Source organism: Sebastes umbrosus, chromosome 13, assembly GCF_015220745.1.
Source record: "Sebastes umbrosus isolate fSebUmb1 chromosome 13, fSebUmb1.pri, whole genome shotgun sequence".
In the NCBI taxonomy this organism is placed as follows: Eukaryota; Metazoa; Chordata; class Actinopteri; order Perciformes; family Sebastidae; genus Sebastes; species Sebastes umbrosus.
The window spans coordinates 29,325,331-29,448,993 of NC_051281.1; the positions used below are offsets into that span (position 1 = coordinate 29,325,331).

Genomic DNA, 123,663 nt, shown 5'->3' on the forward strand with positions numbered 1-123,663 from the left:
CCAGCTAGACTAGTCTTTGAAGTAAAAGGTGAAAAAAAATACATTATTTGTACATATTATATTAAGTCATAAGTCTCTGCTTCTACCTGTCTAGGTGATTCCTTTAATGATGTGCAGAAACTGAGGCAAGGTAAAGGTCTTGCCACATGCCATTAAAGCTGGCGTTGGTAATGTTGAGAAACTAGCAAGAGTACGCTGTATTAAAAAAGATTATCCAACCTAAAAACCCAGCCCAGTCTAATCTATTTGCATCGTGTACATAGACACAAATGTGCCTTTTTTTTCGTGACGCTCAGCACGACTTTCAACAACGTATATCATGAGTTTTCCTACGAATGTCCAGCAACACGTGAATTTTCCGGTCCAGTCTTTTGAAAATAAAACTACTTAGGTTTAGGAAAAGATTGACTTTGTTAGGTTTCAGCAACAAAACTACTTAGTTAGGTTTAAGCAATAAAACTACTTATATGGTTTAGGAAAAGATCACAGTTTGGGTTCAAATAACAACAGAAGTGGTGTAACTTAAGTACGGAAGTTATGTTACAAAAACGACTTAGTTAGCTTGAGAAAAAGATTGTGGTACAGTCTTGTTACAAATAACTCTGGAAGTGCTGTAACTTAAGTACGGAAGTAACGTGACAAATAAATCAATGTTGACTTCTGGTTTCACAAGGGAGATGGGACACAAACACCGGTCTCCTGGGCTGAAGTCTGTTTTTTTTTTGTTTTTTTTACCCAACCATCCATGCCGGCCTCCTCCCTACGCGGCTTTTGTCGCTCTTTATACTTCCCGGTACAAAATGATGTGGATTATGACGTATTGATTTTGTGCTAACCATCAAGAAAAAAATGGGAAATTTGTGTCTATGTACACAAATCAATACATTACATTTTGTGACTATTTCACAAACTTCTGTGCGACTGGGCTGTATAACCACAATGGGTCACGCTGGGTAAGCCATGGTAGAGTGCTGCACTGGAGGCATTTTGTTTTTATTAATTTCTGCTGAAACTTAAAGCCACTTTGAACTGTTTAATATTTTCAGTGTTACATTCAAAACATAAAACAAAAATAACTGTTTTATTACATTACAAAGAAGGAAAATCAGACCGAGAAATTGTCTGAAGAGCAAAAAAATAATTGAACAGCAACAAAGTTATTGGGTCCTTATAGTCTGCTAAAGAGTGTAATCTTCCATCATCATAAATAGGATGTAAAGAAATTATGAAGAAAAAAAAGTAATGCAAAACATCAACAATATCAGCCCAATGAACTAACAGTACTCGTGTAGAGATTTTGAGTAAACTTGCGTTGTAACGATCCAGTTGACCGCTAGATGGCGACGTTGAACAACTTTGAATCCAATCCTGAACCAGCGCATCAATCCACACACATTACACCTGACTTCAGACCCTCACCACAGGTGGACCTGAACTACTCTTCTACACTCAACACTATCACATATGATGCACATTGAGCTCTTTGCACTCAATATTATGTAGATTTGTGAAATGATGGTTCTTGAAAAGTTGTTTGTGGAGTTGTTTTGCCCCAGTGGGGGAAGAAGTACTCATCTTTTACTAAAAAAAAAAAACTACTAATATCACAGTGTAGAAATACTCTGTTAAAAGTAAAAGTCCTGCTTTCAAACGACAAAGCAACAGAAGAATCAGCATCAAAACATACTTAAAGTAGCAATATATATATATATATATATATATATATATATATATATATATATATATATACTGTATATATATATATATATATACTGTATATATATAGGATAATAATTATTGATGCATTAATGTGTTCATCACTTTAATGTTGCAGCTGGTAAAGGTGGAGCTAATATGAATTACTTTATATACTGCTAGGTTTAATTTATAGGTTACTGCTGGGAAGTTTCATTGATACGGATACATCATAATTTATTAGTTGTTATATTATTGTTTTAATAACCCGAATCTGTAATGTAACTAAAGCTGTCAGATAGTGCAGTAAAAAGTACATTAATTCCCTCTGAGATGTAGTGGAGTAGATGTAGAAATGAGCAGAAAATAGAAATACTTAAAGGGGACATATCATGGTCATTTTCAGGTTCATATTTGTATTTTGGGTTTCTACTAGAACATCTTTACATGTTTTAATGTTCAAAAAACACATTATTTTTCTCATCCTGTCTGTCTAACTATACCTGTATTTACCCTCTGTCTGAAACGCTCCGTTTTAGTACATTTCAGCGGAATGACAATGGAATTGCGTTGCTAGGAAACAGCTTTGGTCCATGTTTACATCCTGTCAGCTGATGTTATTCACATACACTGCAACAGGAAATAAACTGGGACACATTTAGAATGTTTACGTTTAAAACTGTGAAATGGTCTAAATATTGTAGATTTGTGACATCACAAATGGACAGAAATCCTAACGGCTTGTTTCAAACTCACAGTTTCTGAATACGGGCTGTGTGTATTTCTCCATGGATTGAGTGTTTTGATACTTTCACAGTATTTATATATCACTTAAACCTGCTTTATAATATAAAAAACGTGAAAATCTCACTTTTTACAATATGGGACCTTTAAGTAAAGTACAAGTACATCAAAATTGTACTTCAATATACTACTTGATGTACTTAGTTACATTCGACCACTGTTTTTTCCTGTGAGGCACAATGATTCCTGTCCTGCACACACGTTTTTATCTCCTATTATAACACCAACATTTCTAAAAGGAAAATACAGTTTGAAGTATTAATAACAGTCCTACAGTGTGAATAGTTTTCTCAACAGATTCCGGCTATATCCGGTTACTTTTTGTTTGTTTATTTGTGTATTTAGTTTGTTGGATTCATTAAGTGTTTTGTCATAGGCTGCTTTGGCTGCTTGGTATCCTTTAACCAATGGAAAAGTACCGTTAGGAGTCCGGTGCCTCCCCCCCCCCCCCCGTGCTGTATAATTGCTGTGTCTGGGTGTCTGTCCCGTCTGTCCCGTGTGTCCCCGCCGCCGCCGCTCACCCACCACAGCCGTATCCTCGCAGATAGGCAGTGAACCGTCCTCAGCCAGCCTCAGTCTCTCTCCGCTCCACCGGTCCACCGGTCCACCGGTCCCGGGCTGGTCTGGTGCGTCCCGTTGCGCACAGCACCGTTCGTTCCCAACACCAACTGCAACACTTCACCAGCGCGCTCTGGATTTCTTGCTGGAAAAGAGAGCTACAACTTTACGAGTCAGTATGTGTCATGCGTGGATGACAGAGGATCGGTGACAGGAAGTCTCGGGGGAGTTCAGGTCCAGCAGGATCAGGGACAGGACGAGTCTTGGCTAACCCCCCCACACCACCACAGCTCCCAGAGCAGTTTGCGCAAAGGTGATCCAGCGAAAGGATTCTTGACCGGACGCACGGATATCACATGGATTTCTTTACCTGCTGTCATCTATATGATGTTACCTATTATTCTTTGAGCTCTTGTTAGTTGCTCTCCCCTCCACTTCACTCCCCCCCCCCCCCCCCCCCCCCCAAAAAAAAACTTCATCCAGTGGATCACTGTGAGAGCGACAGGATGGGACCGCAGACCGGAGCAGCTCTGCAGAAACACACGCTCCTGTGGTTCATTGTAGGTGAGTCTCTCTCTCACACTGTTTGCTGCATCCATGTTTGTAATGAAGATGTATTAAAAAAAAGGCAGTAAAGTATGACCTCTGTTTGGAAAATATCACATAATTCATCAGACGTGACGAAATGGATTCCCCCTCATGCAAATCAGTTTGAAACAAGTGAGTTAGGATGGACTTCTGGGGGTTTATGGAGGCTTAATAAGATGTTCAATGACTCTCATTCACATCCAGAGACAAACAGAAGAACATCCCGACTGACTATATTAATATTTATATTTGAACCCACATGTGTTAATAATCTCGACTTGATTAAAGATGAACGACAAGTTTGATGTTCCATACGACGAAAAATGCAATATTGTGCCAGGGGGCTCTGTGTTTGTGGTACTCAATAATCATATTAAAATGACTTTTAATTGTTTAGATATAGATAGATAGATAGATAGATAGATAGATATATAGGCAGATAGGCGCTTATTGATCCCAAGGGGAATTCAGGCATCCAGTAGCTTATACAAAACACTGATACACACAGGAATAAAGAATAAAAACATAAGAATAAGATAAAAACACAGCAGTGAAGTGAGTCTGACCACCAGAACTACTACAGAGAGCTGCCACTATAATACAAATGTATGTGCTAATGGAGGTAATGCAAATGTAAAGTGATTAAAAAGTCATTAGTAAAAACAAGTACAAGAATAAAAATTACTGTGGGTGATATAAAATGAAAGGTAAATATATGAACAAATACAAATGTAGATTGTGCATGAGGGTAACATTGCCAGTAAATTATAGTGTAGCCCATAAAATACTTAATTGCCTCTCTCACTCTCATTATACTAATTACCTAAACTGTTATGATATGATATCAAATTATATTTTAGGATTAATAGTGGTACCTGCCGCTATGTGTGGTGAAGTGTAAACAGCATAATCTTTGTTTAAACTGGAGCACAGCAGTGCAGCTGGGAAGTGGAAGTGGTTTCAGTCAGTGAAAAGTGTGACGGAGAACATATATATATACACTGCCTTACTTTTCTTATAAATCTATATGGCTACATCAAGAGGAAGCTGAAAGTCTTTGGTCCTTAAAGGGGACCTATTATGCTTTTGTTCTTTGTCCCTTTCCTTTAGTGTGTTATATAGTTTTTTGTGCATGTCTGCAAAGTTACAAAGTACAAAGTCCACGCCAAAGGGAGTTACTCTCCCCCACAGCTCCTAAACTGGCAGAAACGCCTCGCTTGAAGTCCTGCCTTTTCTTCCGTAACGCTGGAGCGGAGCTGGAGCAAAGTACGAGGAGTTTGGTTCGGTGGACCAATCATAACAGAGTGGGCCAGCTAACCAGTCAGAGCAGACTGGGCTTTTCGGGTGGGGGGGAGCTCATACAGAGTGTTTCAGACAGATGTTGAAAAGAGGTGCTGCAGCGCAGCCGATATGAGAAAAATAACAAGTTTTTTAAACATTAAAGCATGTAAACAACAACAAGTATGCACCTGAAAATGAGCATAATAGGTCCTCTCTAATCTCTGCAACCAGGGATACAGCTCTGTCTCAATAAGCAGATAGGGATGCACGGATTCAACCTTTTTAGTACCGATACCGATAGCGATACCTGGGCTTTGAGTATCGGCCGATACCGAGTGACTGGGATTATTCTTTTATGTATAAGGCAACATCAACCTTGACTTGAACATCGCTTTGTAAACTTTGTAAAACAAAATGTAATTTTTGATTATCAAAATAATAAATCGTACACCAACAACTTGGTAAAAAATTGTCAAAATTGAAAGGAATTACAATTGAAGTGTAAACCTTTTTAATGCAGCAACAAATTGGTCAAAATTTAAACATGAATCGAATATTCCAGTATATAATGTATAAATATAAACATAGAATTTAATTGAATAGATCGGCCCCATTGTCACCGATACCCGATCCAGCCATTTGACTCAGTATCGGCCCGATATCTGATCTGGCATCGGTATCGGTGCAAATGTTGTTGTTTTTCCAGAGTTAGGGTTGCTTTTTATTTCTCTGTATGGGAATGCGAAGATCTAATTTGCAAAAGAATTTATTATTCTTAAAAATCCATGAAATAACACGACACCCACTCACTGCATCACTAACCTCACAAGTCAACTCTTTTATTATAATGAGTTCTCACAGGTAGGAAATGTGCCCAACCTAACCTGTTCAGTTGTTTTTATTCATCTATCTTAGAACCCTGAAACTAAACTCAGACTGGAGGTAACCAACCTCTCTTCCCTTATGGATTACAGTTTGGGGGGGGGCTATACTGAAAACACACTTTATTTGAAAAATACAACAATCTGCTTAAAAACGCAGAAGTCGCGTAACACTCACCTTCAGGTTTTATGTCTCTTCGGTGTACAGAACAAGTGATGGATAACATTACGGCACCTCCTGTTATTGCTGCTAAAAAAAGGGCTCTGACATTCAGCTCCTACTGAACCAGATCCTGCAGTGTTCGGTGGGTTGAAGTAAATCACTTTGATAGGTGGGGGGGTGTGGGCTCCTCTAAATGTTAGATTCTCCCGTTGAAGTGGCAGTCATTATTTTAACTTGTTACAACAATCGTGTATTATTATCAGGTTATTAGTGTTGTCACTAGGGATGCACCGATACCACTTTTTTCAGACCGAGTACGAGTACAAGTATTTACATTTAGGTACTCGGCGATACCGATACGGTACCTACGTAAAAGGCACCAGGGGTCTGCGGTGATGTTGGCAACCCAAGTGACTGCGAGTCAGAGGGTGCAAGCAAAACCCCGTGGCACAATGAAAATGAGAGCCGGCGCGCACCGGCTTAGGTGGGATCCTGGCCCAGCGGGGTCGAGCGCACCACCGTAAAGTGGTATCGGTGCCGTTGTATCGGAGCCGTTTTGCGAGTACGAGTACATGAGCACAGTACCGGACCCAATACCCGATATTGGTTCACTTTTAGGAATAAATAAGATAAAATATCCATTTATGTTGGCAGTGAGCTGTCAACACAGACCTGGATGGTGATGTGTTATCCAAGAGCAGCTCCTTCTTAAGATCTACTAGGACAGAACCATTTGAGGAGAATATCTAATCAAGTTTTTCTGAACGGATTTAAACAAGATACATTTTGTCGTGCCCTGGTGGTGGCGATCGTGAGCTGCAACATCCACGCTTCACGTCCGGCCGGGAACCTTTGTTGCACGTTGTTCCTCATGTGCTGTATCGCTCTCCTCATTTCCTGTTGTCTCTCTACTGTTAAGTGTCTAATAAAGGCAAACAATGTAAGTAAACAGTGTAAGGATAGTCACAAATTTATTTTGTGCAAGAAAAATAATCTGATAGAAATTATGCTTGTTGAGGTAATTCCATTGCTCTTTAAAAAGAAAAAAAACCCTGAAACTGAAGGCTGTCCGGGGTGAGGATTAAGGGGTGAGGAAGCACGAGGACAACCACTGCCGTCATGGCGGCCGCGACGAAAATTAACAAGTTGGTCCTCCACTTCTGAGCTCCATCTTACTACTACTTTATGTTTCGCGTTTTGCATTAGCTCATGCATTAGCCGCGGCCGCCATGACGGCGGTGGTCGTCCTCCCACTTCCTCACCCCTTGAGATCAAGTGAGGAAGGGTGCCGGAAGTAGGGGGGTAGGAGGTGGGCAAGGGACCATTGCCCCAGATTTGGTGTTGTGGCTGGTGTGATGGTCTCTAGTTAAATGACTGGGAAAGAAACAGAAGCAATCATGATGCATGTGATGCATGCGCTCTACGTGCAGTGTAAAGCTGTTAACCTTATTAACAGTGTCTGTGAGTTTTGTACTGAACTGAATATCACAGTGGGATGTCTGTTGACTTTTAGTATGAAGTGTGATGCAACCGCTTCTATCAGCGAAGTGATAGGTTATGTCATTTCCACCTGTAGTACACCAGATCCACAAATGAACAAGATGTAATGAGAGTGCTGGACATGGATTTAATTAAATTGTGTCAATCATTTAATTGCCTTCATTCTGCATTGCCACCAATACAAAATGTATGATGAGGCCACTCAGCTGATGAAGCCATGTGATGCAGGGAAATCTCATTTTCAGTCTCTTATCTCTATGTCTTACAGTATTTCTCTGCTGCATGCAAACATGTCTCTACAGTACATGTATTTCTAGGCTCATGACATTCAGTTGACTTAAGTTCATTCCCAAACCTCTACCGCTAACGCTAACCACAAAATGCTTTACCCCTTAGCTGAACTGTAACGCGAAACTCATCCCCTAACCCCAAACGAAGTGCTAGTGGAGTCCTACAAAAATGTACTCAGCGTCCTCACTTTTGGTCGTTTTGCAGTTACACCTGTAATGGACTTCTCAGTGGTAAAAGACAAAGAAATCACAGTTGCAACCAAAGCGCAGCGTGCACACGCCGTGACGCTCCCCGACAAAGGTGTTCAGGCACTCCTCTTTGCCCTTTGTTTCTCGTTACAAAGGTTCCATGTAGGTGTACTATGTTGTACAGAGAGAGAAAGGTATGACTCATCACAGCAGCACCAGGTTGCCTCATTACTATTTCCACCACATTCCCACCTGCAACAGCAGAGTTTTTCTTCAAAAGCATTATACTGTATGTCCCAAGATCCCTAAATAATTATGCCCATTCAGGCGGTTCATTCATCCGTCCAGAATTCTTTTAGTCCATCATCAGTCTTACGGACACTTTTAAAAGACAGACTGCATACTTTAATCAATAGAGCACATCGTTGATACTAATCAAAATAACCTAATTGAAGTCATTTGTGCCGTGACAGAAGCCATTTTTTAAATTTTCTCTGGTAACGGTTTTTCGACAAGCGAGTACGGAATGGCTTAAGGGAAAAGGAGTCTTCACTCTTTCCCACAGATATGGAGGGACTGACACTTTAATCCTCTTTCCCTGACATGATCGTCTTTCATCTGACGGCTCAGGATTCAATTTGAATTTGTTTGAAATATTTCACACATAAGCGACTCACTGGACGGTAGTAAAATGACAAAAGGGAAATACTTTTGAGGAACGACTCGAGGGAAAACATCTGGCAACTCTGACAGTTTGACTGGAGTGACTGAATATCCTGTAAACAATCGAAATGGTTGACGAAGTGTACTCAGCCTAAAAGTGTGAGGAGTGGGTCATCATGGGACAATATCTGGTTGGTCCCTACATAGAAGTTTTAATAAGTCTCGGGCCAGCTTTTAATCAATTTCTCTTCCAAAATGAAAATAAAACTTATTAAAAGAAAAGCTCAAGTTGATTAATTTTGGTTGGGTGGCTTTGTTCAGAATCAACGGAGCTTTCAGAAATCCGGCTGATTTAAAGAATAATTTCAGATTCTTTCAAGTCTGTCTTAATGAAATATTCCCATGCCTTATGTAGTTTAGTAGTCTGAAGCCTAGTTTAGTTCATACTTAAACCTTGTTGGGCCACTTGTGGGTGCCGCAAAAAAAGCTGTAAACACAACAATGACATTTTATGACCTTATAAAGCTGATAGAGTAAGTTACACATCCAGCAGACACAGAACAATATTAGCATTCATTTGGAGTCGTGTTTGTGTCCGCCTGATGAATCTAAGTCCAATATTCGTTCTCTTTTTAGCTCTGTTCTGGCCTCCACCCAGTCCTGAGGGAAATACCCGGCTCTGTAGCTGCTTAATGCTGCAGTCATGGATGGATTACCTAGCGGCCCTACTGGGCACAGGCCCAGGGACCCAAAGTGTCAGAGGCCTCCCCTGGCCTTCACCACAAACTGTCACTCAAAGAGACACTCAACCAACCAGGAAGAGACTCAACATGACAACAAAGAAACATAAAATGACTCCAAACAGACCAAAACATCTATAAAGAGAGGCAAAACAGCTGCAAAGACACCACAAAGAGACTCACGAGGACTATGAAAAGGGGAAAAACAACCACAGAGACACAAAATAACAAATAAAAAAAGACATAAAAGCAACTACAAAAAGACCCACATTGAATACGAAGACACACAAAACAACTGCAAAGAGACAGAAAATGACTACAAAGAGACTTAAAATGACTCCAGAGACCCAAAATGACAACAAAGGCACATAAAACAACTAAAAGGAGACACCAAACAACTACAAGTAGACTCAAAATGACTACAAAGAGACTCACAAAAAGGGGCAAACCAACCACAGACAAAGAAAAACAGCAAAAACACCAAAAAAATTATAAAGTGACACAAAATGACCACAAAGACACAAAAAACATCTAAAAAGAGACAATGACTACGGACACAAAGCAACTACAGAGACCCAAAATGACTACAAAGTGACCCAAAATGACTACAAAGAGACCCAAAATGACTACAAAATGACCCAAAATGACTCCAAAGTAACACAAAATGACTACAAAGAGACCCAAAATGACTACAAAGTGACCCAAAATGACTACAAAGAGACCCAAAATGACTCCAAAGTAACACAAAATGATGACAAAGAGACCCAAAATGATTACAAAGTGACCCAAAATGACTACAAAGAGACGCAAAATAACTACAAAGTGACACTAATTGACCACAAAGACACACAAAACAACTAAAAAGAGACACCCAACAACTAAAAAGAGACACCCAACAACTACAAACAGACACAAAACAACTACAAATAGACTCAAAATGACTCCAAAGAGACACAAAATGACTAAATATGCACAAAACAACTACAAAGAGACTCGAAATGACTACAAATACACACCAAACAATGACAAATAGACACAAATGAAATACAAAAAGACCAACAAAAAGCAGCTAACAACTATATAAAGTCTGTCTGTCTTGCTAGTAGAGGTGGTGGGGCCTTTTTCATATCTGTGCCCGGGGCCCATTGTTGTCTCTGGGCAAGCAGTGTATAGTCATAATGAGCATCTCTTGTCCCCCCCTCATTTCTTACAGTGACTCACTCTCTCTATGAAGGACTCACTTCCTGGGCTATGAAAAGAAAATATTGTATTAAGAATTGAACAATGGTAGCCTATCCTTTAACGTAAGTGTTTGTATTTCTAAGGCGTTACTCAGCATTGAAAAGCCAAGGACAGGAGACGAGATACAGGCTTCTCCATGATGAAATGCTACATATTTCTTGAAGAGATAAGCGTTTGTTGCATCAGTGTGCAATGGTTTGACTGTCAATCAAATGAGCTGCGAGATGTTGTATTTGGTTGGCTGACATCCTGCAGCACCGGCAGGCATAGATTTGTTTTAGATAGGGCAGGGAGAGACAGAAAGAGTTAGTTGTCCCGCCACTGTTAAAGAGAAATATCGGGACTTTGTGATGTTACCACCAGAGACGGTTAAATGGGGCTGGTTTTTGCCCCAGTTCCCAGTTAAGCTGTCATCTATCTAGAGAACAGGAATGCATGGATTTTATATGTGCAGAGGAGGATGTATTTCTGGTGTGAAGGACTCAAGGGGACATTTTTAAGAATCTCCATAAATCAGTAGCAAGAGAGAGAGAGAGAGAGAGAGGTGGGGGGTAGTAAGAGACAGTCTAACAAGACAGAGAGAGATAAATGAGGTAGGTGGGGCTGGATAGTGAAAGTTTTAATAGAGCTGATATATATCTGTGTCTGTTTAGTATGGCGTTGTGTGTTTCCATGCGTGTGTTTGCGTGCATCCTGTGTGACAGACCCGCCCACCGGACTCCGGCTAATTAGATAGATGGGTGAACAAGGGATGCAAGGAGGAGAAGAAAACCATGAAAAGCAGCCATGCCCCCTTTTGATGGAGCTGCTTTTCATGTGTAATATTAGATAACTTGCCTCAACCACTTCCTCTCCCGTAAGTCTCTCTCTCTCTTCAGTTCTCTCTCCTTCCTGAGAGTCCCTTATGGTGGCGGTAAATACAGATATCTAACAAGTGACAAATGATTTCATGATTAAGTGAGATGTTTTCTGCACGTGAAGCCCTCAAAAGACAGGACAGTCAAACAGTCGCCCGAGGGTTGTGCTTACATGCACTGCGCTGAGGGGTTTCAGTATTCAGTATTTTGCCTGTAGTGCGGTTAGCTGCAGCAAAAAGCAGTTTACTGCACTCCGATCAATACATACTCACCAAAGGAAGTTTGCTTCAAATATCCTATTTCATACTCTTTTGAGAGGATTGGTGAGCCTAAAGGCCCGGCAGTAATTGGTGTGTGCAGTAGAAACTGTTTTGTGTCTGTCTACAGTTATGAAGACAAAGGCATCACCCTGTGGAAAACTCTTCCTAATTAGTTGTATGGTAATGTTGGGGGATATCAACCGTCTCTCTTGCCACTATTGCTTTCTAAATGAACAAACCACCCATTGTGAGTGTGTGTTTGTGTGTGTGTGTGTGTTCACGATCCACTTAGGTCAATTATTGTAACCCACTGGCCAAACAGAATGTTGATATTGCACAATTTTGCATAACCCTGGATTGTGTTCAATGATGCATAGTTTTAAATGTTTATTGTGTCATTATCCAAGCATGACAACTACAGCATGGTAAAGTTAAGGTTAAGCAACTGAAATACATGGTAAGGGGAAATAATACTGTCACTGTTAAAGAGTATTGATTGATTTTTACAATTACAGCACTATGTGGGGGCAGCACGGTTCAAACCCGGCTTGGGTTCCTTCTGTGTGGAGTTTAGGGATGTCACGAGAACCGATAGTTTTGTTGCCTAAACCTAGTTGTTTCCTGTGAAGATTGAACCATCGCCCAGCACCATGGGAGCTAGGGCGTTCAGCTGCTCTGCTCCCAGGCTCTGGAACTCCCTCCCTGCTCACATCTGGCAGTCTGACACCGTTACAACATTCAAATCCCTCCTCAAAACTCACCTGTTCAAACTGGCATCATCACTGTAGTGTCCATCAGTCCATCACATGTGTCTGCATAAATGTGTCTTTGTCATGTCTGGCTGTTTTTATCTGTTTGAGTGTAATTTAATCTTTGAAAGGTGACCTTGGGTGTCTTGAAATGCGCCACCAAATAAAATGTATTATTATTATTATTAGTTCAGTATTTTGTGTGACCTCATCTAAAGTGATGATACTATGCCAATACTTTTTTCTGACTTTTTCGATATACTATACAATTACTTTTTTATGACTTTTTCGGTGTGCTATACTATGACTTTTTATGAATTTTGATGACATTTTCGACAGACTAAATTATGACTTTTTTTACTTATGGCATACTATACTATGACTTTTTCAACATACTCTACTATACTGATTTGGGCAAAATGTTTTTTTGCACCTCCATCACATTTGTTGTTTATGTAATCTCTAATTGTACCTTTTTATATGTGTAAACAAATAAAATAAAAAAACTGGCTGGTAATTCACCTTTTAGTCATGTGATACATTGTCATTATTATAAAAGTATTGGTAAGTGCAACATTTAAAAGGTCAAAGTCATGTCTTATGATCTAATGTGTGTGATCCAAACTCTAAATTGTTACTTCCTGTATTGGCACTCACTCATCCACACTAAAATCACTTGAATTATCGTTTCAATCATTATACCTAAAAAGATCCAGTATCAAAATAATTTATTGGTAACCATGTGGTACCCATTAGCCACCTGTTACACCGCATATCTTCCCATATAGCAATGTGTGTGCTTGTATTTTGTAACATTTTTTTATTATAAGAATAGAAATGATGAACGTAAGCCCTCCTTGTCCAAGACATCAGCCCTCTCACTGAGAACCACAGAACCATTTATCTGGGCTGCTGCTCTCATACATTACATTTAACCTTACATAACAGTGACATAGAGAGCCTGTCGCAGCGGCTCACTCTACCAGTGCATCAGGCTGGAATTTTTCTTTTGAAGAATTTCTTTTTTTCTGCTTCACGGAAAGTACATGATAGTACACGTCAAAGTGGCCCACGACATCAAGAGCTTGTGACACGTAGTCATGTATAGCCAGTCGCCAAAGAGCCTGCGAAGGATTTCTCCTATAACATTTACCTTTAACCAGACTGGTCAAATGGTTACACATTGGTATTTATAGCAATGACCTGAGGGTTACAGAGGGCTGAGGTATGGGAACATGTACATGCTGCTTGTAGTCGGGAGATGTTTCTTGCAACCATCCTGTCGTGTGCTGGAGCAGTTTGTGGCTTCTGGGCTACAGCACAGGACAACAGGAGGCTCACTAACTTCTGATGCTGGAAGTGCACGTGACTGTAGCATCACCAGTTTGAATCCTGTGACCTGGTGGGAACACAAAAGTGGTTAAACTTAGTCAAAGGTAGATTTTATTCCCATAGCAGCTTTTTACGGCAGTAATGATAATTGGTTCAAAGACTCAGAGAGAGAAACTGGCCTCTAAACTAAATACACAAGGACTCAAGCCAAGTCAAGAAGCAAGACATCTAGGAGTGATTTTTGATTCTGATTTTAATTTCAAGGCTCATGTCTGGAGTATAACAAAAACATAGTTTTATCATCTGAAGAATATCTCCAAAGTGAGGTCATTTCTCTCTCTGAGCAACAAAGTGAGACTGATGCACGCTTTTATAACTAGCAGGCTGGACTACTATAACGCTCTCCTTTCTGGTCTACCAAAGAATACAATAAATCAGCTACAATTAATTCAAAATTCTGCTGCACGAGTGCTGACCAAAACCAAAAGGAGAGCACACACATTGGTAACCTTCCAGAGGAACTGAGAGGAACTGAAAATATTGTTATTTTTAAACGTAAACTAAAAAACCCATCTATTTAGTCTGGCTTTTATGTAGTGTTTTATAATTTTATGTTTTTTTTATTTTTAATACTTATTTTATTTATCATCATCATTATAGTGTTTATTTTACTCCATTTTATTTAACCAGCATTTTATTGCTGATCATTATCTCTTTTATTCTCTTTTATTTTATTAAAATCTTATTATTTTAGAACAATCCGCTTATTTTGTGTAGTTTCATAATTTTGTATTTATTTTTATTTCCTTGTATTTTATTTATCTTTTATTATCTTAAATACCCATCTCTTATTGCTTTCTTATTCATTGCACTTTTATATTGGTTGTTTTGGTGTGCATTAGTCTTTATACAGTAAACATAAATTGTTAATAAATATAAATAATAGCTGCATTTCAAAGGTATGTTTGTTATTTTCCATTTACAGAGACTTGAAATTGAAATAATTACTAAGATATTTCTTTTTGTGGAAACAAAACAGAGGCTGGATTGTAGGCCATTTTTAAAAAATTCAGTAGCGTACTGTACTTATCTGGAATTATACGACACTTATATAAAGTAATATATAGTATACTGTATGCTGCATATGAATTGGATAGAGTACGCCTAAGGTAGCTCTCAGGTGTGATGGCATGTGCAATGCTTCCCCCAAGTTTTAAATAATAAATGTGCTCTTTTAGGGTAAAGATTTCTGGTGGAATTCAGCCACATACATACAGATTGGTTGAGGTCAGGGATTTGAACTAGTGACCTTTAATTCCTCCGATCTGTTTGTGACAGCGGCTTCAGATTCCCAGCACCATTATGCAATGTGATGCTACAGTGAACACCACAGATGTGATTTCACAGCCTATTTATCTGAAGAAATCCTCTCGTCATAAGTCACATCAAAAACAACACAATAGTAACAACATGTGAGAAATGTATGCAGGATTTTCTGTACAGGTCTCAAATGAAAACGTTCTATTACAGCTTAAGTTAAGTGCTGATGAATTGTCTTCCATCAGCATGTTTTGATTATTCCTCTCTCTCTGCCGCTTGTGATGCGTAACTTACCAATTTACTGGAAGGGAATTAGTATCGAACGGAGCGAGGCCGTAGAAAATCCCCGAATTGGACCAAATGAGGAAGACTGGTTTTGCACATTAACATTTGAATTGGATCGTGTAATTGCTGTTAATTTTATGGATTTAAACACAAAAATCTGTCAAGAAGCAGAACAATTCTTAATATGCCACTGTTTAGATCATATGGTGTCATCTCATCAGAAGGCACATAAATTAGGGATGCACCGATGCCGACACCTGATCTGATATCGGGCCGATACTGACTCAAATAGCTGGATCGGATATTGGTGACAATGGATCCAATCTATAAAATTCAATTCTACGTTTATACTCTATATACATTATATACTATAATTGTAATTGCTGTTTAAGTTTTGAACAATTTGTTACTGCATTAAAAAGGTTTACACTTGAATAGTAATTCTTTTGAAGATTTCTTTTACCAAGTTGTTGAGGAACGATTTATTATTTTAAAAGAACAATTAAATACATTTATATCTATGTATTTATTGGTCATATTTTGTTTTGCAAAGTTATGGAAAGCAATGTTTAGGTCAAGCCTGATGTTGCCTTACACATAAAAGAATGATCGCAGTCACTTCCACACAGTGAGGCATACAGCTTATTCATTAAACACTGGTATCGGATCAGTACTCGGTATCGGTCGATACCCAAAGCCAAGGTATCGCTGTCGGTATCGGGACTGAAAAAGCCGGATCTGTGCATCCCTAGTATAAATAGCAGGACATTACGAAGACATTCTGCATGTCATGAGAACATATTTTACCCTTTTTCGCGTGTCATTTGTGCCACGCAACAACACAGCGGTAACGGTCGCAGGTAGGTTTAGGCAACAAAAACATTAGGTTTAGGGAATACATCATATTTGGCTTAAATATAAGTACATAAACTAAGTAAATATGTAGGGAAATAATGTAACAGAAGTACGGAAACACAAAACAAACGTCACTAACGTAACTTCTAAATAACTCAATAACAACACTTTGGGACATGAACACCGGTCTCCTGGTTGAAAATCCTGTGTTTGTTGGACCCATCCACCTCCCCTCCCCTCCCACCCGCCATCAGCTGTCTCTCTCTCACTTTTTATTTTACGTCACTAGCTCTGAGCGTACCATATTTACACGGATGTGTTTACATTGCAGTCAATACAGACTACGTGGCGTACAAATGACACGGCAAAAAGCATGAATGGCGTTCTTATTGCATGCAAAATTACTTGCAAATTACCGTGTCATTTATATGCCATTTAGTGCGACCGGGCTGGGTGTCGAGATGTTTGTTGGGTGTCATTGTGGCTCATTTGGCCCAGTCATATCAGCACACCAACCAGCTGGTGGAAAAAAAGATCTACTGTTTTATTGTTAATTTCTACCCCATGTCTGTGTTCAAATCAAGATAGATCGAAGCATTAGTTTCAATAAAACACAGCGTCCCTCTCTTGAGAGGTGTTTAATCTCTACCCTGGGCAAAGAGCCCACCGCTCCACACGGATCACCTGATTTCACAGCTCATATGTCCGTGACGAGGCCCGGCCTCGTATATCACTATGACCTCAGGTAACAGAGGCGCAGCGTCGCCTTTGCAGGCTTCTTACTGTTCTGGCTTCACATCATGTACAATATTAACCTGATATGGAAATTAAGAGATGAACAAAAGCACTCATCCTCTCCTTCCACCTCTCTCTGTCAAATTGAGGCGCTGCAACTAAATTAGCATCACTTAATGTCATCAAAAGGACGAGGTGCAAGTTTTCTTTCAGTCTCTCTTTCACGCTCTCGCTCTCTCTCTCTCTCTCTCTCTCTTTCTCTCTCTCTCTTTTATCTCACTCATTTTCCTAATTAGCAATAAAAAGGTGAATAGCCCCCCCAGCTCCTCTCTATCGTTGTCAAAGCTCTCCTCTGACTCCTTTACTCTCCACATTAACCAGCTTTATAGATGGTCACGACTTGTGTGTGTGTATGTGTGTGCGTGTGTGTGTGTGTGTGTGTGTGTGTGTGTGTGTGTGTGTGTGTGTGTGTGCGCGTGTGTGCGTGTGTGTGTGTGTGTGTGTGTGTGTGTGTGTGTGTGCGTGTGTGTGCGTGTGTGTGTGTGCCTATGGATTTGTGTGTGTTGTTTATGCTTGCGTGGCATATGTGTGTGTGTCAACGTGCAAAGCAGTAACCCAGATTTCACTATCACGCCTCAGCAGCTAATGAGCAGCGTTGAGGCACTGCTAGTTAGTGAAGCATGCGTGCATGTGCATGTGTATTGTTGTGTGTATATATGCGTGCGTGCGTGCGTGCCCTGTCCATAGTGGAATAGCCATTAGCAATTATCCAGGCGCCATGCAGCCAACAAGTATTTCAGCACCTTGGTAGTGGAAACCACACACACACACACATACATTATCATATGCTGGTGTTCTTGGCACCCAGTCTCAGACAATAGGAGACAGCCTCACATAACTCACATACACAAATCACAAAGGAATATAGTGCACAGTCTCACACTCACCACTATATGTGTGAACACATTCATGTGAAGTACTAAGTGAATGATAATATCACAGCGGTGCCCTTGAGCGAGACACCTCGGGGCTTGATGTCAAGTGTCAACAAGAGAAGCGGTGGTTGTGTTCCTACAAATAACAGTGACCTGAGAGAAAATATAAGGGGAAACCGTAAACATACAACTTCCATTATGATTGTCCCTCTAGCTTAGGCAACAGTGTGTTGACTGAAACCATATTACCATATGCCAAGGGATGGGCACTTTTACTCCAGTGCATTATTGTACCATTTAACTTTATACATAATTGAGCATGTGGGATCCCAGTTGAACTCAAGCTCTATAGTCTTGGCAGTGTTACTGCTTTGCTCTACCCATTAACCCATAATCATTAAGATCCACATGGAACAAGTGTTTCTAGTAAAAGTTTGAACTGATCATAAAATGTCAACTTAAACAACTGCATTTACAACTGCACTCAGTGCCCACATTCTGAAACACCCATACACTGTTACATGATGTGACCACATGTGCAGAAATATATTCATAAGTGCACAATTGAATGGCTTAGTGCAAACACAGACGTCGCATAATAAATGTCTCATCAACCAAAACCAGCTGTATGCGGTACTGTTGTGCACATCCAATGGACATTATGCGAATATACAAAACACATATGCACACACGTTACAGCCAAAGATGTGTGCTTATTGCAGATGATGGCACTTGCCAGAAATGTCTTCCGCTGTGAGTCCCCTGACACTAATATTGACGAAGCAGTGCTGCTACTTAGTTTTCTTTTGTGGAGGAAGGAGCTGTCTGTAGCTTCTTGATGGGCAGATTGAGATTGCAGGAAGAGGCGGAGTTAGGTGACCTTCCAACTTGCTTGCTGAAAGTTTTCCATGTCCATTGCATTTACATTTGGCTGAGAGCTGATCACGGGGCAGGCAGACAGAACACCTCCAGATGTGGTCTGTCTCATCCAATCACACTCAGGTTGCAATTTGTTTACACCTTACGTTAAAGGTATAATATGTCACATTTGTCAGTTGCTGTTTGTAAACACACATCATTCAAAGTTGGCCACTCCTCCTCGGCTCAGCAGGCGAGCGAGAGAGAGAGAGAGCAGTGATGGTTTAGCGAGCTATAGAGTGACTGATGAGAGGGAGCGGCGTTAGTGAGAACAAAGCAATGAATCAGAAAAAATTAAACATTATTGTCTGATTGTTTCAGGGGCGGTTACATTCTAAAGCACAATAAACACAACCACAACTCTAACACGACCCTGCAGGAAGGTGGCGAGTTGCCAGATTTTGAGTGAAAGCAGCCGAAGGTCAGGCTTCATCCTGTCCCCCGTGGCTCAGCGCTGCTCTCGGTCAAACTCAAGCTGATACACTGATAGCAGCGCTCTGCACACAGCAGAGGAGAGACAGAGGAGCAGGGGAAACACTGAAGCACATGCATATAAAAATACACAACCCTTTGTCATCCGTCAAATACGGCCGCTTTGTATCTGATAGAGTTAAAGAGGGACTTCTGCATCGGTATCAGACGCCAAGGAGCGTAACAAAGTGACGACATTTGACCATCTGAACACCCTGTGCGCTGTTATTGGCTCGGGGTTACAGCCCCATGTGGGGCCCCAACGCTCTTTGATAAAGCCCAGAAACGTCCCGAACACAGCAAAATAAGAAAAAAAATAGAAAATACAAGCAGAAGGCTGCAGGGCACTTTGTCTATTGTACACCGTAGTGTATGTAGAGTATGGCATAGTTTTGAGTGAGGCCATATTTAAAAAAAAAATCTGGGTCTGTTAATAAAAAAATGCTAATGGAAAACCCCAAAAGAGCGAGTCGCGTTGAGTAGAGCCATACCGTACAACGCAGTGGAGCCAAGTTTTCAGTTGTCTGACTCAAATATGAATATTTAACTCTGTCACTCTGTCTCGTATAGTCTGTTGTCATGAGCGGGACTGTAGTACTGTGCAGTTTTCTTTTAATTATTCCGATCAACATACCCATCCATCCATTATCTGTAATCACTTATCCTATTCCAGGTCACGGGGGGGCTGGAGCCGATCCCAGCTGACATTCGGCGAAGGGCGGGGTACACCCTGGACAGGTCGCCAGACTATCACAGGGCTGACACACAGAGACAGACACGCTCACATTCACACCTACGGGCAATTTAGAGTCAACAATGAACCTAACCTACATGTCTTTGGACTGTGGGAGGAAGCCGGAGAACCCGGAGAAAACCCACACTAACAATGGGGAGACACTTGTTTGTCCTGTGATTGCATTTGATTGCCCAGGTTATCAAAGCACCTTTTTTTCTACTTCTCCTATTTTAACAACTCTTCCATAAAACGTAATTAATGGTTTGACTTTGATTAATAGGATAATAACTCAACCTGCTGTATACCTGTATGTTCAGATAAGAACATTGCCCGGTTATTACAGGTGAAGGTGTCACAAGTGAGAGTCTGTGTCGTCTAATTCCTGGCATTTAAAGAGTGTTTGCTAGTAATGCTTAGACAATTATAGGCATGGGAAAGCTACACGATATCCCAGATGGAGTAATGTTTCCTATTAATGGGGAAGAACCACTTCAAAGCGACTAAACAGGATCATCCGTATTGATCTCTAGATCTGTTAACTTATACCTCGCCAGTCAGCCAGTGCCAGTGAACTGGAACTTCTAAAAATTTCATCAACCGTTTCAGAAGCTTGTAACCGGAGGCCTGTCGGCGCTGTACGAACAGATTACAGGTGTAATCTGAACTTCTGATGGAATTTTTTAAACTCGACCTTTGCGGATGGGCGGGAGCGGTGGGGCGAGGAGGAGGAAGAAAGAGGAAGATTCAGTCGGCTGTGTGCAGAGCACTGAGACAAAGACAGACTAAGAATAGGAAAGCAGTATGTGACATCAGTTGTGGAGTTTCCAATTTAGTCACAGCGAGAGAGCGATGGCGGTGGTGTCATGCTGCTTTTGCTCAGTTATTACTGAGCCTAAATTAGACTTATTATTATTATATATTATATATAGAGAGAATTATTGTTAATGCCATAGAAACACACAACCCTTTGTCTCTGGCCCTGTTCAGACCTGGTATCAACATGCGTCCTCAGTGATCCAATCACAAGTGGACAGCTCTAAATACAGGTGTGAACGCACTCATTGAGGACGCATTGAGATCGGATCTTTCAGACCACATTAAGAGGTGGTCTCGGCCACATATGACCACATTCTTTTAGCAGCGTGTACGCGAATGCGTCCTGGACCACATTAAGGACCGCCTACTCAACTGATGTCCATCTGGTCTCTGCGCTCCTCAGGTTTGCAGACAAGCAGACACGGGCGCTTGTCACCATGGAAACGGCCTCTGTGCTCTACTGTATCCTGTCAGTGCAACTGTATTTTATGAAAGTATATCTTAACTATAGGCTACATATCTACAGACTATCAGACTAGGCATGGGAAGTGCATTATTATCATACTGTCGGAGATGTGTCGCTGTTTTTGTTCTGGTGCTCTGCGCGGAGCTGACGCCCGCCCGCCCACAATAACCTTTTATTTTGATGTTAATGCAATGTACCAGAATTCCCGAACATGTAGGATATTACTACTGACATTGATGTAATTATATGTCACAACGGCTGCTGCATTAGCCATCTGTTTACTACATGTTTATTTGTATATAGAGCGGGGAAGTGAGATCGGATCACTGAAGACGCATGTGGAGGTGCATTCTAAAGCCAGGTGTGACCAGACGTACTTAAAAATGTCCACTTGTGTGATCCGATCACTGAGGACGCATGTTAATACCAGGTCTGAACAGGGGCCTCTGTCTCTCTCTCATGAGTCTAGCTACACATATTGTCCAGTGAAAAAGACAGAGTTCTCAGCATGTTTGTGGCAACAACTGCGCCCTTTGGTGGCTCAGAAGTGCTGCTGGCGTAGCAGCAGATCTGGCGTAGTATCTTTTCCCTGATGGGATTACAAAACTCGGCCGTGTTTGTGTTGTCTCTTTATATTGTGTTTTCACTGAGGATTTGAGGAGTAAAACCCGACATCTCCACTAGCATTAAAAGAAATCAGAACTAGGGATGCACCGATACCGGATCTGATATCAGGCCCATACTGACTCAAATAGCTGGATCGGTGACAATGGGGGTCGGTCTATTCAATTCAGTTCTATGTTTATATACTATATACATTGTATACTGGAATTTGAATTCCTGTTTAAGTTTTGACCATTTTGTTGCTGCATTAAAAAGGTTCACACTTGAATTTTAATTCCTGTTCATTTTTAAGATTTTTTTACCAAGTTGTTGGTGTACGATTTATTATTTTTAATAAAGAATAACAATTCAGTAAGTGTATATCTACGTATTTACTTGTTACATTATGTGTTACAAAATTAGGAAAGCGATGTTCAAGTCAAGCCTGATGTTGTCTTACACATAAAAAAATGATCCCAGTCACTTCTACACAGTGAGGCACACTGTTTATTAATTAAACACTGGTATCGGATCGGTACTCAGTATCGGCCGATACTCAAAGCCCAGGTATCGCAATCGGTATCGAGACTGAAAAAGTCGGATCGGTGCATCCCTAATCAGGACATAACTCTGTCATTATGATCAGTGTTGGACATTATCATCTGTGCCATGGTGGACTGCCTTTACATGAATTTAAAGGTAACTTAATTCAAAGCTCGAAACAACCAAGAGAGAGAGAGACAGAGACTGAAACTGAGGCCCCCCACGGCTGGAATGTGACCCCAAAGCACCTCTTTCCTTACTCTCTTCTGGGTCCCTGGTGTTGAACCAGATACTTGGACAAAACAACAAAAGGCAGAGGATTTATGCCTCCATTTGGTTTTAGGGCAGAACAGGAGAACACAGTATTCAGTTGAGAGGTTTCTGTGTCCCTCCCACTTCAGCATAATCTATAGTTTCACTGCCTCTGTAGGCACCTAAAGTGCACAGCAGGGAGGCTGCACAACAATAAATCACTAAGTTTGTTGTTGCAAGTGCAAAACATTTTTTTTTTTGAAAAATAAGTGTATAGTGTGTGAATATTTATTTAAAATTGACAATGCATATTAAACTAAAACAAGTAATATTTCACCCTGTTGGCCATGATTAAAACCAGATTTTGCTTTGCAGTGTGCAATGTCCGTCAGAATCAAACTGTGTTTTCAAAGTGTTAACAGTCAGTCAAATTGATGTGAGAAACTAATTCAAAAATATTAGTCATAGGGAAAACAAGATAAAAAAATAATGAGATGAGAGGATACACACAGCAGCAGCAGCAGAAGCAGCTCTGTACTTTCACTCACACTGTTGGACCCTTAATAAGTCCTCCACTGCAGCGTTAGAGTGGATGAGTGGTTCGGTTTTGGCAGCCGCAGGCGGTGTTACAACACGGGGCGAGACAAGCATCAGCCCGCAAACTCACTCTCTCACCCAAAACATTTTTAATCAGCACCATGAACCGAACATGGCAAAAAAACGTGTTTCGTGAGGACACAGTGACCTTTTAACGCCCAAAATCGAATCAGTTCATTCTTGAGTCCAAGTGGACGTTTGTGCCAAATTTGAAGAAATTCCCATGGTTCTCATTCTAAGGGTGTTCCTCAGATATTGTGTTCACAAGAATAGAACGGATGGACATATGGATGTATGGCCGGACAGACGGACAGACAGACAGACAGACGGACCACCCCAAAACATAACGCCTCTAGCCACAGCTGTCGCCGGCGCGGAGGCATAAAAGTTAATTGAACAATTTTTGATTCACAGCACTAAAGTAAAGGATCTTTATATTAATCTCTTCTGGTTTAAGAAAAAGAAGAAAATCCAAAGAAAAATCCAAATTCCTACCAGGCTAATGCAACTTAAATTAGGCTCACTAGTTCTCATAGTCAGTTTGAGTGGATAACACATTTCTGTGACAACACCTTGACGGTGCATGTATGTAGGTGGAGATATATAGCATGTGTGTGTGTGTGTGTGTTCCCAGCTGACCAGGAGGCTCATTTCTTTTCCTTCTCTCTCTCTCTAAATTATCCTGACAGGGCTTATAGCCTTTCTCTTCACCTCAGTGGCCTCACACTCATCTCCAATCAAACGCTGCTCTGACACACTCTTATCTGTGGACCTGTGTTTCACTGCATGCACCCGCTCATCACACACAGCCAATCGAATAAGATGCATGTGTGCAATTTCCCATGTGTGTCTGTTTCTGCCATGCATGCCCTTTCCCCTCTCGTGCTGACGCGTTGTGTAATAGCACTCGTCCGCTTCAAGCCCACTCTCCGACAGTACGTTATTTTGGCTGTTACACACTCACAACTATAGACATGCACACACACTTCTACTGTATAAATCCACTGAACCACACATTGGCATTTTTCAATCAAAAATGGTTAAACAAAAACCACTGAGTGAGAACACAACAGATTCAAGCTGCTCTCCAATCTGTAACTCAAGATGTTTCAGTGCACAAGGACAGATTTGTAAGCAAAAAGAAGAAAAAAAAACTGTTTTGAGAGCAAATCCCTGAGTTTGTGAGCTCAAAATCTGCTCTTGCTGTTTCCCTCCAGCTGTTTTCTCAGATTGCGAGCACTCGAAGGAAGCGACGCGATTCCTCTCGAGGCTCAAGTCATCGATCGACACTCATGATTCTGTCCGCGCTCGCTCTCAGACCTCGTTTGGTGTTTATAAATCTGCCCCTCTGTGCCTCTTTATGTGCTTGTTCAACTCTTTTGTCTTTAATGGACTTCCATACATCATCGCCGCATGTCCTCACGTGTGTGACAATCTTTGCAAAGTCTGTTCTTTGGGCAGCTGCAGTATGTTTCCCTCAAGCAGCCGATCTCTATGACCAAACTGCTCGGTCAGTACATGCTTAAGATTTCCTTCACTTTGACTAAAATAGAGAATGTTTTCTCTTCTTTGCTTCCTGAACATGTGGAGTGTGTACTTCTCATAGTCTTAACTCAAATCTGAACACACAGATATCATGTGTATTTTTAGATTCAGTGTGACTCCGTGAGTATCCATGAGTACTTTGTAAACAAGAACCGGTAATAGCTAATTCGGCATACTCTGCAAAGTATTTTTACTACTGGAGATGTAGGTACAAATGCAAAAGTAATAATTCCATGTTTCATATTTTCAAGAAGAAAAAAAAATACAGACAGAACAGAGGCCTGTACCACAAAGCAGGATTTGGCGTTAGGGAGGCAACTTCAGGGTTTTCTGTCCTACGAAGCTGGATCACTTCTTACCGGAGTAGATCGCCATGGTAATTTATGCTGAACAGCTGACCTGCTCCGGAGCAGGTTATGTTCCAGATAAGAGATCAACTCATACCGCCTACTGACCAATCAGAGCTCGGTTGCAGTGATTGAATGATAATATTACACACATATGAAGAAGTTTAAATCATAATCCAGGCTAAAAACAACACAGTTTAAACTGACAAATGCAGGAAGGACAGCTGGATTTATGCTGTGGGTGTTTACCGCTTTGAATTATATTTTTTAACTTCCTCTTGCTTTCGTTTCACACCGCCGGAGACGGGGACGCAGCTGAAAGAAGGTTGAAATAGTCATACACGCCGCATTCTTATTACTGGGCATGATTAGGTGTAATCCGGTGGAGTCAGGAGTATCAGAGAATAAAAATAAAAACAACATGTCATGTTAGCAGTTAGTAGGTTAACGGATTGACATTTTATGATGTCTCATATAAGCAAAGAGCATTAGACAATGAAACAGAAAATATTTACGGCTGTCAATATTTAATTGCGATAATCGCATGATTGTCCATGGTTAATCGCAAATTAATCGATTATCAAGTACATTTTTTATCTGTTGAAAATGTACCTTAAAGGGGCATTTTTCAAATATGTAATACTCTTATCAACATGGGAGTGGACAAATATGCTGCTTTATGCAAATGTATGTATATATTTATTATTTTAAATCAATTAACAACACAAAACAATGACAGATATTATCCAGAAACCCTCACAGGTACTGCATTTAGCATAAAAAATATGCTTGAATCATAACATGTCAAACTGCAGCCCAACAGGCAACAACAGCTGTCAGTGTGCTGACTTGACTATGACTTGCCCCAAACTCTATGTGATTATCATAAAGTGGGCATGTCTGTAAAGGGGAGACTCGTGGGTACCCATAGAACCCATTTACCTTCACATATCTAGAGGTCAGAGGTCATCTCTCTGCTCATTGCTTGCATTGACATATCATTGTCATTTTATGATGTATTACAGTAAGTGTATTACATATTGGTCCTTTAAGTCTCATATAGGCAAGAGCATTAAATAATGAAAATGTACAAATAGGTGTAAAAAGTAGGCAGCAGGCATCTCTCATCACCCATCTGATCGCTACTCGGAAGGTAATACAGACAGAAGCTTTCTTAGAAGCCTTGTTAGAAGCCTTATTAGAAGCCTTGTTAGAAGCTTTGTTAGAAGCCTTGATAGAAGCCTTGTTAGAAGTGGGAACCAAACGTCAGGTATCTTTCACAGAGCTAAACAAAACATTCAGGATACATCTTGTCAGTCTTTTGTTGAATCAGTAACGCCAACATTTTAAAAATGATTAATTCACAAACATAATATTTTTTTCTTTTAGAAAAGCAATACTTTTATTCTGCACCTCTCTAAAAGCTCTTTGTATGTAGTTTTTTTTTTTTTTTTTTTAACAATGTTAACAATAAGACCTTTAAATATGATTTGGCATACTTCTAAAGGTGCCAAATGCCAAAATGTAAACAAATGTAGGCAAAAGAAATTATATATATTTTCTTAAAAGTAGCCCCAGAACATAAGTCACTGAATCCATGGGGACATCTTACTTCCTGTTTACATCCCCCAAAGCAGTGTGGGAAGTGTAGTTTCAAAACTCAGAGCATGATTATCCTCCAAATAGAAGTAAGAAAAAGAATGATAATAAGGAGTAACAAAATCCATTAATATTAACTTTCCTCCTGTCATCATGTCTGTACAAAATGTTATGGCCATTCATCAATAGTTGGTAAGATATAAATCAGAACCGCGTTACTTTAGTGTGGCTAAAAACAACATCAAGTGTCTTCTTAATAAGGTATTGGGCCACCACAAGCCTCCAGCTTCAGTACTCCCTGGCATAGATCTTACAAGTTGCTATAGAACTCTACTGGAGGGCTGAACACCATCTAAAGATAGTCCCTCCTTTGGTGTTTGGATGATGACGGTGGAGAGGTCATGCCGGTCAAACATCTCCTACTGTATGTGTTCAGTTTGAGATCATGAGTGCGAAGGCCATAGAGCATGAGTCACATCATTTCCATACACATCAAACCATTCAGTGAGCTCTAGTGACCTGTATGAAAGCAGCTGTATTTGTTGTGTTTCTCCGCTCATGTATTCATGTTTTTTCCTTTAATTTGTCACCTGTGTATATATATGTGTATATATATATATACACATATATATATATATATATATATATACATATATATATATATATATATAGTCACGTGTTTAGGGAGAAATTTGCTCTCACTACTGCTACCACCAAAAGATACGTTACTGAGATACTGATAATTAGGATGCAACAAAACACATTTCTGAGAAGCTACAACCCAGAACACGGAGTTCAAGTGGTCTCTTGACGCTTTTTGTGCCAGATTTCCGGGAACTAGCTTCTGCTCTCGTCAACATAATGAAGAGCGTATAAGGATGCTTCACTCAGCTTGGGGCTGATGTGTTTCAGCACATGTTTTCTCATGCTTCTCAGAACCTTTTTCTTTTAAAATTACAGCTCAAGAGCATCTTTTTTAGATTGGAATCTCATTCTTTTTTTTTTGGGGAATGTTGTTTATGTTGGATCACAAATCTCGGAAACCGACAAAACATTTCCATATTTCCCCTTCCTTATTTTATTAACTAAGTTTTAGGACTGTCAAAGTTTACGTGATAATAACTCGTCAACGCAAATTGTTTTAACGCCACTAATTTCTTTAACGCGTTACAACTTGGGATTTTTAGGTTGTAGCGGGTTCAAAGCTGGAGCTGAAGATACTGGCATCATAGGAAACTAGAAAACGTATGGAATTTAGTTGCTTAATTATACTAGCTTGTTGCAAAGGAGGTTAAATAATGCTCCAAAGTTGCACAAAATTGTATCGAGGGAAAACTGGCATGGCCATTTTCAAAGGGGTCCCTTGACCTCTGACCTCCAGATCAGTGAATGTAAATGGGTTCTATGGGTACCCACGAGTCTCCCCTTTACAGACATGCCCACTTTATGATAATCACATGTAGTTTGGGGGCAAGTCATAGTCAAATCAGCACACTGACACACTGACAGCTGTGTTTCCTGTTGGGCTGCAGTTTGCCATGTTATGATTTGAGCATATTATGCTAAATGCAGTACCTGTGAGAGTTGCTGGACAATATTTGTAATTGTTTTGTGTTGTTAATTGATTTTTAATAATAAATATTTACATACATTTGCATAAAGCAGAATATTTGTCCACTCCCATGTTGATAAGAGTATCAAATACTTGACAAATCTCCCTTTAAGGTACATTTTGAACAGATAAAAATGTGCAATTAATATGAGATTAATCCCGATTAACTATGACAATCATGTGATTAATCGCGATTAAATATTTAATCGATTGACAGCCCTACTTATTTTTATACCTGAATTGCACATGACGACTCTACAGTTAGAGGAATTATTTATTAGCGCTATGGCTTTGATAACACATTTCTTATGCAACTGCTCTGTAGAGTAAAGCTGACTGTATGTATATATGTGAGTACGTAAAATGCTCGACTTTAACATGGATAATTGGTGCAAAGATGAAAATATGTCTCCATTATTCTTTGAAAAAATAGAGTTGCATATATCACAGTTATCTGCACTCTGGTCTTTGTAGATAATGCCTCCAGTGGTGTTGCAGCAGCTCATCCTATTGTTGTGTGCCTTTTTATCTACGCTAATTGTATGCTATTACCAGAGAGACCCGGTCAGGGCAGACCTATCTGTGCTGAAAGCTCTGCTCGCTATAATGATCAGCTGGTGATGGATGGGAATCAATTTGAAAGAGACAGATGTGGCAGGCATAACACACATGCACACACGCACCACCTCTTCAGTAATTGTCAGTGTATGGTGTGGTGTGTGGTATATGTGTCTATCAGGGTGGGTGTGTCTATTTGCAGTGTTTCATAAATGTGAGTTAAAGCAGAGACAACACCGGCTTCAGTCAACATTATATCATTTAAGAAGTGTGAGAAACATGTTTTCAAACCTGTGCGTCTGTGTGTTCGCATGAGGTTTCTATCAAAGGAGGGAATGGACCACTGAACCCATGCAATGTGTCTACAAACATATTAATTACAGACTGTGTGTGTGTTTGTGTGTGAAACTGACAGCGAGAAAGAAGACGTAATGATTGTCAGCTGCAAATAAATAAGTAAAGTTTATATTGCTTGTCAAGAGCAGACGTCACAAAGTGTTTCATAATAAAATAATGATAAAAAAAGAAAGAAAGAAAGAAGAAAGAAAGAAAAGTCTGAGCAAGTGGGTCTTGAGTTACTGCTTGCAGGTGTCCACAGTGTCTAAAGGGAGACATTTGAGATATTTTTTGACGGACTCTTTTACAGTTTTGACTGCCAAGTTCTCGTCGTCAGCCCAAAATGATTAAAAAACATTTTCAGGAGCGCAGTAGGACAAGATAGCTAAGTGGATTTCACGAACTAAGAAAAGAAGTTAGACTTTAAGCTGATTGTTGTCTTATTATACTTTCTGCACATACAACTGATAATATAATTTGCATCTTTACTAAAAGCTCAGGGCTTCACTGTCTCATCTTTGATCCATATTCAATTATATATATACTGTGTATATATATGTACATATATATATATATATATATGTACATATAATACATATATATATATAAAATGTACATTGATTCAATTCTTTACCTGAAAAACAAAGTTGATAGTTATTCTAAGTAGACCTGAATACTGTCTGTTTCTTTCAGGCTGCATCCAACCCCAACAATCCACCAATAAGGGTTGTTTCTAGAAGGTAACCAGCAAATTGTGAAATTTCCGTGAGATGGTTAAAGGGATACAGTAGATGAGGTTGTATGAGGTATTTATCCATAGTAGGTGTATTACCTACAGTAGATGATGGTCGGCGTGCCCCCTGCTTGGAGAAACAGACAGGAGCACCGACACCAGAGCAAAGCAATACAGTGCTGTGGACAGGGACAGTAGAAAAATGTATTTAAGCCACCTAAAGAAAGGCTCACCAAAAAATATATATATGTACGCTATATTTTGAATATTTTCTGATTACTGAACTGAAAGTGAAACGTATCTGTATACTGTTTTTGTCATCTGCTGCCTGCTGGCTTTGGAGAGTGCATGGATAAGTTTCACTTTCAGTCAGTTCCCCGTCGCAAAGAAGAAGGAAAGGGCTGTCTGACGGCAAGATAAAGCAGGGAAATATTCAAAACATAGCGTACACTTAAATGGATATAGCTTCTTTTTTTTTTCTAGATGAGCCTTTATCTTAGGTGAATAAAGCATGTTTTTCTGCCGTCTCCGTCCAATTAGCAGGTTATCTTCTAGACGCAACCACCAATGAGGCAGACCAGGGCAGCCAGTATGTAGCCCGAGAAGCAGGAAACAGGGCAGTTTAAAGGCACCCTACTGCTCCCACTGCTTTGATCGCATGCTAATAACTGGAGGCGGCTCAGATGAATGTATCAACCGTTTATCAACTCAGATCTTCTCTCATCTGGGACAACAGTGGCAGGACAAGTAAAATGACTTTAACAAGAAAATCCTCATGGAATCATAAAAGTGAGGAGGACAAAAATAGGACTTTGAAAAGCCCTCTCAAATCCCAGTGGAAATGACACCTCCTTTTTTGTGGTTCAAAGGAGAAAAGAGCACCAACGAACATGCTGTTTGAAGCTTTGTCACTGTTAAGTGATTTATTTTCGGTGCTTCAGTTTATTTTGAACTTTGTTAGACATACGGCACTGTTATTCCTCTGTGATGATGATGATGTGATGATGAACCCTCTCTGTGATGTATCTTTACTGTTTCACTGGAGACAAAATACACAAGAGATAAGTAAATAGAAAGAGAGAGAGAGAGAGAGAGAGGATTAATTGGGCTAGTTTCAGCTAGCCTTGCTGTATATGTTCTTTATAGCTCCATCTGTCTTTGACATACTTATTGTTCTAGAGGGACGTGCCACTCTGCAGAGATATTGTCAAACCAATTAAACTGCAGCAGTCTCTCTCTCTCTTCCATCTTTATTTAATACCAGATCAATTATAAATGCAATTAAAGTGTTCTTACATCGGATATATAAAAATCCCTACAGCCTAATCCCTGTGATAAAAATCTCATTTTACTCCCAGATAGTACTGATATGAAGGAAGCCATGCAATCATCTATGATTGTGCCTCTAATGCAGGGCATTTAATATGGTTAGATAAGTACAGGAGGACCTATTAGTCCCACAGTAAGGAAGATACAGCCAGATATTAACTAGAATGAATACAAATAAATCCTAAGTCAGCACTTTTCACACTTTTCAAAACAGTGATGCAGAGCTCTCAGCTACAGACTGAAACCCCTTCATGCCACTCGTACCACCACTACAGTCATCTACAACTCTATATATATACACCTTCAGGATGATTATCAACACATTTTTGTGATTATTTTTGGCAGACAAGGTCCAGTTATTTCTACTGGTTTTCCCCCTGTGTGTGTGTGCATTCATTTCATATCATCTCAACCTTTCAAAGACATTTACAAACACAGATATGATCATATTATTCAAGCAATGCATCATCATATTTGCACCCTTTATTTTTTGTCCACAAGAATTTCAGGCCAGACTCCTGGCTTTTGTTTTGAAATACTGTATGCATATATCGAGCAGAAATTGACACAATTGCTGGACATTCGTAAGAAACGCTTAAAAAAAAATGAGGAATACCTTGTATGTTGTATGAGGATATGTTGAATAATAGTGTTGAATATTTAATTTAAACAAGTGTTTCAGCAGGTTACACAAGTACCCTTTGCCTTTTTTATGAAGAGATAAACTGTGGAAATAATTACACAACTTTATCTATACAAATCAAGGAACATTATACACGCAGTATGTCTTCAGCAGAGTCGGCCCATTATTATCTTAATTGCCTCGCTATATCACACTTCAAGCTGCTCTTTACTTGTATTACAGATAATATAATTGTCATCTCCTCCATATAGAAGAAAGATATAATTATGATGTGTAAGAATAGGCTCCTCTCATTTCCCTCTTCCTCTCCAATCTTTTCGTTGTCGCTGCTGAGGAGCTACATGGTTGTGATTCAGAATGTATGTCATCATTTCCATGACTGTAATGTGCCTAAACGCCTGTAGTGAGTTTTTGTGTTAAGCTTAATGTAGCGTTTTCTCCTCTGGAGTGCCTGAAGCTGCGAAATAACTTGGCTTCATATTAATTGAGTTGTCTGTGAAACATTTATGAAAATTCTACATCTGTCTACGCCACTTAAAGTTTGCGCGGTGGGAAACAAGCTTATTGGCTCTCTTGCAGAAATTTAGATGAGGAAGATTGATACAAACATGTTGCTGAAACCAGCAGCCGGTTAGCTTAGCATTAGCTTAGTGTTTATCTTTATTATTTGTGTAACAAATGACAAGTACAAAAAATGTCAATTCTTCTGTCCTGTTTTTGTTAATTTGCAATATAGTAGCCTACAACCACATCTGTAAATCCACTGGTTCTTAAAAAATACTTAAAGGTATAATCTGTAACCGTTGTCGGCTCCTGTTTGTAAACACTCCGCATTCAAATTGACCACACCTCCACAGCCCAACGAGTGAAAGAGAGGAGAGAGAGAGAGAGAGAGAGAAGCTATAGAGTGACTGAAGAGAGGGAGCGGCGTTAGTGAGAACAAGGCAGCAAATCGGAGAAATAATACATTGTTTTCTGATTGTTTCCTGGGGGTTACGTTCTAAAACACACACACAACTAAACTCCGCACAACTATGTGGGAAGGTCCCGAGTTGCCGGATTTTGAATGAATGCAGACTTCCTGTCTGCTTGGCTGTGGCTCAGCGCTGCTCTCGTTTAAACTACATTAACACACCGATCATAGCTGCACTCACATCACAGAGAGCAGCAGGGGGGATCACCGGAACACAGGCACATAACACAACCCGTTCTCATCCGTGAAACACGGCCGCTTTGTATCTAACGGAGCTAATGGGGGGACTTGTGAGTCGTATCAGAAGCCGAGGGGCGTGACAAAGCAGCAGTATTTGGTGACCTGAACATGTTGCACACCCTGCACGCTGTTATTGGCTAGGGGTTACACCCCCACGTGGGGCACAAAAGTTACTTTGCTGACGCCCAAAAGCATCCAGAATAAAGCAAATAAGAAGAAAAGAGAAAATACAGGCAGAGGGCTGCAGGGTCTCTGCAGATACAGACACCGCCGCACACTTCTAGTGGGGCAAAAGTGATGATTGAGAGGGTTTATTTTTGTATCTGTCTATACATTGTTTTTTAGTGATTCTCGCATATTATATCTGGTTTAAATTTTTTCTATATACCCTGCAAGGAACCAGCTTCCAGAACAGTTATGTTTAAACCATTACACTGACATCTCACCCTATCTTGAAATACAGTAACTTGTTTAGACAGCATCCCTTCACTAAACAATTAAAGACAACTCGGAGGTAGTGTAGCCGGACGGTCTGCAGGTCCCGACCACACTGCGTTGTGTTCTGGTGCACAATCAGACGCTGGACACTGGCATGTCTTGTTGAACTCAGGTTTATTCCTGTTTTGAGCCCAGAGAGAGCAAAATGCTGTCATGTGGTTTTTATCCTCATAGAAACACACCTCTCGCAGTCAGGTTCAGTGCAGACTCATTATAAACATGAAAATAACTCAAAACATGTAAATCAAATAAGACACAATAAAATATAAATGAGTGTGTCATTACTTTGTGTCTCCAATTACATAACATTCAATTATATTATCAATAACAATTGGCTTTAGGCTTAGCCTACATCGCCATGACATGTGAAATAAATCATATAGATGTGTGTTTGTCATTAAATGACACACACACAAAAAAAAAATACATATTCAATAAAAAAAAGATTTTACAGACCCCTATGGCTGTCATGAAAATTACACTGTTCCACAATCACCTCACACAATATACTTAAAATGAATACTATAATTACTGAACACGGTAATGGGAGTACAACACATATACACATACCTGTTTTGAGCCCAGAGAGAGCAAAATGCTGTCATGTGGTTTTTATCCTCATAGAAACACACCTAACATGAGAAAAGGACAAGCTTACATGTGTATCCCACGGGAAGATAAAACGGCGACACCAGCACACACACGTTTAGCTAGTTAGCTTAGCCTCTCAAAACTCACTTTACAAGTAAAAAGCACGACAGAAAATTACCCAGTTCGTCTGTCCTAATGATACTATGAAAGAGTAAACTGCTCTGTGTAATTAAATCAACATTAAAACATTAGAATTCACACTTTACATCGCGCCACTTTAGATACATACCTCTCGCAGTCAGGTTCAGTGCAGACTGACGAGAGAGCGGAAGAGACGCAGTACGTCTGCTAACAACCACTAGAGGGCGCTGTAGCACAAACTAAAACAGTACTCCCAATACCAAGGACAAACTTAGGAACAACACAACAAGTGAGGGATTTTGGTGAAATTAATACATATTGCAATAAAACACATAACATAAGAAATAAAAATTACAAATATTATTTACTGTCACTTCTTCTATCTGTTACATTCACCCCTCTTTAATTTCGCCAAATCCCGAAAACATACAGAGGGTTGTGCAAGATAAATAAATAAATTTTACAAAGCACAATTTTCACATTCTTTCGGTCCAAGATAACCCTGGGAATCTAATTCCCCACACAGCATATTAGCTACTTGCTAAGTAAGTTCAGAGAAAACAGAAGTTGATCAGGCTACTGCTTCTCCTAGTATATATGATGCCTTTTACACCACATGAGATCTTGGCATTCAATCCCGTCAATGTGAACATTTTATGACCCAAAACAAAAGAAGAAATGTACTGTATAAAAACAAAACACAAAACTCATTTCTATACCTCTTCTGCCCTGTTTAAAACAAGGTGAGTAAGGACTGTGACCTACTGTTAAACCTGTCTATAATACCCCGTGTGAAAGGTTTTTGCGCCATGTTCTCTATCAGGCGATTGACTGCTTTGACAACCCTGCCTGTACGTGTTCTGACTACGTGCCTGTCAGGCCCTGAACCTTGTGTAGGTATCTGTCTATCAGTCACTGTTGTGGGTGAGGTGATGTTACAGGGTTCTGGCTCATCTAGGTCAGAAACGGTGGCTAAAGGGTCAACATCAGTGTCAGTCATGTATGGCTCGGGGAGCTCACTGGAACCGGGCAAGTCTCTCACAGGTAAGGTTTCCTCTCTTTCTTCCTTGTTTCCACCACCATTGGCAGGATCAGACTGGGGCCTTACAAGTGGCAGCTGATCAGAGTCTATGGGTGGGGAGTATGACATCTCAACCTCCATTCCTGACTCTCTATCATCTCCCAAAGACTCACAGTCAACATCAGATGATGTGCATATCCATGAGTGGGTACGGTCCTCAGAAGCTTCGACCGCCAGGTCAAAGTATCAATGGACGGAGACTGAAACTCGCTCTCCTCGTCTGAAGCACCTGAATCCAGCTCCCCACTGATTTGTTCTGGGATTGGTAGGAAGCTCACATCCAATATCAAGTTCCGGTGTACAACTTTGGTTTTCCCGCCATCGTCCGCAACTTTATAGATGTGAGTCTGAGGTTTCCGATCCATGACAGTGTAGATAGTGGGTTCCCATTTATCTGCCAACTTCCTCTTTCCTCTTTCCCCTTTATTTGCGAGCAGAACTCTGTCACCAACATTCAGGCAAGTGCCACGGACTCTCTTGTTGTAACCATCAGCTTGATGCTGCTGCTCTTTCCTTGCATGCTGCTGAGCAATGCCAGCGGCTTCATGGAGGCTTGCCGTCAGTTTCTCGGCGTAGGTCTTGTAGTCAACCACGACTGTGTCTTTCAGGACTTGCTTGAAAACCACATCCACCGGAAGTCTGGGGACCCGACCATACATTAAGTAGAATGGGGCGTATCCAGTTGTTTCATGGATGGTGGCGTTGTAAGCAAAGGTCAAGGTTTGTATCTGTTGTGCCCAGTGTTGTTTTGCTGCTAATGGTAAGGCACGCAACATACTGCCAAGTGTCCTATTAAACCTCTCAGTTTGCCCATTTCCCATGGGATGGTATGCAGTTGTGTGTGACTTTGCGATCCCTGTGAGGCTGAGGAGTTCTGCTAGGAGTTTACTTTCGAAATTGGCTCCCTGATCTGAATGGATTCGCTGTGGAAAACCATATATGCAGAACACATTATCCCACAACTTCTTAGCAACTTGCTTTGCAGTCTGGTTAACACAAGGGAACGCGTGAGCCAACTTAGTAAAGTGGTCGGTTATGACCAAGACATCAACTGATCTTTGTTTGTTATCCTCAGCGCTCCAGAAATCTATGCATACCAACTCCATGGGTGCAGAAGTGTGAATGCTCTCCAAGGGAGCTCGGGCAGCTGGTTCAGGAGTCTTTGCTAGGATACATCGTTGGCAGCATTTCACATATTCCTTTATGTCTCTTTCCATTTGCGGCCAGAAAAAGCGTTGTCTGGCAAGGTGTAGGGTTCTGGCTTGCCCTTGATGCCCTGCGAGGTCATGCACACCAGAAAGGGCATTGACCTTCAAACTGGCGGGTAAGACAAACTGGTACCTTTTCTGCCTGGTTAAAGAGTCTTTGGTAATCCTATAGAGGACTCCATCTTGGACTTTCATCCGATGCCACTGCTTGCATAGCATCTGTGCTCTTGGACTTAGCCTACATCTCTCTCTTCTAGATGGCAGCTTACCCCGCTCCACAAACAGCCGGACCTCCCCAATGTCTGGATCCTGTTGCTGGCCGTGCCGAAGCTCATCAATAGAGAAGGCTGGAAGGGTGTCTTGTTCTGAGTGTGCCACCTGGGGCAGAACCTGGAGGAACTGAACTGCTCTTGACTCTGCAGCTTTCTCCCACTCAATGTGAGCTTCACAGATGGACTTAACATCAGCGGAATCCTGATTTCCAGGTGGCTTGTGCTGTGGCGCATCTGTGATCACACAGCCTGAGTTATATGCCTGAAGACATTGGACCTTGCACCGGAAAACATCCTGGACTCCTTCCTCCTTTGTTCCCTCGGCTTCTACCAAAAGGTTCTCATATGGCTCGCTGATCAATCTTTGGCCCACTGACCTAGCAAAAGGGTCTCTACTTAAGGCATCTGCCACAATGTTTTTCACCCCAGGTATATGTTTAAGATCGAACATGTATGGGGACAGCTTGGCCACCCACCGCTGTTCGCAAGCGTCAAGTTTTGGTTTTGTCATTATATAGGTCAATGGATTATTGTCGGTCCACACTGTGAAACAGTGACCCTTCAACCAGTGACTGAATTTTTCACAAACACTCCACTTGAGCGCTAGAAATTCCAGGCGATGGGCGGGATACCTCTTTTGTGAGCCAGTGAGGGTCTTGCTCGCAAAAGCAATCGGACGGGCTTTGGTTTCACCTTCTGGTAACTGTGACAAAACGGCCCCGAGGCCATCAAGAGAAGCGTCGATGGATAGGATCAGTGGTTTGGAGAAATCCGGGTGAGCGAGGACTGCACAGTTCAGAAGCTTCTCCTTGAGGCTGAGGAAGGCAGAGTCACAGTCATCAGTCCAGTCTGCAGGTGTGAGCTTTCTGAAGACACCGGGATTCTGGTTTAACTTTCTAACCTTCCCTCTCCGTTTTTGACCAGCTGTAAGGGCAAACAGAGGCTTTGCTGTGGCGGAGCAGTTGGGCATAAAGTGCTGATAGTAGAACACCATTCCCAAAAATGACTTTACTCTCCGAACTGAAGGTGTGCAGCCGTCATCCTCCATTAAATCCTTCTTTGACATTTTGACGATAACTTCAACTTTCTCTGGGTCAACAGCTACCCCATCACCGTCAATAATGTGTCCGAGGAATTTCACGGACCGCTGCAACAGGTGGCATTTTTTTGGACTCAGCTTCAGGTTGTGCTCTCTCAGCCTCTGAAAAACAACCTCCAGCCTATTGAGGGCTTCTTGCTCAGATGGGGCAAAGACCAGGAGGTCGTCAAGATAGCACAGCAAGCTACTGAAGTTTAGATCACCAAAAATGCTCAGCATCATTCTCATGAAAGATGCGGGACTGTTACAAAGTCCCTGGGGCATTCTGTTGTACTCATGTAAGCCCAGGGGTGTTGTGAAGGCGGTGAATTTCTTGTCTTCCTCGTGCATGGTCAGGTTGTAAAAACCTGATGTTAGGTCCATGGTGCTGAAGACAGTGTTTCCGCCAAGAGCCGCCAAGCAGTCCGACTGATGAGGCAGGGGATGAGCATCTTTGATGGTCCTTGCATTCAGCCACCGGAAGTCTGTGCATATCCTGAGGTCACCATTTTTTTTCCAGACCATCACGAGTGGGGATGCATATTCGCTCATTGACTTCCGAATGATTCCCTGCTCTTCCATCTCAGTGAGGACCTGGCGCAGCTTTTGGTAGTGAGCTGGAGGCACTCTGCGATATGGAAGACGGAAAGGACGGTCATCTGTAAGCCGGATCCTATGTACAAAGCCCTTTGCTTCTCCACAATCTAGATGGTGTTTTGAAAACACATCCTGGTACTGTTCCATAATTTCCACCAGTTGGATCTTGGTGGAAGAGCTCACTTGGCAATTATCGATGTTGACATCCCCCAGGCCAACATTCTGCAGTCTCTGTTTCAGGTCAGTATTATCAGCGTGTTTGTCATGAGTCACTTTATCTGCGTCATTTTCTTTCTCACAGGAGCCTTGGAGCAGTGTGAAATCTTCAACTGCAACGCAGGGAGAAACATCTGCCAGCTTGCAGTTTCTTTTCAGGGTGAGTGGCTTTTCTGTGTAATTGGTGACCTTCATGGGAACCCAGCCATCTCCCCACAAAGGTGTGACCACTCTGCCAACCATGATACCCCGAGGGATGCACTTGGAAGAGGTAGGTTCCACCACTACTGTGCTCCCAGGTGACATAGGGACATTACTTGGCAACTTGCCCCATAGCAGGTATTCTTGTTTGGGGAGTAGAGTCACTGCTTGGGTTAGCTTAACTGTACCCACCTTGTCTGGTACATCAGCCCCGTTCCACCTTGTGAGACCAGCCATCATCTCCAGAAACTGCTCGCACTCAGAGGACCCCTGTACATTGCATGAGACGAGTTTCCAGTAGTTTTCGTCATTTTTCAGCTGACTCATCACATATTTCAACATGTTGGTGCCTATGATGATGTCGTCCTTCTGACCAGCAACCACCAGGACCGGGACCATGCACTTTACCCCATACAGACCCAGCTCCATATCATATATGCACTTGGGGCTCACCTGTAGTCCTCCACAGCCAACAAGAATAATGCGCTGTGTCGGCTCTTGCCGCTGTGTCAAAACGTTCTCTGATAGGAGTCTCTGCTCTGCTTCTTCGCTTATTGTACAAGCCATTGATCCCGTATCAAGCAATCCTTGCAACTGAGCAGAATCACTGATCATCACTGGTGCATGGAATAACTCGTCAAATGGCTCAACTTTGTGTATATTCTGAATGATTACTGTGCAATCCTCTGGCATTGCTTTGCAGACATTTGCATACACCTCTTTCAAATCCTCATTTCCTTCAAGGGTTGGTCCTTTAACACCCACACGTCCCCTCGCCAAATGTGAGCTGTCTAGTTTAAACCTGCTCCACCTTGCTCATTTCTGGGCTGTGTTTGGACAGGTTGTGATGTGGCATTATTTCTTGACTTTCGTTGGTGGCATTCTCTTCTCCAATGGCCAGGCTTGAAACAGCTCATGCAGAGATTTTCCTGCCTGCAGTGCATAGTTGTTGAGTGGTCACCGGACTGGCAAACCTTGCATCTCCTTTGAGTAAAATTTGCTTGCTCCCCAATAGGTGGTGTAACTACTGCTGACTGAGCCTTCTGCTCCAGCACGCGGTCCAGCAAGCTGATGAGGGACTGAATGCAGACACTCTCTGCCTGAGAAGAGGATGAGGGCCCCATTGCATTCTGGTCGCAGGTAAGCTCCCTGGCATTATCAGTAGCTACAGCCTCCATTGCTGAAGTCTGGGCATGTGCACCAACCTGCTTTGGTTGTGGAGGCCGACATGTTTTACCTTGAGACTTGGTCCTAGCCTCTCTCTGGTTTTCAGTGAGGCGCTCCTGGATCTCATCTGCTGTCCATTTCTCTGCTGTTTTAAACTTCAGAACACTTGAAAGTGCAGGGTCGGGGCAGTGTTTCACAAACATCATTGTGACTTCATGAGAGGGATCTTCAATATTCCGTCCCTGCCTCCTCAGACACTCATCTGCCACATCCACAGCTTTATTCAAACGGATCCAATAGTCCATTGGGCTTTCTCCGGCCAAAGGGAGAGTGTTATAAAAATCTGCCAAAGGCATCGAAGAATATGTTACCTCACTAAAATGTTGTTTGAGTGTATCAAAGACAAGCTTGGAGTCTTCAGCAGGCCTTAAAGATGGAATGCTGCGCAGGGTGACCTTGACAACATCTCTAGCCTTTCCCATCAATCTTGAAATTATTTCTTGGGAATGCTCATGAGGCGGGACACCCCTCTTATTCAGGTAAGCATCCATGATTTCCTCCCATTCATGTACTGTGTGTTTGTCGGTTCCATCACCCCTGAAGTGTGGTGGCTCCTTCACATCTGACTGCATCACTAACTTCACCCCAGTCATGTTTAACTCAGAGAGACCCAGGCCCGTGTTCAAACTAGGTGCATGAGTAGTTCGATCTTCTTGGCTACCTGCAGTTTTCTGCATCTGGCTTGCAATACTCTCTCCAATTTGGTTGGCTAACTGTGTTATGAGATCCCCTATGTCTGGATAACTCATGTCTGGACTAGGCATGTGCTGTCTGGGAGAAAGTACATCGGTGTGCATGTGAGTGGAAGAGAATGCAGGGTGGCCTACTACACTAGCACCCCTTACTGAAGTTGATTCTACTTCACCAAAAAGCTTGCCCCCCGGAGCTTACTGCCCCAGCACCAACAATGGAGTTGCAGTATACGTCCCAAAGCTTGCCGTCAAGCTTAGAACCCCCCCCATCATGGCCAAATGGTATCTTAACATTTTTACCATCAGTCATCTTAGCTAGGTTTGTTATCTCTTAACCAAAGCTAATAAGAGGTAAGTGAATACTCAACATACACAAAAAAAAACAGGATAAAAATGAACTTGTGAAGACTAAAGCACCAACAACACTTAACACTCACAATATATGCAGTATTTGTCACAGCATTAATGTCTCTGAAGTGTGTTAGTACTTGTTACAGCATCAGTGTCCTTGAAATGTTAATACTTGCTGCAGCAACCACCGGCGATCACGCTGACGATGATCTGAAGCGGAGAAATCCGGGTCACGGCACCAATGTAGCCGGAACGGTCTGCAGGTCCCGACCACACTGCGTTGTGTTCTGGTGCACAATCAGACGCTGGACACTGGCATGTCTTGTTGAACTCAGGTTTATTCCTGTTTTGAGCCCAGAGAGAGCAAAATGCTGTCATGTGGTTTTTATCCTCATAGAAACACACCTCTCGCAGTCAGGTTCAGTGCAGACTCATTATAAACATGAAAATAACTCAAAACATGTAAATCAAATAAGACACAATAAAAATAAATGAGTGTGTCATTACTTTGTGTCTCCAATTACATAACATTCAATTATATTATCAATAACAATTGGCTTTAGGCTTAGCCTACATCGCCATGACATGTGAAATAAATCATATAGATGTGTGTTTGTCATTAAATGACACACACACAAAAAAAAAATACATATTCAATAAAAAAAAGATTTTACAGACCCCTATGGCTGTCATGAAAATTACAGTTCCACAATCACCTCACACAATATACTTAAATGAATACTATAATTACTGAACACGGTAATGGGAGTACAACACATATACACATACCTGTTTTGAGCCCAGAGAGAGCAAAATGCTGTCATGTGGTTTTTATCCTCATAGAAACACACCTAACATGAGAAAAGGACAAGCTTACATGTGTATCCCACGGGAAGATAAAACGGCGACACCAGCACACACACATGTTTAGCTAGTTAGCTTAGCCTCTCAAAACTCACTTTACAAGTAAAAAGCACGACAGAAAATTACCCAGTTCGTCTGTCCTAATGATACTATGAAAGAGTAAACTGCTCTGTGTAATTAAATCAACATTAAAACATTAGAATTCACACTTTACATCGCGCCACTTTAGATACATACCTCTCGCAGTCAGGTTCAGTGCAGACTGACGAGAGAGCGGAAGAGACGCAGTACGTCTGCTAACAACCACTAGAGGGCGCTGTAGCACAAACTAAAACAGTACTCCCAATACCAAGGACAAACTTAGGAACAACACAACAAGTGAGGGATTTTGGTGAAATTAATACATATTGCAATAAAACACATAACATAAGAAATAAAAATTACAAATATTATTTACTGTCACTTCTTCTATCTGTTACAGTAGCATTTGTGGTAAGAAGAGGTTTTACATTATGTCGTGCACTGACTTAATATTTTCCCCTGAAGCCCTGTCCCATTTCTCACACGTAATGTACACCTTGACATTGGAGCAGTGGGCACATTGAAAGAGGAGTTACATCACGGGTAGCGAATTACCGGATGCAGTTTGTTTGCCAGTACTAGCTATAGCTGCCTGGTTTACACAAGGTGAGATAATTAGGTAGATAACAAACAAAAAAAGATTTCCCTGAGCAGTACAGTTCTGGAGGAAACAAATATGGGAAATGTGAAACAGGCAGCAGCAACAGCAGATTCTGGTGTTTTAAGTCCCATAAAATGCACATCAGCAGGATATTTTGTCACAAGTGTTTTTTTCTTTCTTTCCTCGGTATTCGGTAGGCAGTTGAGGTCACTTTGATTTTTTTCTACTCACTCTAAAAACACAGCTGCTAGTGGAAGACGCTGAGCACAGTTTTCTTACTTCCTGCTACAGTATATCTTCGGAACAATCCCAGTGCTATATTACCATGAGGCAGATTTTTCTCACGAACACCGTCTCCAGGTTGAAAGTCTTGTGTGTGTTTGACCAATCCACCACCCCTTCCTTCCGCCTGCCCTGTGTGGACAGCTCCGACCGCGGATAACACCGTGGTGCATGGGTTTACATTGGGGTCAGTTTAAAGCCCGGTTCTTCACATGCTGTCGATAAAGAATACCTCCGTGGGTCGGTTTCCGATGCCAGGAGGCACTGCCCAATTGGCGGCATTTTGACGAAATTGGGAGTGAGACCAGGTTGGGTGAACGTAGTGGAGAATTTAGCGGCTAAAGAGCCAGATAATTCACTCAGGATTAAGTGGAGACCAAGTTGTCCGTGTTTTCTTCTCATAACTTTAACCCTTTCACTGTGTGTTTTCAGTTCATGAAAGTTCATTGTAACATTTTGTTCATTTAAAACTGTTTATTTTTTTTATAGTTTTTTTAAATACCAAGATGGCGACGGCCAAAAACCTAGATGGCGACGGCCAAATACCAAGATTGGCGACGGCCAAAAACCAAGATGGTGACGTCTAAAAACCAAGAGGGCGACGGCCAAATACCAAGATGGCGACTGCCAAAATACCGAGCTCGAGGCTTCAAAATGGCTTTCCACAAACCAATGGATGATGTCACAGTGATTACGTCCACTTCTTATATACAGTCTATGGTTAAACTATGTCACCACAGCACTTTCCCTGAGCGTTTACTGTTGACATGGATGGGTTTACATTGTAGTTAATGGAAAGCCCCGCTGCGTCACATACCGGTGCCTTGTGCGGTGGTATCGAATGTCGACGGCCGTGACAAAGCGTTGGTATTTGACACTCTGGGAATGAGAACGGGCTGCAATCTGATGTTTGAGGGGTCTGGTATATCGGTCACTGGCAGTCAGAGAAAAGGTCTGGTGTCACCTTTAGCCACTGCACCAACTGATGCTCCCACTTTTTTGTAGCCCCTGTGTGTGTGTGTTTGTATGTCTCTACTGATCTTGAGCCCAACCACGTAGCTCCAGGATGTATTCAAATTCAAGGGCTTATTTATACCTGCTTCCTTTCAAGGGCCAATGACACATTGCAGTGAAGCATGCTCTGGGCTTTAATAATAACACTAAGAGCACTGGGAGGGCGAGAGAGGCTTAAGCTTCACGGCCATCTCTACTAGCTGTAACATGCATAGAGAATTGTGTGTGTGTGTGTGTGTGTGTGTGTGTGTGTGTGTGTGCGTGTGTTGTGGACAGTTGCAATAAAGTTAGACAAGAACTGAAAGATTAAGGGGATAAATTGCTCATTTTGAGGTTTCTTTGGGGGGAAATCTTTCCTCTATCGCTCTCTCTGTCTGTCTATTTAATTATGTGAATACTTTCAGGGATGTTGTTAGTTCTAAGTGAAATTCAACCCCTGGGTCTCCAGCTGTCTGATTAGGACAGACAGCAGAGGTGGAGGAAAGTATTCATTTGTGTGTATGGGAGTGTGAGTGACAGTGCCACAGAGGTAAAACCGTAACGCGATGTAATGATGGCAGCTGATGCACTGCTACTGCTGGCGTTCCTTTCCGCTAATTTATAAGACATGCACAGCTCGCTAGACAGAGAGAGAGGATGAGTGGCTCACCGCCCACCAGCCGGAGAAACTTTGTCTTCTTCACTTCATCTTCAACCAGTTATCCGGGGTCATGTCGTGGGGGCAACAGCTCCAGCAGGGGATCCCAAACTTCCCTTTCCCGGGCCACCATTAACCAGCTCTAACTGGGGGATTCCGAGGCGTTCCCAGGCCAGTGTGGAGATATAATCTCTCCACCTAGTCCTGGGTCTTCCCCGTGGCCTCCTCCCAGCTGGTCGTGCTTCGAACACCTCCCTAGGGAGGCACCCAGGGGGGCATACTTCCTTACCAGATGCCCGAACCACCTCAGCTGGCTTCTTTCAACGCAAAAGGAGTAGCAGTTCTACTCCGAGTCCCTCACGGATGACTGAGCTCCTCACCCTATTTCTAAGGGAGACGCCAGCCACCCTCCTGAGAAAACCCATTTCGGCCGCTTGTACCCGCGATCTAGTTCTTTCGGTCATCACCCAGCCCTCGTGACCATAGGTGAGAGTAGGAACGAAGATCGACTGGTAGATCGAGAGCTTTGCTTTCCGACTCAGCTCTCTTTTTGTCGCAACGTTGCGGTAAAGCGAATGCAATATCGCCATCGCTGCTCCGCTTCTCCGGCCAATCTCACGTTTCATGGTCCCCTCACTCGTAAAGGACCCCGAGGTACTTGAACTCCTTCACTTGGGGTAAGGACTCATTCCCTATACCCACAAACTTTCTCATTTTACAGCTAAACAGTACACTACAAGATGTCTCTGACAACATTTGAGGAGAGAAATAGGCATTACAGTAACAGAATATTGATTCATATTTGATCAGCGCTGCCTAGTTTGACCGTTTGATCGGAGTTTGCAAGCGATTGACAGCTGCCTCCGTTGAATGGACAGCCAATAGGAACGCTCTCTCTCTGAAATGACCTGTGATTGGCCAAAGTCTCCCGTCACGAGCTAGATTTTTTAAAGCCTGAAAACAGAGCCATGAGGAGGAGCAGAAGTCTAGTTATCTCTCAGAACAATTACAATATGCTGAAAGGTTATTATGGAATTTTTTGCCCAATGATGCCAAAAAATAGATGCCAGAAAGTAGCCGTGTAATGAGCGGGATAACGTAGTGAGCTGGTCATTGTTTTGAAAGAAACTCCTTCTGGGCTTTGCATCGGGGTCCACCTGCATCACTTTGCCGGAGTTTATTTCGCAACTACTGTTTAACTGGCTCGCTGTATTATCCCTTACGTAGAGGATGTTAACCAGTTTATTTGTGGAAGATTTTTAGCAATAAGCTACATTATTTCCCATGATGCACTGGCTTTTACACCATATGGAAACATGAAAAGTAGTTAAAACAGTTCATGTTTAACCGATCGCTGACACAAAGAAGTCAGACTTTGATTACACATCACTTAAAATGATTTAGCTGCTGAGCTGTTCCACTTTTCTTTCTTTTCTTTAGGTAATGCTGTGTTGCTATCACTTCGTATATTTGTCACTTCTAATTTGGAGCAATGGAGTAAACTTTTTTTTACAGGGGACACAGTAATGAATTTACTAACCCACAGACCAAAACCTTGGTTCTTTCATCAGGCACGTGGTCGGGTTTTTGTAAGCGCATGTTCATAGAGTACTTCTCTTTTCATAGCTTGCACTATACAGGTAGACTGCAGGACATTTTATCAAGAGGTGGAGGAGGAAAAAAGGTATCTGTGCTTCCTAAGTGCACAATCATTCTGAGGGAACATGCCACAAGTGAAGGATACCCATTTTACTCAGACATTCAAAGGAACATTACATTCTGCTGATTCATTAAGCTCTACTCGTGAGGAGAGATGAAGACAGTGAGAGAACAAAAAGACATAAATGATAAAAGTAGAGAGAAAAGGTGTTCCTAGAGAACAAATGAGATAGAATGAATCAATCAGGGTCAGGGTTCAGTGACCTGACCACTAATTCTACAGCAGTGCTGAAGTAATTAGCTGATTAATTGATTAATCCATTAACAGAAAATTATTGGATGACCACTTTGATAATAGTTGGACACTAATAACTCACTTTATATTTAGTTATTATCAGTACAATGAGACCTGCAATTAGAGAATCACTGGCCAGTGAGTTGACATTGTGAAAATCATTAACACTTGTTGGTGTACAATTATTTTAATATATATATATATATAATTATAAATATTACAGCAGGGGTTTTAAACTACCAGCCCGGAGATAGATGTTAAGATTCTATTGTTACAACTTAAGGTCTTTGCACACCAAGTTGGTATTTTTCGTTTTTAAATCTGTCATCCAATAAAAATCGTTTCGAACAGAAACCTTGCGCACTGAGTCCGATGCGCTTTTTCTGAAAATTTGCAATCTCTCTATTCTTTTATTTCTCAATCGTAAATTACTTTGTGCTGAGAGACCACTGACTGTTTATCAGATGCCTTTTTGGATGAGGACGTTTGCACGGACGGTGAATCTGAGGGGTCAAACAACCCTCTTTTTGCTTTTGACAGATGCAAAAATCGCATCGATTGGATTTATTTTTAAAAGTTTGGCACATGATTGACACAACTTGAGGTCGTATTTATTTTTAAACCAGCATGGACAAAAAATAAGGACTTGGTGTGCCCTGTCGAGGAAATACCAAGCACCGCCCACCAGCCAATAGGAACGCTCTCTCTCTGAAATGACCTGTGACCCGTCACAGGCTAGATTTTTTAAAGCCTGAAAACAGAGCCATGAGGAGGCGCTGGAGTCTAGTTTTCTCTCAGAACACTTGAATTACTATGCTGAAAGGTTGATATGGATTTTTTGCCCAATGATGCCCAAAACACTCTGCCTACTGAATCTTTAAGTGGGCAACTTGTTAACAAAGATGCTTCAGTTATTGGACCAACAGCCCTCTTGATTTACACCAAAAATGTAATTTTCTAAACCTTAAAGAAAGGTTGACCTGCAGCAGGGACAGTATCAAGAGAAGCAGAAAGCTGCTGTTCTATATAAATACAAACACAAGTAGCATTATGCCACAAACCAAGTAGTACATTTGGTACAAGAGGGAAGAGTTGCTCATCTTTAAAGTGTATATTAAGCTGCTGGTGGTTGACCACACAGAATTCACAATGCATAAAAATGGGAACATTTTCTGGTGTACCAATTGGAAACACTAAGATGCAAAGTGCTAGAAAGAATCACCCAAACTTTCCTCAGTGTGAACATCAAATAGACAAAGTTTGCACAGGAAGAGCTGAAATGTGTGGGTTTTAAAAAAAGATGCATAAAACCTGTGTAACTTTACAGAATCTAAATTGAGCTGTCAGATTGGTGGGAAGAGAAACACATCTCTCTCTTTTTCTCTTTCTCCTCTACTACTCTGTGATGATTCATGACTAAAAACGGTTTAAAAGTCAAGGAAGTGGGTGTTTTGATGTTATACCAGGCGATAGGGCAGCGGTGGTCAAAAATAATTCAGATTAAAAGCCAAAAATGAAGATGAGTCATCTGTGAGGAAATGACGACAGTGAGCGATAGCGGGCGGCAGAGGATGCCGCTTCATTCGTGAGCGTCAGATAGCCGGCTGCCTAATTAGTCTTAGCCTTTGACAGAAAACATCTGCCTGCCTCTGTTGTCTGTTTGTCACTTTCAAACTGGAAGGAGTCATAGGCTGCAATGTGTGAACAATTTCAGGAGGCTGGATCATCCATGACTCAACAGACACTCTGAGACTGACTCAACCGTCTGTCCTCAGTGAATCTGATGCCAGAACAGCTGCTGCAGACCATACACAGGGAGAGTTCATTATTTATGAGGCAGTTTAGTCCATCTGTAGAGCATTTACTAAAGCTAAATTGATAATGAAGGGGTTCGTTTGCATGAATATTCAAGAAAGGTATAACGTTAGATTCTGTCATCAAGCGTATGAAGTCTGTCAAGCTGCAGCAAGGCTGCCGGAAAATAGTCGACTGACACCTTCGGCTATCTCCGTCTCTGTGACCCGTGTCTTGCAGGTGGTAGCTTTCCATCAAGAGTCTTTTTACATTGGACAGTTTGGATGATAACTTCACCGATCACCTTTGCTTTTTCTTTCAAATAAGTCTGGCGAACCAGGGGATTTATCGTTTTGTCAGCGCAGTGTATGTTAACAGTACGTGTCACCCTTGTCCCAGATTCCAGCCATTAACTTTGTGAGTAGAATGTTAACATAATAGATAGAAATTATGGTGGAAAAAGGTTGTAATAAATATTACAATGAGTTGCAATAAATCCAAGTTGTAATAAAAACAGAATACCAGAGTTTGCAAATTTGTTGGATGATGAAAACTATACAATGCAACCACACAGAATAATCCACAATGCAAGGTTTTAGGGCAACGTATCCTCATACAACAGTTCGTATATCATACGTAAAGTTATTCCTCATTTTTCATGCATTCTCCTACGAATGTCCGGCAACATGTGTCAACTTCCGCTTGTTACATGTATACGGTCTTTTCAAAATAAACTTCCATCTTCACAGGAAACAACTTGGTTAGGTTTAGGCAACAAAACTACTTAGTTAGGTTTAGGAGAAAAACGTAGTTTTGGTTAAAATAACTGCGGAAATAGCGTTATTTAAGTATGTCAGTTATGTGACAAATGAATCAACATTGACTTCTGGTTTCATACTGGAGGTGAACAGCAGCCTCCTGGGTCAGCCCAGTTGCCAGGAATAAATGTTGGCAATGGACATTTCTGCAAACCAAGGATACCGCCAGGGTTTCTGCATTCGGTCGGAGCAAGTGATGTAGTTTAAAGAGCGAAAAGAGACACACTGGGCAGGTGGGAGGTGGATTGGTCCAACCAACACAAGGCTTTTATCCAGGAGACCACTGTTCATGTCCCATACATCACGTTACAATCAGCTGTTCCTTCGTGTTGCATGTTCACAACGTTTAGCGTCATTTTCACTGTACTAGCGTCGTCATTTTAAGCCCAGCCATGTAGTTCTTTCCTAAACCTAACTATAGTGGATTTGTTACGGTTGTTACATTACGTTATGTTGTTACGTCATTATTTGAACACAAACCATGATCTTTTTTTAATCTTAACCAAGTAGTTTTGTTGCCTAAGCCTAACCAATCGTTTCACAACGTTAACCACGTGGGATTGCGTTTCTGCAAGCGTGATACAAGGCTGATATGTAACGTATTTTTGGTTCAGAAATGTCGCCATTGGACGTATCCATGGTTTGCAGAAATGTCCAATATCAACGAATTTCCTGGCGACTGGGTTACCTGTGTGAATGTCCGGTGTTCTTGAACCTGCACCATCCACCCCTACTGCTGCGTTTGTCACTCTTTATATTTCCTAGATCACGATTATGTGGATTCGATACAAAATGATTTTGTGGGATATATATACGAATTACAGCGCATTACTTTTTGTAGGTATAGCTACGAACGGTGTGTGAGACCAGCCCGTTTAGGAACAAAGATGTGCTTCATGCTTGGAATGTCGACAAATGACAGTCCGAAACTTCAGTCCGAAGACATCTGTTACAGCTAAGAGCATGGACATGGACATGTTGCTTTAATTATTTAATGACGCGAGGACTTACTGTATTCCCAGAACTGATAAAAAAGCTCTGTGGCTGACATGGGAGGTCAGTCTCCAACAGAGACCAGTGACATTGGCATTGGGGAGAGAATGTAATAACACTTACAATAACACGTAGGATGGGAGTAATGATACATTGTGTTGTTGGGAAACAGGATGGAACTGGAAATCCGAGCTTTGGGCGTGGAAAGCAGTTAGAAGGAATTAGATATCATAGGCATTTATCATTTAGTCATTATACATGCTGCTGTTTTATATTGGCTTATTTGGCTTACAAAATGGAGCTAAATGATCACAGGCGGGTAAAGTTATATAACATATGTAAATGGTGGCCTATCTTGTTAGAAGTGCTGAAGTTAGAAGCTGAGTAATAATCGGCAGGGGAAATAATTACTCAAGATTGGAATGGGATTTGGAGTGACAGTGAAAGGGTTGTCAATGACAAAATTTGCAGGATGGAGATGGGAAATAATTCAAGACATGGGCAAGAGGGGAATAAAATGTCCCTCCTTCGTAACGCTATAGTCTCAATACGCCTGTCAAAGAGGACCTGTCTGTTGTCTGCAGGGGCCACGACTGAACGCCCCCAATCTGCTTCATCAAGGCATCATCAAGCAGTACATTGAAATTTGCAATTTTCTCTCGGGAGCTTGCTTACTGCCAACCCGCTGATGCTGTGTGTATTACCGTGGGATGCTGCAGAGGATCAAGTTAGAAATTCATGAGAAAAACAACTTCTGACTTAACTGAATAACAGATACGTTTTTATTCATGCTTAGTGGCTATTGCTGTTGATTCCCATTCTGGATTGTATCTACTCTGGTTTGTAATTTAGCTATTTCCATTGCAAATACATGCTGCAACGACAATCAGATCATAGTCCCTGTCCTAATATGTGATATGTGGGGAAATTGGATTAAAAACAATAGATAAGTATCCCCAGCTGTGTCTGTAAATTCCATATTTTGCCCAGAAAAACACCAATTTAACAATTCTGATCACTAGCGCAGTGGCTGGTCAAAATGTGGCTGTTCGGAACGGGCCGATTGCTTGGCCTCCGGTATTGCAGCTTGCAGACGTTTGACACTTTCTGACTCTTGCATTAAAGATAACAAACAGGTTTTATGACGATGATTAATTATGACCAAATGTGTTGCATTTGTAGCGCCCCCTATTGATTGATTTGAATGAAACCTTCAGGGTACGTTTCAGGTACTTATGTGGACATAACTTGCAAGTTTCATGATGATTGGTCTAATAGTTGTGGAGTTAGGGCTATTGTTGTGCTGAGCCAAGCCCTTTTTTTAAGTTCATTGGTGAATATCTTCAAAATGCAATGAGATATCGACAAGCTTTTATTAACTTTTGATAAGCTTAGTCCATAATGATCCAAACAAAATTTTGTTAGCAATTGGATGTTGGACAATATGTTTTAGGGGGGGATGTAAAAAAAAAAATCTGTCAGGTAGACTTCAGGGTTTTTGTAGAGCACATTGAGCTGCACCTGTGTTGAATTTCAACTCAATCAGACTTAAAATGTTTCTTTTTTTGACTACCAATTATAGCTCCACCATGTGGCCAATTGGGATCATATTTTATGTGAAGTATTAGGACATCATTTCCAGTTATGGTCCCAAGTTGCATGTCTGTAGTTTGTTCCAGTTTACAGCAAATTAAGCAAAGACATAATATAGCATATAATGCCAGTTTGGGGCTTGAACCTTAAAGGGACTGTTTGTAAGAATCATAAATTGCTAGTTAACAGCGACACCTGTGGCCGTTAAGTCAACGAAAGTCAGCGCCCTGTTGCTCAGGCTCGCGCTTGTGCTCGCTCTACATAGACAAGAACGAGCATCTTTCAAAACGGTGAGGCGACACACGTCAGCTAAAAGCACAATATCACTCTATATTTCACCTGCTTGGCAGTAATGTTAGCTGACCAGACGAAGGTCTCCATGAATCAATGCTGATCCTAGTGTTGGCTTTTCCTGCCTCAGCCTCCCGACCGCGGCCGGAGGGAACAGGGGAAACACCGGAGTTTTGGTCGGAGACGATAATGTTTCTCTCTGCGGAGCCCCGTCACTTCACAAAACACTGGAAACCTCTGTTGGTCTGGAGGAGCTGCAGCATTTATTTCTGCACAAACGTCCACTGTACATTCACTAGATATTTGCGGTTTTGGTGCTTCCATGTAGTTTGTGTTTGAGCCTGAGTCTGAACAGCGTAGCCACATGCGAGCGCGCATGGGACACCGACCCGGATTGATTTATACGTGTAAGAAGTTACAAACAGTCCCTTTAATAAAAATGTTTAAAGAACTTGTAAAGCTCTCACATGATGCCATTTGCATTTAGTGATTGAGAGTCAGTGTTCAACAACGCAAAAAGAAAAAAGGATTTCCACAGAGTCAAAACGTGCTGTGAAGTGTCATCCGTTTCCCTCCGCCTCATCTATATTTAGACCTTCATTCATGTTATCTGCCTTGAGTCTCGTCATCTGCTGCACGCCTGCTGCGTCGCTCTCTCTGTACTCCCTTTTTAATACGCGTGTAGTACCTGAATCATTCATCTGTGTTCCATCTCAGCCTATTTGCCTATATTTTCATACTTATTCCCAGCAGTTACAATTTGAGTTTTTTTAACATTTTGTGCTTGTTTCTGTTTATTTCAAAGCATCTCAACATGTTTTCAGTCACACATAACCTCAGGCGCTGTTTCTTGGAAAAGCTCCAGATATGATTACAAATAATAGCTCGCAGTGTGATGGTAGAGCAGCAGATCAACAGCTGTCAAAGTAGACTTCCAGATAGGAGTGTGTGCGTGGGCGTACATGTGCCCGAAATGTTGAATATGCAAATGTGGGCTTTGAGGTGTTCAAGAGGGCAATGTGATAAAGTAATTAAGTGTGGGTATGCAGCTCTGTTTGTGTTGCTGTAAGGCTCTTAGTTTAGTTTCTCTCTGAGTTTAGCTTCGTGTACTTCTTGGATGATGATGATGATGAGAGAGCAAAACATACTGTAAATAGATCCGATTCCATCTCTCTCACACACACACACACACACACACGGAATCCTACATATGTACACAACACAATCACAGATAAAGTACACAAAGCCCCCCGAAGCTAGCTGCTGGATGGGCTTGTAAACAGAATGCAGTGCATTCTGGGAGACACCCCACAGAGAGGAGAGAGGAGGCAGCATGCGCCAGTTCAAAGGTCATCCACTGTCTACTTACAAGAGCAAGTATGCCCATCGACTTCAAGTGCATTCTCTTGTTCTTGTAGATTATTTAACCAGACAAGTTGACGAAGAGAATGCTTGTGTTTACAGACCGCGGGCGACCGACTTTATGGTCTTCCAGAGGCTATAGCAGATTCAGTTTTAGAGCTTAGTTAGGCTAAATCTTGGCACAGACATACCCAACATGCAGTTTTTTGAATGCAGTATAAATGTGTGATTTTCGCCGATACTAAAGTGGTGTGTTTGAATATTTCTGCATACTGGGGTCCCTAAACAGTCTTGGAATTACATAAATTGGGTATGACTGTAAAGCTGAGACTCTTGTGGCTCCAATGAACCGAACTGTATTCATGTGTTATGATGTTAGTCCCCATAGGAGCCATTTCAATGTACTGAGATCATTTTTAAAATTTGACCTCACTGTATAAAATGACCTGTGGTGACCTCTAGGATAATCACAACCTCATGAAACTTTACAGCCACATACTAGAGACCTAGAGCATTCAGAGGATGGATGTCTTTCCTAGTTAGATTGACAATAAGAGGGATTCTGAGCAGTTTGCACAACAGAAGTGCTCGCCATTCAATCGCCAAAAAATAAGCTTTCAAATGATGTAAACCACTTCTATGTGACATCTACTGCTGACCTGCTATCTCCCCCTAAAGACTCCCTGTACTCCCCTAAAAAAGTCAAAAACGGGTCTATTGTGGGTCAGAAATGGCCACAAACTAGAACAAAATGCAATTCTTGCAGACATCTCCAAATGTCAAAAGTTTTGATACCAAATTACAGCATTGCTTTTTCTACGGTGTTCCTCAAGGTCTTGGTGTCTTAATGTGGTATTCTGGAGGCATTATTGATAATATTTATCAATTTTGGAGTGGTAAAAAAAATGGTTCAATTTAGCACCAAATCTGTGTTACAAATGGTATCAACCCCAAAAATTGCTGCAACAACTTAGGACTTATGACATAAGTGAACATGGCAATGACCATCTTATACATACATCATAATGTTCTAAACTCTTATACACTTTCACAATTTATTTTAATTAATTAATTCATGTTTATTTCTGATTTATGACTAGAACAATTTGACACACAGTGCTGAGCTGCATCTCACATTAATCTTCAGGTTCCCAGCTTTCAGATGGTGTACACCACTTCTATGTGACATCTACTGTTGACCTGCTATCTCCCCCTAAAGACCCCCTGTACCCTCCTAAAAAAAGTCTCAAAGGGTTAAATCAAATTTATGCAACCCAGTATCATGCAGTGTATCAGTGGGATTCACTCCAAAATTTCACAAAAAAAAGCTCAAAGCAAGAGATTCAAATTAGAGCCAATTAGAATTAATTGAATGAAAGTTTGCAGAGACAAGGATTCAGGGAGGAGGAGGTAGCAGGACACATCGCAGCACCCTGAGTTAATGTCAGATTCAAAGGCGGCCTTGCTGTATTATTTTTAGTTACAGCTCCAAATCGATATATTGCAGGAGGAAATGGAGAAAATCTTCAGTCAATCATGAGTCAATCACCGCGAGTGCCAAGGGAGTCTGGTGTATGACATCAATTTGACAAGGGAGAGACACGTGTTTAAGTGATGGGGACAAGGAGAGTCATGTTGGGGGGGAAAAAAAACATTTTTGTCTCAGATATTTCATCTTCACTTTTTGTCAAGTTACAGGAGGAAAGAGTAGGTAGACAGGGGTTTTTCCTCTGTAACACAAATGTGTTTTTCTATTCGACTACTGACAGAAAAATGTGCAGTTTCCTCACAACCAGATATCTTCTGTTAGGTGCAACACTTTCTGAACCACTTTGTTTTTGTTTGAAGACAACCTAATGGAAAGCTTTTGGCTATGATGCTGCTGACTTCCCATATCGGGTACTGGCAGTTTATTTAAAAAGTGTGACAAGATATCAGGCAAAAAAAAGTCAAACTGTTTAGGATGTGGCAACACATGTTCCACATTTCGTAAGAACATGTTTGGCTAAAAAGGCAGGGCTTTATTTGTGTTTATCGTTGATCTATAAACATTTGCAATGTGTCAATTTTTCAATATGTCCACTGTGTGCATTTTATTGGAAACATAACCAGGGGCTTAGGCTAGCCTAGAATGTTTTAATAGGAATACAACTTCTCACTATGTGACACGGATTTCTCATTATTTTCTGATCTGACTTTAATGGTCCCATATTGTGCTCATTTTCAGGTTCATACTTGTATTTTATGTTTCTACTAGAACATGTTTACATGCTGTAATGTTAAAAAAAAACTTTATTTTCCTCATGCGGTCTGCCTGAATATGCCTGTATTCACCCTCTGTCTGAAACGCTCCGTTTTAGTACATTTTAACGGAATTGCAACGGAATTGCATTGCTAGGCAACGGTGTGTGTCCATGTTTACTTCCTGTCAGCTGATGTTATTTACATACAGTACACTGCAACCAGGAAATAAACTGGAACACATTTAGAATGTTAACGTTTAAAACCGTGTGATGATCTATATATTGTATATTTGTGGCATCACAAATGGGCAGAAGTCCTGACGGCTTGTTTCAAACACACAATTTCTGAATACGGGCTGTGTGTATTTCTCCGTATATTGAGCGTTTTGATAGTTTAACAGTATTTATATAACACTTAAACCTGCTTTATAATATAAAGGACATGAAAATTCACTTTATACAATAAGGGATCTTTAAACTCTAAATTGTTTTTAAATTGTTGTTGGGGTCAGGCTATTTCCCATCAAATAAAATAGGTTTAAATTTTGGGATTACAGCGTCGCTATCGCTGAACACTATCTTCCTCTATTCTTTTGTTTCAGTGCAGAATTGATAGATTTGATTGTAGTGTATGGACTGTTGTCATCATTATGTAATTTTTTGGTGTCCTTCAGGCTTTCTGACCAATAAACATGCATGCGGCAGAGCCATCATTAGCACGGTTCAATTAGCCCACTCGCATGGAACGGATTTATTGAGTATATTCAAAGCCGGCCTGAAGGTCTTGCAGTCACCAGGGATTTGGGTATTTTTTTTTTGTTTCAGTTCAAGTTGTTCTAGTCATAAATCAGAAATAAAAAAAATAAAAAGTGATTATTAATATAATTTTTTAAAAGTGTATAAGGGTTTAAACATTATGATAGGAGTACATGAATGCCATTCCCATGCTCACTTACAGGATGTCATAAGTTGTTGCAGCAATTATTGAGTTGATACCATTTGTTACACACATTTGGTGCTAAATTTATCCGGTTGTTATCTCTTGAGAATTAAAAAAATCAATAATCCCTTCAAAATACCACATTAAGACACCAAGACCTTGAGGAACACCATAGAAAAAGCCATGCTGTGATTTGGGATCAAAACTTTTGACATTTGGAGATTTCTGCAAGAATTGCATTTTTCTAGTTTGTGGCCATTTCTGACCCACCACAGACCCGTTTTTGACTTTTTTAGGGGGGTACAGGGTGTCTTTAGGGGTAGATAGCAGGTCAACAGTAGATGTCACATAGAAGTGGTGTACATCATTTGTAAGCTGGGAACCTGTTCACTTATGTCTCATAAGTTGTTGCAGCAATTTTTGGGTTGATACCATTTGTTAGACAGATTTGGTGCTAAATTTAATATTTTTTTACCATTCGAGAATTGATAAAAATTATCAATAATCCCTCCAAAATGCCACATTAAGACACCAAGACCTTGAGGAACACCATAGAAAAAGCCATGCTGTGATTTAGTTTAAAAAACTTTTGACATTTGGAGATTTCTGCAAGAATTGCATTTTTCGGCCTATGGATGCAAGCGCTTCTGACGTGTAAACTGCTCAGAAACCCCCTTATTGTCAATCTAGCTAGGAAAGCCATCCATCCTCTGAATGCTCTAGGTCTTTAGTTTGTGGCTATAAAGTTTCATGAGGCTGTGATTATCCTAGAGGTCACCACAGGTCATTTTATACAGTGAGGTCAAGTTTCAAAAAATGGTCTCACTATATGAAATGGCTGCTATGGGGACTACAATCATCACACATAAATACAGTTGGGCTCATTGGATCCACAAGAGTCTCAGCTTTACAGTCATACCCAATTTATGTAATTCCAAGACTGTTTAGGGACCCCATTATGCAGAAATATTCAAACACACCATTTTAGTATAGGTGAAAATAACCAATGGTACCAATGGATTCTAGATTTTCAAGTTTCATATGTAAAGGATAATGTACAGCGAGCCGGTCATTGTTGATCAGCATCACCCTGTTGAGGATTCTTTCATAACAATGACCCGCTAGCTGTGCATTATCCCGCTTATTACACAGCTACTTACTGAAGAAATCAATAATTTGACACAAAAACGGTCCGCCAGAGTCCGACATCAGAACTGCGCCCATAGCAACGGTCTGTTATACATAGCAACGGTCTGAAATTACAGACCGCAGAACGCCGTGATTGACCAATCGGAATCGAGTATTCAACACAGCCATGTAATAAGATAGAAGTAACTGAGCCTGTTAGAGACTGAGATAATTTGTTTATATTTTTTAACCTTCATTTTATTCATTTTTCTTTCTACATCTTCAAAATGACACCGGCCGGATCCTCCGTTATATCTCTGTTTCTATCTCCCTTCAGCTCTGCACCATAACATACACGTCTAATGACTTTAGTGATTCAGATTGACCGAGAAATACTCAAAGAGACAAACTGATCTGTCCACCAGAGGTGGGATGAATAGAGATGTATGTATGCATATTACTGAGAAAAGATGCAAGAGAAACATCAGGTTTTAAAGAAAGCGAGAGAGGGAGAGAGGAGCGAGCGCTGTGGGAATAAGGGAGAAAAACAAGAAAAAAAGTGGCGAGGCATTGAATGTAAGCGGAGGCTGCAGGGAAACAGGAAGAGGAGAATTAGGACGTCATAAAAGAAGGATGATGAGGGAAGTTTAGATGTGACAGAATTGTGAAGTATATTTATGTAACATCTGTGTCAATATTTCAATATTTTTTTTTTACTTTCATCAAAATCAATTCGTTATGACATGATGTTGTATTTTTGGTTTATCAATTTGAACCATCCAAACCAACAAATTTAGTGATGCAAATTTTTTGTTTTACATATATGGTTGTATTTCAGGGGTGAATTTTGATCATCAGTCATTGCACATAACTCAAATTCTTCTTCCTGCAAGATAATTCCTATGAAAGCATGTGTAATAATAATAAATAAATAAAAGGAAACGCCTTGTTCAGGATTAATAAAATGTAGTTGTATCAGGTCATTGCATGCATTGTTGCAAATTATTCAGTACTTCCTCATGATAATCCTATATTTACAGGATTAGTTATGCATACTGCATACAGTGTCTTTTTCACAGTCAACCTCAATAAGTTTCTTAGTTTTTAGGTTTACTTGATTAGGTGTCGGCGACAAAAGTACTTGGTTAGGCTGAGGAAACTATCGTGGTTTGGGTGAAAATAAGTCTGCTTGTTACATAACTTACATATGCCTATGTGGCGTTGGATAAGTACGCTTGGTAGGTAAGAAACTTCAGGTAAAATAAGTCAACATTGACCTGGTTTCACACGAGATATGATACAGGGTGAAAGACCTGTGTTTGTTTTACAGCTTCCCTAAAGGGACTTTCTCTTCTCGCTCTTTGTAGAGCGTCAGTTGCTCTGACCGTCTATTAATGACGCAGATGGGTTTACATTGGAGGTAGTTGAAAGCCTGGTGCATCTCATACAGACACTAAAGGTATCAGACTGCCGAGGGGCAATGACCAAGTGTATTAGTATTTGATGAGTTGGGAGTGAGAACGGGTTTTAGAACATTTTTATAAAACGTTCCAACAGATATTAGTGTGATACTATTGCATGGCTGAACATTGTTATCACCGTGGTTTTACCTTCATGAGGCATCACAGTCACATTCTGTCTTATCCTTTCTTATCTGCATTTAGGTCTTTTTGACCTTGTCTCTTAACCAGCACACACAGTCCCAGAGAATAGTTCAAAGCGTCCTTTTCAACATCATAAGCACTCCCTTTGCTCATTGACAAAAGTGGAAAATATTCAGAAAGGATTCACTGTACGGTAAATGTTCAGCATGTAATTTCTACTGTGTGTCTGTGTGTGTGTGTGTGTGTGCGTGTGTGTGTGTGTGTGTGTGTGTGTGTGTGTGTGTGTGCGTGCGTGCGCGCACGCGTGCGTGCATGTGTGTGTGTGTGTGCGTGTGTGCGCGCGTGTGTGTGTGTGTATGCTGTTTTGAGGGTCTTGTAAGGCACTGATATACCTAACACTGTGATAGCAGATGTTGTTTCAGTGTCCTCAGATGGGGAAACATCTTACTTTGCAGTGACCCAAAAAGAGATGACAACATTTAAAGGTCATAGCTGTTTTCAATTCCAAGTGGTTTCCTGTGCTTTCATTCCGCTTTAACCAGGCCCACACATACTCACACACACTTACACAAAATGACAATGGAACAAATAAATTGTGCAAATACTTAGTAGCTACTCACATCCCACTACATTTTTTAAACAAGGCAAAAGTGAGCATGGCTCACATACCCCTGCTCACTGCTTGACCCCTACTAAAGTATAAGGCCGAAGGTTTTGCCCTTTTGGAACTAATGATTAATTGATAAGTTGTCAACTATTAATATTTTGATAATTGATCAATCGGTTGGAGTACTTTCTTAAGAAAATAAGGTCAAAAATCTCAAAACTTTCAAAGATTTTGGGCATCCTAGACTTCTAACCACTCAAAAGGCACAACTAGACCACACTGTCAACCATCATACCAAATTTGAAGTTCCTAAGTTAAATAGTTTCCATGTTCTGCTCCGGAAACAACGTGTGACACGCGAACGGACGGAAGGACAGACGGACGGACACATGGAGCGCTATATACCCCCGACTACGTTGTTGCGGGAGTGTAATGATCAGAAAAAAAACTTTTAGTCGAGTTGGGTTTTCTGCCTTTTACCCTTTCTCTTCACTCATCCACATTCCCCCCCCCCCCCCCCCCCCCCCCCTCCCCCCCCCTCTTTTCTCAACAGTGTCTCAGTGTGTGTCGGTCCTGGGGTGTACACCCCACTACGAATACGCCATCGATGAGTTCTGCCTGGCCAAATTCAGACTGGATATGCAAGAGCTGGACCAGAGTCACTGGTGTAGCTGGGAGGACACAGTCGAGTGAGTAGCGATCACGATTTTGAATTCCCGCAATTAAATGAACATGATCGACTGTAGGGGGTGTAAGAAATATTGAGGATCGTGATTTAATGTTTTTTGATACTGTATCGATTTTTATTTTGTAGCTTACAAGATTAACTTAGTCAATACTTTATTTAAAGATAGGGTCGACGATGTTGGAAAGCTAGCATAATAGTATAATGCAGGGCTGAGTTTTCTCTTCCATTCTCCAGAAAACGTGCGGCGGCAACACGCTTTGAGTTCAGGCTGGTGCACACCAGGGGTAGAGTATAAGCAGGGAGGTAGAGAGGCATCTGATTGATTCTTTCTAAGCAGACCGCGAGGCAGTGATTGGTAGACATTTTTACAGGATTACAGCAGCTACAGATGACGGCTCCTTTCCGGTCCTTTTTCAGAGCTCATCAATAATGAAAATAAATATCATAGAAAACTCTGCTGAGTATCAAATCAAGCACTTCCCAAACAACGTGATTTCACAGAAATATGTGAAATGACTACGACCTTTTGACAGCGCAATACGTGGTGGTGGCATGCAATATCATGTAAAATTCAAATTACATGCCGCCCCCACGGCTAGTGTACTGTGTGTGTTTGTGTGTGTGTGTGTGTGCGTGTGTGTGTGTGCGTGTGTGTGTGTGTGTTTGAGAGAGAGCGGCTGCAGTTCAATTCAATTTATTTTATATAGCATCAAATCATAATAGAAGTTATCTCAAGGCCCTTTTCATAGAGAGCAGGTCTAAACCGTACACCATAATCTAGAGACCCAACAAGAGATCTCCCATGAGCATGCATTCCTATGCGACAGTGGCAAGAAAAAAAAACTCCACTTTAACAGGTAGAAACCTTGGGCAGAGTAGAAGAGTAATAGCCTCCACTGTATACTGTACTGTATCAATGTAGTTAACATGGAAGTGAAAGCAGTGCTCTTTATTTAAATGTGAAAGTGCAATAAATATTTTTGTTCCTTAAATCAATGAATAATCGTGATCTCAATATACATTAAAATAAATGTGCTTATCATTTTAGCCGTAATCGTGCAGCCCTACCTGGTAGTCAGCAAATATTTCTAACAAACAATATTTCTATTAATATTTCTAACAAACAAATCTAGGATGTCAATAAAATAAATAATATTCCTGAGTGAAGTTTATAAAGTCAGTTTCAGTCAATCCCTCCTGTCCTCTGTCCTCCTGCAGGTATCGCTGGTAGAGGGAGGAGGGGCTGCTTTGTCTCAGCCAGCAGATGAAATTACAAGAATTTGCCAAATTTTAAAGGTCCCATATTATAAAAAAGTGAGATTTTCATGTTTTTTTTTATTATAAAGCAGGCTTCAGTTCTATATAAATACTGTGAAAGTATCGAAACACTCAATCCACAGGGAAATACACACAGCCCGTATTCAGAAACTCTGCATTTGAAACAAGCCGTCAGGATTTCTGTCAATTTGTGATGTCACAAATATACAATATTTAGACCCTTTACACAGATTTAAACGGAAACATTCTAAATGTGTCCCAGTTTATTCCTGGTTGCAGTGTATGTGAATGTCATCAGCTGACAGGAAGTAAACATGGACCCAAGCTGTTGCCTAGCAACGTAGTTCTGTTGCAATTTCGTCGCAATTCCGTCGAAATGCGCTAAACCGGTGCGTTTAAGACAGAGGGTAAATACAGGCATATTCAGGCCGACAGTATGAGGAAAATAAAGGGTTTTTTGAACATTACAGCATGTAAACCTGTTCTAGTAGAAACACAAAATACAAGTATGAACCTGAAAATGAGCATGATATGGAAACTTTAAGATACGTGGCAAACTAAGCTAAACACTTAGACTGCATACAGACAGAACTTTTGTTTTAGCCTGTGTAGCTGTAGCCGAGGATTATGTTGCTTTATGAAGGTAATAACTATAACATGGAGGCTCCGTAGTCTGCACTAAATATGATTTATTGGTTAGCACTAGAGTGAGTAGGATAAACACACAAAGAGAGAGAGAGAGAGAGAGAGAGAAAGAGAGAGAGAGACATCCAAATACAAATGCAATCAGATTAACATTCACACAAATACAAACGACATAATGAGCTTCCCATTTTCAATTTGCATAAGGCACTGAATCAGCACTTTCCTTCTATTTGTTAGTTGTGATGCAGTAGGAGCATTGAACGCCTAAATGGGATTGTAACTTTGTTCCAGCCTAGCAGAATGATCTCCACACACCACAAATATTACCTTTATTCATCCTCTTTGATCCGGTGTAAGTTAACAAAAAAAAAAGCAGTGGATTTAGTTTGTTTCTGGCTGGAGATCTATACAATTGTCCAGCGTTTTGGTCGCCTTCCAACAGCTGATTAGACCCTGGGTGAGAGACAACAGAGAAAGAGAGTGGGAGAAAAATGTCGGGGCACGAGAGGGATAAGCAGAGAGAGTTTGTGTGGAGAACAAAAGTGGTACTCCTTTGGCATAAACAGGGATCTTTTGTGCATGTACAAATATTATCTTTGCACTCACTGTAAAAGACGTCTGGTGCCACAGGTTTTCACAATGCTCTTAAGATTTGAGTGCCAGTTACTGGAATCATTTTCTACCTGCTAATTACATACCCCCACTTGACTGTCAATTCCAAACTGTGCATCAAACAGTTTTGTACTCAAACAATAAAACCTCTATCCTGAATTAACCGGGTATGATCATATCATGCTGCCTCCCTGAGGGCCCTCTGTAAGTTCATAACTCCCCCCCACTATCAGCAACCTTGGAAGGGGAACCCAATTAATTTCCAATAGGCCTGACCATTGACCGTGTTGTTCTAGTCTCATGAGCAGCGTTGGCTCTGTTCTCATGACAAGTACCAACTGTTATTTGTGAAACCCTTTCATACAGCCTTGGGGCCAGAGCCAACTATTTCATAGTAGGTGTAGGGATTCTACTTAGTAGATTTTGGTAATTAGCAAATTAATTACTAAATAATAATAGAATTATTAATATTAATAAAGATTATCAATAAACATCAATAATAAACGGGGCACCACCCTGGAATCAGGGACCAATGACCAAAATGTTAATATAGTCTCATTATATATGCTAAACTATCAATTTGGAACGTTGATTAATAATTAAATTAATAACTATAACCAAAATAGATAGTAAAGGTTGAAGGATATCGGAGTTCTTGATTAGCAGAGGTTGGCATTATTCACTCTTGTGCAACATTAAAGAGACCAGCATGTATATTCCACAAACATTTATTTACAAGATAATAAAGGTTCAAAACACAATATTAATCTAACTAAATAACTAAACTAAACAAACCAAACACTGTGTGTGTGTGTGTGTGTGTGTGTGTGTGTGAGAGAGAGAGAGAGAGGGGAGGGAAACAAGATGGCGTCTTGTTTCAAAATGTCTGAATGGCCTACAGACCAAAATGGCGAGCACTGTAAAACTACAAAGATAGCGGAATCAAAGATGGCCGCCAGCATGTCATCACGTGACCTCTTTGTTCTTCTGAGCACATGTGCTCAAGAAGGACAGAGGGGGGGCGGGGGGGTGATGTGGGGTTAAGATTATCTGAAGCTGTATGTTTATGGTTAACTAATTCACAGTTTATGTATGTGATCTTAATGTGTGTCAGATAATGCAGCGGGTTAGAAAAGATGGTTAGTTTGCATGCAAGACCTTGTCTATGTGAAGCATAAACTAAACACATCAGATATGGCGAAGCCACCTACCCAAATATCAAATACAGATAAATCACCAAAGTCAAACTCAATGAATAACATTAAACATATTAATACAGGTACATTCTAGAAATCAAAGTTTAACTGTCTTGCTCAGCCATGTGCGATTGCTAATGCTAAGGCCCAGTACGTTACCCCATGGAAGAACAAGGTTTGTAATTCCATGTGTTGAAGTTGTGGTTCCAAATCAAAGAGGTCGTCTTTGCAGTTAGTTTGGTGCTAACTTCTTTGTGGTTGCTGCTTGAAGTTAGCTGGTGAAAAGGACAGGCGCTCGCGTCTTCTGCCTTTTGGTTCCTTGTGTTGAAATGGCTGTTTCCTAACAGACCATAGATCAGAAGAGCAGAGCTGCTTCCGGTCTGGAGAGCAGCATCTCACCTCTCGTAGGTCAGGAGAGAGGAGATGAAGAGTAGAAAGAGCTGTGGCTCACCTCAAACAGGTCAGCTTGGGTGAGGAGGTGAAGAGGAAAGAGAGAGAACAAAGAAATTCCTCTGGTTTTGTTCTCAGTGATTTTCACATCTAGGTGTGAATGTTAGAGTGGCCAATGGAGAGTGAGCTTGGTCCACGGCCAATGGTAGCATACTTCTCAAGGATTCTGGGAGACAGTTCACTGTGTCTGCCACCAGAAATGGCATGTCCCTACATAGGTTTGGAAAAACCAAGCAGCGAGGTTAATTTAGGTAAAGAAGCAGTGTTTATTGAGGCCTTATACTTTCAGCCTGTACTTTGCACTAAGTAGTCTGTGTATAAATAGTCTATTATTACTAAATAGTATTAAAGGTACAAGGATTTAGTGGCATCTAGTGGTGTGGTTGCAGATTGCAACCGACAATACCGCTCCGCTCACTCCTCCCTTTCCAAGACTGCTGTAACATGAGTCGCCGAGTGCAAAACCGTGGTAACGCCGTTCGCCTTGCTCAGAGGCCATCTTACTATAATAAAACTACTTTAGGAGCAATGGAAGTCAGACGGCAGTTGGCGGTACCACTCTGCACTCTGTCCACTCACATTATCACAGTTTCACAAGTGTATCCATGAACTATGGTAGCGTTCAGGAAACGTAAAAACGCCAAAAGGCTCTTGCTAGAGCCAGTGTTTGGTTTGTCCATTCTGGGCTACTGTAGAAACACGGCGAAGCAGCATCATCCTCTGTGAAGAGGACCCGCTCCCTCTGTAGATATGAAGGGCTCATTCTAAGCTAACAAAAACAATACCATTCTTAGTTTCAGGTGATTATACACTAATGAAACATAGTTATGAATATTATATTCCATTTCTGCTAATAGATCCCCCGAAATGTTGCACACTGTTTCTATAATACCTGACACACAGGACCCTTTTCGTTTTTGATAAATAATGAATTAGAGTGGTACCTTTTTGGGCCTCTGTTGTTCATCTTCCATCTATGTTGAAATCCGGATGTATGCAGATGACACAGTCATATACGCTCAAGTGACAGGTACTGAACAAGTAGCTTACTAATAAACACAAACACAAGTTCTGTCAAATATTTATAGCAATGGACAAAATAATACAAAATAAAACATGCCTTTACTATATTCTCTTTTTTACCCTAATTCTGATTTATTACAACTTGTGTTATTTCCATAGTTTTGGCCATCATATCAGTTGGTTTTGATGACATTGTACACATTACACTAAATTAATTGCTGAGATCACGCATCTCAACAATATCACTACAACAAAGTGTGTCAGGGATAGAAATATACGTAGTCACACGATCAGACCAACAGTTTATCCACATTATCTCTCATTTCAGGAAAATTCAGCACACAACAGCAAGTGTACAGTTAAGGCAGAGCCACTTTCATCAAGCCAGTGACCATTTATAGCAGACGCTTTTACAGTTAGATTTGGTGGAAAAGGCTCTGCTCTTTGACAGAGCACTCAAAGAATGCGAACAGCGATGAGCGACGAAGAATCTGGTGGGAGAACTAATCCCCCTGTTAATAAACATACGCAACCATAGTTACATCACGACCAAAAATATAGCACATATGGGGGAGGCTGGGGTGGAGGAGGGAGCTGGTATCAGCAGAGTGAAGTGAGAGGTGTCAGGTTATAATGGGCCGCGCTTTACACCTGCATTGATATGATTGGCCGTTACTTGTAAGCTAACAGCCACAATGCTGCGCGATTCATGATAGTGAAGCATGAATAAAACAGCTGATGCTAATCAGCATGACTTCAGTGCTCTGTCTGGAATAATGGGCCCGGATCCCAGCACAAATCTAGAGAAGAATGTCCAACATGTTCTCATCCCAACTCGTCACGTACCGCCCCTTGGCGTTGGCGTCATGCCCGCTGGCGTTGGCGTCACGACACCCCTTGGCGTCATATTCTGCATCAAAACCACTATAGATACTCTTGGCGTCACTTTAGGTTTAGGCAACAAAACCACTATAGTTAGGTTTAGGATAGAACTACATGGTTGGGCTTAAAACTACTACGTTTGTACAGTGTAAATGATGCTGAATGTTGTGAACACAGGACACGAATGACCAGCTGATTGTTATGTGACGCACGGGACACGAACAGCGGCCTCCTGGACGTAAGCCTTGGGTTTGTTGGACCCATCCACCTCCCCTCCCGCCCGCCAGGTGTGTCTTGTTCACTCTTTGAACTACGTCACTACTCCCGGCACACTTTTTCGGAACGTTAGCTGTTGCCGCAGATGGGTTTACATCACAGTTAACGGAACGGCCGGTGCGTTTCATACCGTCACTAAAGGTTGCCGTGAACGGCGGTACCGAACGCCGACGGCCATGGCCTGGGAATGAGAACGGGCCGGAATGTCACAACCAATACAAATGATGGCCAAATCTTATAACTCAAGAAGATGAGCCATACACTGACATATACTGTAGCTTCAGGCATATTAGAAACGCATTCACAGCTGGGACATCCAAGAGAGCAATGAAGTTTTCTCATTTCTAGTACTGTACTGTATATTATTTTGGTCTCAGACATGCAATATACTGTATGTCCCCATGTCATGTGCCATGTCATATCCACTGTGGCTTTTTTTTTTTTATTCGTAAACATCAGTATGAGACACTTTGACGTATGTGGTACATTTTCATCCTGTGTATGGATGTTTAGAACTTGAATATGGAATTTACTGCACATCATATCTACTTTATCTACTTGTATCTGCTGTAGTTTGCAGTGTTTGTGTCTATCCGGCCTAACCTAATCTGGTTTAAAGCATCTCCTCTTATTGCTTGAGATTAAAGTATTTTTTGTACAGTCCCTGCCAAATAAATTTACTTCTAAATATATTGAGTTGTGGAAGAAAGTCACAGTTAGTTCTCTGCTTTTCTCAGAGAGTTTGGTCTATAGTTTTGTCTCAAACATCCTCACAGAAAACAGAAAAGGTAAAAATATACATATATATATATATATTATACCAGTATGTGGGTGTTTCTGCAACACAAGTCCCAGCAATGGAATTTGGGATTTTTGTTCAAATTTGCAGTGCAATGCTTGCAACAAAATATATTAATACATTTTATTAAATCACGTTATTTAGAAATATATATTTTTTTACCATAGTAAAAGTTTTATTCAAAGCCAAAGAAATCTAGTTTCTATGGAAACATTACTTATTAAGTGAGCACATGGATGAAAGGTTGAGCCACCCATAGATATAATGGGATCACCCACATAGGTGACCCTCAAGATCAAGAAAGACAAGTCTAGTATCACCTCTTATTCTGAAGTATTTATTGCGTGTCCTTTCTATACAGTTTAGCGATTGTGTATTTTGAACTATATTTTAAAAATCACTTAATATTACTGTTGAATTCATGTTTATCAGATGCTAAGAATCAAAGCTAACGTAGCAGCACTTGCTGGCTGCCATTTATCTGCAATATTAGCAAACATGTCATTTCCGCAACATGTCCCTACAACAGCTTTAGGTGTTGAGATAAAGACATTAGACATTAGAAATGCAATATATCTGTCACAAAACACAACATATTTTATTACATCTTTGTATCATACATAATTTGTATCATATTATACATCTTTGGTTACTGTCTAAATGTTTCAGGGTGTAAAGAAAATCCTAAAAACCCTATTCTTTTTTTATTTATTTTTTTATTTAGTGAAGCAAGACAAAACAGGTGAAATTTGACAAGACAAACAGAAACGAACAAAAGAGAAAAATAAATAAATAACATGACAGAATTAACGGGACAGGGCAATTTTAACAAAACGAACAAAATGAGACAAATAGTAACGGATGTTGGTGGAGGGAGGGGGGTGTTATTGACAGTGCAGGGCAGTCTGTTGTGTAAGATTCTAGTGTGTGTGTACAGTTGTGTGCGTTTGTATGTATGCAGTGTGGGGGGGGGGGGGGGGGGGGGGGTGTGTAGGGTGTTTGTTTGTTTGTATTTAAAGAGGAGAAAGAAAGAAAGAAATAATAAATAAATAAAAAAGAATTAAATCCCCTATTTTTAAAAAAATATATATATACATCAGTACTTGCAATGATGCACAAAGCTTGATGAAAATGAATTAAAATGTCATAAAAAGATTATAGAATTAAAAAAGAAAAATGTGTAAAATGAACTTTATTGTAATGTTGCGGTAAAGACATTTAGTATAAGAACAAGTGATGAAAAACATAACAAAAGAACATGTTACAGATTCAAATCTAACGACTGTGTGTAATTTTGTGGACCTGTTTATATACAGTATATTCCATATTCTGGTGGTTAAAATTAAAATTCATGGAGATTTTTTTTTTTTAACTTGGGGGAGTCAAAAGTGACGGCAGTTGCAGAAACACCCATACATATTGAATGAAAATTTTAAATGTCAAAAATGCTTCAGTTGAGTTAAAAAGGTAAAATATCAGGACAGTTGCTCCCCCTTCAAGGAAAAGCTGCATCCTGGCCAAGATGCCACTGGGGATTTCTAATTTTGTTCAAATGACATTTGGCGTCTGTGTACATGTCTGTGTGAGTGTCAGTTGTACCTTCACCCTGGCCTGCCTGGCTCCTAATTTCTCCCTCTCTGCATGAAATCTCTCACTGAAGCAGAAATCATAAGCAGGATGTTAAATTATGCTCCTATGATCACGGTCCTTATTATTTTTAAAACCCTCTTTACATTTTTCACAAACTTGTAATTCCTAAAATACACAATCCTCCTCTATGCCGTTATATTCTGTTGAACTGTTGTCACCGCAGTTTACTTTATTAACTGCATGTCCGTATTCTCCTCAGATCCAAGAATAAACCTCCTTCCATTATGCTTCACAGGCTCTCACACACACACAAGTGCCAATATGACTTTGCATGACTGTCTTTGTTTTTTCCACATTTAAACTACTATTTCACTCCAGCTGTTGGGAAACCACTGTGATGCTTACCATAACAGACAGTTGTTTACATGCAATATGCATGACTCAAAATCACAAGCTGTCAGCGATGCACACAAATTCATGTTCAAATGTTTACCGCTAGATGTGCAGCTCATTGAATCTATATATAAGTAACTGTACTGTCAGGCTTACCTAATTATTTCCAGCGACACTGCCCAGGGAGGTGACACTCAGTCACCTCACCACTTCTGAAATGCTTTAAAATAAATGTGTCATTTTACCCTAAAAGAGGGCTTAAGGGATGACGTATTTTTGTAGTCCAACCAGGAAGCTAGCATCGCCCTAGGTTCCTTCGACAAAAAGCCAATGGGATGTTCCATTTGATTATTGCAGAAAATCAGCTCTGTGGCAAACACACGTTTATGATACTTACAAATTTTGTTCCATAAAATAATCTCCCCAAATGAACACCACTTTTATGATTTTTGAAGCGTGAATGCAATCGCCTGAAGTAAAAAGCTAACGTTAGGCTATAGATGAACTACACCACGGTTGCATGAGCGTGAGTACACAGTTCTTTATTGACAGCATCCTGTACAACTGTCTCTGGGTACGGGACATGTATGGGGCACCACAAGGTGATCTTTAACTGAGACTAATCAAATTATTTGGATGCTGGCCCTGCTGTGAAAAACCTTAAGGCTTTGCTAATAAACCCGTCGGGTGAATGCATTTGATGGTGAATTTAGTTGTATGACAATTCGAAGAAAAAATAAAGCTGTTGCAATTTATCATTTTGGTCTGCTAGCACTCAGGTATGTATGAGGCACTTAGCAGATGGAAAATATGACAAGTCTGCTAATACAGATGGAAGGCAGAGGGAAAGACGTAGACGTCCATCTGGATACAGGAATGATAACATGTCACCATCTAGGTTCAATTTGAGCTAAATCATGTTGCTTTAAAATACGAAAGCTCTCAGGGTCTGCATTTCAAATACTCATCTGCCACTTGTCTCCAGGTCTCATTAACAAATAGATGCATATATAATGAATTACAATATGATATAATGCATTTGTATATCGTTATGATTATAAATGTGCTGCTAATAGAGAGCAGAATTAATTGTGTTTTTTCCTCGCTGCTGACTATTATTTTGTCAAACCCCTCACAGTCTAATTATACCTAACATGAGGCTACGTTATGATTAATGAGGACATGCCCCTCGTGATGCTGCATGATCCGTTACCCTCGGCACAAACCTTTTCTATCAGATTAGTCAACAGAAGCAGCACCATTATACCGAACAAGTTGAGTTGGCAAAGAGTCTAGAAGCAAAGAGGCGAAACTCTGGTGCTTTTTTGACAATAGTCGCTAGATGGCTCTGCGGTAGGGTGCAGCCATTCTGGACTGAAAACGCCAATGGGTTCATAGCCATGGATGTATAAAGAGACTTCTGTAAATCAGAGGACCTTTTTTTTTTTTTTTTTGAGGTAAATCAACTCCCCAGTATGAACACTTAAATAGCTCTCATTTAAATCTTTATGTCCTAAAAGTTGTACAATTCACTAATAACCGAATCCAAAGTTATTTTCCTCGGCATGTCCGGTTCTGCCAGCTTCCTGCTAGCTGTATGCGGCTGTAATAATGGAAATATTGGCTGTAATTAATCACTTTTATTTTCTTCTAATACACCCATGGGCTGTATGCTGTCAGCCTGTACCGTGGTGGATTGATTAACGTCTCTGTCACCAAACAACCGGCTATCGGCCAGTAGCTAGTAGTGCTAGTAGCATGACATCAACAGAATTTAATGGAGTTGTAGGCTATTTACTAACACGCAGGATCAAAAGCACAGGACACAACCACTTCTACATCCATGGTCTGTGGTCTGTTGGACCCTCTCCTACATTCATGGTCTGTGGTCTATTGGACCCTCTTCTACATCCATGGTCTGTGGTCTACTGGACCCTCTTCTACGTCCATGGTCTGTGGTCTACTGGACCCTCTTCTACGTCCATGGTCTGTGGTCTACTGGACCCTCTTCTACGTCCATGGTCTGTGGTCTATTGGATCCATTTTGGATCCTTGATGTGAAAAAGTTTGAGATTGCTCTCAATATCTGTGTGCTGGATTTTTCTAACTTCCATTTTTGTCCATCGCTCACTTTATGCTCCTCTGGGAAGCGGCCAAGCAAAATAGTTTAAGAAATAAATGAGTAAGTAAGTATAATAATATCCATATTTATAATATTTGGATTGTTCATTATTTTTAATGAATTATTTTATTTCGTGATTTTGTTTTATTTGTGTACGGCGGACATTTTACTGGCGTCCGGTAGTCGCTTTCAGTCCAAAATGGCGGAGGCGTAGCTCTGCCGCTTGGCGCGGATGTTGCAATAGAGCGACCAATTGGCTTTCACTTCTTATCAATATACATTTTTTGGTTGAGTTGAGGAGGCAGCTATCAAACCGTTTGCTCGGTTAACTGATGTATGGCCATTTATAGCCAACTACACAAGTGTCAACTAGCCAACAGTTCATCACAGTCTTAACCATAAATCTTTTTCTCTCTCTTTATTTCACTTCCAGTGTGCTTTTATCTCATAAAAAGCAATAAAATCTCACTAAAGTTTTCATAGCTCTTGGTACCCCGGAGCCGCTATATGAGACCACAGACTCTTCAATAATACACATGCCACCTCGGTCACTGCCTGCATTGGGAGGATGTGCAGAGATTTAGTGTTGTAGTTTGTAAAGCTGATGGTTTGTAAAGGCTCCTATGTGGCCAAAGAAAGTGTATACACTGCAGTTATTTCACGTTAGAGAAACAGTTTAGCTGAAGAAAAAAAAGACGGATAAGATAGAATAATTATAATACAGCCGGAGAGAAAAATAGAGAACGATAAAGGATTTGGTATTCAGCTGTCATGTCCAATTACTCAGTGCCAACGGCATCTCTGAACAAAGAAAGTAACAGTTTAATTGCTTCAAGCCGATGGGCATAACTCCTATTATTAAGGAGAAACTTTGATCTTTTCTGCAGCCATCATAACAGAAAATGCCTTCTGGCAAACAACTGGGGCGAGAATCTGTGTTTTAATCCACTGACCACAGTGATTATAAAATACAACTTAATCAGGGTTGTTCACCCTCATAAGAACATTAGCAGAACATCAAATGAGTGTTAACATCCAACTGAAATCACTATTAGTCATTCTTTTGTGCTGTCCAAAATCATGTCAAAGTATATTGAATTTATTCTTTTAAAGGTCTTTTTTGAGAGAAATTACAAACTCTCCTTTATCCTTTAAGCCTTTGAGTGGGCGGACGGGTGTATGGGGCTGATCACACTGAGAGGCTAGAAACGTGTCACCAGCAAAACCATTCCTTTTTTCTATGGTACGGTGTTTGCCTGACAGCTGAGCAGGAAGGGGCATCGAGACACAGTTCAGACTGGTCTCATACACCGCTCGTAGCTACACCTATGAAAAGTTATGCACTGTAATTTTGTATATATCCCACAAAATCGAACGTAATCCAAGTAATTGTGAACCAGGAAGTATGAAAAGCAACAAACGCTGTGTGGGGAGGAGGAGGAGGTCGGCGTGAATGGGTGGGTGAAAAAAACACCAGACTTTCACCCAGGACAGCGGCGTTTAAAACCAAAAGTCAACGTTGATTTATTTGTCACGTAACTTCTGTAGTTATTTTAACCCAAACCACAATCTTTTCCTAAACCTAACTAAGTGGTTTTGTTGTCTAAACCTAACAAAGTTGTTTCCCGTGAAAACGGACGTTTATTTTATCACATGTTGCCGGACATTCGTAGGAAAATACTCAAAATATGAGGAATAACTTTTCCTAAGATATCATACAAACCGTTGTATGAGGATATGTTGCACAGTGTAATTAAAATGTCCTAAGACAGTGTTTGTGTGTTTACTAGCTTGTTCAGCAAGTTACCGTCTACATATACAGAGAGACGGTGGCGTTTTGGCTTTATAGATGGACACACAGGGCGAGGCGTCATGCAACCAAAGAATTAGGAAGATACATTTCTTTCAGAGTGCCTGCTACACTCTTGAACTTCACTGTAAACAACAGTCTGACCACAATTATCTGTCTGCTACACTTCTTCAACAAAAACATATGCTTATTAGCACGTAAATGCTAGCCTTAAGCTTTAAATAGGTCATGGTGCTTTAAAACAAAACTACATTGTAACTTTTAAAAGAGGAAATAACACGTGCTTCCTCTTACAAATACAAAGTCTAATTCATAAGCAATAAAACATACCTTTGCTCAATTCAATAGAGTCCTACAAGAATGAGTCCTAAATCCCACAAATGAGTTCCCTCGTCTGGAGGTCGATGGGCTTTTAGAATGGGTTTTAGATGCCTGAAATAAGGTCTAAGCTTAACACAAGCTTATGAGATTTTAATGTTTTGTTCTACGATATACAATACGTCAGTAAATACCCCACTCATGAATTTCGATGCCTTTACATCTCTTTAAAAAAGCGGTTGGCTACTAAACGTCATCACGTCATCACGTCAACTCGTCCGCCTTTACAGCCTCGTTGTGTATACTCATGCGACCGTGCTGTAGTTCATCTATAGCCTAACGTTAGCTTTTACTTCTGGCGATTGCATTCGCGCTTCAAAAATCATAGAAGTGGTGTTTATTTGTGAAGATTATCTTGCTGAACAAAACGTCTAAGTAAAAATCCCGTTGGCTTTTTGTCGAGGGAACCAGAGTAATGCTAACTTCCTGGTTGGCCTACAAAAATATGTCATCCCTGGAGAACTGATACTGTATACCGCAGCTACAACCTTATTTATTCTGGAACACTATAATGGCGAATGTTAGCTAACGTTAGCTAATTTAGATAAATATGGATATCGTTTAACTGACTGCTGTTGTTGATTTCATGACTCCTTTCTACTCATACTGTCTACTTGTGCAATATTTTGTAAAGCATTAAGATGGATTTTTTACAAAAGCTTCACTATTGTAAAACATTATTTTCCGTGAACTGCCTGCAAACAGAATAAACTGAAACTAAGAATATGACCATACTGAATTAATTGTGTTTTTTTTTTGTCAGTTTGAGATATGAGGACAATGAATATGGAAACGTGGAGCTCTACGACAACACTAATCTGCATTTGATGGGGGGAGAAAAAAAGTTTAGCCGCCCTTCATCTTTTTCTCCAAACTTTAACATCAACAACTTGAGATAATCCGCTGCGTATAAATATGTATGGGGTCTATTAAGTATGCTTTAGTCAATCCATCTGCCAACCTCACTAGCACAACCTGTAGGCTGTATCCACTCATCCATCCGCTCTGTCTGCTGGGTTAGTCGTGTAATTGTGGCACATTATTACATTCAGCATGGCAGTAGCTTAGCGTAGCCTCCCAACACACACACACACACACACACACACGCACACACACACACACACCACTCCTCCAGCATTATGCAAATTCTACAAGACGATATTTTCTCGCATAAAAAGAAGTTCAAAAAAGTATTTTTTTTCTTCTGCTTATTAATTCATGTATTTTACAGGAGATACATGCTCCTTCCAAGATTACATTTTTTACAATATGAAATACTGTGGAGTATTCTAACAAGAAAACATGGATGTAAACAATGCTGGATTTCAAATATGTGAAATAAAATGCTTTGCAAATGTTTCATGAGGAAGGAAATGAGACATGCCAGTAACAGCTCTACTGACAGTAGGGCTGTAACTGCAAGGCAAAAGTTAGTCAGTAGTTTACTGAACAAATCTAAAATAAACTTTTTCTCTCAGTACCGCCTAATGCCAGGTACACACTACACAAGAATCAAGCCGATTTTGGCAAATCGTTGCTCACCACACACTACAGGAATAAAACTGTTAAATTTAACATAACATGTCGTTATGTGTGGGGTCTCAAATTTTCAAAATCTGTTAAAGGAACTGTTTGTAAGAATCAGAAATTGCTTGTTAATAGCGACACCTGCGGCCATTAAGTCAACGAAAGTTAGCGTCCCGTTGCTCGCGCTTGTGTTGGCTCTACATAGACATGAACGAGCATCGCTCAAAACAGTGAAGCGACACACGTCAGCTAAAACCACAATATCACTCTATATTTCAGCTGCTTGGCAGTAATGTTAGCTGACCAGACGAAGGTCTCTCCATGAATCAATGCTGATCCTAGTGTTGGCTTTTCCTGCCTCAGCCTCCCGACCGCGGCCGGAGGGAACAGGGGAGACACCGGAGTTTTGGTCGGAGACGATAACGTTTCTCTCTGCGGAGCCCCGTCACTTCACAAGACACGGGAAACCTCTGTTGGTCTGGAGGAGCTGCAGCAGTTATTTCTGCACAAACGTCCACTGTACATCCACTAGATATTCTCAGAGCTAAACTAACTCTTCTGCAATGTGTAGTGTGCACGCATGCACGTGAGAGTGGAGCGAGAGAGAGAGAACGAGCGCGGTGTGTGAGTGAAGGCAAGCAGGCAGAGGAGCAGAGTACAGCAGAGACTCCGGCCCTGGAGACCAAAGCTACGGTCTCCCCCGCGTCCTCCGACCGCGGCCAACACTGTTTTAACAGACTTGCTTCACTAGATACAACCAAGAGGGTTTGGTGCTTCCGTGTAGTTTGTGTTGGAGTCTGAGTCTGAACAGCGTAGCCACACATGAGCGCGCATGGGACACCGACCCGCAATGATTTATACGTGTAAGAAGTTACAAACAGTCCCTTTAAGATTTGGAAAATCTTTTAGTGTGGGCCAGCTTTAACAGCGCTCGTGTAAAACATTCTAAAACTGGTGTATATTGTTGTTGGCCATTCAAACGAATACAAAAAGAATGAACGTCACGCAGCATTTAATATTTAATATCATTATATACTTTAGACTTTCTCTCAGCACCCCAAACTCTGACTTCCCTCCAGCGTCCCTGTGTTTTTGTGTTTACAACTAGAACCACAAAAAAATACAGCAAGACAATATTGAAATATTATGTCAAACTCTTTTATTGTATCGAGAGCACTTTTCTGTCTTTGCTTTGGGCTTAATTCTGCCATCGTCTTCGGAACATATTGTAATAGCACACTGTCACATCGGAGCATGGATTTAATCTACCGAAAAACTTGTAGGTCTACGATGACTGCGTCTGCATTTCTCTGACGGCAGAAGGGAACCGTTACCAAGAAAAGAAAAGAAAACACTGCAGTGGAAGTGCCTGAAACCTGTGAACACTTCTTTATGGTGCAATGGTGCACAATGAGGGGGAAGAAAACTCATCCCGAGTTCCTCTCCTGCCTCTACTGAAACCCAGTGGGACCAAAGAGTCGTCAGCGTGAATGTTTGTAGTATTGATGCAAAGGCTCAGAACAAGGACACGGCTCAATTAGAGCAGGGAAACACCCTTTTGTTGTGTGTTCTTCTAAGAGCTCCAGTACATATACAGAGTTCTACATCAAATCTGTGACGACGCTGTGTTCAAATGCCAATATACTACTGTAAAAGCTAATAATACAGGAGGAGGAAGATTATAAAGAATTGGGCTTTTTACAGCAACAAAAGAAGAGAAAAGGAGATGATGTGTTTGTTCCCAGTAGGAACAGGAACAAACGCAGAGGTTTCTCCTTTCTAGCAGCAGCAGAAGAAGAAGAGCGTGGTTGTGGAAGGGAAATGTATGTCAGCCAGTTTGATGATCTTCAAAAACGGGTGTCTACTTTTTATCAAACTTTAATAGAAATAAAAAAAACTCCCTAACCGATGCAAATATGCAAATCCAAATTGTCCTAATGCTGTTAAAGATGTATTATGTAACAGCTGCAGCCGCACGACAATCCAGTCAATACTGGATGCTATCCAGTCATCTTAGCTGGAAAAACATACGGCAATCCGTTTCTAATCGCCGACTAATCAGCCGCTTAATTACAGAGGTCCACAGAAAGGGAAACTTCAATTAGCTTTCCACACCGCTGAGCTCACTGGATTTTTCTGGCCCGGGCTCTCTCTCACGTCACCCCGATGTGAGCTCGCTCACAAAACGGCTGACAGACATGCATGACTGACTGATCAAAATACCCTCCAACAATCACACGCAAAAAAAAAAGCCAAGAAACTGAGTTATTTATAAACTAAGAGCCAGCAGGATGAAAAACAGAGACAAGGGCAAAGGGAGACAATAAGACCTTATTAGGATTCATTGAAAACATAATATCTGTCCTGCTATCCGATCCTGTATTACAGTATATTGATATCTGTTGTTTGACAGTTTGAACGTCTGTCTGTGTTTTGGACAGCAGCGCCAGCAGGTCAGTATCTGTAAATACTTGTTCTTAATCGGCCGCGCTGTAGCATCTGAGTGAGTTAAGTTTATGTGTCCAGGTCTATCGGAGATATTTCAGTACAGGCAGAACAAACATTTACACACACACACACACACACACACACACACATGCATAAACTGTATCAACAGAGTCACGGAAGCAAATTTGTACCTCGGCGTAAACACTCACAAAGCCCCCAAACACAAATACGCATACAGTACATGTGCAATTAATCGCAGAAACACAAGCATGCGAGTGTCAAAAACAAACACACGCCGAGCTCCATCTGTTCACATCCTGATATCGACGGATTTGAAACAGATACAGAAGGGGAGGGAAGAAATGTGGGTACAAATATGAACAGAGGGAAGACAATGTGTGTGTGTATTTTGGGGGCCAGAAACTGCTACAACATTTGAAAAAAAAAAAGCCTCTTTCAAACTGCAAAATATTTTCGCACTTTGGCTCTCATGTAGGAAAGAGAACGAGTTATATACACACACACACACACACACACACACACACACACATACACACACCCCTGTGCACAAACTCAGATATCCCCCAGAGGAAAAGAGATGCTGGAGGTTAGCAGAATAACAAAGTAAAAAGAAAAAGAGGAACATTTTGTCTCAGCTCAGTAGTGACAGTTTGGCATGTTTTTTTTTTTTTTTTACTTCTTTGTTTTCAGAGGGAGGAACCTCTCCCTGTACCGCTGCGAGGTCTGATCTCTCCAAACAGCTTTCTTTCAACAGCAAATGCAAGTGATAAAAGAGAGGCTTCTCTAGCAACCCGGTCTCACTACCAACTCGTCAAATACCGCCGATTGGGCAGCGCCCCCTCGGCATCGGAAACTGACGCACGGAGGCTCCCTTTAGTGACAGTATATGTGACGAACTGGGCTTTCAACTAGCAATGTAAATCCAACTGCGGGCGTTATTTGACAGTCAGAGCAAGTGACGTAGTATCAATAGCACGAAAGTCCGCTCAGGGTGAGCTGAGGCCTGAACTACGAAGCAGGATTTTCCGTCCTACGAAGGTGGATCACTTCTTAGATAGGGTAGATCACCATGGTAACTGATGCTGAACAGCTGACCTGCTCCGGAGCAGGTTATGTTCCAGATAAGAGATCAGCTCGTATAAAAGTACTACTGACCTACTGACCAATCAGAGCTCATTGCGGTGATTGTATGGTAATATTACACACATATAAAGAAGTTACAGTCATAATCCAGGCTGAAAACAACACAGTTTAAACTGACAAATGCAGGAAGGACAGCTGGATTTATGCTGTGGGTGTTTACCGCTTTGAATTATATTTTTATATGTATTTTTTTACTTGCTCTTGAGTCCGTTTCACTACGCCTGAGAGAGGGGGCCACACCTTAGCCACAGAGTATAAATCAGAATCAGAATCAGAATCAGAAAGGTGTTTATTGCCAGGTGTAAGGGGTATACACGAGGAATTTTCTTTGGCTTTCTTGGTGCGAGACAAATAGTATAATAATAAAGAAATAGATAAAACTTTAGAATAAAATAAGAATAAAAATGTACAATTAACAAAATAAGCTATAAAAACAAACATGATATAAACAGATAGTATAAACAGATAGTGCAAATATTGCCGGTGTGCAAACAAAACAATCAGGTATCAGAGGGAGAGAGAGGGATACTGTAGGGGGTGGTATTGAGAGTGTATGAGAGAGGGGGAGAGTCAGTGTCGGGGTAGAGAGGTTGGGGGGGGGGGGGCCGTAGTGTGTGTGTGAGGGGGAGACAGTCACAGGGGGGCGGATGGGCTGTTGGAGAGCCCTACTGCCATGGGGAAAAAACTGTTTTTGTGGCGTGAGGTTTTGGTCCTGATGGACCTTAACCTCCTGCCAGATGGTAAAGTCTGAAATAGATGGTGTCCAGGATGGGAGGGGTCGGCCACAATCTTCCCTACCCTCCTTAAGGTCCTGGAGGTGTGCAGCTCCTGGAGGGAGGGAAGGTTGCAGCCGATCGCCCTCTCTGCAGCACGGATGACCCGCTGCAGCTTGGCCTTGTCCTTGGCGGTGGCAGCGGCGAACCAGACGGTGATGGAGGAGGTGAGGATGGACTCGAAGATGGCCGAGTAAAAGTGCACCATCATGGTCTGTGGCAGGTTGAATTTCTTCAACTGCCTCAGGAAGTACATCCTCTGCTGGGCCTTGCTGATGAGGGAGCTGATGTTCAGCTCCCACTTGAGGTCCCGGGTGATGGTCGTGCCCAGGAAACGGAACGACTCCATCGTGTTGACTGGGGAGCCGCGTAGGATGAGGGGGGGGAGCGGGGCTGAGTTCCTCCTGAAGTCCACTACCATCTCCACTGTCTTCAGAGTGTTCAGCTCCATGTGGTTCTGGCTGCACCAGGATGCCAGATGGTCAACCTCCCATCTGTAGGCAGACTCATCACCCTCGGAGATGAGGCCGATGAGGGTGGTGTCGTCTGCAAACTTAAGGAGCCTGACCGATTGGTGTCTGGAGGTGCAGCCGTTGGTGTACAGGGAGAAGAGCAGTGGGGAGAGAACGCAGCCTTGGGGGGCACCGGTGCTGATAGTCTGGGTGTCGGACACTTGCTTCCCCAGCCTTACGTGCTGACTCCTGTCTGTTAGAAAGTCAGTGATCCACCTGTAGGTGGAGTCAGGCACACTCAGCAGGGAAAGCTTGTCCTGTAGCAGAGCTGGGCTGATGGTGTTGAATGCGGAGCTGAAGTCCACAAACAGGATCCTGGCATAGGAGCCAGGGGAGTCCAGGTGCTGGAGAATGTAATGAAGGGCTAAATTTACTGTGTCGTCTACAGACCTGTTGGCTCTGTAGGCGAACTGCAGTGGGTCCAGCAGGGGCTTGGTGATAGTCTTTAGGTGTTGGAGCACAAGGCGTTCAAAGGTCTTCATTATAACGGAGGTCAGGGCGACGGGTCTGTAATCCTGAAGACCTGTGATCCTTGGCTTCTTGGGGACCGGGATGATGGTGGAGGCTTTGAAGCAGGCCGGCACCCTGCAGTTTTCCAGGGAGGTGTTGAAAATCCCTGTAAACACTGGAGACAACTGGTCTGCACAGTGTTTAAGGGTTGCAGGTGAGACAGCGTCTGGGCCGGCTGCCTTGCGGGGGTTTTGTCCTTTGAAGAGCCTGTTGACTTCCCCCTCTTTGATGGACAAAGGTGTGAAGGGGGGGAGGGGTGTGCACAGACTCGGTGTTTGTGGAGAAAGCTGGGGGGGGCTGGTGTTAACAGTGTTAACTGCTGATGGCTGATGGCGGGGGAGAGAGGAGATGTAGTCAGGACTGGCACTTTGTCTGTCGAATCTGCAGTAGAACTCGTTCAGCTCATTTGCCAGTCGGAGGTCATTCATGGAGTGGGACGGTTTGGGCTTATAGTTTGTGATCTGCCTCAGCCCTTTCCAGACTGAGGCTGAGTCGTTGGCTGAGAACTGCTCCTGTAGTTTCTCTGAATACTGCCGTTTGGCCTCCCTCACCGCCTTGCCAAACGCGTATTTAGCCTCTTTAAAGCCCTCCCTGTCACCACTCCTAAATGCCTCCTCCTTAACCAAACGAAGCTGTTTGAGTTTGGCTGTGAACCAGGGCTTCTCGTTGTTATAGTGAACCCTGGTACGCGTCGGTATACAGCTGTCCTCACAGAAGCTGATATACGACGTCACAGCCTCTGCATATTCGTCCAGACTGTCAGTGGCGGTCCTAAACATCTCCCAGTCCGTGCAGTCCAGGCACTCACGCAGATCCTCCACCGCCTCGCTGCTCCACTTCTTGGTCGTCCTCACAACCGGTCTAGCCAGTTTGACCCTCTGCCTGTAAGAGGGGATGAGGTGGACCAAGACGTGGTCGGAGTTTCCCAGCGCAGCGCGGGGAACGGCGTGATATGTCTTACTGATGTTGCAGTAGCACTTGTCCAGCGTGTTCTCCTCTCTGGTCGGACATTTAATAAACTGTTTATATTTTGGGAGTTCCTGTGATAAGTTCCCCTTGTTAAAGTCCCCAAGAACGATAACAAGAGAGTCCGGGTTTTTCCTCTCCACCTCCCGTATCTGGTCGGCAAGCAGCCGCTGCGCGAGCTCCACGTGAGCCTGAGGCGAGATGTAAACACCGACCAGAATGAAGGAGGAGAATTCACGGGGGGAATAAAATGGTTTGCAATTGATAAAAAAGGATTCCAGATCCGGAGAACATGTCCGCAGAAGCACTGTCACGTCCTTGCACCAGCCGTTGTTAACATAGAAACATATTCCCCCTCCTTTTGACTTGTGTGATAGCTCCGGGTCGCGGTCGGCTCGGAACAGCTGGAAGCCGGGCAGCTGCAGCGCAGAGTCCGGTATAGTTCCACACAACCACGACTCAGTAAAACACAAGACTGAAGAGAGGGAAAAGTCTCTGTTGTTTCTCACCATCAGCAGCAACTCGTCCACTTTGTTGCACAGTGAGCGCACGTTGGAGAGGAATATCGCAGGCAGCGGAGTTTTTAGTCCTCTCTGTCTGAAGCGATTCAGCGCTCCGGAGCGCTTTCCCCTCCGGCGCTTCGCCGCTCGGCCGAGGGCCGCTGCTCCCAGCAAAATGTGCATTAAATCCACTGAAGGAGCCAGAAATGTGGGAAAAAGATCTGCTGGGATGGATTCCCTGAGGTTCAGGATGTCTTCTCTAGAGAAAACAATCTGTGAACTTTCACAAAAAACTAAAGAAATACAAAAAAACAAGAAAAACAGAGCGCACTAATTCGCCGAGGCAGCCGTAGTTAGCGCCATCTTAAAGAAGAGTAATCCATTCATCCATCGCACTCCTAAAAGCTATTTATATCTAGACGAATATATCTGACTTTTGAGTATTCCGTTAAATTAATAAATCTGTTAATTTACGCATTCACACATTTGGAATTTTTTCTTTTGCCAGCTGTTTTTCCTGCATTTGGCAGCTTCAGCTGTGTTACTTTTAGTCTGGATCAAGTGTTTAACTTCTTCATATTTGTCTACTATAGTTCGCTCTTCCTTTGTAAAATTTGCCGCTCTGCCTGTCTGTCTGCAGTCTGTGGACTTGTCCGTGTTTGCGATTGGTCAGATGCTGCAAACACCTCCCCGTTCATGTGAACGCGCTCACAGCCAGACTGAGAAACCCTCGGTTGATTTACCGAGTTGATAACTACTGTCGTAGGAACGCTTAGCAGGATCTCGTTTGTTAGAGTTAGTGAAGCCAGATAACGAGAAGATACCCTGGGTATGTTAAACTCGCTTCGTAGTACAGGTCACAGGAGGAATGGTGGATGGGTAAAAAAAAGACAAGACTTTCAAACAGGAGACTGCTGTTCGTACGTTGACTTATTTTGTCACGTCAATCGTTAGTCACGTGACTCGTCTGTATCGTCAGCCCCGAGTCGCTATAGTCAGCGAACCACGACCGTTTCCTAACACTAACTAAGTGGTTGTGTTGCCTAAACCTTACTTCCGGGGAAGTTTATTTTGAAAGGCATGTAATGAGTGTATATTGCCATGCCATCCCTGGTCCGTCCAAAAATAACACAAGAGGGGTACTACCCCGTGCGTCAGTCTCCGATGCCGAGGGGCGCTGACCAAGCGGCGGTATGTGACAAGTTGGGTGTGAGAATGTGTTGTCTCTTGGTTGCACATTACAGGACAATGGGGGGGAGATGAACAATGACACTAGGTCATGTTTAGACATTTAGAGCTGGAACTAAACATTGCATAGATATGTATCTTCATGTAATATGACAACGGTCTTCAATAGATTTATCTCTGTTGGGGGTTTTTTTCCTGTTCTCTGCTCCGGCTGCATTTTCTTTGAAGCTCCATGACCCATTTTTCTCAGGGATCTCTTTCTTATCTGATGTTCTCCTCAGTTATAATGAACTAAAGTATAATGACAGCAGCATCACTGTCGATCAAGACTATCTGCACTGTTCTGTATCTTATGAATGGATGAACGAGTTGGTCACAAGTTGACATTGAGTTAGTTTCCTCAAAACAAGAGATGCAAAAATGTTTCATTTGGTCTTTGAAAAGACTAAACTGTTCTTTTGTTTTTTGTGTACTTCTGGTTAAATATTGTAGGTTATGGCACTCAATGTTTTAATGCAAATTAACAGACGTGTTATTAAACAAGGAGAAGAGATGAATTACTATAATTAAAAGAAAATTACTTCTGAAAAAACTCATGAATAAAGCCGTGGGGAAAAAAAGAACGGCGTTTGGTGTTTACGACACCAGATTGTAATGAGACAAATTGTTCTCATTAAAAGCTGAAAAAGTGATGATCGGTTTCATTATCATCATACGCTTAATTACAATAATAGATATACAATATTTATGAGACGTTCCGGCAGGGCCACTCTGGGATAATAATTCAGACCAGGATCTAGTGTCAGTCCAGGCCTCCCCACATCCACATTTCCTGTTTCTGTCAGTAACGTATGGTTACGTTGTAACCTTGGTTCTCTGAGTGAAGAGACTACCTCTCCACTCTGTTACATATTCCATAAGTACGGAGCTGGAGAGACTGTCTCAATACGACAGAGGATTGGAGGTGCTTCCACCTGACAGAAAATTATACAGGTCTTTATTTTCAATATTATTTCCGTGCAAGGGTAGTGGTAGTCGTGGTATTACAACCCGATCTCATGGGAAGGTGTATAAATAGCACAACATTACAAGGACATGAGAACGCATTTTAGCCTTTTTGGGTGTCATGCAACAAAACTAAGGTAATGGACGCAGTCAAGTTTATGCAACAAAACTACTCACTTTAGGAAAAACTTCATTGTCGGGCTTAAAATACGGAAGTAAACTAAGTAAAATAAGTATGGATACAACACAACAGAACTACGAAAAACACATCACAAACTTCCCTAATAAACACGTCACTAACATGACTTCAAAATACTAATCAAAAATTCAACAACATTTTGGGACACAAACACCAGAGTCCTGTGTTTGTTGGACCCATTCACCTCCCCACCCTCCCACCCACCATATAAGCAGTCTTTCTCACTTTTTATTTTGACTTTTTTTATTTTATCTTGTAGCATATTTTTGTGGATGTGTTTACATTGCAGTCAATACAGACATGGCGTACAAATGACACGTCAAAAGAAAGAACGCCGTTGTTATTACATGCGGAATGACTTGCGCATTACCATGTCATTCCTACTTCACATTTAGTGTGACCAAGCTGGGTATTAGCTGGGTGCTGAGGGCGGCCCTGCTTGCAGTAAACTGTAGAAATATTCTGTTTGTACAAAGTAATCCACCAGGAATGTGACCTTGCAGGTCTTTGCAGCAAAAGCCGGTTCAACTTTTTTTGGCTAGACGACTGTAATTTCTTTTGCCGGAACCCCCTGTGTTGTCCCCCCTCTGACCTCAGAGATGTTTGCCACTCAAAGAGAGGTTTAACACTGCTAAATATAAACTGCTCCTAAATATATGATGACTCAGAGGTTGTCTGAAGGGCGATAGCAAACGAAACATCAATGTTAGACTATAAGTGGGTTTCCCAAATTACATTTTCCTTTTTCAATCTTTTCAGACAAATATGACAGCGGACGATAGAAGGTGACAGCATGATATTGGTCCATTTTAAAAACATTAGTTTATAACTGAGTGAAAGGTTTCTGCAGGAAATATCACTCCTCCACTTTAGATCAAGCTTTGAGGCTGAGGGGAGGTTTTGTCAGTATAGTGTGTGTGTATGAGTTCCTAACTTAGGCCACCTTCGGGGACACAGACTAGTTAATTGGGGATGGCTTGTCCAATTGGGGACAAAGCTTATTTTTGGATCAGTGGTTAAGGTTAGGGTTAGAGTTAGGCAAGTAGTGGTTATGGTTAAGGTAAATCTCCAGGAAATGATTGTAAGTCTATGTAATGTCCCCAAAAATGACATAAGTAAACTGTGTGTGTGTGTGTGTGTGTGCGTGCGTGCGTGCGTGCGTGCGTGCGTGCGTGCGTGCGTGCGTGCGTGCGTGCGTGCGTGCGTGCGTGCGTGCGTGTGTGTACTTGTATAGCTATCTTTGTGAGGACCAATTTGAGTTTTCGACCGTCAGAGTGAAGACATTTTTGGAAGGGACCTCACCCTGGGCGACAGTAGCTCAGTCCGTGGGGACTTGGCTTGGGAACCGTAGGGTCAAGTCCCCACATGGACCAAGTACTGAGTGTGAATTGGTAGCTGGAGAGGGTCCAGTTTGCCTCTTGGGCACTACCGGGGTGCCCTTGAGCAAGGCATCAAACCCCCAACTGCTTGGGGTCGCCTGTCAGGGGCAGCCCCCTTGCTCTGATATCTCTCCATTAACACATGTATATAGGTCCTGTTTGTGCATGTATGTATTTCGGGCCTGTGTGTTCTATGTGTAAAAAATAACAACAGAGTGAAAAAATTGAATTTCCCCACAGGGGATCAATAAAGTATGCCTTCTTTCTTCTTCTTCTTCTTCTTCTTCTTCTTCTTCTTCTTCTTCTACTTGTTCTTCTCTCAATGAGTGTCCTCACAAAGATAGAAGGACACGGCTGTGTGTGTGTGTGTGTGTGTGTGTGTGTGTGTGTGTGTGTTATTTTGAAAATAGCAAATGTCTACAACGCTTCAAACTGCATCTGGATCTGCACCAAAAACTCTCTTGTTCCTTGGTCACGTCCTAACTTTCCAACGAAAAAAACACATTTTCCTTGTTATTTATGGCATGCTACATAAAATCATTATTTGCATCATATATTTTGCAATAACAACTGAATAAGTAACCATCCATCTTCCTTCATACCTGTCCACCTTACACACCTGGCAGTGGAATAAAGGAAATGTCCCGACTCATTTCTCAAGTCACTGGAGCAGCTTTGCTCTGTGTTGCTTTTATTTATTCATTATCTAGGTTTTATTTATTCACACTGTGCTCTTCAGTCAACAGATCAAACTACCTAAAGCAGCATGCCCCTGCCTAATTCAGTTCCCTCTGTGTCCTTCATCTTTTACATATGGGATATTGAAGTAAATCAATTAGGCCGTCTCATTGGTCTCATTCTGCATCTATCATTCATGTCTGCATCTCATTCTACCTCTATCTGTGCCATGCTCTGGTTTTCCATCTCTTCCTTCCTATATATTATGAGCTGATTTTCTGCTTACACACAAATAATTTCTGTGAAAATTTTACACTTTTTACACCTTCAGATACCAACCTGATAATTGTATCTGAAGATTCATTTTCCATATGCGAGCGCAGGCTGTGAAATCATTTCCAAACATCATTTCACAGATGCAAACTCTTTAACATCCCTTTTTTAACACTCGCATTGCGTACTTCATCTCCCACACACTTGTTGGGATTAAAAATCGAAAAACACTTGACGTGTGAGTGGGTGCGCAGTCACGTACAGCATTGACCGTGGATGCAATCTGACAACTCTGCTGGCAAAGGGATGAACTGAACAAAACTGCACTCGCAACAACAGAAAACATATGGAATCAGTTAAGTACTCAAACAGACAGCTAGATATATGCGTATTCTGTTTCTTGTAAACCCCTTGTGTATGCGTAGTCCTGTCCATAACATGCAAGTCCGAGTGTGCATCGGGGCTATACAAAAGGGTGAATAAAAGTTGCCATAACACTTGGCAGAAAAATGCAGTGTCACATTTAGAGGATTGGGCTTATGGCAGGCTATGGATGGTGCATGTGTTTAAAGGATCACAAAGCATTTTAGGATCCTGATAAACACTGACTCACTGTATAAGTTGATTCCACTCCCAAAGACCATCATCTTGCAACTGTGTTTTGAATGTTGATTTACAGAAATGCAACATCATCACGCCAAATACAGGCCACCCTTTAGTGATCCTTTGGTGAAACTGCATACATATGACCTCTCTCTCTCTCTCTCTCTCTCTCTCTCTCTCTCTCTCTCACACTCTCACTCTCTCTCCATTTTATTGTAGTGAACTTCAAGAGTTCTCCATTTCCTTTCTGATCCACCTCCCTACTTTTGACTTGAGAACGCTTTAAAGGTACAGTGTGTAGGATTTGGTGGTATTTAGTGTAGTGGTTGCAGATTGGTAGGATTTAGCGGTATCTAGTGTAGTGGTTGCAGATTGGTAGGATTTGGCGGTATCTAGTCCAGTGGTTGCAGATTGGTAGGATTTGGCGGTATCTAGTGTAGTGGTTGCAGATTTGTAGGATTTGGCGGTATCTAGTGCAGTGGTTGCAGATTGGTAGGATCTGGCGGTATCCAGTGCAGTGGTTGCAGATTGGTAGGATTTGGCGGTATCTAGTGCAGTAGTTGCAGATTGGTAGGATTTGGCGGTATCTAGTGCAGTGGTTGCAGATTGATGGGATTTGGCGGTATCTAGTGCAGTGGTTGCAGATTGATAGGATTTGGCGGTATTTAGTGTAGTGGTTGCAGATTGGTAGGATTTAGCGGTATCTAGTGTAGTGGTTGCAGATTGGTAGGATTTGGCGGTATCTAGTCCAGTGGTTGCAGATTGGTAGGATTTGGCGGTATCTAGTGTAGTGGTTGCAGATTTGTAGGATTTGGCGGTATCTAGTGCAGTGGTTGCAGATTGGTAGGATCTGGCGGTATCCAGTGCAGTGGTTGCAGATTGGTAGGATTTGGCGGTATCTAGTGCAGTAGTTGCAGATTGGTAGGATTTGGCGGTATCTAGTGCAGTGGTTGCAGATTGATGGGATTTGGCGGTATCTAGTGCAGTGGTTGCAGATTGATAGGATTTGGCGGTATCTAGTGTAGTGGTTGCAGATTGGTAGGATTTGGCAGTATCTAGTGTAGTGGTTGCAGATTGGTAGGATTTGGCAGTATCTAGTGTAGTGGTTGCAGATTGGTAGGATTTAGCGGTATCTAGTGTAGTGGTTGCAGATTGGTAGGATTTGGCGGTATCTAGTCCAGTGGTTGCAGATTGGTAGGATTTGGCGGTATCTAGTGTAGTGGTTGCAGATTGGTAGAATTTGGCGGTATCTAGTGCAGTGGTTGCAGATTGGTAGGATTTGGTGGTATCTAGTGCAGTGGTTGCAGATTGATGGGATTTGGCGGTATCTAGTGTAGTGGTTGCAGATTTGTAGAATTTGGCGGTATCTAGTGCAGTGGTTGCAGATTGGTAGGATCTGGCGGTATCTAGTGCAGTGGTTGCAGATTGGTAGGATTTGGCGGTATCTAGTGCAGTGGTTGCAGATTGATGGGATTTGGCGGTATCTAGTGTAGTGGTTGCAGATTGATAGAATTTGGCGGTATCTAGTGCAGTGGTTGCAGATTGATAGGATTTTGCTGTATCTAGTGTAGTGGTTGCAGATTGGTAAGATTTGGCAGTATCTAGTGTAGTGGTTGCAGATTGGTAGGATTTGGCAGTATCTAGTGCAGTGGTTGCAGATTGATAGGATTTGACGGTATCTAGTGTAGTGGTTGCAGATTGATGGGATTTGGCAGTATCTAGTGCAGTGGTTGCAGAATGATAGGATTTGGCGGTATCTAGTGTAGTGGTTGCAGATTGGTAGGATTGGCGGTATCTAGTGTAGTGGTTGCAGATTGGTAGGATTTGGAAGTATCTAGTGTAGTGGTTGCAGATTGATAGGATTTTGCGGTATCTAATGCAGTGGTTTCAAATTGATAAGATTTGGCAGTATCTAGTGTAGTGGTTGCAGATTGGTAGGATTTGGCGGTATCTAATGCAGTAGTTACAGATTGGTAGGATTTGGCGGAATCTAGTGTAGTGGTTGCAGATTGGTAGGATTTGGCGGTATCTAGTGTAGTGGTTGCAGATTGCAACCAACCGAGTACCCCTCCGCTCACTCCTCCCTTTCCAAAGTGTTTATACAGTAATGAAAACATAGTTATTGATATTATATTCCATTTATGATAATAAATCCCTCAAAATGTTACACGCTGTCCCTTTAACCTTTAAACATAAATGTACTGTAGAAGACCAGCATATGATTATCAGGAGATCTAAAGTGATTTTAAATGGGAGCCAAAGCCAGAGACTCTGTTAATGTTTAGAATAGCAAACCCTGCATGAAGCTGCCCCTGTTACTTTGTCTAAATAGATGAGCCATTCCATGTAAACCTTCTCTTCTCCGTCTGTCGGAGAATGGTTCATCTCATCATCCATTAGTGCAAACATAAGCATCCAGTGTGCAACTGGATGACAGTGTCTGGCTTTCTCAGTAAACGTTTTGCTTTGACCTTTATTAAAGTAATAATCCATTTGTCTCCAACAACGTGTTCCTTTGCATTGACCAATCAGGTGCTCTCTCCAGCGCGCAGTCGCAGTCAGGTCACTTGGTAATAAACAAACATGGAGAAAAGGAGGAAGGATGCCGATTTTGTTTCTGTCAGGTGGGACAACCAAACTGACTGAAGTATGGACAGCCTGTACCGTCCTCTCTGTGCCACCCAGGAGCGCATCCACGTCCGTTTTTTCTATTTTTTCTTTTTCTTTTCGCAACACAATACCGCCAGCATCACACACAACGCTTCTGTCGCCATGATCGACAGTTACTTCAACCGCCTCCCCGATGACGTCTGAACTCGCGCATGATCGTGGAATACGACGTGCCATGATTGGTCGCGGTCATACTTGGCATACATCTTGCCAGTCTCCCGACCAAGACACTGCAAGAGTTTATGGCGCTGTGATCATTAGATCTGACATGGTGACCATCGTCAAAGACAAAAATATCGTGTAGTCTGATCCCGGCATTACAGTGGTTCTTTGAATATGTGGGGACATAAAAATCCACGTGAAAATCATCTTAAACCTATTGGCCCCCTTAATAATAATATGGGTATTTTTCTGATAAAATCTGTAAAAACAATTAGCCACACATTGTGAGTACTAGAAAACAGTTGGGGGTGCAGCCATGTGTCAATGCCATTAATGGACATTTCAGTCAGACAACTCACGTTTGAAATGTTTATTTCAACAGCAGAACATTGTTAAGAATTTGGGGTTCGGACTACGACCTCATCACTCCCTGCAGATATGATTACAGTACATGAGATATTGAGAGTGATGAATAAACATATTTCACACCGACAGAGCCTGCAGGTGGATGCTCGGGTGGTGTTGGGGCTGAAAGAGGCAGCAGCACATTGAAGAGGCAGAGGGAGAGACGGGGAATTTTGCAGCTTAAATAGACAACCTAATTGGGAGGGTGCATTTGGTTTATGGTATTGAGAGTGAGGCAGGTCATATGTGTATGTTGCAGTGCAGCTAGAGTGAACTGCCTGAACTAGCTCGCAGGCGTCGCTCCATTAGTCACTCAACTGTCACTCGGCAAGTGTGCGTGTGTGTGTGACTTGTGTAAGTGTGAATGTCTGAGCCTTATATACTATAGTAGGCCTGTATGTGTTACGACCTTAATTTGTGCAGTTACAGTGTCCTCTGTGTGCTCAGTCATAATCATGGGCCATTACCTCAATTATGGTGAAGATCAACTCACCATTGCAAGCAACACACACACACACACACACACACACACACACACACACACACACGCACACACACACTAGGTCTAAACAATAGACTATGAGTGTCACCCCTCCCTCCAAATGTTTTTTTTCCGGAGTGTCTCTAACGGTGAAGGACAAGTGTTTTGCATCTGAGCCACCTGGACAATCTGGTACAAGAGTCTTCTCATACCCCAGCTCCTAGTAACACATCTTATTTTATCAAAATACTATTTCAAATGTCACACTTAAGTCCTTCGTTGTTGTAGAAATGTTTTCTTTAATTGAGAATACAATGTGCTGTGTATTTTAAGATGTATTGCATGTTTAAACCAGACATTTATCTTGATTGGTTTGACAAAGTTTTTTTGTTTTTTTGTTTCTTTATCTAAATGCAAGTCCTGCATCCAGTCCTCAATTCATTTGTCTTTCAGGTCATCAATCCATCCCAAGGATTTGTAATTCTGTTGCTGATTTATCTTATAGAAGATTTAAAAAAAAAAATAAAAAATACTCATATTGTTATACAAACAAAATCAGCAAGAGTTGTTAGTGTGTGAAGGAGCGCTATCGCAGGTCCTTCCTTCCTGCAGCTGTCAGACTCCACAACCAGTACTGCTCCCAGTAGACCACAACCAGCACTGCTCCCAGTAGACCACTTACACTTACACACCAAAAACTGACAATAACCTGATATTTTCAGGTGGAATTTCATTTCATTCTCACTTTGCAATATCATTTTCCACTTGTGCAATTTTGTTAATAGTCTGTTTATTGTCAATACTGTATATACGGCTCCTATTTTTATACTTCCTTCTATTTAAAATGGTTCATATTTTGTTACACTTTGTTTAGCTCTTTTTTTACTGTGTTAGCTGATGCATCTTGTTTTTTGCACTATCCCCTTTGCTGCTGTACACTGCAGATTTCCCCACTGCGGGACTAATAAAGGAATATCTTATCTTATCTTATCTCTTATCTTAGTACAGTGAATGTTGTTGTTGACCGTTCACTAAACCCCTCCACCAAAATAGTCCAATCATAGCTACAACAGTTTCTAGGCATGGCAGGCTTGTCAACTTTGGCTTTCTTCGCATGCAAGCGGTGCAAATGGGTCTGTAGTAAGAGAGTTACTCAACACTTGCAGACTTCAGAGGGCGTTGTCTCTGCTTAGCCTTTCCGAAACCAAAAAACAAAGAAAAAAAAGTGTAAGGAATGGATCAAACCGTGTTTATCTGCTCTGCCGTGAGCAGTAAATGTTGACATGTTTTGGTAACTAGCTTACTAAAACCAGCTTAAGCCCAAGTTTAGCATATAAGTATCTTTATTATCTTTATTGGATTTGGAGAAATACACACTCCAGCAACTAGAGATGAGCTGATCGACTTTTTTTCCAGTTCCGATCCAATTCCGATACCTGAAATTGGATATCTGCTGATACCAATATAATTCCAATATCAGAGCTAATGTATTCCAAAACAATTTATTTGAACTGTACGTTAAGTAGGATGGGAGTGCAAATTGCTATGGCAACTCCTTAAATATTTTGAAAAACTTAAACAAATCAAGTGCACAGCAATAACGAACCACTAGTAGATTTCGATACACAAGTTTAAAAGTAATAAGATAATTAAGGTTTTCAAAATGAATATTTGAAACAAAAGTGCAAAAACTGAGAAATAAATGTCCACACTCTATCAAATAAGTTCAAAACAAAAATGTGCATGACTGCTTCCTGATTCCGCTTTGTGAGAAAATAGTGCAAGGTGTGACCAGATTTTTTTATACAAAAATCAGGTAATAAAAGGCGACGCCAGAGCACTCTTAGTATACTTAGGATACTGAATAGAGGAAGTGGTGAGAGGTTGCTGTGGTTATCATGCAAAGACATCAACTGGAATATTGGTACATCCGCTAGAAGTAGCCTAAATGTTAAATGGTTTATTGAGAGCACCGCGAGTCAATCATCATCTGTTTAGAGGGCCGAAAGACTCCAATAAAACAAACGGCAGGCCGGCCGTGTCTGCCCGGTTGAAAGCCGGAGGACCGTTGCAGCGAAAATACAAACGGTAGTAATGTTTATTAATGTTTTATCATGTTTATCTCCTGCTTGAAGCAGCCACTCGACCTCCGTGCTAAAGATGCTAGCATAGCTAACTAGCTTCTTTGCAGTCGTAACACGGCCGGAGGGAACCCTACACCGATATTAGATCTGATCAGTCTCATCTGTACCAGCAACCCCAATCAGCATTGACTTTAACCAAGATAGTCTTACTTTTTTTCAAACACATGGGATACTCTTCATTCTAAAAGCCTTTTCTCTAGCGTTAAAGTCCGTGTAAAGCAAAAATAAATATGCATTCTGGGTTTGTCACACCACAGAAAAATGTGTTACTAACCACCCAGCCAAATTTGAAAGATTATAAAAATCACCAAGTATATAAAATTAGCTCTCAAAATCATGGAAAAATCATCAGTATTCTCTGCTCTGAGACGCTGGGGGCGTGTCGCTGAAGGCGCTGAAACCTGAAACCTCTCTTAATACATCCATGGCTGAAACCACACCCACAAGCGGGGAAGGTGCAGCCTGTCAGGATTCCTCAGTAGCGGCGAGCAAAGACAGAAAAAAGCCCAGCGCCAAATCGCTGTCTGATGGGCGGAGTGGGGAAATGGGGTCTGAGTCCTTCTGATCGAGGATCAGCCTGTGGACGGTCTGCCAGTAACGGCCCTCGTCGCGCAGTCCCCCAGGGGATTCAACTCAGCGGGTTAGGGACGGCCGCTTGGTGTGGGAGGATCCCCTTGCAGATCTCCTCTCCGAGGCGTTCGGTCGGCTTGGAAAGGCTCGGGGCGAGGGTGGCTCGTGGCTGCGAAGCTTTACGCTTGAACATACGATCCTGTCAACATGAGTCACATGCTCTACTGACTGAGCTAGCCGACATAACCTTCAACGACATTCCTGGTTTCTATTTTGGCTTTAAGAAACCAGGTTTGTGAAGACGGGTGGGGTTATGTTAAGGATGATTCCACTGCGTCATCGAGCCATGATTTCAGCCACAAAACTGGCAAAAAACAGTTTAACGGTCTATAAGTCCACAATCCAGTACTACAATGTTCACAGCCTTTGCATCATGTTTCCAGTTATTATTTTCCAACATTTATAATGTGTTTAGAAACAAAACTCTGAATTCCCTTTACACGGCCTTTAAATGTGAAAATATTCCCTATGGAAATATGAACAAGTCTGTAAGTTAAGCAGGAGCATGTTTGACCAAAATAACAGTCAGTCTTTTCATTTTTCCATATCTTACTTATGGGGGCCAATATTAAAAAGTCATCCAGTGGCAGAATTTTCTCATGGAGCCGTTAGCTTCATTAGCTAGATAGCTTTAGGTGATAATATCTGCCAGGAACAGCTGTCATTCAGTTGGCGAAATCAGCGGTCACTGGCAATAAATGAGGATCTGAAATCAAGGACCCGTTGTTTCAAAAAGTACCGAGAATTTCAAGTGGTACCTGCATATGTGCCGTGTGAGAACGAAGAGTTGGACAGGCATGACAACAGTAACAAAGGGGAGTGGGGGGTTGGCAAACGGTCAGTTGATCTTCACCGTTTTAACTGTTTATCCTCTTCTTTTGTGTCATCGACATGCAGACTCTACGGCGAGCTGACAAACTGCACGTTCCTGGTGGCGCTGAAGATGGAATGCTTCTGGCCCAACAGGCTGGTGGACGAGTTCTTCATCCAAGTCCACAAGCACTACTTCCATGACTGCTCGCTGTCCGGACGGCTCCTCAAGGACCCACCCAATCGCATCCTGGGTCCCTTCATTGTGGTGCCCATCATGGTCACCCTCCTCATGACGGCCCTGGTGGTGTGGAGGAGCAAACGCAGTGAGGGGATGGTGTAGTGAAGGGCAGGAGGGGGGCCGGGCTCACAAAACTCAAGACAAGAGGTACTTTTTGTCCCCAAGGTTGCATCATATTCACCCTCTGTGACCAAAGGATCTCTTTTTTTCTGGGTGTTAGTGTTTGGGTAAAGGGTTTAAATTGGACCAGAATCACTTTATTATGGACCTGGAAGAGGAGCTGGACAAGATAAAAACCAGATCCTACTTCAGTGATGCTTGATTGCACTGACACCAATATGAAGCCTTTGCAGCTCCCAGCTATTTTTACACCAATAGTCTGACATGGATTGAAACCATTTATCTGGTTTACAGAGCAAAGAGTTGTGCACCTGAATCTGACCAGGACCAGGATAGTGACTGGTGGAATAAGACTGTAAATACAAAAAATAACTTTCTTGAGAGAAACAGCTTAAATTTTTTTTTTGGAATGTGGTGATAATGCTACAATTCATACGGGAATTTCACAAATATTTTTGGAGACCGTGAAAATAACTGTTAGCTATTACAGCAACACAGGAATGAAACACAGTGCAGAACTTTCCCAGCAGGCCTGCTTTACACTATTGCTAGACTGCGAAAAGGACAGTTACTTCGACATCTGTTAGGGAACCCAGGTATATCCGATTTTATGTGTATATACATATACTGTAAATATAAATAATACTATATGTATGATATGAGATGTATCTGTCAGTGGATTGTCAGAATGTCTTTGTAACACAATCAAACACAACAGCAAACCATAGTACACTAAATGAATTACTCTCAAATGCAAATTTTGTGTTTCCATGTCATACAAAGATTTTAACAGACGTGTATTATATTTGAAATAAACTCAGAAAAAAAAGATTGGAAACTTGTGTTTGGTGGATTATTTCTCTGTTGTTAACAATGCTAATTGGCATTGTATTTTACATCGTTGGAAAGCCTGTTTATTTACCTTCACAATGATGTCCAACTTGTAAGGATCATGCATTTGTGGGATGAGCAGCACAGCTGATTATGTGGGTAGCTCCCAAGAAAAATGTGTCACACTGGCTGACCTGCAACGAATCCTGGTTGAGGAATGGAACGCCATCCCACAGCAACGTGTGACCCGGTTGGTGATCAGCATGAGGAGGAGGTACCAGGCTGTTGTGGCTGCAACATGGATCTTCCACCACTACTGAGGCTCCTGACGGTGTATTAAATGAATAAATTGTAAAATAGCCAATATGTCTTGTTTGTTCCTTGTTACTGATAGAGAGTTCAATCATCCAATCCACCAAACAACTCAAAACAAGAGTCAATACCAACAGGAGAATACACTGTTTAGCATTGGCAGAGCATTTTGGCAAATTTTTCTTGGGCACTACCCACATAATCAGCTGTGCTGCTCATCCCACAAATGCATGATCCTTACAAGTTGGACATCATTGTGAAGGTAAATAAACAGGCTTTCCAACCATGTAAAATACAATGCCAATTAGCATTGTAACAACAGAGAAATAATCCACCAAACAATAATTTCTAATTTTATTTCCGAGTTTATATACTCTCAGTCATGCATACGGTTTATGGTCACACTGTCAAGCTATAGTGGGAGTAGAATCTGTCTGTTTTTAGTGTTCCTTTCCTCTGCTCATATCAGACACCCTGGCCTCATGTCCTCAATCTCTTGGCATATACCTGCAGCTCAATCTCTCCTCTGAGTGGGAAACGAAGACATGTCTCCATAGCGTAATGCCAACTGAACCAGCTGGGAAAATGCAGGAGATAATGATGTCACATACTAAAGATCGGCAGATGTGCAGGTGAAAGACGGCACGGCACAATAGAGGGCAGTCACTACGCGGGGGGTCGAGGCCCCAATTTGGACGTGGCTGTGATGATGTCGTGTTCTGCAGCTTCCAACCTCCATCACCAAGGAAACTAAAATGAAGAAATGCCAGCAGACACACAGGTGGAAGCGGCTGAGAGTAAAGACTTTGAAGGCCAACATACACGGGAGAACAGAAGTTTGGGGATCGCAGACAGTTAATTAACCAAAAATTCTCACATTCGTTCTGATTTTGCTCCCTCAAACACCTCTGTTATCCATGTCGGTTACCATGAAGACAGTATCACAATAATTACCATATTGATTGCATCCAATTTTTGGCAGTTCTGCGAAAATGTTGCAAGAATGAAAAACAGAACAAATAGTAGAAAAGTCACTGTGGAAAAAATCACAAATCAAACTACAGAGAGAACATAAAGCAACGGATTAGCCAACGCATCTCTGCTGAACATTGCCTAAAGCACAGTTTGTGTATCACAGACCTTAGGTTTCTATTGATTTATGATCTCCCAGTGTGGAAGAGTGTGCTGTGTGAACCGTTTCCTCATTGATATTTTTGAATGCTCTCTTTCCTTTATAAATTCATTGACCTGTAACACGCCTGTCAGCAAAACACACTCGAAAGCACACCCACACTTCCCCCAACATGATCTTACTTTGTACTTCGTGCCAAAAGCTCTTGGAAAACAGAGGGCAATGTTTGCTATGAAACGTCCAATTTTCTGTTGGAGGGACTTCTAATGAATTTTTAAAATCTGTGATCATGAAGAAAAGATTAATAAAACGTAATGTGTCTCGTACTCTGGGGATTGGAACTTAATGTTTCTCACGAGTTAAGAGGGATGGTACAAAAGGCCTTTTGGTTACTACATGTTAAATATGAATGATGAATCCTGCAATAATTTATGCGTGGCTTAGTGCACAACACTGGGTCATAATGAATACACCGGGTTCAAGCACCCGTGTCATTTGCTGAAGTGTGAAGAACAAGAGAAAGGCAAAACTATATTTAGTGAAGCGTGAAGATAACAAAGGCCTCCTGTTTCTACAGTATGTCACAAAGCTTTGTGACCTGAGGAATTATCAGCATATATAGGAATTAAGTCTTATCACCTTCCCCTTTGTCACATACAGTAGATGCATTGGGGAACAGCAGTGTTGCCAGGAGAGAAAGAGTATATGAACGTGCAATTGTTATACGTCATTATATCATGAACTCGCCTTTGTATTGGAGCTCTCAGAGGGCAAGTCAGCGCGAATCACAAACCAGAAGTAATTTAAGATCAGAAGTCAATTAGAGCACACGGCTTGTTCTTAATTGATTCTTATTAGATGAAAGGACTAACTTGTCCTCTTAAAGTCCTCAAATCTTTTTAGGGAAAATCCAAGTCAAGTCTCAAGACATTTGTGACAATTACAAGTCAAGTGCCATGTCATGAAAGACAATTTCAAGTTAAGTCTAAAGTCGATCTACACAAGTCGGAATCAAGTGTCAAGTCATTAGACGCAAGTTCAAGTCAAGTGTCATGTCGTTTAAGACAAGTATGAGATCAGTGTGATTTAAGAGTTAAGTCGTTTGAAACAAGTACAAGTAAAGTCTCAAGTTACTCGAGACGAGTCCAAGTGAAGTCTCAAGTCATTCGAGATAAGTCCAAGTAAAGTCTCAAGTTTTTCGAGACGAGTCCAAGTAAAGTCTCAAGTCATTCGAGACAAGTTCAAGTAAAGTATCAAGTCATTCGAGACAAGTCTAAGTCAAGTGTCAAGTCATTCGAGACAAGTCTAAGTCACGTGTCAAGTCATTCGAGACAAGTTCAAGTAAAGTCTCAAGTCATTCAATACAAGTCTAAGTCAAGTGTCAAGTCATTCGAGACAAGTCTAAGTCAAGTGTCAAATCATTCGAGACGAGTCCAAGTAAAGTCTCAAGTAATTCGAGACAAGTTCAAGTAAAGTATCAAGTCATTAAAGACAAGTTTAAGTTAAGTGTCAAGTCATTCGAGACAAGTCCAAGTAAAATCTCAAGTGATTTGAGACAAGTCTAAGTCAAGTCATTCGAGACAAGTCCAAGTCAAGTCTCAAGTAATTCGAGAAAAGTTCTAGTAAAGCCTCAAGTTATTCGAGACAAGTCCAAGTAAAATCTCAAGTCATTTGAGACAAGTCTAAGTCAAGTCATTTGAGACAAGTTCAACAAAGGTCTCAAGTAATTTGAGACACATACAAGACAGTGTCAAGTCATTCAAGACGAGTCTAAGTGTCACATTATTCCAAGTCCAAGTTAAATATCAAGTCTTTCAGACCAAGTTTCAAACATAGGCTGTATATAAGAAGTGGACGTCGTTACCATGACGTCACCCATCAGTTTGTGGATTACGTTTTTTTTAGAACCAAGAGTGACTCGAGAGGGTGGAGCTAAGTACAACCAAATGCTGAATTGACATTTTTACGCAACCAAAATGTAACAATTAACTTTCATGAACTGAAAATACACTGTAAAAGGGTTAAATTTCTAAGACGAAAACACAAACAACAACAAAAAAGGACAACGCCGTGGTAGCGACGTGTAAATCACAAGGTAGCCACGCCCTAAAGCATCCCTTGCTTTATGGTCTATGTGACTCTAAATGGGACCATAATTTACTAAATGAACATCATGCTGTATTGAAGAAGACTTGAGACTAGCGATTGAGACCATAAACTCATGTTTACAATGTTTACTGAGGTAATAAATCAAATAAATTTCTATACATATCGGATTTCCGCATTGGCTTCACTTTTCAGAACCAGAGGTTGCCGCCTGTTTTCAAATCAGGACATATAGTCATTAGGGTAAGTACAAATCTGAATTCTGATTGTTAAAGGTCCCATATTGTAAAAAGTGACATTTTCATATTATATTTTTTTTTATATTATAAAGCAGGTTTAAGTTCTATATAAATACTGTGAAAGTATTGAAACGCTCAATCTACAGGGAAATACACACAGCCCGTATTCAGAAACTCTGCATTTGAAACAAGCCGATTTCTGTCCATTTGTGATGTCACAAATCTACAATATTTAGACCATTTCAAAGTTTTGAACGTAAACATTCTAAATGTCTCCCAGTTTATTTCCTGTTGCAGTGTATGTGAATGTCATCAGCTGACAGGAAGTAAACATGGACCCAAGCTGTTGCCTAGCAACACAATTCTGTTGCCATTCCATTGCAATCTACTAAAACGGAGCGTTTAAGACAGAGGGGTAAATACAGGTATATTCAAGCAGACATGAGGAAAATAACGTTTTTTTAAACATTAAAGTATGTAAACATGTTCCAGTAGAAACCCAAAATACAAACATGAACCTGAAAATGAGCACGATATGGGACCTTTAAAATGAGCATTTCACTTTCCTGTGTCAATCCAGTCCTTATTTATATAGTTGAGTCCTTTCAGTGCACAGGCCTCATAATTAAATATTCAAGATGTGTGGTTATGCAAGGTCTGCCGTACGCTGTCCTATTCATTTTTTATTGTTCAGGGACTTTACCATTTAAGTCTTGAATGTTTTTGCTTTCATGTTAGTCTAAGTCTTCAGCTCTGTCATAGCACTGGCCTCGCAAGGGGTTATAGGAGGACTCTTATCAACCAGCCCATTTGTACATGTAACTTTGAGAGAAGTACCATGTAACCCTACACAGCATGGAAATTTAATGAGCCACCCACCCAGGACCAGTCATAGGTTTTCAAGAGCAGTTATCACTTAGCCATGACAACTTCACTCTGAAAAAGATGCACACATGTTAGTCCTTGGCCTATTAATTAATAATAAAAGAAAAAGCTGTGTGCACCCTCACTGATATGTTAATTATGTGTTCTGTTATTCAGATGACTTTTAATTTAGTCCCAGAAAGTTACCCAAGTAAAAAAAAAAGTGTTTTGTTTACAAAAAAATACTCTTGTTCTTGGGTGTGTAGGGCCATTAAAGGGATAGTTTGGGTGTTACTTACAGTAGATGATGGTCAACGTGGCCCCCAGCTTGGAGAAACAGACAGGAGTACCGACACTGGAGCAAAGCAATATAGTGCTGTGGACGGAGAAGACAGTAAAACATATTTTAGCCATCTAAAAGAAAGGCTCACCAAAAAAAGTCAATAACAGTTTAAGTGTACACTAAATTTAAAATGTTTTTTTAGCCCTTTATCTTGCCGTCAGACAGCCCTTTCTTCCCCTTTCTGACAGGGAACTGTACTGAAGGTGAAACTTATCTCTGCTCTCTACAAAGCCAGCCGGCTCGGATGACAAAAACAGAATAGATACGTTTCACTTTCAGTTCAGTTCGCCGTAGGAAAATATTCTAAATATCATGGCTTTGGGTGCTGACATTTCTCACATCTTTTCATTGCTAAAATCATACTACAAAACAAATGCTGCAATAATACAAACACTGTACTTCCAACAATGTGTTTAAGAGGGTTTGCTGTCAGCCATAACCTTTTCCACCTACGCTAACATATCTTATTAACCTGAACCACTCGAGAATTGATAAAAATGATCAATAATCCCTCCAAAATACCACATTAAGACACCAAGACCTTGAGGAACACCATAGAAAAAGCCATGCTGTGATTTGGTTTCAAAAACTTTTTACATTTTGAGATTTCTGCAAGAATTATATTTTTCAATGATTGGATGGCGAGCACTTCTGTTGTGTAAACTGCTCAGAAACCCCCTTATTGTCAATCTAGCTAGGAAAGCCATCCATCCTCTGAATGCTGTAGGTCTCTAGTTTGTGGCTGTAAAGTTTCATGAGGCTGTGAACTTTGGAGCGTTAATTAGCCTCCTTCCCAGCATGGTAGCATGACATGACATCCTTAGGTTTTCTAGTTTCATGTGATATCTGCAGCTTCACTCTAGACCTAAAACTGAACCTACTAGAGCCTCTGAAATACAGTAAAGTCGGCGATCCCGTGGGTCTCAGAGGATTAAAGGCTGAACTCTCCCTGGGGAATTATTTATGGGGGAGAAAGGCAACCTGAGGAGACACAGATGCTGAAGCCACACATGACTGCAAGGATAGCAGATATTGTGACAGTGGCAATGATGCTCCAAACTGTTAATTACTGTATAATAACCAAGGACAGTGAGTGGGTTGAGGTCAGAGAGATCAGGCTCTCAAAGATGCAAAAAGTCCAAAATATTTGCCCCAAAGTATTTTGCTTGTTTTGTTGTTCAGATACATTCAACCTTGAATGCTTATTTCAGAGTTATGTATGTTACTGAATTTCTGTAAAGCTACAGAAGTTTCACTCTTAGAAGTGATATATTATACACATGTTAGTGTTGCAACTGTACTAGGGCTGTCAATCGATTCAAATCGATTAATCGCATGATTGTCCATAGTTAATCACAATTAATCGCTTACCGCTTTTCCTATTCAGGGTAGCGGGGGGGGGGGCTGCTGACATTGGGCAAAGGGAGGGAACACCCTGGACAGATCACCAGACTGACCAGGGCTGACACACACATATATGTGAGTCCCTTGAACATTTTCAGGTCAAGGGACCTCTTTCCCCTTTGAATATGGCCATGCCAGTTTGTCCTCGCCAAATTTCTACGTAAGTTCGGAACGTTATTTAGCCTCCTTCCAAACAAGCTAGTATGACCTGAGTTTTTTTTAGTTTCATATGATACCAGTATCTTCACTTTAGTTTTAAAACTGAGCCCGCTACAGCCTAAAAATCACAAGTTGCTTTAATGCGTTAAATAAATTGGTGTTAAAACAAATTTGCATTAATGCGTTAACTTTGACAGCCCTAAACTGCACACAACAAGACTGATGAAGAAACACTGAAACCAAAACCAGGTTAAAAAGTAATATGCAAAACACTTACTACATGAATGAAAAATGCTAATTTCATCAGAGCAAAGTTTATAAAATCAAGCTTAAACGTCCCATATCATGCAAATTTTCAGGTTCATACTTGTATTTTGTGTTTCTACTAAAACATCAAAAAAACTTTATTTTCCTCATACTGTCTGCCTGAATATACCTGTATTTACCTTCTGTCTGAAACGCTCCGTTTTAGTGCATTTCAACGGACGTGCGTTGCTAGGCAACAGCTTCGGTCGATGTTTACTTCCTGTCAGCTGATGCTATTTACATACACTGCAACAGGAAATAAACTGGGACACATTTAGAATGTTTATGTTTAAAACCGTGTAATGGTCTAAATATTGTATATTTGTGATATCACAAATGGACAGAAATCCTAACGGCTTGTTTCAAGCGCATAATTTCTGAATACGGGCTGTGTGTATTTCTCCGTATATTGAACGTTTTGATTGTTTAACGGTATTTATAAAGCACTTAAACCTGGACATGAAAATCTCACTTTTTACAATATGGGACTTTAAATAAGTAATTATATTTATTAATTTTATACAACACATAACCATCATCCCCAGTTCTTACAGTTCCGATTATACTTTAACGTTTCCACAGCAACTTCTCCCCCCCCTACTTTAAGCTCTTCTGAAAAGGTGATGTATGGTAATCCTTATCAGAAAAAGACTATTAATACCTGCACACCGTTAGCTGCAGTTTCTTCCTAAATTATAATTTTCAGCAGTCACTAACGTGTGTTCTGCAGAAGAACTAAAGGGGGGTAAAAATGTATATTTTCTAGTTGAAATTAGTTCTCCGGTAAAGTATTCAATTGCATCCAAAGAATGCTTGAGAGAAATCTGACATGGAAAGATTAGATCTCAGTCGACCCGTTTTACCGCACAACCGACCCCGTCTATCTAGATCACTCACACTGAAACTTTATATCTCTACTCCTTAGCATTATATCATCGATCCCTTTATTTCTTCATTGCTCGGCTAATTACAGCTTTGTAAGATGAAAACTACAATAATGTCTTAATGACCCCATTTACTCTCCAGGTTTATGTGCACAACTATAGAGGTTATAAGATGTAATGTAGACGCCAACCACCACGTGCACACAGACGGGATCTTTAAACCCTTTGCCACGGGCAGCACAGTTTAGAATAATAATGATAAATTGGCATGCAGAGTGATTCTGCCGCAGGGTGGTACATGTGAGAGGACCAAGACAAATGAATGAAATCAACGTATTATTGTAATTTCAACATTGGATGATGATAAAAACACTTCTATATATTTAGTTAACACATGCAGACAGATGCTCGGGCCTGTACCAGATACTGAAAGCACACACCGAGGGCTTTATTTGTTTATCTGGATTAATTGGGTCTCGTCTTTGAAGAATAATCCGCAGATCACTAACCTCCCACCTTCTGTGTTTCTCCCTCTCACAGTCGCCCTGTGGCTACCGTACAGTACGTCTGTTTCTATCAGCGCAGAGAAAGTAAACGGAAGCTCCTCTGTGGAAAAGTATACAACCGTCATGACATGAAAGTGGCCCGGAGACAAAAAGAGGAGCAAGATAGATGTGAGGAACGTTCCCTCTCTCCTCTCTCTCCTTTTATAGTTCAAATGCTTTTTTATGACATCATCAAAAGTTATTCCTGCACTAAAACCTGTGGTTAATATTGCATGCTATTTTTTACCGTCTGAAATAAGATGAGACTTGAACGCAACAGTAGCTGTTCAGGAGCTTTCAACTATATAACATGGTCTTCATCAGCATATCTATTTGCCAGATTGTCAGGGAATTGTCCATTTCTTTCTGAACATTTAAAGAACTTCTTCTCTATGTTGGCTTTAAAGTAGGGCTGTCAATCGATTACATATCTGTTATATTTAATCGCGATTAATCACATGATTCTCCATAGTTAGTCACAATTAAGCGCAAATTAATCGTCAATTTTTTATCTGTTCAAAATGTACCTTAAAGGGAGATTTGTCGAGTACTTAATACTCTTATCAACACGGGAGTGGGTAAATATGCTGTTTTATGCAAATGTATGTATATATTTATCATTGGAAATCAATTAACAACACAAAACAATGACAAATATTGTCCAGAAACCATCACAGGTACTGCATTTAGCATTAAAAAAGCATAACATGGCAAACTGCAGCCCAACAGGCAAAAACAGCTGTCAGTGTGTCAGTGTGCTGACTTGACTATGACTTGCCCCAAACTGCATGTGATTCTCATAAAGTGGGCATGTCTGTAAAGGGGAGACTCGTGGGTACCCATAGAACCCATTTTCGTTCACATATCTGGAGGTCAGAGGTCAAGGGACCCCTTTGAAAATGGCCATGTCAGTTTTTCCTCGCCAAAATTCAGCGTAAGTTTAGAGCATTATTTAGCCTCCTTCCTGACAAGCTAGTATGACATGGTTGGTACCAATGGATTCATATGATACCAGTATCTTCACTCTAGCTTTGAAACTGAGCTTGCAACAACCTCCAAAAGATCGATATTGCAAATTGTGCTAATGCGTTTATAGAAATTAGTGGCGTTAATACAAATTACCGTTAATGCATTATTATCGCGTTAACTTTGATTGCCCTACTTAAAAGTTAAGGTTCAAAGTTCATTCTTGACCTTGGAAACTGTTGACAAAACAACCTCACCACAAGGTCCACATAGTTGGTGTTCTGGTGCTATCAATCACATCGCATAATCTTCATCAATCTGGGACTTATTTTACTGATAAATCATTTAATATAGACACACATTGGTTTCGCAATTTGTGTCCAACTGTACGATATCAATTTGAGACATAGCAGGTTTTTGCCAACCTCCAGTTCTGAAAAGTGAATCCAATGCAGAAGTGCCTTAAACTTGCATTCTTTCTGATAGTCAGCAGGGGGCGACTCCTCTGCTTGCAAAAAGAAGATTGAATAGAAGTCTATGAGAAAATGAGCCTATTTCTCACTTGATTTATTACCTCAGTAAACATTGTAAACATGAGTTTATGGTCTCAATCGCTAGTTTCAATTCTTCTTCAATATAGCATGATGTTCATTTAGTAACTTGTGGTCCCATTTAGAGTCAGATAGACAATGAAGCAGGGGATGCTTTAGGGCGGGGCTACCTTGTGATTGACAGGTCGCTACCACGGCGTTGTCCAGTCTGAGAGTTGTCTGTGTTTTTGTCTTAGATCTTTAACTCTTTCACAGTGTGTTTCCAGTTAATGAAAGTAAATTGTAAGATTTTGGACACCCAAAATCGTCTGCGTTCGGTTGTACTTGGCTCCACCCTCTCATGTCACTTCTGGTTGCAAAAAAACGAGATGGCAACGGCAAAAAAACAAGATGGTGACGGCCAAAAACCAAGATGGCGACTGACAAAAACCAAGAAGGCGACCGCCAAAATCCTGGACTTGAGGCTGTCTACAAACCAATGGGTGACGTTATGGAGACTACGTCCACTTCTTATACCTCTATGGTTGTGTCATGAATGCGTGATGCATCGTAGTGTTATGAAGAAAATAGAAAGAAAGTATATGAGAGCAGAGGAATGTCATCAGCTCAGATCATCCAGGTGTGCTGCCACAGCTCAGCAAGGTTTTTGTTTCATGATCCCAAAACGTCTTTTTCCTTTCACCTCCATTGTATTGGTTCGTTGTGAACCAACTGTATAAAAAGTTCCTCCATGATGACAATAAGATAAAATATCACAGCGCTTACTGTAATGGGGAATATCATTCATTTTGAACATTTCCTGGAAACATGGTTCATCCTGTCACGTACTGTGAGGTTGGAAATTAAGAGAATATTGGAGATTAAAAGAAAGAAATAGAATGGCGGAAGTCGTGGAGGAATGAGACGCATCTACGTCAGAAAGTGCTCCCACTCGCCTCCTCCTGATGTCCCCACAGGGTTAATAACAGACGTCATAATGTCATTCACAGATGGCCGCTGTTAATGTTAAGACATGTTATTTTCAGTGCTCAGAATTTAATTCCTCCTGTTCCCAAGTGCCTCTGGTGTATTTCGGCAATTTCCCAGCGGAACCTCGAGCAACATTTCAATCTGCCAACAGGCAGTCTGGGAGATGAGGAACAGGAACTGCCCAAAAAAGTAGATTAACTTGGTTTTCTGGTGGCTCAATAATAAATATAAAGACATCTCTTGCTTGTGCTTTCAGACCTGTTAGTTAATTTGCTCCCCACTGCTATCATTTTCAAGTCAGCATGGTCTATGTTATGAAAAATAATATGGAAAAAACAAATTACTGAGCACATATTCTATGGTGCATGGTTGTGTCTGTGAGTCGTGCATCGTCAATTTATCTTCTCAGTCACATTAAGCAGTTTCATCAGACCAGTCTCACGCTCTGCACTCAGAGGCCTTATGGGGGGGGGGGCACAGGGTACAGGAACATCCACCCGATATTCCTGTACAGCTGCATGGTTCAGTATGGTTGACAGATTTAAAGTTTGACAGCAACAAAATGATTGGCTCACAAAGGCCAAAATCTGATGTGTTGAGCTGAACAAAATAGCCCAATCTCATTCCCATGGCGTTAAATACCGAGGCTTTGTCACGGCTGTCAGCGTTCAATACCGCGGCACAAGGCACCCTTTAGTACCGGTATGAAACGCACCTGACGTTCCATTAACTATAATGTCAACCCATCTGCGGCAACATTAAATGCTCCGAGAAAGTGCACCCGGAGTATGGTGACGTAGTTGAAAAGGCAACAGAGATACACCTGGCGGGGCGGGAGGAGCGGTTGATGGGTCCAACAAACATAGGGCTTCCATCCGGGAGGTCGCTGTTCATGTCCTGTGCGTCACGTTACAATCAGCTGTTCGTTTGTGTCCCGTGTTCACAATGTGTCCTTTTCAAGGGCTCGTTAAGGATGCGTTTACCACGCACGAAAAGATTGACGCCGAAGGGTCTGACAAAGCGTCAGTATGTGATGAGTTGGGATGAGAACATGTCATGCCCATCCGCGAGCAACGGTATATACTCCGAGAAAGTGCGCCGGGAGTGAGGTGAGGTTGTTTAAATAGTGAAAAGAGACACACCTGGCGGGCGGGTGGGGAGATGGATGGGTCCAACAAACACAGGGCTTCCATACAGGAGATCGCTGTTCGTGTCCCGTGCATCACGTTGCAATCAGCCGCTCGATCCCAACTCGTCGCATACCGCCGCTTGTCACACCCTTTGGCGGCATGCCGCTTGGCATCACGCAACCTTGGCATCACTTCAATTCCGGCATCAAAACCACTTATAGTTACCCTCTGCGTCAATTTAGGATTAGGCAACAAAACTACTATAGTTAGGTTTAGGAAATAATTTTTTGGGCATAAAATTACTAAGTTTGTACAGTGAAAATGACACTGAACGTTGTGAACACGGGACACGAATGAACAGCTGATTGTAGCGTGATGCTAAGGACACAAACAGCGATCTCCTAGATGAAAGCCTTATGTTTGTTGGACCCATCCACCTTCCCTTCCGCCTGCCCACCCGGTGTGTCTCCTTTCACTCTTTAAACTACGTCACCACACTCTCGGTGCACTTTCTCGGAGCGTTTATTGTTGCCACCGATGGTTTTACATTGTAGTTAATGGAACGCCCGGTGCGTTTCATACCGGCGCTAAATGGTGCCTTGTGCAGCGGTATTGAACGCCGACGGCCGTGACAAAGCATCGGTATTTAACACCCTGGGAATGCGAATGGGCTGGCATTATGCACTGCTGAATCAATGATGTGCTGCAGAGTGTACTAGATACTGTAAGTGTTATCTGTGAGAAAATAAATATGTTCTCAGTGAGGAATTAATAATAATGGCTGACTATAGACACATTCTACACATTTAAAAAAAAAAAAAAAAAAAAGTTTCATCCAAGCTAGCGAGGAAAACGTCTTATGGGACTCATCATTTAATTTGTTTGAACTTAAACAACATAACAGCTGACGGTAGTTTTCAGCAGCAAGGTGATGAGCTAAGTCAATGTACATAATGCTGCTGGATGTGTGTAATGCTGTTTGGCACCGATAATGCTCTTTTATGCATAACGTTGTTGTGGGCGTGCATAATGATTTACATATGCATAATGCTGTACAGTGCTCATGTGTTTTAAAGCTGAAAGAAGTTCAGATGTCCCTTTTTCTACCTGTTCATACTTGTAGCCTATGCAAGGTTTGGACAATTTCATCTTCAATCACCATAAAGAGCATTTGTATGAGAACAGTTGAGCTAGATTAGTTTTGCGACATACAGTGTGATTCATGCATGTCAATGATCAGATCCACCACTCAAGGGCTCTGACTCTGAAACAGCAGTTAATAAATAATGTCAATAATGCATATTCGTCTAACATGAACTTTGCTCCCAATCAACGAAGCACCAGGAGTGAAGATGAGGCTTTATTTAATTACAGTGATATACTCATTGTTTCTGCTTCTGTAAACGTTGGCATGACTAAATGTATTACTGTTTGCAGCCTGCCAAGCTAATCTCACAGAACAATGAAATGCCTCCCACGGCTGGAACCAGCATGTGGGCAGCTTTTGAAGCGGAACACAGGAAACAAAGAGGCGCCCTCTGTCAGAGACACACTTCGGAACACACACGGACATGTGTGAGCCTGCACACATCTGCCCGTTCATTGCACACACCTGGACACAACAAACAGAGGGGTCTATAAGTTGTGATTTTATCCTACCTATTTTGGGTTTCGTTGATTGTCTGCCGTCATTCAAACTCCATCATAGACAATGTATATACGTTCTGTTACGTTGTGACGTTACGTTGTCACGTTACTTTTTCACGTTACGTAGTCACGCTAGGTTGTCATGTTGCGTTGTCACGTTGCGTTGTCACGTTACGTTGTTACGTTGCTTTACATTGCTTTACATTGTTATGTTGTTACGTTATTATTTGAACACAAATCATAATCTTTTTTTTCTAAACTTAACCATGTAGGCTTGCTTTGTTGCCTAAACCTAGCCAATCATTTCACAATATTAACCACATGGTATTCTCCAGCTAAAGGCGGTTGTTATTCAGTTACCCTTATAACGTTGTTATGGTTGCTATGTTACATTGTTATGTTATGTTGTTTGGTTGCGTTGCGTAACATTGTTACGTTGTTACGTTACTTTGCGTTGTTACGTTACTTTACGTTCTTACATTGTTACTTTACGTTGTTACTTTACGTTGTTACGTCGCTACGTTGTTATGTTACTTTACGTTGTTACGTTGTTACATTGTTACTTTACGTTGTTATGTTATTATTTGAACACAAACCATGATCTTTTTTCTAAACTTTTGTTGCCTTAACCTAAACAATAATTTCACCATATTAACCACATGGCATTGTGCATTTCTACAAGCGTGATATGAGGCTGCTTTGAAATGTATTGATGAAACATATTTTTGGCATTCAACTTATGATGTGGTTTGGAGAAACGTACAACACCAACATTTTTTTCTGGCAACTGGGTTGCGGCTTCATGATAACGACTCGTTGTAGACATAAATCTTTATGATCTGATAACTATGGAGTCAAGAATTTATCTTACTTACAATCAGGTTCCCTGCATGCAGTGACAAAAATTCCTCTTTCTAGTGTTCTGTATGCACGAAAAACTGTGACACACCGAGGCTTTCAAACGACTTAAGGTGCCTATAATTGTACTGACTAATGAGTACTGTGGCATTTGGTGAGTGAAACTTTTTGAAAGCTAAGTCAATGTATGTAATGCTGCTGGATGTGTGCAATGCTGTTTGGCACCCGTTATGCTCTTTTATGTGTGCATAATGTTGTTGTGGGCGTGCATATTGCTGTACAGTGTTGCGCACAGTAGTATATAAATCCTACTCACCACTGCTATCCTGCAGTGCTACCACACCTGTAAAGATCCTGTCATCAGGACCGAGAGAAGCCATAAAGAACATTTATATAACGGCCTCCTTTGTCTGAATGACACAACTTTAACACGTAGGTAGTAATGTCTGAAAAGGGCTCATGACGGAAGGGTACGTAAAGAGCTGCAGAAATGAGGTGCAGCTTGGAAACAGCCAGAATCAGCCAGCGTGGAGGATGAGATGAAGTTTGCATAGAGCTGAGCGATGGGAGAGGGGGAAGCAGGAGAGGAATAAGTAGCTGGCACCGAACGCCCACCAGGTCACCACAACAAACACACAGACAGACGGCTGGAGAGAACACACACTATTACTGTATACTCACACATATACAGTGAATTAAGGAACAAAGATGAACCTTTGACATCTGATCCGCCTCTTACTGTCTGGCTTCAGGGTTGACTGATATACCTGTATTAGGCAGAAAGTGAACATTTTGAACTTTGTGTTGGAACAGGGATCAGCAATCTGCGGCTCCAGAGCCACATGTGGCTCTTTAGCCCCTCTCCAGTGGCTCCCTGTGGATTTTTAAAAATGGAAATGAATGACTGTTTTTTGTTTACATTTTCATTTCAAGTCATAATATTATGAAAATAAAGTCATAGGTTTATGAGAAAAAAGTCGTAGTATTATGAGAATAAATATATTTATTTTTTTCTCGTAAAGTTATGACTTTATTTTTGTAAAATTACGAAATTTTTTCTCGTAAAGTTATGACTTGTTTCTCCTAATATTACGACTTTTTTTCTCGTAAAGTTATGATTTTATTCTCGTAATATTCCAACTTTTTTCTCGTAAAGTTATGACTTTATTCTCGTAATATTAAAAAACATTCTCGTTAAGTTATGATTTTATTCTCTTAATATTCCGACTTTTTCTCGTAAAGTTATGACTTTATTGACATAATATTTTTTTTAAAAATCGTAAAGCTTTGACTTTATTCTCGTAATATTACAATTTTTTCTCGTAACGTTATGACTTTATTGTCATAATATTACAATTTTTTTCTCGTAAAGTTATGACTTTATTCTCGTAATGTTACGACTTTTTTCTCGTAATGTTATGACTTTATTCTGGAAATCTCTGATTTTTTCCCCTCAATACTCCGTAGTATATTTGCACTTGGGCCCTCACTGCATTAGACTTATATACTATATACTTAGACTATAAACTGTGTTATCTTCATCACAATGCTCAAATGTTTTGCGGCTCCAGACAGTTTTTTTTTTAATTTTTGCCTAAAATGGCTCTTTTGATAGTAAAGGTTGCTGACCCCTGTGTTGGAAGCAGAAAAAATGGGCCAGCGTAAGGATGTGAGCGACTTTGACGAGGGCCAAATAGTGCTAGCTAGACGACTGGGTCAGAGCATCTCCAAAACTGCAGCTCTTGTGGGATGTTCCCGGTCTGCAGTGGTCAGGACCTACCAAAAGTGGTCCAAGGAAGGAAAACCGGTGAACCGGCGACAGGGTCAGACCCGAGGCTCATTGATGCACGTGACGAGTGAAGGCTGGCCCGTGTTGTCCGATCCAATAGAAGAGCTACTGGAGCTCAAACTGCTGAAAAAGTTAATACTGGTTCCGATTGAAAGGTGTCAGAGCACACAGTGAGGAGCAGTTTGTTGCGTACAGGGCTGTGTAGCCTCAGACCGGTCAGGGTGACCACGCTGACCCGTGTCTACCGCCAAAAGCACCTATAATGAGTATCAGAACTGGACCATGGAGCAATGGAAGAAGGTGGCCCGGTCTGATGAATCACATTTTCTTTTACATCACTATGGATGGAGTTGGAGGTGTTGACTCGGCCCCCGATTTCTCCAGATCTCAATCCGATGGAGCATCTGTGGGATGTGCTGGACAAACAAGTCCGATCCACGGAGGCCCCACCTCGCAACTTATACAGGACTTAAAGGATCTGCTACTGACGGCTTGGTGCCAGATACCACAGCAGACCTTCAGAGGTCTAGTGGAGTCCATGCCTTGACAGGTCAGGGCTGTTTTGGCGGCAAAAGGGGGACCTACTCAATATTAGGCAGGTGGTCATAATGTTATGGCTGATCGGTGTATAGTTAAACTAGGGCTGTCAAAATTAACTCAATAATAACACGTAAACTTGTCATTTTTAGGTTGTAGCCGGCTCAGTTTTAGAGTGCAGATATTGGTGTCATATGAAACTAGAAAACCTAAAGAATCTATTGGAACAAACCATGTCATACTAGCTCGTTGCGAAGAAGGTTAAACAACGCTCCAAACTTTCGCAAAATTTTCGGCGAGGAAAAACTGGCATGGCCATTTTCAAAGGGGTCCCTTGACCTCTGACCTCAAGATATGTCAATGAAAATGGTTTCTATGGGTACCCACGAGTCTCCTCTTTACAGACATGCTTATGCTAAATGCAGTACCTGAAAGGGGTTTCTGGAAAATATCTGTCATTGTTTTGTGTTGTTAATTGATTTTCCAAGAATGAAATGAAAGAGCTCAGGAACAATGCTTATGTCATTACTAATGGAAAGAAGAAGAAAGAGAAGGAAAGAAAAAGAAAGGATATTTGATCTAATAACAGGATCTGCGTGTCAGCAGAAAGTGAGAGGTAGAGGTCGATAATGATCCTGCTGATCCAACATGTTTTGGAAAAGAAGACAAAAGAAAAGAAAGGAAAGTACTCTGGGTGTGACCCTTCGCCCTATACACCACCCTCCAACACACACGCACGCGCACGCACGCACGTACGCACGCACGCACACACACAGACACACATACACACACACACACAGTTTAATCAGACTGGATGATGATGGTGACAAAGACAAGTAACATTCTCTGATTATCTTTGCTGCTACACTGACTGTGAATCTGGAGATTGGAAGATTGTGTCAAATCAAAAAGAAAGGGAAAGTAAACGTGTGTGTGTTAGAAAGGTTGAAAGACAGAGAGGGAGAGAAGGGATGAGCCTGATATCTTAACTTCAACTTTGACAATACAGTATTGGTTCACTTTAGATAAAGTGAAAAGCTTGGTCAGGACCCCTTGGTGCCACTTTTTTGATGTACTGGGTAATCCTTAGGTTTAGGCAACAAAACTACTTGGTTAGGTTTAGTAAAAGATTGTGGTTTGGGTTAATATTATATAACTTAAAGCTGAAGTAGGCGAGATTGGAGCAAATATGATTAAAAAAAGTTATTTTTATAAAACGGTCGCTATATCGTGACAGTAGTACATGAAACAGGTAACCTGAAAAAAATCATGTTCCTCTGTGTCCTCCGGTGCTCCTAACGGCATCCGTAAGCTTTCACAGACCAGAGGAAAACAAGCAGTAAGAGCTGATCTGAGGTCTGCTGTCCATCTGCCGTCTATGAGAAACGGCTGTCAATCACTCGCAAACTCCGACCAAACGGTCAAACTAGCAGCGCTGATCAAATATGAATCAATATCATGTTACGTTAATGCCTATTTCTCTACTTAAATTTTTTTCAGAATCATCTTGTAGTGCACGGTTTAGCTGTAAAATTAAAAAGTTTGTGACGCTGCCGCCATTGTGAAATCTGGTGAAGGAACGCCAAGTTCTGGTCACATGATCGGAGCACAGCCAATAGGAACGCTCTCTCTCAATGAAATGACCTGTGATTGGCCAAAGTCTGCCGTCTCGGGCTAGATTTTTTCCCAATGATGCCAAAAATATACTGCCTGCTAAAGGTTTAAGTAACCAGCCTATATCACTTTACATGACAAATTACGTAGCCTTTCTACGCTACTTAAAATCAGTCAATGTTGACTTTTGGTGTCACACATGACAAAAACAGCGGCCTCCTGGATGAAAGTCCTGTGGTTGTTTGACCCATCCATCAGTCCCCGACCGCCACCCCTCTCGGCCTCTCGCCCGTTATTCTACGTCATCATGGAAGTCCGGAGCAGTTGCTCTGTGCAAATCAAATATACCGCGGATGGGTCTACGTTGGAGTCACTTTGAAACCCGGTGTGTCTCATGCAGACGCTAATGGGCGCCCTGTGAGTTGGTATCAGACGCAGAGGGGCTGTGACAAAACGTCAGTATCCTGTACATCTTCTGAAATCTGTTTGTTGAAATTTGATTCAATGCATGCACACCTAGTGGGAATTAAGCATGTGAACTGCTGTTATTTTAAAATAAATTAGTGTATGTAACATAAAAAAGAGTTGACACCTGCTTTTATGAAACGATTACATGTACAAATTTTAAAAGTAGTGGATGAAAAAGAAGGGAGAGCAGACCAGTGTCGGAGAATCGTAGTTTCCGGGATGGGGTGTAGGGGTGGAGAAGGTCAGTTAGGTACTGGGGGGGAAAGGGAAGGAGGGATTTGTATGTGAGAAGGAGGAGTTTATAGTTGATGCGGGACTTGATTGGAAGCCAGTGAAGATGGATGAGTGTTGGGGTGATGTGCTGCCAGAGCCTAGTGCGCTAGAGAACCCCGGCAGCTGAGTTCTGGACATACTGGAGCCGGTCCAGGGCTTTGCTGGGAACCCCGGACAGGACTCCATTACAGTAGTCCAGACGGGAGGTGATGAAGGCGTAGATGAGGGTCTCTGCCACGGAGTCGGAGAGTGATGTCCGGAGTCGCGAAATGTTTTTGAGGTGGTAGAAGGCGGATTTTGTGACGGATTTGATGTGTGACTGATATGAATGATTTTTATTTGTATTTTGTACATCATCCTTTCAACAGACATCCTGTGGACTTCCAGCCTGACTGAACCATAAATAATAAATTAATAAATAAATCTCCCTTTGATTGAGATTATATAAGGAAATGACTCAGGAGATGAGTCATAAGATTAAAAAAGGGAGTAGGCAAGATAGATGAGCTCAAGTACTGTCAATCATAGTGAGATGGGTGGCAATTACAGCAATTTAAAAGGCCTCAGTCTGCAGCGGAGGAGAATCTGGGCTTTTTCTATTCCATTAAATCAGTACAGATATCCCCACAATTACCTTAGAATATGAATACTTTAAAGTCATTTTTAGTTTTCTTTATGTGTATATGCTTTTCAAAATCTTTTTTCAGTTTTACATCAGCTGTAGGTTAAATGTTCTAACTAACAGGAATAGATAAAAACACAATCACACAGCTCCCGGGCAGCCATGTTGACTGCAGCTTATGTGTGTGACAAATGACCGATCATTTAAACCCATTAATCTCGTCCTTAATGTGGCTGGCAGGTGTGCTGTCGACAGGAACTCTGTAGGGACATGATTTTGTGGCTCCTCATTATTTTCTCACCTCCTCCCCAAGGCCGCTAATGGAAGAGGAAATATGTACTCTAAGGTAATCGGGGCTAGTTAAAGAAGATTTGATTCAGAATATGTTTCGACTCAGCAGGTAGGTGTTGTGACCGGGACAGCCAAAGAAATGTGATTTATAGCATTCAGACATCTCATTATCTGGCCGTGGCTGTCAGCTGTCACACACACACACACACACACACATAGGTAGGACATTCATAAGTTAGTATAGCCACAGGGCGAGTGTACAATACGATTGTGTTTCCTCTAAAACCAGGCTTAATAACAGGCTGTGTGGGTGACTGGCAGATAGTGGCATTGTGTGTGTGTGTGTGTGTGTGTGTGTGTGTGTGTGTGTGTGTGTGTGTGTGTGTGTGTGTGTGTGTGTGTGTGTGTGTGTACCCCGCTATATACCCCATTATAAGAAGTATACATCCCTTCTAGGTCAGTGAATGCACCCGATTTGACTGTTATCAGGCCATTAAATAGGTGTTATCACTCGCTATAAGCACCATAGATGTGGGTCATTAGGGGCCTACTACACCCACTACGTTGTAAAAGTGAAAGTGAAACTTAAAAGGAACACGTTCTAACTTGTTGTAAAAGTGAATGAAATGTAACGTTTTGATCACAAACAAAAAGGTTTCTCTAGGTATACGCAACAAAACTACAGCTTCTTTAGGTTTAGGCGAAAAACATTAGGTTTAGGCAATAAAACTACAACTTCTTTAGGTTTAGGCAATAAAATTACAACTTCTTTAGATTTAGGCAACAAAACTACAACTTTTGTAGGTTTAGGCAACAAAACTACAACTTTGGGGAAAAACATTGTGTTCTGCATTAAAATAACTACGAACAAGTCTCCTGGGTGAAAACCCTGTGTTTTGTGCCCCATCCATCATCCCCTAACTTCCTTTATGGAGTTTCACACTGTCTATGCTACAGCATCCGACTATTGCTCCTGTAATAATACTACGGTCGGTATTGTCTTCTTTTATTCCTTTTTCCGGCGATCTACCATGTCAATAGATGATAAAACCTACTAAAAAAAAAAATCGTAACTCAAGGTCCACTTACTATTCTGAAGCTTTTAGTCACATCTCATTGCCTGAGTGCTCAGGTTTCATGGAAATGATTCAGTTGTCATCAAGATGTGGATTAAAAAGCTTCAGAGGAAATCTGGACCTTTTATCTGTGCCTACCAAATTCCATGACAACCCAACCCATAGTTGTTGAGACATTTCACTCAAAAACACAAACATTTACCTCGTGGTGGCACTGGAAGAAAAGTCAGGGGATCATCAGTCATTAAGGATTCAACGTCGACTCATCCGGTTGTTGTCCCTTGAAAACAAACAACATAAAACTATTCCACAATAACAACTGTTTAACAAAAACAGCGTAAACTACATTAAAACAACATGGTGCCTTTAAATGGGGTCAAGTTTATGGTGTTCACGAGAAGAGTCCATATGAACGCCCCCCTCTTGTGGTATTCACAACCTCGTAAGTGGAAAGTTTCTGAAAGCATCGAGATCACGAGTTGTGACATGTTTGTTGACGTTTTCAGAAATGGCGGAGGACTTGGAAGGTAATTTTTTGGCACATAATAAGTTAATATATTGTCATTTTAGTCGTATATTGTTTTTCTTTGTAACTTTATAATAGGTCTGAGGAAAATGTTGATATTCCCAACGGTCTCATTGTTTTCCTCCGTCATTATGCCTTTGCATTTACTGCATTATGTTACCCACTTGCTAGCTTGCTAAATTGTTAGCCTCTGTGGCTTCTATACGCTGACAGTAAAGTTAATATTGCTTAGCAGCTGTGATCTCGCGACTTAATCACTTGAACGCTTAGCATATCATTTCAAATTCAGCATTTAGTTCCTTACAAATTTGTGCTTTTACTGTTGTAACCCCTGAGAGAGAGAGAGAGAGCGGATGCTAATAAGCTGGTGTGCCAGGTGGTTTTAGCCTTCTGCTGCATTCAATAAAGTAATCCATAATGTCCACATGCAGCGAATGTCCTTCATCCTCCATAATCCTGCAGAACATCTTTGGGGACTGCTGGTCAAACAAAACAAGCAAACTGAAGACGTCACTTTGGGCTTTAGGATGAGATGCAATAGGCATTTTATACTATTTTCTGACATTTTATCGACCAAATGATTAATGGAGAAAATAAGTGGCACATACTGATATTATTATCTTGCAATGCTGTCTGTCAGTTGTAAAATTACATCAGTGAAAGAAACACGTAATGAAACAAACAGCATGTTTTATTTATATTCTCTTTAATATATTTTAAAAAATGGATATACAATCTGAGAAAGAAAAGATTGAGGATTTGAAGAAGAACTGATTGTTAATCTTCTCCCCTGGCCCAAAGATGGAGTTCGCCCAAGCAGAGACATTTCCCAATAGCATCCTGGGAAAAGAAAACACTGCTAATTGCCAAACTAAAGGACATATGACAAGTCAGAATATTAGTAAGGCTAAGATGGAGTACAGAGTATTGGGCTACCATATCCTGGAGGCAACTACTACCACGACAATTAACTGTCATGGTGATTACACAGGATGGCTTCGTATTAATAGGCAGTTACATTAGCCTTCACGCTTTGAGTGGACCAACGCTATGCTGGAAAATACCATGGAACGACCACATTCACATTTGCTTTCAATGGACCTGGTATTTGTAATATTCTCAGATCCTTTATATTAGCAGTGTCGTCTGCTGCTCTCATTACTTTCACTGAGAAAACAATAATTATTTGAGCTGTTGAACCCCGGGCCAGAATAATAAAAAGAAAAGAGGAGCAGGAGGGAACCAGAGCATGCTAACAAGTCACATCATTTCAACACGTCATACTTTAACTGCTCACACACACGCGCGTTCAACAAGCACACAATTTCTTCACACACACGCACACACACCTTTGACATAAAATTTCAAACAACTACATTTCTGACATCCTTAGTAAATGCACCACTGGCAGATCACATAGACTTTTGCCTCATGCAGACGTGTGAACACAAAGCTGAATGGAGTGAGAGTGTCGATGTTCAGATATACGACTCAAACTGGAGGCACGATGTTAGCCAGGGCTGAGCAAAACACACACACACACACGCTAACATACGCGGACCACACCATCGCTGGCTAACTGAATGACAGCCTCTCTTACTTTCTCTCTCGAACACACACAAAATGAACACGCATTTTATGGCCAAAATCCACAACGGCAGTGGAATAATAGCACCTGCACAAGTTCGCCAGCAAGCTATCTAGCTAACAAGCGAGCTAATCCACTGGTAAGCACGCCAACTGGCTACCGAGTGAGCGACTTGTTTACATTCTGCCTTTCCATCCTGTCCAGACTATGTATGGATGTCAATAACTCCACATGCCTATTGAAAAGCAAGAGACCCATAAGGTGACCATATTTTCCAACCCCCAAAGCAGAACCCCCAAGTGAACCACACGTTCATGCGCTAATATGAACGCTAATATGCGCTAATATGAATGCACCAAAGGTGTTTTCATCAGGACGGCTAACTTGGCACACCTGTGGCGCATTTGAGCAAGGGGTGGGATCGGAAAGAAAGAATTATTATAGATGGGTGCATTAGAGGCTGTGACAGTCATGACTTTATACTTTAATCACAGAGCAATCCCTCTGACGACGCACTGACAGTTTGGGAGTCCCGTAGAGAGTTTCCCTCAGAGGGAACTCATTGCTGTCTGGGACTACGGAAATAGTTTTGAACCCGAACCATCTCTGTCACATCACGTTGCTTGCCACAGCCTCAGGGTATTATAATTAAAAATGTGGAGCTTAGACGACATTTTTTGGCCAGGAGGGAGACACCGTCCGGGGGGGAAAGACTGACAGGAATAGGACGGTCCTGAAGGAGTTATAAGAGGAGCGAAAAGTTTGATGTGATTCACAATTTTTTCGTCTGCACGCCTGTTGATAAGCAGAAGGAACTGTGTATAATAATTAATCAAAACGACATGTTTGATGTGCACACAAGCAGCCTGATGCTGGTATCATAAAATGTAACCAGCGGATCTGCCGTGTCCGTGCGTAATTGTGGCTTGACAGCGCGCAACACCACTCTAGTTAGAGACTGCAGTCGGGTGCGCTGTGCTGTCTGTCTGTATAAATACTTTATTCGTGCCCAAATGAATTATTGAGTGGGACAGAACATGATAAACGTCTATGTCAGTATAATATTGTTATCATTATTTTAATTGTGGTGAAAACCGGGACAATTTGGTGGCGACTGTTGAAAACTGGGATATACTTACAGTATGTTTTACAGGTATTTGTCGGGACTACCCTAGCACCAAGTGAAAACCACACAGTTGTTAGCGAGCTAGTTAGCTTGTAAGCTCACTCGCTAGCGTGTTACCTCACTAGCCTGCTCGCTAGCTAGTTAGCTTGCTATTTAACTGCCTTTATGAACCTCTGCAATTGACTAGAGGGTCACATCCAGTGACAGTGAAAAACATACAGTCCACACACACACAAGGAGAAACAGAGAATGGAGTTCTGTCCTTCCAGAAAGACACGGTCTATTCATGTAAACGTTAGCTTGGGAAATCTCCCACAGCAACGCAATGCAGTCATAATGTCTCGGGGAAGTCTTCTATCCTGTACTGCAGCACAATTATGATGATATGAAACAATAACTGTGAGGTTAAAGTGCTGACTTTAAGCAGCTTTAAGCATGTTTGAGGTGTTCACATTAGGGGTGAAAGTAGATTGAAGTTCTTGCCGGTACTACTCCGCTACCCCGACCGTCATCGCTTGGTATTGATCTCCTCCCATCCTCCAACTTCATGCATCCCTGAACATACGATTCAATGCATGTAAGGTGTAGTAAAGCAATTAGAAACACTTGACATCATGTATAGCAAATAATTTATTTAAATAGTGAAAGTGCTGCAGAATAATTTGTAAATGTTGACCAAAATGTTTAAAATTTTGAGTTGTTGCTCCGACTTAAAGGCAGGGTTGACGATGTTCTCCAGTCTACACTATTTGTTATATTGGTTGAATTGGTCTTTACCCCCCGACAGCGATCCATTACTGATGAGCTCTGAAAAAGGACCGGAAAAGAGCCGTCATCTGTAGCTGCTGTAATCCTGTAAAAACATCTACCAATCACTGCCTCGCGGTCCGCTTGGAAAGAACCAATCAGATGCCTCCCTGCCTCCCTGCTCGTACTCTACCCTAGGCGTGCACTAGCCTGAACTCAAAGCGTGTCGCCGTCGCACGTTTCCTGGAGAATGGAAGAGAATAGTCAGCCCTGCAGTAGCACTGCCGCGGTTACTTGTCATGAGGTAGCGTTGTTGAGTTGAGGTCCTCTCTCCGCTCTGTTTCTGTGAAGTAGTTACGATGCGGCGGTGCTCGTGCATGTGTAGGGGGGGCGTTACCTTGGAAGGAGCCCCGAGGAGAGGGGGGGGGTTTAGACGGAGCTCCTGAGGTGATGCTACTTTCAAATTATTCTAGCTTTCCAACATCGTCAACCCTATCTTTAAGGAGGCATTCACGTGTTTTTTACCTGTCAGGAACTCGTATTTCCGACTATTCCGACACCACATGAACACAGCACAAATGCCCAATCTCGCAATGTTAATAAACAGCATTGCCACATGTGTCAATAAATGGAGCTATGATTCAGGATATTTCATACACCGCAGTTTCAGGGATACATAGCCTACAGTAGTGCACTGATGCCGTTTCCATGGTTACCACGCATAAAGCGCCTGACGTTTACTCGCAGAGCGCTTCTCTGGTGAGGAGCGCCCCTCTTCCTCGTACTGCGTACCGACACTGAATCTTTTAGTGGTACGGAGTACCGGACCGTACTGGCCTACTTTCACCCCCTGGTTCACATCCATGTTGGGTGAACGGTGTAAGACTTGTGGACCTTTTATACCTAATCCCCAAATTTAAGCACAATGATCCTGAATAGACGTATCAATGATATCTGACTCTTCAGCTGCTAAATCCTCCACTATATGTTCACCATGTAGTCGCTAACTGTTTTTGTCTGCTGTTTTGAAAAAAACTGCCTGCAGTGACCTAAAAAACTACACTATGAGAGCGGTGAGAATGACCCACAACAGTAAAGTTGTGGTCTGGACAGCTACACAATTAGCTGAAAGTCACCATGAAGCTCCATAAAGCTGAGGGGAGCTGTACGAAAAGAGCTACAATTCCTACATTATCTATTTTGTTATGGATGTAAAATTCTGAATCAGTCCTTTAAACTCGTAGTCATTGTTTCATTTTAAAGCCACTGTGAAGTACAGAGCGACCACACACACCAAAAATGGCTGTATTTGAAACCGCATACTATACTAGTAGTATGTACTGATTTGGCCAAAATGTAGCATGTAGCATGTAGTATGTAGTATGCCAAAAATACCCGGATGTCGTACTGATTGGGAAAAATCTCCAGTATGCATCAGACCAGTCTACCTTGCCTGTATCCCACAGTGTAAAGTGCTGGAACAGTACAGGCTACGGTCGCAACTACAGCAGCCAAAAAAGCAGTTTTTTTTTTTTTTTTACATTTTTCGTATCTGTTTCATCACTAAATTCACTTATGAAAACTTTTGAGGCAAGAAATGAACTGTGTAGATTTTAAATATTGGCAGTTTTATGATATTAGATGGCGAATTGAACATTTGCTCCGATGTTTTCGGAGTTTGGAAGCTCCACAAACGACAGCTAGCTAGCTAGCGCCTGCCGGGGTGGCTACCTCGCCAGCCGGGCGGTCACGCTCACAGACCGCTATGAGCTGGCTGGAGCACTCTCTATAGACCGGTCTGTAGACAAGAGGCTTTTATTTCCTTTTTGACAGATAGTTTGTTTAAATATTACAACACAAATGAACCTGTGTTTATCTGCCTTTTTGGAGTCGAAAAGCTGCACAATCGCCAGCGGGCGTAGCTCCCTCGCCAGCCAGCCAGTAACGTTCACAGAGCAGTTGAGTGGCGACGGAAAGAGCAGCCTCTGACGGGTCAGAGAGATACCTGCTGAGACAACATGACCCTTTTTGA

The 123,663-nt window shown here is 41.4% G+C and overlaps 1 protein-coding gene and 2 long non-coding RNA genes across 3 annotated transcripts; 2 read left to right on the forward strand and 1 right to left on the reverse strand.

The window, feature by feature from the left end:
* The first annotated feature begins 2,967 nt into the window (after positions 1-2,967).
* ramp1 (receptor activity modifying protein 1) lies at positions 2,968-96,654 on the forward strand. Its single transcript, XM_037789154.1, has 3 exons — positions 2,968-3,621; positions 60,752-60,887; positions 95,455-96,654. The coding sequence occupies exons 1-3, from the start codon at positions 3,564-3,566 to the stop codon at positions 95,708-95,710; spliced, it is 450 nt and encodes a 149-aa protein (XP_037645082.1). The 5' UTR covers positions 2,968-3,563; the 3' UTR covers positions 95,711-96,654.
* LOC119499921 lies at positions 47,561-73,934 on the reverse strand. The gene is made up of 4 exons (XR_005209482.1): positions 73,923-73,934; positions 73,287-73,291; positions 63,555-63,570; positions 47,561-47,714 (listed from the first exon to the last, which is right to left on the reverse strand). It is a non-coding gene; the product is annotated as an uncharacterized LOC119499921 (long non-coding RNA).
* LOC119499922 lies at positions 83,587-94,023 on the forward strand. The gene is made up of 3 exons (XR_005209483.1): positions 83,587-83,962; positions 88,367-88,372; positions 94,013-94,023. It is a non-coding gene; the product is annotated as an uncharacterized LOC119499922 (long non-coding RNA).
* Positions 96,655-123,663: the final 27,009 nt, after the last annotated feature.

Bases quoted from the DNA above. Each gene is read 5' to 3' on its own strand.
- ramp1 (XM_037789154.1), top strand. From the start codon at position 3,564: ATGGGACCGCAGACCGGAGCAGCTCTGCAGAAACACACGCTCCTGTGG. The intron at 3,622-60,751 runs GTGAGTCTCTCT...TTTTCTCAACAG, and splicing joins GCTCCTGTGGTTCATTGTAG to TGTCTCAGTGTGTGTCGGTC. The intron at 60,888-95,454 runs GTGAGTAGCGAT...ATCGACATGCAG, and splicing joins AGCTGGGAGGACACAGTCGA to ACTCTACGGCGAGCTGACAA.